Source organism: Pristis pectinata, chromosome 4 (assembly GCF_009764475.1).
Source record: "Pristis pectinata isolate sPriPec2 chromosome 4, sPriPec2.1.pri, whole genome shotgun sequence".
In the NCBI taxonomy this organism is placed as follows: domain Eukaryota; kingdom Metazoa; phylum Chordata; class Chondrichthyes; order Rhinopristiformes; family Pristidae; genus Pristis; species Pristis pectinata.
Genome location: NC_067408.1, coordinates 12,974,914 through 13,119,092, shown reverse-complemented (window position 1 = coordinate 13,119,092; position 144,179 = coordinate 12,974,914). Strand labels below are relative to the sequence as shown.

The 144,179-nt window shown below is 42.5% G+C and overlaps 1 protein-coding gene across 6 annotated transcripts; it reads right to left on the bottom strand.

Annotated features, from left to right (window-relative positions):
- Positions 1-30,996: 30,996 nt before the first annotated feature.
- Positions 30,997-142,675, bottom strand: p4ha2 (procollagen-proline, 2-oxoglutarate 4-dioxygenase (proline 4-hydroxylase), alpha polypeptide 2). Of its 6 annotated transcripts, none has more exons than XM_052014048.1 (16): positions 142,586-142,675; positions 110,360-110,463; positions 102,045-102,141; positions 100,771-100,922; positions 96,498-96,635; positions 95,345-95,584; positions 86,819-87,009; positions 82,280-82,456; positions 79,038-79,108; positions 72,209-72,308; positions 68,900-68,953; positions 61,902-61,961; positions 61,766-61,831; positions 39,294-39,362; positions 38,034-38,130; positions 30,997-34,604 (listed from the first exon to the last, which is right to left on the bottom strand). In XM_052014048.1, the coding sequence occupies exons 2-16, from the start codon at positions 110,439-110,441 to the stop codon at positions 34,534-34,536; spliced, it is 1,665 nt and encodes a 554-aa protein (XP_051870008.1). In that variant the 5' UTR covers positions 110,442-110,463; positions 142,586-142,675; the 3' UTR covers positions 30,997-34,533. The 6 variants fall into 6 exon arrangements, with proteins under 6 accessions (XP_051870008.1, XP_051870007.1, XP_051870010.1 ...); XM_052014047.1 differs by lacking the exon at positions 79,038-79,108 and adding an exon at positions 78,792-78,862; XM_052014050.1 differs by lacking the exon at positions 61,902-61,961.
- Between the last annotated feature and the right edge of the window lie 1,504 nt (positions 142,676-144,179).

Genomic DNA, 144,179 nt, shown 5'->3' with positions numbered 1-144,179 from the left:
GATTAAACGTTTCCTTCAGATCTCCTCTGTATCCTCTCTCAAGTTATCACATCCTTCCTTTTGGGTGGTGACTGAAAATGGGTGCATCATTTGAAATAATGTTGAAATTTTTAGGAACTGTGTCCCAGGGTGAAAATGGCTAATACGAGGGGGCATAATTTTAAGGTGATTGGAGGAAGGTATAAGGGGGATGTCAGAGGTAAGTTTTTTTACACAGTGGTGAGTGTGTGGAACACATTGCTGGCAGAGGTTGTGGGGGAAGATACATAAGGGACATTTAAGAGACTCTTAGATAGACATATGAATGATAGAGAAATGGAGGGCTATGTGGGAGGGAAGGGTTAGATAGATCTTAGAGCAGGATAAAATGTTGGCACAACATCATGGGCCGAAGGGCCTGTACTGTGCTGTAATGTTCTATATTCCAATAATGTCACTGTAAATATCACACTCATGACATTCAAATAGAAACTTATTTATTCATACTGATGCAGGCAAATAGTGGAATCTTAAAATTAATGACAGCAACTCTGAGCATAGAGAGGAGAGACCAATATACCTTCTTTAAGTGTCTTATACCTTCTTTAAGTGTCTTTTTTCAAAAAGTTAGCAAAAGTATGCAACTAATTTTTAGTGGATTCTTTCCTACAAAAATTGATGAAACAACTTGCACTTTTACAGTTCCTTTAACAAAGTAAAATGTCCCAAGGTACTTCATAAGTGTACTATTGGACAACATTTCACATATGAAGACATCAGGCAGATTACCTAAGACTTGGCCAAGTAAGGTAGGTTTCAAGTAATGAGGAATATTTTGGGTGAGAATTCTAGTGGTTAGAACTCAAAAACTTTTTAATAATCATGTACCCAGCTCATATTTTCAAAATAAGTATTTGTCCTTAAATCTTCCTTCAATGAATTGGTACCTTTACTGGAAGCAATAACATTATATACATTGAATTGTTTATGTGCTGTGAGATTACATTTCTGCTGCAACTCAAGGCAAATGTTTACCACCATCTCTTCTGTCAATACAGATGAGAAATAGCTGTCAGTGTGACCTTGCCAGCATTGCCCACGCCTTAAGAAAGGCAACAAAAAATCACTTTTATTTTCTTTGAAAGTTGATTCACAACAAAAGCTCAAATTGTAACACTGCAAAATTACACAAGAATAATCCAATTAAACTCACAATTCCACAAAGAAATCAGCAGCGTGTCACCTTTAAAACTGTGTAATTCAATAAAATGATTTGATACCAGACCATGTGCTGTAAACAGAATGTACTATAAATATGAGGTGAGATTTGGTTTATGCATTCTTATGCTGCTTATTGTAATTTGTAACTTCATACTTACTTAGTGTTTTGGCCAGTTAAATGTTCTATAAACAAATGAAATCTTATTTTTAGATTTGTGAACTCATCTAATGGAGGGAGAGCTGAAGGACAGGAAGATAGAAAGCTTGCCTGATAGACACTGAACATAGAACAGTACAGCACAGAACAGGTCCTTCGGCCCATAATGTTGTGCCGACATAGCTGATCCCTCCTACCTACAGAATGCCCATATCCCTCCATTTTCCTCTCATTCATGTGTCCATCCAAGCTCCTCTTAAAAGCCCCCAGTGAATTTGCCTCCACCACCCTTTCAAGCAATGCATTCCAGGCATTCACCACTCTCTCAGTAAAAAACGTACCCCTCACGTCTCTTCTGAACCTACCCCCCTCACTTTAAATGCATGCCCTCTGGTATTGGATCACTCAATAATGGGAAAAAGATATTGCTTGTCCACCCTATCTATGCCCCTCATAATTTTATACACTTCCAACAGATCACCCCTCAGCCTCCGTCGCTCCAGAGAAAAGAGCCCAAGTTTGTCCAGCCTCTCCAGATAGCACATGCCCTCTAATCCAGGCAGCATCCTAGTAAACCTCCTCTGCACCCTCTCTAAAGCCTCAACATCCTTCCGATACTGAGGTGACCAGAAATGCACGCAATACTTTAAATGCGGCCTAACCAGAGTTCTATAGAACACTGGTTGAATCTTTCAATATGTTGAGAGAACTGATAGAGAGAGAAGTTATGTTTGTTGGTTGGGGAGTCCATGACTAAAGGGCATAGTCTAAATACTAGTGCCATTCAGAAACGAATTTAGGAAACACTTCTAAATGCAGAGAATGGTAGAAATTCGACATTCTCTACCTCAAGGGGTTATTGATGTTCGACCACTTACAAACATATGAACACACAAATGAGGAGAAACCCAACCTCTCAAGCTTGCTCCGTCACTTAATAAGATCATGGTTAATCCAACTGTACCTTAACTCTACATTCCCGTCTACACCCGATACCTTTAACCCACTTACTTATCAAATAATCGACTCCACCTTAGAAATGTTCAAAGACTCTGCTTCCACTCTCATTTGAGGAAGAAGGTTCCAAAGACACATGACCCCCTTAAAAGAGCAGCCCTTCATTTATAAGCATAACCACTAGTTTCAGATTCTCCTACAAAACAGAAGATCCTCTCCATATGTACCCTGTAAGAGCAAGACTCCACCATTGTAACAATAATTTCTCAAATCCAGAAACTTTGACCAACAGTAATAAAAACTTAGCGTGTTAATAATTTGGTGGGACTGAAATGGTAATATCTTGAAGTGAGTTTGAGTTGTGGATATCAAGAAAGTAAAGCAATTCGTGGTTTCAGTCTATTTTCATGTTAATTGGATTATATTATTGTCATATACACCAGGGTGCAATGAAGCTCACAGAGTAACAGTATACATGGTAATAATAAATACAACAATAAATACATTGACAAGCATAAGACAGTAGAATTGTGCATTGATTATCGTGCAATCTGAAATAGTACAACAAAATACTAAAGTGACAATAGCAGAATAAGCATGAGGTAGAGTTGAGAGAACAAGAACATGGCAGCATCACTGGGAAGGGGATGGGAAAGGTAAGGTATGGTATTTTTATTAGTGACATGTACATCGAAACACACAGTGAAATACATCTTTTGAGTAGAGTGTTCTGGGGGCAGCCAGCAAGTGTCGCCGCGCTTCTGGCGCCAACATAGCATGCTCACAACTTCCTAACCCGTATGTCTTTGGAATGTGGGAGGAAACCGGAGCACCCGGAAACCCATGCAGACATGGGGAGAACATACAAATTCCTTACAGACAGTGGCTGGAATTGAACCCGAGTTGCTGGCACTGTAATAGTGTTACAATAACTGCTACACTACCGTGCCTAAGAGGTGATTGGCTCAAAAATCTGACAGCAGTAGGGAAGAAGCTGTTCTTTAGTATGGCTTTCAAGCTCCTGTATCTTCTCCCAGAAGGTAGAAGAGAAAAAAGGGAAGGGCCAGGGCGGCAGGCATTCTTAATGCTACTAATAGCCTTCCTGAATCAACACACGGTGAAGATGGACTAGATGGAAGGAAGTGACGAGCCTGTGATGGACTGGGCTGTATTTACCTCCCTCTGCAAGTTCAGTCGGTCAAGAGCAGAGCAGTTGCCATACCAGGCTGAGATGCAACCATTCAGAAAACTTTCTATAGCACATCTGCAGAACTTTGACAGAATCCTTGTGAATCCAAAGAGATGGCTAATAGTGAAGCCAAAACAAATGAGCAACACATTTTGGATATCTTGCTTTTACTGTGCATTAGTCTCCCAAATGGTTGCTGCAGAAGCTATACATAAATAACAGCTGGTGCAATAACTCCCACCATTATCCTGATAACAAACTATAGCCCAAAGATATTGTTTCAGTGAAGCACTCTTCTTGACACTTGAGAACTGATTTTTATTTTTAGCAAATCCTTTTAGTAACTGTAATTTTTTTTTGATAGTTGATAGATTTTCTAATTTGAAACAAAGCTCCACTGATATCCTCAATGGATATAATGACGTGGGACTGAGGACATAAAAGACGAAATGATGGCTATAGAATAAAGATAAAGGAAGCACTGTATGGTTTTAAGAGAAAAAAATAGGCTGGATATGCTAATGCATTAAGTAAAAGATAATATGCCTCAAATGTTCATGTTATTCTCTCTGTTGTGTCTTAACGGCTCTGACTTCATTCAGGACTGTACTGAAGATTGGTCATATGTGGCATCCCATTCTTTGTAGGTTCTCATGGTGACAGAAGGAGAGTGGGGGAGGAAGAAAATGGGGAATTATCAATCACTTAACTTAATATTTGAAATTAAAATGATAGAACAATTGAACACCTTATAAATCTGCTAGTCCAAATGTAGGGTCTCGACCCAAAATGTTGACTGTCCATTTCCCTCTATAGATGCTGCCTTACCTGATGATTTCCTCCAGTGCTTTGTGTGTTGTGCTAAATATTTTGAATCGTTGACAACAACAATGGTCAGAAAAAGGACAGAAAATTACTGATTTAGGTTTCCAGAAGATATTTGATAATGTCCCTCATAAAAGACTCTTGGCTAAAGTTAACCTTTATTTGACTAAGGGCAAATCAATGACCTGTTAGAAATTGACTGAGTGGCTAGAGATGGGTGCCTAGAAATTACATTATGTGTCATCATATTTTGTGAATGAAAGTTGGGACATACTGCTTGGATTGCAAAGGTTGTGATTTTTATTCTGTGCATCCATCAAGTTACACACAGAGAGCCTTGGGCATGCAGAGTGACATCCATCGTTTCTGGATTTTATTTGTTTTGGAATGCCTTGCCCAGTCGGCATAGTATGTTATTGAACCATCAATCATGAGATACAAGTTCAAATCCCATAATTGCAGCTATCAATAAGCTAGAAAACTGCAATCAGACTGGAATACTTTCTCAAGAGAAGCTAAGCAGTTTACATCTATAAGAGAGACACAAGAGACTGTAGATGCTGGAATCGGGAGCAACAATCTGCTGGAGGAACTCAGTGGGTTGAGCAGCATTTGTGGAGGGAAATGGACAGTCGCCGTTTCAGGTTGAGACCCTTCATCTGGACTCTTCTGGACCCTTCAATCTAGGTGAAGGGGCTCGACTTGAAACGTCGACAGTCCACTTCCCTCCATTGATGCTACCTGACCTGCTGAACACCCCCAGCATCTTGTTTGTTGCTCTAGGTTGATATCATCCTATCAAGAGAGGCTAAACGGTTTGGGTCTATATTATCCTATCAGGATAAGGCTGATTTGTGCCTTAACTTCAGTCACCCTTCTTGGCCCCTGACCTAGTTTTATTTTTAATGGAAGAGAATTTCTCGGTCTAACTTCATTTCTTGAAATGTTGCCTAATGGTTTCAATAGCTGCTGTGTGGATATTGTAATTGCTAGACTATGTTGTAATTCATTTAGATATTTGGTGGAAAAGGTTGAAGTCTTGATAATAGAAGACTTTACCTACAAGGCAATTTGTAGCAAAGAACATCAACAAAATATCTGAAGTGTATGACAATATACAAATGGAAATCACTGAGTAAAGGAGTTCAGATAGCATCAAAACATAACAATATAAGGACTCAATAAGAACATCCCTGTCATTACCAACAGCAGACTTTAGTGCAAGTTTTATCTGATACAGTGATATACAGAGCAACATGCTGCAATGCTGGAAATCTGAAATAATACAGAAAATACTGGAAGTAAACAGGAGGTCAGGCACGATTCTTAGAGAAGAAAACTGAATTGATGCTTCAGGTTGAGGATGAGGTTAGGTTGAACTTACTCCCACAATATTTAAGAAGCATTTGGATGCGCACTTGAATCTCCGGTGTAAATTTGGCTACAGACCAAGTTATGTTAAATGGTTAGGTACTTGATGGTTGGGATGGACATGATGGGCTGAAGGGCCTTTCTCTGGGCTGTGTGACTCTTTGATTCTATGACTCTATGACTTAACAAATGAAATAAATTTGAGTATAAAAATATAAATTCCCGCAACATTAAAATGTATTTCAATCATATAATGCAAAATGGCAAATTAATCAACCTACGTGATTGGTGATAAAGTTAGTGGGAGTTGCTGCATATTACTTCCATATTTGCTAATGACAAAAGAGACCATTTGGCCCATCTAGTCTATGCCAGTTCATAGAGCAATCCAATCCCCAATTTACCCTGTAACCTATTCTCCCATTCCCATGACCCCCCCAACCCCCCAGATTCTACCATTTGCCTACACACTAGAGGTAGTTTACATTGGTTAATTAACCTACCAACCCAGATGTCTTTTGGATGTGGGAAAAAACCGGAGCACACGGGGGGAAACCCACTCAGTTGCAGGAAGAACGTGCAAACTGCACACAGGCAGAACCTGAGGTTAGGACTGAATCTGAGTCGATTGAGCTATGAGGCAGCAGCTCTGTTAGTTGTACCACTGTGCCACCCCTGAATGTGTGTGAACTGCATGTAAACTTTCATAATTTATTATTTCATCACTTAGGTTTGGACCTTAATAAACCTCAGAGGAATACTAATGTAGGAGCCCTATTTATGTTTTCAGGCCTTAGCACAGTGCAACCTCAATATATCAGACAGATGTCTATGTTATAAACTACACTTTATAATTGAAGTAATATTTGCCTAATTTCAGAATCCTTTTTTACTACAGTATATATATTACACACACACACACACACACACACACACACACACACACACACACACACACACACACACACACACACACACACACACACACACACACACACACACACACAAGTGTGAGCAGATTCCCCCAATATCCACTCCTATTTTCTCCACTCATTCTCCATTGCTGCATTTGTGGAACAGATCCCCAGCAATGGACTGCTGATCCTTTTCCGGAATCTATTGCTTCCTCCTCAGTACTGCTATTGTCAGAGGGACTTTTACAAACAACGATCTGTTATATTCTATCAGAGTCATGGAAACATAGAGTCATAGAGTTGTACAGCACAGAAATAGACCTTTCAGCCCACCATGTCCACGCTAACCTTTTTGTCCATCTACTCTAATCCCACTTGCCCACATTAGGTCCGTATCCTTTTCTCTTTTGCCTATCCAAATGCCAGTCTAAATATCTCTTAAAGCTAGTGATTGTATCTGATTCCATCACTTCCTCTAACAACAAATTCCGGATATCAGCCACCCTCTGTGTAAAAAACTTTCTCCTCAAATCCCCTTTAAAATTCCTTTCTCTCACCTCAAACCCATGTCCTCTTCTTTTTAATATCCCTACCATCACTGCCTCCCTGTGACTGGTGTTGATATTGGTATTGGTTTATTATTGTCAATTGTACCAAGGTACAGTGAAAAACTTGTCTTGCATACCGATTGTACAGGTCAATTCATTACACAGTGCATTGAGGAAGTACAGGGTAAAAATAATAACAGAGTATAGAGTAAAGTGTCACAGCTTCAGGGAAGTGCATTCAGGTAGACAATAAGGTGCAAGGTCGTAACAAGGTAGATTGTGAGGTCAAGAATCCATCTCATCGTACAAGGGAACCATTCAATAGTCTTATCACTGTGAGATAGAAGCTGTCCTTGAGCCTGGTGGTATGTGCCCTCAGGCTCCTGTATCTTCTGCCTGATGGGAGAGGGGAGAAGAGAGAATGACCCGGGTGGGTGGGGTCTTTGATTATGCTGGCTGCTTCACCAAGGCAGGGAGAGGTATAGACAGAGTCCAAAGAGAGGAGGCTGGTTTCTGTGATGTGCTGGGCTGTGTCCACAACTCTCTGCAGTTTCTTGCGATCCTGGGCAGAGCAGTTGCCATACCAAACCGTGATGCTTCCAGATAAGATGCTTTCTATGGTGCATCGATAAAAGTTGATGACATCCCATGTACACTGACCCTCCTTGGGTACATTTCACAGCCACTGACTATTTCTGAGAGGCACTTCCAAACACGGACACTCACTGGATGACAGGTCTACAGACATTGACTCACTATGTTATAAGCTACCCTCTTCATCAGTGAAGTAACATGTGCCTAACTTTTGGAACCCTTTTTTATATATACTACAGTGCACAGACACTGATTCTCATGACTCTACATTTGCCTGTATTTAGAATCCACTTGCCACACTTCTCCCCGGTCATTGTAAAGCTAATACAATCTAATAAACGGCATGGTAGCATAGCGGTTAGCGCAACGCTATTACAATACCAGCGATCGGGGTTCGATTCTCGTTGCTGTCTGTAAGGAGTTTGTACGTTCTCCCGTGTCTGCGTGGGTTTCCTCCGGGTGCTCCGGTTTCCTCCCACATTCCAAAGACGTACAGGTTAGGAGTTGTGGGCATGCTATGTTGGTGCCAGAAGCGTGGCGACACTTGCCGGCTGCCCCCAGAACACTCTACGGAAAAAGATGCATTTGACTGTGTGTTTCAATGTACATGTGACCAATAAAGATATCTACATCTCCTCTAGGATTAATAAACTATAATTGTATTCATATCTTAAGACGGATGAGAACTATGGCTGCTCGAAATACTGATTTAAAAAGTGTCCTTCAGGCTAGAACGTCCACACCACTGCTTTCCTGGGCTGGATGCTGTGTGGTAATTTCTGTGTCTGGAACTTAATTGGATTCCCATTATGTTTGACTATAGGGATGATAGTCAATCTTAACGGGAAATGAAAAGGCTGTCTCAAACAATGAAGGTGATACCTGCCTTTGTCTCACTCGATTGCAAAACGATTAGCTGAACCTGGGATGTGAGGCTGCTCTTTGTCCATCTGCAGTAGCCCTTTGTCCGTTTCCTGCTCAACCAAGAACTCTGGCGCCTGACTCATTAAAGTGTACGTGACAATGTTTGTATAAATTACCGCCTGCCCCCTCTGTACCTCGGAGAACTCCGCTGTGGTCTCTACCTGAGAGTAAGGAGGTTTCTCCCTAGCAATATATTTCTAAATAAATGGGTTTGAATTAACCTGTGGCACTGTGTGATTTACAGCAGATGGAAGTGGGACTTCAAAATCAGGTTAACAATTTCTTCTCCTATTTTTTATTTCCATTGAGTGCCTCCTGTTGGTAAGTGCACTTATATGCACAACTGGTGGTTGTAGAGAAGAACAAACTTGATTGTGATGCTTCATGTCGGAGGGGTAAAGCTTATCTAGGATAAACTGCTGTGGAATCTCTGCAAGTGAGGACGGGCTAAAAAGGGAAAACTGAGGGAAGATATAATCAGTGTGAAGAGTAGGGACTTCAATTCCTTCCATGCCTCATTTTCATCAGTTTTCTCAGCAGCTGCTCATTTTGGAGCCAATTTCTGTTGACCTTTTAAGTAGAAACACACTGATAGAAGCCATGAAACTTCCTGCACCCCATGCCGCCTGCTCTTACTCACTGAAGATGATCCACCACGCAGTCGATTATTATGAGCTTTAAGAAGTGGCCTACTGAGAAAAGCAGTTAGAGCAAAACAGTGGAACTAATGGCGTGAAGGAAATGCTGACCCTGACAGAACACCTACATCCTGAGAATAAATTTTTAAAGAAATGGGCTCTAAGGACAGGAAACGGAGAAAATGGGATAGAAAGAAGCCAGATTCAATATGGCATTCATTAGCATTAAGGAATATTGATCTTCCATCAGTTGAAATCAATTGCTACAAACTATCATTGTCAATCCATCCAAGGCATGCAAACTGAACGCATACATATAATTTATCTGTTTCATATTCAGGAAACTACAGCCATTGAGTCGTTGAAAATTATGTTCTGGTTATTTTACCCTGCACCATAGTTTTACTATTGGCATACCAGGACACCTTATCGTCTGTATCATCTTATATTATTAATATAGAAGATGACAACCTATTCGCAAAATTTTAGGAAACCCTATAAAAAAATTACTTGTTTCAATAAAGAAGAGAACAAAATTAATGAAATGCATTTTCTCCTGGTTCACCAAGCCCCCAATTTGCAATCAGTTATCCTGGTGTTCATCCTTTCCATGAACTCACCCCCACTAATTCAGTAACCTTACCCACCCCTACAATCAATGGAGATTTCTCTGTTAACTGGAGCCCTTGTGCATCTTCTACTTCCTTTGCACCACTACTGGAGGCAGCACCTTCACTGGAGCGTGACAACTTGTTGCAAGCTGCTCCCTGCAGATCTACTCATTACTTCTCTTATAATCGTTCTACTCTTAAATTTAAATTCTAAGACTCTAAGAATTACTAATAACGTTCTGCCTGCACTGGGCTTTCTCCGTAGCTGTTACACTATATTCTGCATTCCGTTATTGCTTTGCCCTTGTGCTACCTTGATGTACTGAAATGATGAAATGATCTGTATGGATGGCAAACAAAACAAAGTTTTTCACTGTACCTCGGTACATGTGACAATAATAAACCAATTTACCATTTACCAACTTATATAGGTTTTGACATCTGTGAACCCCTGCCTTCTTTTTTTAAGATGCTCTGTAATGCTTCAATATTTAAATAAACATTTAACTGTTACAATGTCTTTCCATGTGGCTTGCTGACTATTTTTTTCTGATCATCCTCTGCTGAAACACTTGGTGATGGCTTTGCCCTTTAAAGATGCAATACTATTTTGCTGGGCTGGAGAAACTTATCATGATAAGTTCATTAATAAGGTAGTTTTGAGGGAGATGATTCTTCCATGCTCCTTTGTCCACTTGTGATATTTTATTCATTTCTTTGACACTGATCTGCACTTAATCACAGCATTCTAATATTGTTAAAACACGTGGTGCTTTGAAATAAAGAATGGAAACATTTATTATCTGATTATGAATCTTTGAAAGAATACTGTTACTGGTTTGTTAAATATATTTTCTTCAGGCTACTGAAAAACTAATTATGTATTAAGAATAAACAATATTTTGGATCTATGACCTCAGAAAGGCTGAAATGTACTTGTCATGGGAATAATTAGACCAGACAGTAGATCAAGAGCTATCCTTAGATTGCCAAAGGCTGTGGTGATATACTGAAGAGGATGGTTACTATCATCATCGATGTTTGCTTTTGTGGAGAAGTGGTCCATGTTTTTCTGAGTCTCACATGAATCTTTATTATCGAGCAGTAATGCTGCACAGGAGAGGAACAGGTTGGTAGAGGACCTTTTATTTGTGAATGTTCACTGTAACACCCATCCTCCTATATCCATACCAATGAATGAGTCAACCATGATTTAGACCTTGGATTTCAAGTGTGCGCAAATGCACGCAGTGTCTGTGTAAGCGGCTCAACTACTGAGGTTGAGGCGACTTTGTTCTGAAGTGGAGATCCCACACTCAGCATTTCAGGAACAGCTTCTTCCCCTCCGCCATCAGATTTCTGAACAGTCCATGAACCCATGAACTCTACCTTGTTATTCCTCTTTTGCACTTTTTATCACAAGATCACAAGACAAGGGAGCAGAAGCAGGCCATTTGGCCCATCGAGTCTGCTCCAAGGAAAGGGAAATAGAGATGAGAAATGGGGAATGGGGGAAGAAGAAGAAAAAAAAAACACTATTCTAATCCCAATTACCGGCCTTATCCCCATATCCCTTGATATCCTGACTATTTAGATATCTATCTATCTCCTCCTTGAACGCCCCCACTGATCTGGCTTCCACTGCTGTACGTGGCAAGGAGTTCCACAAATTCACCACCCTCTGGCTAAAGAAATTTTTCCTCATCTCTGTTTTGAAACTGTACCCTCTAATTCTAAGATTGTGCTCTCTGGTCCTGGACTCACCCACCAAGGAAAACCGGCTTGGCCACATCTACTCTGTCCTTTCCTATCAATATTTTAAATGTCGCTATGAGGTCCCCTCTCATTCTTCTGTACTCCAGCGAGTACAGTCCAAGAGCCGACAAACGCTCCTCATACGTAAGCCCTTTCATTCCTGGAATCATCCTCGTAAATCTCCTCTGAACCCTCTCCAACGTCAACACATCCTTCCTAAGATGTGGGGCCCAAAACGGCGCACAATATTCCAAATGAGGCCTCACTAGTGCCCCATAGAGCCTCATTAACACTTCCTTCCTTTTATACACTATACCTCTTGAAATGAATGCCAACATAGCATTCGCTTTCTTTACCACCGATCCGACCTGGTGGTTAACCTTTAAGGTATCCTGCACGAGTACCCCCAAGTCCCTTTGTACTTCCGTGCTTTGGATTTTCTCTCCTCCTAGATAATAATCTGCCCGCTTATTCCTGCTTCCAAAGTGTACAACTGCACATTTCCCTACATTGAATCTCATCTGCCATTTCCTTGCCCATTCTCCTAAACTGTCTAGGTCCCTCTGCAACCTTCCTATCTCTTCAATACTCCCTACTCCTCCCCCTATCTTGGTGTCATCCGCAAACTTAGCCACAAAACCATTTATTTCATCATCCATATCATTAATGTACAAGGTAAAAAGGAGCGGTCCCAACACGGACCCCTGTGGCACACCACTAGTAACCGGTAACCAACCAGAACGAGATCCTTCTATTTCCACTCTTTGCTTCCTGTCAACCAGCCAATGCTCCACCCATTCTGTTATCCTACCCGTAATTCCATGACCTCTCATCTTATTAATCAGTCTCTTGTGAGGCACCTTATCAAAGGCCTTTTGAAGGTCTAAATACACAACATCTACCGCCTCTCCCTTATCCGCCTTACCTGTGATTTCTTCAAAAAACTCCAATAGGTTGGTCAGGCAGGATCTTCCCTTCACAAAACCATGTTGGCTAGGACCTATCCTGCCCTGCGCCTCTAGGTATTCCGTAACCCCATCTTTGAGGATCGATTCCAATAACTTTCCCACCACTGATGTCAGACTAATAGGTCTGTAATTTCCTTTATGCTGCCTTCCACCTTTCTTATACAATGGAACTACATTTGCGACGCTCCAGTCCTCCGGAACCACGCCGGAATCTATCGATTTCTGGAAAATAATCACCAATGCCTCTGCTATCTCTAAAGCCACCTCCTTCAGAACCTGGGGATGCACCTCATCCGGTCCGGGTTTGTTTGGTAAATTATAGTAATTTTTATGTCTTGCACTGTACTGCTGCTGCAAAACAACAAATTTCATGACATATGTCAGTGGTAATAAACCTGATTCTGATTGTGAACGGTGAGTCCTTTCCCATTATTCAAGCAGGTTAATCTGACTCTAGCAGGAAGCTTGTTGGAGGTGAGGTGCAGCATTGCAGCAAGAAAGATTGAGGATAGTGTCAGGGCAATGATGCAGTTGTGCTTGACACCTGTCTGCACTGAGATTATCTCTGTTATGGACCTGTTGGTTGGAATCACAGCTGCATACCATCATGAAGTACAATGTAAGATGGAGACAAATTTCTTTGAACAGTCAGTTTTGAGAAGGGTGCTCCACAATCCCTCTGAGGTGATAGAATCAAATGGTTTACTGAAATTGTAAAAGGTCATGTTTACCAATTGGTTCTTCTCCCTGCATTTCTCCTGAAGTTGTCATATAGCCAAGATCATGTCTGCAGCACCTCTAGATGGACAGAAGCTGTACTGCAATTTGGGAGCAGCTGTTTTGCCAGTGGGGAGGAAATAACCTAGGATGACTTTCTCTGAGGCAGACATGGAAAGACCCTCTGTAGCTACAGAGTCAGACCTGTCTCCTTTCTTTCTATTTATATGTCTAAATATTTGCATAATTAATTCAGTAAATATTCCATTCCTCATGTGTTCAGACAACTGGAATTCAAATCATATCAAAGGCTCTGGATACCAATCAACACATCAGTCATACTAAATAACCACTGCATGAAAACACAGATATTCAGATTGCAATGAACTAGCTACCTAAACTAACTTGTTAACAAGAAAAAAAACATGTTCCAATAATTTGCTCAAAATAATAGAAAATATCCACTTGGGGAAAAATAAAATGTTGTGAATTTCCTTGTTTGAAAAACTTTTGTCAGTTTTTTATATTTGTATCTCAGTCTTTGCTGAAAGGTGGTCAGGTTAAACAAGTGATTGCAGATTGCTGACGCCATGCTTAATTCCAGGACAATGGAACTGTCTGAATAACTGGAACTGACTTGTTAATGGGCCTTGATAGACAGAAGAAATCTCTGCACTGGCTGTCTTAATGGGCAATTATCTGCTGCATTCTGAAAACCACAGAGGTGACTGGGGAACTTTGTATTTCACTGCTTCAAAGTTTACAGATACTCTTAGTCTGGCTGGGCACAGCCCTTCTGTAGTGCTGGGTTCTCATTCTGCTTATTGCTTCCAGTATTGACATTTGGCAACAGAAATTTGCATTCATTTAGCAAAGTAAAATGCCCGAGATCGTCATAGGAGAGGTATTGGAAGTTTGATACTGGTGCAAGTGGATAAAAACCTTGGTCAAAGATGTATGTCTTAAAGAACTTGTTAAAGAAGGAAAAAGGTTTTGGAGGGGAGGATAGTTCCAGAGCTGAGGATCTGGGCAGATGACAAATACTGGATTGTGTAATGCCCATGTTTTGGTGCTACGTGGTACAATTGTGACCTAGCCTCAGAGGATGGAAGGGACATATCTGGTCACGATCCAGACTGTTGCGCTTGATGGCTTCCAGCATCTGGCACATACCAAGTGATGTAATTGGTCCCATAATACCCTCCTCTACGTGTGCCAACATAAACTGGAGCAGAAAATTGTCACTGGATCATCCCGATAGAACTAGAAGCACAGGTAGATTCACGACTGACTGCAGGCTGATCAATCACCTTCCAAGGTCTCTGGAGGTGGCTTGAACTACATTTCCAGCATTGAGCTGCTGAGGTGCTCATCAATTGGTGCCTCAGTGGTGACACAACTGGTGGCGTTGCATTGCTGAAGGTGTCATTATGGGCATCCCTAACAATTCAGAGAGGGTCAGCAACCTTGCTGCAGAAGCAAAGACATGCCCATCTGTAAAGACGCTACATCCAAGAGTCTTCATCATCTTGACCTCCCTGATGAACAATATACTCACAGGTTCGGATATTCCAAGGCTGCCGTTGTGGAACTGGGATGACCTTCAGCCATGCCCTCATACCAGGATTGATCTCTCCACGGAAGAAAAGGTCATATTAACAGTGAACTTCCTTTGCTACAGAATCTTTCCAGGCAGCTGCAGCAGATCTCTGCTGTATTTCCCAATTTGTGACTCACTTCAGCATTAGAAGATCACCTACTCCAAAAGACTGATTTCAACTGCTTTGATTTCAGTGAGGAACAGGTGGCACCTCAGTATTCTTGGCTTCCCAGAGTGAAACATTCCTCATATGTCCATAAGGATGACCTTTAACAACCCAGGTCTTTCTCAATCCCCTCCTGGGGTAACTGTGGAATCCTGGACAAGGAGGAACACAAGCAGATGCTTCATCAACTTGGGACCACTCTCATTTTACTCCACATCTCATAGGAAAATCTGCCTTGCAGGTGAACATCATATTTATTGTAAGAACAGAACAAGCAGGGGCTAAGAAACATGAGATAGTCATTAATTTCACAACTTTACAATTGGGGAATCAAACACGATCATTGTCAGAATAGCACGGTTTGATACTAAGTATTTCACAATCATGTAGTCTACTTCAGTGTGGTGATAATTTTTAAGGGGAATACACTACTCCATATTTAGTTGCAATAAAGGTTTAGCTCGTATAGTAACATGACATGCCTCACGTTCCAATCTTTCTCGGTGAGAAAGGGCAATGTATACAGTGATGACAGCAGCAGCCCCACCAGTGTGACTTACCTGTTCTCAATTAAGTATGTAATTTTCACAAAATGAACACATATTTCAATAGTGCTAATATCCCAAGAATAATCTATAACTACTCCTAACCAAATGATCCAATAAACCAGATTGTCCACCTGCCACTCAATGTCTATTTGTAGCCTCATCTCTGAGCTGTGACTGCAACATTCATCTCTCAGACATCATTGTGAGTTTGCTGAACCACCAAATGACCAGTTCTTGAATGTACAGATGGCATGTCTTCAACTCACTGACAAAGAAATCCTCTGAGAAGTTTACCAATTCTGTTCATTTTTGAGGTGTTTCATACTAATCTACAACCTGAAAGGTGACACCAACTGAGAAAAGTCACTGGACTTTCCATATCAATTATCTGTGAGGAAGTGGGAGTTCAAAAACATTTTTAAAACATTTAGAAGTATATGAGTAGGGTGTTGGAGTGCTAATTTCCTGCAGTTCCCACCGGTTAAACTGGGAGGTATGGCTCATCAGCCTGTGCTAATCTCTCCATGGAAGAAAAGGTCATATTAACTAAGAATGAGCCGTTTATTGATGCACCATAGAAAGCATCCTATCTGGATGCATCACCGCTTGGTATGGCAACTGCTCTGCCCAGGACCGCAAGAAACTGCAGAAAGTTGTGGACACAGCCCAGCGTGTCACGGAAACCAGTCTCCCCTCCTTGGGCTCTGTCTTTACCTCTCACTGCCTTGGTGAAACAGCCAGCATAATCAAAGACCCCACCCACTCAGGTCATTCTCTCTTCTCTCCTCTTCCATCAGGTAGGAGATACAGGAGCCTGAGGGCACGTACCACCAGGCTCAAGGACAGCTTCTACCCCACTGTGATAAGACTATTGAACGGTTCCCTTGTGCGATGAGATGGACTCTGACCTCACAATCTACCTTGTTGTGACCTTACACCTTATAGCACTGCACTTTCTCTGTAGCTGTGACACTTTACTCTGTACTGTTATTGTTTTTACCTGTACTACCTCAATGCACTCTGTACTTACCCAATGTAACTGCACTGTGTGATGAATTGACCTGTATGATTAGTGTGCAAGACAAGTTTTTCACTGTACCTCGGTATAAGTGGCAATACCAATACCAATTTAGAATTGGAGATGAATAAAATTTAGTCCATTAAATTAAATATGGCCAGATCTCCACATTACCTGGCTAGCTGCATTTCAAGACTCATTATTATGCCCCCTCTTTCCATCTTTCCAAAAGCATCAAAGAAAATAAATGCACAGGAATTGAGGCAGCCACTGTTGAACCTTTAGTGCATTCAGAGACTGCAATGTTCGAGTGAAAACATGACGACAGTTCAGTATATAACATGTACTTTCCCTGAGCAAAACCATTTTTAATTTTTGTGTCATCATCTGATCACTAGAGGGTGCTGATCAATAATGCCACAGAATGTCTTAAAAGTCTCTTAAAATCACCATCAGGTATCACACTGTCATTTTATTCTTTCCAGTGCAGAGAGCAGTCTGAAGTGACATGAAATAATGAATTCCCTGCTGGAAAGTTATTGTTTCCATAGTAACTGCATGTTTTAAAACCGCTTGGCAGGAAACTAAAGTTTGCCTTGACTTCTTGCAGCTCAGAGTGAAGGAAGGAAAGATTTCAAAGAGACCTGAGGAGCAACTTCTTTACATGGAGGGTGGTGCATATATGGTACAAGCTGCCAGAGAAGGTAGTTGAGGCAGATACAAAAACAACATTTAAAAGACATTTGGATCGGAGAGGTTTATCGGGATATGTGCCAAACACGGGCAAATGCAATCATATTAGGTGGGCACCTGGGTCAGCATGAACACATTGGGCTGAAGGGCCTGTTTCCGTGCTGTATTACTTTATGACTCTACAACAAAGAAGAGGCCCTGTCAAGCACTGTTGTAGATACTTAAACAATGTTGCTAATTGACAACAAAGAAGATGTTGGAGCAACTCAGCGGGTTCGGCAGCATTTGTGGAGGACGGTTAATGTTTCGGGTCAAGATCCTTCAGCTGGACTGAAAGATAGAGGGGAGATAGTATGAAGAGGCAAGGGGAAAGGTGGGAGCAAGAGCTGGCAAGCGACAGGTGAGGAGGGTTGATAGGCAGTTGGAAGAGGGAAGAGAGGAAGAGGTTGGGAGGTGATTAGGTGGAGGCAAGAAAGTGCTGCAGATGATGCAATCTAATAGGAGGTGAAGGGGGAGCATGGAACCAAATGGAGATGGGTGGCCAGCTAACAACAGTAGGGAGAGGAGTGCGTGGTGATGGGTGCATGAAGGAGGGGAAAGAAACAGGTTGAAGTGCGGCTGGAGGGGGTATGTGTAGGAGAAGCTGAGTAGACTGGGAGGACGGAGTAAAAAAGAGACAGAGAGGAGCAGTTTACCCCGAAATGGAGAATTCAGTGTTCATGCTGTCAGGTTGTAGACTAGCCAAGTGGATATGAAGTGCTGTTCCTCTCATTTGTGTTTGGCCTCACCCTGGCAGTGCAGGAGGCTGAGGACAGACATGTTCGTGTGGGAATGGGGAGGGGATTTAAAGAGGCTAGTGACCGGGAGCTCCAGAAGGCCATGGTGGATGAAGAACAGGTGCTCAGTAAAGTGGTCGCCTAGTTTGTGCTTAGTCTCTCCGATGTAGAGGAAGCCACATCAGGAACAGCAGATGCAGTAAACAATGTCAGAGGAGATGCATGTGAATGTCTACCTCACCTGAAGGGGCTGTTTAGGGCCCTGGATAGTGGTGAGGGAGGAGGTGTAGGGACAGGTGTTACACCTCCTACGGTTGCAGGGGAAAATGCCTGAGGAGGGGGAGGGGTGGGCAGGAAGGGATGAGCGAACCAGGGAGTCATGGAGACAGTGGCCCCTGTGGAAAACAGAAAGGGCTGAGGAGGGGAAGATATGGGTGGTGGTGGGATCACGTTGTAACTTTAGACAAAATGTCGACTGTCCATTGCCCTGAACAGATACTGACCTCTACATCCCTCCAGCATCTTGTTTGTTGCTAATTGATAAGACCCCCCTCAAGAATATTGCCACATGGTCAGGCATTCCCTCTCTTTAGTTGATGAGATTCTTCAAGACCCAAATACTGCAGCTGTTTTTGGCTTTAATGTGATGCTCCTTCACCAAGGTGGTTTTCAGATTGGACCTTCCAATAGGAGAGAAGTTTGGAAAAAGAACAGCCCTGCTCCACTTAACTGACTGGAGTGTCTGTTGATCTATATCTTAAAAACCACAGCACAAGTCAGATTACTGGGTCTCTGACAGCCACAATCGCATATGGCAATAAATTGGTCCAAAGCACTAGTTGCCAAGAACAAGATTAGCCTGGAGCCTGAGGGCACGCAGAGGGGGAGGAAAGTTGTTCCCAATTCTGGTTGCACTTCCAATGCTGGACTTTGTCCAAATCTGAGCACCAGGAAATATACATGGAAGCACTGGAGAAACAACAAAATTAATAGTTGTAATGCAAACAAAACTGGAAATCTGAAATAAAACAGAAATTTCTGCAAACACCCAGCAAGTTAGGCAGCAGCCATGGAAAGAGAAACAGTTATCATTTTAGGTCAAAGACCCTTCATCAAAATCACATTACAATGTTGGTGTTTAATTGAGGGATTTGGGAAAGCTTTAATAAGTTGGGGCTTTTATGCTTTTGAAAAGAAAGCCTCAGAGGAGGGCAAATCCAGATCCTTAAAGCTATGAACTAGTAAACAGAAGAAATTAGCTTTAGTAGATAAAAATATTGGAGAAATTAATGGGACTGGAATATGATAAATTCCCAAGACCTTCATCCCAAGATTTTGAGAGAAGTGGTCACAGAGATCCTGGATACACTGGCTGTCATCTTCCAACATGCCACAGATTATAGAACAGTTCGCACAGACTGGGACCTGTACAAATGGGACGGTTTGCACCTGAACTGGAGGGGGACCAATATCCTTGCGGGAAGGTTTGCTAGTGCTGCTCGGGGGAGTTTAAACTAGAGTTGTAGTGGGGTGGACTCAGAGTGGCACGGCAGCAAGTGGAGTGGCTATAGGGAAAGTAGATGTTAAGTCTACAAGCAAAGACAGAAATTAGAACATAGAACATAGAACACTACAGCACAGTACAGGCCCTTCGGCCCACAATGTTGTGCTGACATTTTATCCTGCTCTAAGATCTATCTAACCCTTCCCTCCCACATTGGCTCCTATTTTTCTATCATTCATGTGCCTATCTAAGAGCCTCTTAAATGTCCCTAATGTATCTACCTTCACAATCTCTGCCGGCAATGTGTTCCATGCACCCACCACTCTCTGTGTAAAAAACTTACCCCTGACATCCCTCTTATACTCTCCTCCAATCACCTTAAAATTATGCCCCTCGTGTTAGCCATTGTTGCCCAGGGAAATCGTCTCTGACTGTCCACTCGATCTATGCCTCATCATCTTGTACACCTCTATCAAGTCACCTCTCATCCTCCTTCTCTCCAAAGAGAAAAGTCCTAGCTCGCTCAACCTATCCTCATAAGACACGCTCTCCAATCCAGGCAACATCCTGGTAAATCTCCTCCGCACCCTCTCTAAATCTTCCACATCCTTTCTATAATGAGGCGACCAGAACTGAACACAATACTCCAGTGTGGTCTGATCAGAGTTCTATAGAGCTGCAACATCACCTTGCGGCTCTTGAACTCAATACCCCGACTAATGAAGGCCAACACTCCATACACCTTCTTAACAACCCTATCAGCCTGCGTAGCAACCTTGAGGGATCTATGGACATGGTCTCCAAGATCCCTCTGTTCCTCCTGACTTGTTGATGAGCATGGTGGGACTAATGTTCTATTTCAATGCAAGGAGGATAGTAGGTAAGGCATGAACTTAGAGCATGGATCAGCACGTGGGATTATGATGTTGTAGCCATTAGTGAGACTTGGTGTCAGGAGGGGCAGGACTGGCAGCTCAACGTTCCAGGCTTCCAGTGTTTTAGACATGAAAGAGGGGGAGGTATTTAAGGAGGAGGGGTGGCATTACTCATCAGGGAAATGTCACAGCAGTGCTCAGAGAGGATGTACTGGAGGGCTCGTCTATGGAGGCAATATGGGTGGAACTGAGAAATAAGAAAGGGATGACCACGTTAATAGGACTATATTACGGACCTCCCAATAGTCGGCAGGATTTAGAGGAACAAATTTGTAGAGAGATAGCAGACAGTTGTAGGAAATATAAGGTTGTGATAGTAGGTGATTTTAACTTTCCACATATTAAGTGGACCTCCCATACTGTAAAGGGATTGGATGGGATTTGTCAAATGTGTTCAGGAAAGTTTCCTTAATCAATATGTAGAGGTCTCAACTAGAGAGAGTGCGATACTGGATCTCCTCTTAGGGAACGAGACAGGGCAGGTGACAGAAGTGAGTGTAGGGGAACACTTTAGATCTAGTGATCATAATTTCTTTAGTTTCAAGTTAACTATGGAGAAGGATAGGACTGGTCCTCGAGTTGAGATTCTGAATTGAAGTTAAGACAATTTTGATGGCATCAGAAGGGATCTAGCAGGTGTGCATTGGGATTGGTTGTTTTCTGGTAAAGAGAGGTAAGTGGGAGGCTTTCAAAAGTGAAATATTGAGAGTACAGAATCTGTATGGTCCTGTTAAAATAAAAAGGAAGGCTAACAGGTTTAGGGAACCTTAGTTATTGAGGGATATTGAGGCCCTGGTAAAGAAAAAAGAAGGTGGTGCATATCAGGTATAGGCAGTTAGGATCAATTGAGGCACTTAAGGAGTGTAAGAAATGCAAGAGAACACTTAAGAGAGAAATCAGGAGGGCAAAAAGAGGACAAGAAGTTGCTCTGGCAGACAGGGTGAAAGAGAATCCCAAGGGTTTCTATAGCTATATTAACAGCAAAAAGGGAGCAAGGAAATTGTTCCGCTTGAAGATCAGAGTGGTCATCTATGCATAGAGCCAAAAGAGATGGGGGAGATCTTAAATTAATTTTTTGCATCCATATTTACTCTAGATACAGACACAGAGACTACAGAACCGAGGCGAAAGGTCATGGACTGTATCTGGATTAAGCCTGTTTCTGTGCTGTGGTACTCTATGACTGAAAGGTAGAAAATGTGAGGAGTCAGAGAGTAAACATGAACATCAGCCTGACAATGGCAGTGGGGAAAATGCTGGAATATATTACAAAGGAAATGGTAAAAGGATGCTTAGAAATTAATAATGGGATTAGGCAGATTCAACATGAAATTTTGAAACGGAAATCATGTTTGACAACTATTGAGAGTGTTTTGGGGTTTAACTTGCAGAATAAATAAGGGGTAACCAGTGGACGTGGTATATTTGGACTTTGAGAATGCCTTCAATAAGGTGCCACACAAAAAGTTTGATTAGAGCACGTGGTATGGGACAGTGGGGCAGGTGTGGGTGGAGGATTGGTGAATGACAAAATACAAAGCGTAGGAATAAATACATCATTTTCAGGTTGGCAGGTTGGGATTTGTGGGGGAGCACAGGGATTGGTGCTGAGGCCCCTTGCTCACAATCTTTTACAATGAGTTATTGTCAGTGGTCGGAGGTGTACCTTGCACTTCGGAAGATGTTGTGGTTGTCAGAGGTAAATTATCACACTCTGAATACATCACTGCAAGAATACCTCAGGTCAATGCCCAAACCCAACCCTCTTCAGGTGCTTCAACCATGAGCCTTCTGCCTTCTTAAGGTCAGAAGTGGGGATATTTGCTGATGATTCTGAATGGAAGTGGAGATTTTACAGCTTCTCAGCAAATGAAGCAGTCCATGCCTGCATGCAGCAAGTCAGAGGCAACATTCAGGCACAGGGTGATAATTGCCAAGTAACATTCATGCCACAGAAATGCCAGAGAAAGACCACTTCTAACAAAAGAGAGTCTAACTACCTACTCTTGACACTCAATGGCTTTACCATTGTCAAGGCCTCTATCATCGATATCTTGAAGGTTATCACTGACCAGAAACTCAGCTGGACCAGTCGTATAAATACTGTGGAGGTAAGAGCAGATCAGAGGCTAGGCAATCTGTGGTGAGTGGCTCACCTCCTAACACTGCAAGGCCTTTCCACCATCTACAAGGCACTAGACAAGAGTGTGATGGAATATCACCACTTGCCTGGATGAGTGCAGTACCAAGTCTCAGGAAGTTCGATATCATCCAGGACAAAGCAGTCCACTTGACTGACAACCCGTCAACCAACCTAAACATTCTTTCTCGTCACTTCCATCACACAGTGGTTGCATTGTGTACCAGCTACAAAATACATTGCAGTTACTGGATGTCCCCTCCCTAACCTGTGACGTCTACCACCAAGAAAGACGAGGGCTGCATGTGCTTGGGAGCACAATAACCTGTGGGTTTCCCTCCAAGTTATGCACCATCTTAACTTAGAAATTTATTCCAAGCCATCATTGCTGGATTTATATCCAAGGACTCCCTACCTCACAGCACTGAGGGAGTACCTCCACCAGAAGGACCACAGTAGTTCTAGAAGGCAACTCACTCCCTCCTTCTCAAAGGCAGTTAGGGATGGGAAATTGATGCTGGCTTTGTCAGTGATGCCCAGAGCCCAAAAATGAATTTTAAAAATTTCTACAAAATTTTATCCAATTATTGGTATTGGTTTATTATTGTCACGTACCGAGGTACAGTGAAAAACTTGTCTTGCATACTGCTCGTACAGATCAATTCATTACAACAGTGCAGTTACACTGAGTTAGTACAGAGTGCATTGAAGTAGTACAGGTAAAAACAATAACAGTACAAAGTAAAGTGTCACAGCTACAGAGGAAGTGCAGTGCAATAAGGTGCAAGGTCATAACAAGGTAGATTGTGAGGTCAAGAGTCCATCTCATTGTACAAGGGAACCGTTCAATAGTCTTATCACAGTGGGATAGAAGTTGTCCTTGAGCCTGGTGGTATGTGCCCTCAGGCTCCTGTATCTTCTGCCTGATGGGACAGGAGAGAAGAGAGAATGACCCAGGTGGGGGGGGTCTTTGATTAAGCTGGCTGCTTCACCCAGGCAGCGAGAGGTAAAGACAGCGAGAGTCCATCGAGGGGAAGCTGGTTTCCGTGACGCACTGGGCTGTGTCCACAACTCTCTGCAGTTTCTTGTGGTCCTGAGCAGAGCAGTTGCCATACGAAGCTGTGATGCATCCAGATAGGATGCTTTCTATGGTGCATCGATAAAAGTTGGTGAGTGTCAAAGGGGACAAACCAAATTTTTTTAGCCTCCTGAGGAAGTAGAGGCACTGGTGAGCTTTCTTGGCTTTGGTGTCTACGTGATTTGATCAGGATAGGCTGTTGGTGATGTTCATCCCAGGAACTTGGAGCTCCCAACCCTCTCGACCTCAGCACTGTTGATGTAGATGGGTATGCAAGGGGTGATGAAGGATAGCTTTTACAATTTGAAACCTGATGTAACAGTAGTTTCACTTTTGATCAAATTGTAGACCACGGACTTGTCCTGACACCATTTTCGTGGATTATGCAATATTGGGGGTATACCCCTTTAAGACTTGTGGCATTTGAACAGATTTCTATCATTGGTACAAAGTTACTGTATAAAACTGGACAGACCTAGTTTACATGAGGGGTAGTAAGCATATTTCTTATTTCTCTGTTACTGCTTTTGTTTAATAAAGCACTTTAGTTTAAATTACCAGCTATACTTAGTACTACCAGCCTGTCCTGGTCTAACCCTGTAGACACCACAGCCAAGAAAGCATACCAGCTCTCTATTTTATCAGGAGGCTAAAGAAATTCGGCATGTCCCCTTCAACCCTCACCATTTTTTATAGCTGCACCATAGAGAGCTTCCGATCTGGATGCATCACGGCTTGGTATGGCAAGTGCTCTGCCCAAGACCACAAGAAACTGCAGAGAGTTGTGGACACAGCTCAGCACATCATGAAAACCAGCCTCCATAGAACTTAGAACATAGGACAGTACAGACTTTCGGCCCACAATGTTGTGCCGACTTTTAAACCTCGCCTAAGACTACCTAACACCTACCCCCCACATATCCCTCTATTTTATATTCCTCCAAATGCTTATCTAGCAATCTCTTGAATTTGACCAATGTACCTGCCTCCACCATCACCCCAGGCAGCGCATTCCATGCCCCAACCACTCTCTGGGTGAAAAACCTCCCTCTGATATCTCCCTTGAACTTCCCACCCATTACTTTAAAGCCATGCCCTCTTGTATTGAGCAGTGGTGTCCTGGGAAAGAGGCGCTGCCTGTCTGAGTAAAGCCCTAATTCCCTTAGTCTATCATACTCTCTAAACCAGGCAGCATCCTGGTAAATCTCCTCTGCACCCTTTCCAATGCTTCCACATCCTTCCTGTAATGAGGCGACCAGAACTGGACACAATACTCTAAGTATGGTCTAACCAGAGTTTTATAGAGCTGCATCATTACCTCACAACTCTTAAAATCTATCCCTCGACTTATGAATGCTAACATCCCATAAGCTTTCTTAACTACCCTATCCACCTGTGAGGCAACTTGCAGTGATATGTGGATATGAATCCCCAAATCCCTCTGCTCCTCCACACTACCCAGTATCCTGCCATTAACCTTGTACTCCGCTTTGGAGTTTGTCCTTCCAAAGTGCACCACCTCACACTTCTCCGGATTGAACTCCATCTGCCACTTTTTAGCCCACTTCTGCATCCTATCAATATCCCTCTGCAAGCTTCAACAGCCCTCCACACTATCCACAACACCACTGACGTTTGTGTCATCTGCAAACTTGCCAACCCCCCATTCTACCCCCTCATCCAAGTCATTAATAAAAATCACAAAAAGTAGAGGTCGCAGGACCGATCCTTGTGGGACACCACTAGTCACAGCCCTCCAATCTGAATGCACTCCCTCCACCACAACCCTCTGCTTCCTACAGGCAAGCCAATTCTGAATCCACATGGCCAAGCGTCCCTGGATCCCATACCCTCTGACCTTCTGAAGAAGCCTACCATGTGGAACCTTGTCAAATGCCTTACTAAGATCCATGTAGACCACATCTACTGGACTACCCTCATCAATATTCCTGGTCACCTCCTCAAAGAACCCTATCAGGCTTGTGAGACATGATCTGTCCTTCACAAAGCTATGCTGGCTGTCCCTGATCAGACCATGATTCTCTACATGCCCATAGATCCTATCTCTAAGAATCTTTTCCAACAGCTTGCCCACCACAGATGTAAGACTCACTGGTCTATAATTCCCTGGACTATCCCTACTTCCTTTTTTGAATAAGGGGGCATCTGCCGCCCTCCAATCCTCCAGTAACATTCCCATGGACAATGAGGACTCAAAGATCCTAGCCAATGGTTCAGCAATCTCCTCCCTCGCCTTGTGGAGCAGCCTGGGGAATATTCCGTCAGCGTCATCAAGGCCCCTCTCCTTGGTGAATACTGAAGAGAAGTACTCATTGAGGACCTCACCCACTTCCACAGCTTCCAGGCACATCTTCCCACCTTTGTCTCTAATCGGTCCTACCTCCACTCTTGTCATCCTTCTGCTCTTCACATAAGTGAAAACAGCCTTGGGATTTTCCTTAACCCTACTCGCTAAGGCCTTTTCATGTCCCCTTTTTGCTCTTCTCATCCCCTTCTTAAGTTCCTTCCTTGTTACCCTATGTTCCTCAAGAGACCTATCTGATCCTTGCTTCCTAAACCTTATATATGCTGCCTTCTTCCTCCTAACTAGTTGTTCCACCTCTCCTGTCACCCATGGTTCCGTCACCCTGCCATTCCTTCTCTGCCTCACTGGGACAGATTTATCCCTAAAATCCTGCAAGAGATCCCTGAACAACGACCACATCTCCACAGTACATTTCCCTTCAAAAATGTCATCCCAATTCACACTCGCAAGTTCTAGCCTTATAGCCTCATAATTTGCCCTTCCCCAATTAAATATCTTCCTGTCCTCTTTGCTCCTATCCTTGTCCATGACAATGCTAAAGGTCAGGGAGCGGTGGTCACTGTCCCCCAAATGCTCACCCACTGAGAGGTCTATCACCTGACCTGGTTCATTACCTAATACCAGATCTAATATGGCATTACCTCTAGTCGGCCTGTTAGCATACTGTGACAGGAATCCCTCCTGAACACACTTTACAAACTCTGCCCCGTCTAAACCTTTGGTACTAAGCAGGTGCCAATCAATATTTGGGAAGTTGAAGTCTCCCATGATAACAACCCTGTTATTCTTGCACCTTTCCAAAATCTGCCTCCCAATCTGCTCCTCAGTATCCTTGCTGCTACCAGGGGGCCTATAGAATACTCCCAGTAGAGTAACTGCTTCTTTCTTGTTCCTAACTTCCACCCATACTGACTGTAGAGAGGATCCTTCTACATTATGCATCCTTTCTGCAACTGTAATAGTATTCTTGATCAGTAATGCCACCCCTACCCCTTTTCTCCCCCCCCTCCCTATCCCTTGTAAAACACTGAAATCCAGGAATATTCAGTATCCATTCCTGCCCTGGTGATAGCCAAGTCTTTGCAAGAGCCACAATATCATAGTTCCACAAGAGAGCATCTACTCCCAACTCCAAGTTGTGAGCAAAGAACTGGTAACATCATTTCTGGAGGGTTTGCTTATTTGAGGGCTTTTTGGATTGGTGCAGTTCTTGTATCTTGTGACCAATGAAATAAAAGGACATTTTATTTTCATCTGATCAGCTTCACCTGCTATAGTTAGCTCAATTTAAGCTGTAAACTTCCCTCCACTATCTCCATTCTTTAGATAGGTGACTTCCCTGGAGATTTAATATCAGGTGTCCTTATTTGTTTCGCTGTGTATTTCTTCAGTGGAATCAATATCTTTCAACACATGTTCCTGTGTTACTCCAATCAGGAGGGATCATGCCAGACATTCAATATTCCAGTTCAGGCACGACAGGGAAACTTGTTTGCTTCATTGACTAGCATTTCTGACAGAACCATGTCTCAATGTTGTTCCCTCCAATTCACCCACTGGAAGGTAGCTTTTTAAAATGCTTTATTAAATAAAAGTAGTAACAGAGAGACAAGAACTCTGCTTACTCTCATTCAGGGAAACCAGTTCTGCACAGAATAATTACTGGCAACATATAGAGATCATAGAACACTACAGCACAGTACAGGCTCTTCGGCCCACGATGTTGTGCCGACATTTTATCCTGCTCTAAGATTTATCTAACCCTTCCCTCCCACACAGACGCATGAATGATAAACAGGGGGCTATCTAAGAGCCTTTTAAATGTCCCTAATGTATCTGCCTCCACAACCTCTGCTGTTAGTGCGTTCCACGCACCCACCACTCTCTGTGTAAAAATCCTACCCCTGACATCCCCCTTATACCTTCCTCCAATCACCTTAAAATTATGTCCCCTCATGTTAGCTCAAAAGCTACAATTCTTAATGGGATACACAGTTGAGCCAAATGGAGATCAAAAACAGTCCAATGTCTACTACAAGAACTGCCATATCTGCATTGTAAAGTGGAGATGAACACAGTATATAAGCCAGGAAGTACATAGGGAACTTGGAGAGTCCTGTGCAGCGGATTTGAATGAATTCTGGTTGGAACCTGGTCACATTTACTATCAGGCAGCAGACAGGGGTTTGGAAGGGCTGGGGATCTGGGAGTAGTTCTGGAGCCAGTCATATTGGAGGTGTCAATAGGAGCATGATTAAGTTGGTGAGGGTTCTTTTTGGCTCTAATCAGTGACAGATTCCATTCCCACAATGATCTGTATCTGTGGCCTCCTGCACTGTTACACAGCCCAACACAAGCTTAAGGAACAACAAATCATCTTCTGTCTAGGGAACATTGTAGCCTTCTGGACTCAATATCAAATTGTCCAACTATGGTTGACTCACTCTTTTGTCTGTATCAGAACTGGCCGTCTGTGATTTTGGCAGTTTTTTCTCCCTCCATTAGTACAGCCCGACCCACTGTTTGTGTCTCACAGCCCTGAGGTTAGCAGCACGTGACACAGACAGAGCATAATCTGCCTCGATCACATTAAACCATTTCATCTCACCCTACCTTCCCTTTGTCCTATCCATCCCACCACCAACTTCTCTGCACTTAAAACTAACTTGTTCTAACTTTTTCCCAAATCTGAAGTATCTTCAACGTGAAACACTAGCTGTTTGTCTTTCCATAGCTGCTGTCTGAGCTAGTGAATGTTTCCAGCATTTCTTGGTATTATTTCAACATTGAGAACCCCAGGAAAGGCCATGAAATCAGAGGGGAGGTCAATGGCCTCCCCACCCCACTCACCCCACCATCTGATTGAAAACAGGACCTCCAATTTGTATGTGTTCTTCAACTATCAGAGAGTCTGGATTACGTTATCAGTTGTTTGTCTTGAATCATACAGCATAGCAACAGGCCTTAGGCCCACTGAGTCTGTGTCAACCACCAATCACCCATCTACGCTCATCTGATTTATATTCTCCCCTCATTCCCCACAACTTCCTTAAGTTTCAGTCACGCACCTACACACAAAGGGCAATTTACAGTACCAGGGCACCCAGGAGAAACACATGTGGTCACTGGAAGAATGTGCAAATGTTAAGAATCAGCAACAAAAGAAACACACCAAGTCATGTATAAGTGTTAAAAACTACTTGATTAATAACTACTTATGATAATAAGAAAAATAAAAGTAAAAATGTTAGAATGTTAGAAGTAAAAATGTTAAATCTTAAACATTAACCCCAAAAACTAAGCTTGTAGTGTGTGTGTGGCAAACTCCCAAACTCCAAGTCCAGGAATGGTTCTTAAAGTTCAGTTCAGCAAGCCATAAGGTGAAAAGTGATCAAAGGCTTCTTCAACAACCACCGTTGACTGAAGACAAAATGTAGATGTAGAGAGAAAATAGAGAGTAATTACGAAATCCGGATGTTCCACTTTGGAACCCAAACGACACCTCAGTGTCTACTCAGCAGTGACTACTCCACCGCATCTGCCTCACCCCGAAAGGCTCTCGAATCGTGGCCATCCACACAAATACCTGCTTCTTTCTACAGGTCAACAACAAAGTGAACTTCAATGCTTTGTTCCGAAGTATCTACCACCCCGAAAAGCATCCGAGATGTGGCCGTCCACACAAATACCTGTTTCCCTCTACAGGTTAATGACAAAGTGGACTCCACTGGATTACTCCAAAAGTCCATATGTGGATTGTAGTGACAGACACAGTTACTGTTTTTCATCCATCGATAGAGACTAGCAGGCTGGTGTCTCTCTCCCTCTCTTTCTCTCTCTCCTCTTACTGACTCCAACTGACTGCTTCAAAAACATCATTACGTCCTTTATCTTCTGTTGTCGTAACCACACCCCCCCCCCCCCCCACACACACACACACACACACAATGCTCTATCTTAAAGGGACATTCACCAATAGTAACTTAGTCCATAACACAAACTCCACACAGACAGCAACAGAGGTCAGGATTGAACCCAGATCACTGGAGCTGTGAGGCAGCAGCTCTACCAGAGAAACAAGAAATGTTCTCTTTTATATAGAAACGTTCACAAACTCAGGATGTCTCCAAGTACATTTAGAGTCAGAGAGATACAGCATGGAAACAGGCCTTTTGGCCCATTGAGTTCACATCGACTATCCAGTACCAATTTACACTAATCCTGCAATTCAACTCATTCTGGGGTGTTACTTGTACTTATAATGAAGATCAATGCAAGGTGCTGATTTAATTTACCTGTCATTTCCTTACTTTCCAATATTAATTCTCCAGACCTATTTTCCGTAGGAACACCACAGTACAAAATATTAAGAGGAATAGATAGAGTGGACAGCCAATGCCTCTTTCCCAGGGCACCAATGCTCAATACAAGAGGGCATGGCTTTAAAGTAATGGGTGGTAAGTTCAAGGGAGATATCAGAGGAAGGTTTTTTACCCAGAGAGTGGTGGGGACATGGAATGCACTGCCTGGGGCAGTAGTAGAGGCAGGTACATTGGTCAAATTCAAGAGATTACTAGATAAGCATATGGAGGACTTAAAAATAGAGGGATATGTGGGAGGAAGGGGTTAGGTAGTCTTAGGCCAGGTTTAAAGGTCGGCACAACATTGTATTGCGCTGTACTGTTCTATGCATCATGGATATTAAGCAGTGGGATAATCAGAGCAATATTTGCAGGTTGCATTATGGCAATCATGCCATTCAATCAGGCAATGAGTTATATCTGAAGAGCACTGATTGTTGTAATGAGCCAAGAACAAAAGAAAAGTCCAGAGATGTCTTTCTAATTATCTTATTTCATTATTTTATTCATTCATTCCAGCACAGTAAATTCGGACAACTTCCTCTAATCGCTTTGTGGGATTTGCGCTCCATTCAAAAAAACATTACTATAAACAAAATCAATAAAATTAAGATTTGAAAAACATTTAATAAAATCACTCTGTATTTAAACATAATATTTTCATCGTGGAACTCTAGAGGTAAACAGGCAAATAAAAAATAACAGTAATTTCCCACATTTGCAACAACCCAATCAAATTTACTTTTTGGTGGAAAGCACTCTTTTACCTCATCCAAACTTTAATTTGGAGTGGACCAGGTAAATGCAGAGAGAGAGAGAGAGAGAGAGACAGAGAGAATTTTTGGGCTATGTCAATTTTCAACATAAGCAGCTCAATTGGCATACAGGATGAGTAGAAAGACCTGAAGAAACATTTGAGGTTTGGTTCTCACTCACTCTGCAACACAAGGTTTTTGAAGGATAGAAATGAGCAAGGCGTATTGCATTTCAGATTGTCGTTCCATTACATGGAATGGTTGATTTATAACTGCACCACCACATCCAGGCTAAAAATCTTACCCTTCAAGAAGTTATGCATGAATTTTTGTTATTCTTTACATTAATGTGGTAGGACTCAAATCCTTCAGATTTACATGTTTAACTGAAGGAGGAATCACCAAAATGCTTACCCTCAAGAACTCGCAAAGACAGAGTCCATTTTGGGTTCAGCATATCCCCTTGTTATCTTAAAACAGAAAATGCTGGAAATACTTCGCAGGTCAGGCTACATCTGTGGCAAGAGAAACAGGATCAATGTTTCAGGTAGGAGACCTTTCGTTGGCACTGTGTCTCGAAACATTGTCTCTGTTTCTCTACCCAAAGGTGCGGCCTGACCTGCTGAGTATTTCCAGCACTTTCTGTTTTTGTATTTTACATTTCCAGCATCTGCAGTTTTTGTTTTGATTTTCATTCATCTTATAATGTACACACTCCACCACTGTCTGTAAGGAGTTTGTACGTTCTCCCCGTGTCTGCGTGAGTTTCCTCCGGGTGCTCAGGTTTCCTCCCATATTCCACAGAAGTACGGGTTAGGAAGTTGTGGGCATGCTATGTTGGCGCCGGAAGCGTGGTGACACTTGTGGGCTGCCCCCAGAACACTCTATGCAAAAGGTGCATTTCACTGTGTGTTTCAATGTACATGTGACTAATAAAGAAATCTTATCTTATAAAACAGGAGGGTGGCCATTTTGTTCTTCAGTCCATGCCAGCTCCTAGGGCAGCAATCCCATTGGCCCCAGTCTTCCTCTCCTTACTTTTCTGTACCCCTGCAACTTATTTTCTCAAACATATGCCCCTTGATTCATTTTGCCATTTAACTTCCACTAAATAATACTGCTTTGCAATTTCCAATTAACCTAGCTGCACGACTTTGGGATGTGGGAGGAAACCAGAGAAGCCAGTGGAAACACACATGGTCACAGGGAAAGCTACACCACCCTCACCTCCTCCCATACAGATGCAAATTACCGGAGGTGAGCTTTGAACTGTTCCCAGCATCAATTCTTGTGGAACACCACTTCCCACCTACTGCCTAGTGCAGGAGCTCCCTTTAACCTCTGTTTTATAATTAATTTGATGGCTGGATAATCAAGTGGGATTCAACACCAATGGCTGCCCCATCCTGCTCTTTCCCTGCCTGATTGAAGCAGTAAGGTTTGGGTCATCTAAAAATTGCTTTAAGGAATGATGTAACATTTAGGATTCCGAAATACGACACCATCACAGGAAGGTCAGGCTCGCAAACAAATTAGTTGGATTTCATTGCTCAACATTCTGCAATTTTAATTCCACTACCAGCTCTGTTAATGTTTAATTCTAAAATTAAAAGCAGGTTCCAGAGAGGATCTGTGAGCTTATGTTTCCATTTGGTAGGTCAAGAGCCAAGGGAAGTAGACACATTTGTGGCCATGTAATGAGTCTGCTCAAAAGATCACAAGACAAAGGAGCAGAAGTAGCCATTCGGCCCATCGAGTCTGCTCCATGAGCTAAACTAAACTACTCCTATTTAGCTCCAATTTCTGGCCTTTTCCCCATATCCCTTTGATACGTATCAATCTCCTCCTTAAACACCCCCAATGATTGGGCCTCGACAGCTGTATGTGGCAAAGAATTCCATAAATTATTCACCTTTATTGGGGATGAAATTCATTCTTGGTCACTTGTAATAAAAATGGGACGATGTGACATATACTTTTTTACGCATATAAACCTGTCTAATTACATATATTCTGCATATACTTAGAATATATGGTGTGTGTGTTGAAATCCACTTCCAAAATCCAGTCACGTTCCATTTAATGCAGGTGGCCAAAGATGAACTTCGACCTCAACAATTTTGTTCAATGGATTACTTAATTTAATACTCTCAGTGATTACAATCATTATTTCTCTAGTTATTCAGAAAAGATAAGCATCACTGTGAAGCCCAGACCCTTTTCCTCATGGGTCTCCTTGGGCAACCACATATTAATCTATGAATCAGGACTTATCTCACAGTGGTCGTCAGAGAAATAATGTCACAAAAAAAAACCCACATTGGTTCAAAAGCAAACAACAGCAGATGCTGGAAATAGTCAGCAATCAGGCATCATCTGTGGAGAGAGTCATTGAACATGCAAGCTTACCTTTTCCAACATACCTTTTCCAACAGTCACTGACTGAAAAATTAACTTTGTTTCTCTCTCCACAGACATTCGCTAACTTGCTTAGCATTTCCTGCACTTCCTATTTTATATCAAAATGGTTGGTCACATTATTTTTGTGACTTACTCTTAATGCAGGTTAGAAGCAAATTGGATTAATTTAGATTCTCGAAGGGAATGCTTGACATCTGTAACCAATCAACATCTGCAGGTGATTAATAAAATCATGGTCTGATGCTGCAAAACTGAACACAAGTCTGCTGGAGATCTTCAAATGACAAAACAGAATGATGACACAAAACTCTTCTCATGAAAGTAGATCTGTTAAATTAGAATGGCCTCAAAAGAAAGAGGTTGGCTTGGAAAAGAACCAACAACGTATGCAGGATGTAGATTTCTATGGATGCATCCATGTGGTGGAACGACAAACTACACTCTGTTCCAATTGATGTCAGTAGGAAGAAAGGGTGAATGTAACATGGTTACTTTGATGTTTTCATTCGCTATTTCCCCAAAGCAAAAGGCTTGTTGTCTTCTCCGGGTTGCTTTACCCAAGTGTTTAACTTGTTGACATTGAGAATGAATTATCTTCATGTACACAGTGGACCACTGAAAGAAGATACCACAAGTTTTTTTTTGCCCCCAGTGAATATCATAGTATGTCTAGGTTTGGAAAGGAGAAGAAATGAAACAGAATGCAGGTAACACCAGGATAAAAGGGTCAATGGAATGCAGAAGGTGATTAGCACTCAAAAGGGAAAACCAAATCTTGACACTTTGCTTGTCCTGATGAAAGAAGGAAAGGAAATAAGCTGGGATAACAGAATGGTCCACAGGTTCACTCCACCTCTGTCAATCCACATGGTCTCTTGAACTCTTGTCCTCTCTCATGGATCCATTTGTTGGAAACTGAATAAAACAAAAGAGTGGTTAAAGATCTGAAGTACATGTTCATTTGATTTATAAAATCAAATTACTTCCCATTAAGCCCTTCCAGAAAGTATATCGCTTTCCATTCCTTCATATTTCCTTCTTTGGAACATGCAAACCATTTTTTTAATGTTTCCAGGAAGGAGGTCATCAGTCTGCACTTGCTCAAATGGTGGAGGGGATCATGCCTGTTGGAGAAATTAGGTAAACTACTTGAAGCCAGGATTCCTAACTATTGAAAAATTTAAAAAAAACTGCAGATGCTGGAAATCTAAAATAAAAACAGAAAATGTTGAAAATACTCAACAGGTCAGGCTGCATCAGTGGGAAGAGAAACAGAGTTAATGTTTCAGTTCAAGGACCCTTCTTCGAACTGATACGTTAACTCAGTCTCTCAAAAGAACGAAACGGAGAAGCTAGGATCAAGCGAGTCTTTTGTAGAGTGTAAGGGATGTAGGAGTACACTTAAGAAGGAAATTAGGAGGGCAAGAAAGGGCCATGAGATATCCCTGGCAGATAAGGAAATGGAGAATCCCAAAAGATTCTATAATATATTTAACAGCAAAAGGGTAACTAGGGACTGAGAGGTCCCCTTAAGAATTAGTGTGGTAATCTCTACGTGGAGCTAGGGTGAGGTCTTAAATGAGTACTTCTCGTCAGTATTTATCATGGTGAAGGATATGGAAATTACTGTGTTCAGGGTAGGGGACAGTGATATTCTGGAGCATATCAACATTACAAAAGAAGGTGGTGTTGGGGGCCTTGACATGCATAAAGGTGCATAAATCCCCAGGGCCTAACTAGGTTTATTTTAGGATGTTATGGGAAGTAAGGGGGCAAATTGCATGGACCTTGGCAGGAATCTTTGTATCTTTGTTAGCCTCAGGTGAGGTACATTTAGTCTGGAGGATAGATAATTTTGTGCCTTTATTTAAGGACAGCAGGGATCAGCCAGGAAACTGCAGGCCGGTGAGCACTACATCAGTAGTGGGAAAGTTATGGGAAGGGGTTCTGAGGGACAGCATTTATTTGCATTTGGAAAGGTAGAGACTGATTAAGGGGAGTCAGCATGGCTTTGCGCATGGGAAATCATGTCTAACAAATTAAGTTTTTTTGAAGAGATGATCAATAGTATTGACGAGAGCATGGCAGTAGATGTTGTTCACATCTTTTTCAGCAAGGCCTTTGACAAAGTCCCACATGGTAGGGAAGGTTAGAATGTATGGTATCCAGGATGAGCTAACATACTGGCTTGGTGGTAGAAAGCAGAAGGTGGTAGTGAAGAGTTGTTTAATCAGACTGGAGGCGTGTGATTAGTGGCGTGCCGCAGAGATCGGTGCTGGGTCCTCTGTCGTTTGTCATGTGTATTAGTTACTTGGTTGAGAGTGTAAGTGGCTTGATCAGCAAGTTTACATATGACAACAAAATTGGTGATATCATGGATAGTGAAGAAGGTTGTTTAAGGATCTCGAGCAACTGGGAAAGTGGGAACTGGAAAATGGAATGGCAGCTGGAATTTAACTCAAACAAGTGCATTTTGGGAAGTTAAACCAGGGCAGGATATACACAGTGAATGGTAGGGCCTCGGGGAATGTTACAGAATAGAGAAACCTAGTACCTGAACATAGTTCCCTTGAAGTGGAAACACAGGTAGATAGGGTGGTGAGGAAGGTGTATGGCATGCTTGCCTTCATTGGCTGAGGCATTGAGTATGAAGGTTGAGATGTCGTGTTGCAGTTGTACAAGTTGTTGATGAAACCACAATTGGAGTATCATGTGCAGTTCTGTTTGCCACACTACAGGAAAGACGTGATTAAGCTAGAGAGGGCGCAGAAAAGATTCATAGGAATATTGCCTGGATTAGAGGGTTTGAGTTAGAAGGAGAGGTTGGATGGGCTTGGTCTGTTTTCCCTGGAGCAAAGGTGGCTGAAAAATGAGACAATAGAGATATATAAAATTACGAGAGACATAGGTAGGGTAGATAGCCAGGGTCTGTTTCTCATGGTAGGAGGATCTAAAACTAGAGGGCATAGGTTTAAGGTGAGAGGAGGAGGTTTAAAGGGGATCTGAGGGGTAAATTTTTCCATATAAAAAGCAGTTGGTATCTGGATGTGCTGCCAGAAGAGGTTGTAGAAAGAGGAACATTAACAGGCATTTGGATAGGTATTGAATTAGCAAACCATAGAGGGATATGGAATTAATGCATATCCCTCTATGGTAAATAAGGGGGATTAGTATAGATAGGCAAGATGGTTGGTATAGATGCAATGGGCTGAAGGGCCTGTTTCTATTCTATACAACTCTGTGACTCTACTGTAGTGATAAACTACTGACGATGATGATATGATTTTTTATTAGTCACTCATACATCGAAACACACAGTGAAATGCACCTTTTGCATAGAGAGTCCTGGGGGCAGCCCGCAAGTGTCGCAGCGCTTCTGGCGCCAACATAGCATGCCCACAACTTCCTAACCCGTATGTCTTTGGAATGTGGGAGGAAACCGGAGCACCCGGAGGAAACCCACGCAGACACAGAGAGAATGTACAAACTCCTTACAGACAGCGGCCGGAATTGATCCCGGGTCGCTGGCATTGTATTAGTGTTACGCTAACCTACTGAAAGTATGATTCAAATTGCATCCTGACAATTTTAGAATTTGAGGTCAGTTAAAGAAAATAAAATGAAGAAGCTGGCATCAGTAAAAGTGATTACCAAGCTGTCGGACAGTTGTAAAGACCACTTGGCTTACCACTGCCAGCTAGAAAACCTGCCCTCTCTTTCTGAATCTGGCTCATGTACGAGTCATAATTGCCCTCTAAAGTGACCTTGGCAGATATTCACATTGGGATTGGTATTAAATGTTCTTATCCTGAGAATCAATTTGTAGAACAGTCCTTTTGGGCTCTATAGTGAGCACACCAGCTTTTCAGTGCTCAGGTGTGAGTATTAGCACACTGATATGCTAGTTACAAAAGTCACCTGGAGGTTTGTATGGGGATAGGGTGGTCATGACAGGAACACATTAATGTCCTGGCACAAGGTGTGAATCTCACCCACAGGTGGTCACAACCATGACTGGCGTGAGAAATTAAACAGCAAAATATATTGGAGTCAGGAGAATACTCCTGGGGAGGAAGGTTCCTACATCTTAACAAGGAGCATTCAGACCATCCCATTGACTGACAAGGATGGATAAAAATATTTCACTCCCAAGCATAGGCATTCTTTTCCCAAATTCACTGAACAAAAACTGTTAAAAGAGGTTTCTTCCAACATGCCAGGTTCTGACAAAATGTAAAGAGCAGAGCAAGCACCCACCTGGTTACAGAGCCTTATCTTTTCCCACTCCACTAACAACAATAGCCAATTAGGTATCAAGAGTAGAACGTAGTGCAAGATCCTTACCCCATTTGCTTCCTACTAATACTGGACAGGCCGCGTGTCGTGTTCTATAATCACCTTCTCCACTTCTAAAAAGATTATACCAAAAGACTGCTGTTCCCTGGAAATAGATAAGAAATATCCTTATAAATATGTAATTTATTAAATACAACTATTCTGATGAAAAGTTATCAACCTGCAATGTTTATTCTGTTTCTCTCTCCACAGATGAACATATCCGCAATTATATTCTCCCATTTACCCTTTGCATAAAACCCGCTGATTCTGTCACTGATGGTGCGTTGCTTCAGGAAGGCTAATAGTATTGTGTCCAGGATGCCTGCCACCCTGGCCATTCCCTTTTCCCTCTTTTATCTTCTGGGATGAGATACAGGAGTTTGAAAGCCCGATGACCAGACTCAAGAACAGCTTCCTCCCCACTGCTATCAGACTTCTAAACCAACCACCTCTTTCACATCCCCTTCCTGGTGATGCTGCCTCGTTCTTGGTCTCTCAATTCTACTTCTCTTAATTATTCCATTATTGTCATTTTAGCATTTCTCCTTGCACTACAATCTTTGCACCATTTTGTTTTGTGCTTGCTGCTGTATTTATTGTATTTATTATTACCATGTACACAGTTTACTCTGTGAGCTTCACACAAGCAAGGAATTTCATTGCACCCTGGTGTATATGACAATAAACTAATCTGAACCCGAATGTTGCAGATCTTAGGCACTCCAAAATTAGGAACACACTGCAATCCGAGTTTGGTGGGTAAGGTTTATGAAAGGGAGGTTCTGTATCAATGGCCATCTTATTGAGAGGGGATTTACCAGGCTTAAAATAGGAAAGATGAGATATCTTTATTAGTCACATGTACATTGAAACACACAGTGAAATGCATCTTTGCATAGGGTGTTCTGGGGGCAGCTTGCAAGTGTCGCCATGTTTCCGGTGTCAACATAGCATGCCCACATCTTCCTAACCCGTACGTCTTTGGAATGTGGGAGGAAACCCATGCAGTCATGGGGAGAACGTACAAACTCCTTACAGACAGCGGCCGGAATTGAACCCAGATCGCTGGCGCTGCAATAGTGTCACAGCTACACTACCGTGCCAGAGACCAGTAAAGGAATTTCATTGCAGTTATTAATGGATAAGTTATTAATGCTTGGCTGCTTTCTTGTAAGTTTGACCGCCCATTGCATCGCTTATCAATTTACTTATCACATACTTGAGAAATACAAGTAATAATTGACAATCAGAAACTTGTCCAGTTACCTTCTTTGGATATATGGCAGCTCCAAAGTCGGGAAATACTGTGGCTCCACCTGCTTGGACGTCACTCATCTGGTAGAGAGAATTGCAAACAGATTCTTAAATATCGTGCCAGGTTTTTAGAGAGGGTGCTTTCATGTTAAATTAATGCAGCTGGAACAATGGAAATTGCGTTTGAAGCAATCACTCTCATGTTAAATGCATGCAGCTGATGCAACACATCCCAGCAGTTACATGGACTGAAGCTACAGTGTGACCATAAAGCAGTGCATAACACATATAAAGCAATAGATGATGAGATAGCAGTGACGTATCAACAGTAAATAATTGATACAAGGTGACACAACTCAACCTCCTGCCTTTCAATCCCTCAACCTAAAAAGGCCCTCGGCTTGCCTTTGACTCTCTGATGCAGGCTCTTGGCTGAATTACCCCATCTTCCTCTTTCAGATGTTGATTGACTTGCAACACTTTGCTTTTATTTTGTCACACCACATCCCAAGGTAAAACTTCAGCCCTGGTCCTCAGAGATACATGGATAGCACTGCGTTAACATCAATTGCATTCCACTTTTGTTACTGGGTTAAACTGAAAACAATGGAATCAATAATCAGAAGGTTGTATGCCGACTGACACCAAAGCAACAGGTGGCCAAATGCTTCCTGCCTTTCCCCAGTGGTCTACTTAAGAACATAGAACACCACAGCACAGTACAGGCCCTTCGGCCCATGATGTTGTGCCAACATTTTATCCTGCTCTAAGGTCTGTCTAACCCTTCCCTCCCACGTAGCCCCCTATTTTTCTATCATTCATGTGTCTATCTAAGAGTTTCTTAAATGTCCATAATGTATCTGCCCCCAACAACATCTGCCGGCAGTGTGTTCCATGAACCCACCACTCTTGTGTAAAAAAACTTACCCCTGACATCCCCCCTATACCTTCCTCCAATCACCTTAAAATTATGTCCCCTCGTGTTAGCCATTGTCGCACAGGGAAAAAGTCTCTGACTGTCTACTAGGTCTATGCCTCTTATCATCTTGTACAAGTCCCTCTCATCCTCCTTCTCTCCAAAGAGAAAAGCCCTAGCTCGCTCAACCTATCCTCATAAGACCATCTGCACCATCTTTCCCAGGTTCACCTGGTGGCTTAGCTGGTGACTGTGAGCATTAAAGTGCTCATTTAAGGCTCCTCTTCAGTTGGATGCTGATGAATTATACACAAGGAGCCCACTTGTGGGACTATTGCTGAAGAGGCAAGTTCCAAACAGGAGGATTGCCTGGCTTTGAAACTAAATACCTCACAGCACCAGTGACTGTTGACAATTCAGTGGAGAGAAAAATTAACCAGCTATCATGACAACCATGCCTTGGAACTGTCCCAAAATTATTTTATATACAAACACACAAAATGGGAGTAGTAGGCCACTCAAGTTTGTTCCACCATTTAATGAAATCACATCTGATCTGATTGCAATCTCATTCCTGTCTTTCTGCAGTAACTCCTTGCTTATTGAGGATCTATCTACCGCTGCTTTAAAAACATTGAAAGACTGTCTCTACCACCCTTTGAGGAAGAGAGTTCCAAAGACTCATGGCCCTCAGAGAGAAATAAAATCATCTCATGTGTCTTCATTGGACAACTCTGTTTTAAATTTTCCACAAGAGACATCCTTTCCACATCCACCCTGTCAAGTCCCTTCACGATCTTATATGTTTCAATGAAGTCACTACTCACTCTTCTAAACTCCAGTGGATACAAGCTTAACGTGTCCAACCTTTCCTCATAATTCAACATGCTCATTCAAAGTATTTGTCTAGTAAACCTTCTCTGAGCTGCTTCCATTGTACTTGCATTCTTTTTTTAAATTAAGAGACAAATACTGTGCAATATAGGTAATAAAGACAGTCTATAAGGGTAGGCAATAAGTGATCTAACCAATACCCTGTATAACTGAAGCATAATCTCCTTAGTTATGTATTCAGTCTTCCTAGCAATAAACAATAATGTTCTGCTAGCATACTAGCAGTTTGCGAATCATGCATAAATCAGCCAAATCTCTCTGCATCCAGAAACTCTACAACCTCTCATCATTTGGGTAAGACATTTCCTTTTAATTTTTCCTGCCAACATGGATAATTTCACATTTTCCACATTATATCCCATTTGCCTGAGTTTCACCTTCTCACGTAACCAATCTAGCTTTACCTTGACATTTTCTAGATCTTATTTTCACAACTTATCTTTGTGTCATTAGCAGATTTAGAAACCATCCCTCTAGTGTCTTCATCTGAGTCATTAATACAAATTCTAAAAAAGTTGAGGCTCCAGGATTAATCTCTTGGTACACCACTCATTACATCTTGACAACCAGAAAGAAGTCTGATTTATCCCGATTTTCTTAGTCAGTCTCCATCCACACCAACATGTTATCTCTTAAATTATATGCTATTTTCATCAATAACTTTTGATGCAGGCTTATCAAGTGCCCACTGGAAATCTACATACAGCAAATTCTCTGGATCCCCCCTCCCTTTCAACACAAAAAGTTAATTCTTCAAAGGACTCTAATAAATTGGTCTACATAATGAACACCATGAACAGAGATCCCTGCTACCCATTATACACATTTGTGAGCAGAGAAATGACAGACCCACAAGTCCTACTCACCTAACCCTCATAAAAGTAACTAATAAATTCTACAAAATATACTGCAAGCACTGTGCAAAGTTGTCTGTAACATACCATAACCTCTGTGGGCTTTGTTGAATTCAATAAAAAGTCTTTTGAAAATAAATCTAATTATTTAGAACGCCTTTGCAATATTTGTGAAAAGGTGAAATCAAACATTTCCAATGTGCTGCATGTTTTTTGAAGTGTGACACAATGAATTGAAACAGATACAGAGAGTTTCAACACTCAGTAGCCGACAAAGATCCTTGTGAACACTGCTGGACAACAAAGCACAGGCAAGCTGAAATGTAACTGTCTGAGCACAGAAAGGACACGACATTGCACTGAATCCTCATAACAAAATCTTTCCATGCAAGAGAAAACAAAGGCTGTTGGACAAGTCCCCAGAAAGGTGGTATCAGTGGGCAGCAAAATGTTGCTAAGATGCAGGAGGAAATGGGTCAATGGCTGAACAACATCCTTAATTTAAATTATTTTCCACCGACACTGCTAGAGAAAGTCCCCTGAATGATTTTAGAACATATAACTTAGAACAGTACAGCACAGGAAAAGGCCCTTTGGCCCACCATATTGTGCCAAACCAATTAACCAAGTAATTAAAAGCCAACAATATTAGTTCCTTTTGCCTAGACAAGTCCATATTCCTCCATTCTCTGCATATTCATGTGCTAATTCAGAGCCTTTTAAATGCCTCTATCGTATTTGCCTCCACTACCACCCCTGGTAGCGCATTCCAGGTACCCACTACTCTCCGTGTAAAAAACGTGCCCTGCACATTTACCTTGAACTTGCATTTTGAACATGTTGTGAAAACTGCTATTTAAGTTGAAGCTACACTGCTTCATATACTGAATTAAAAAAAAACTTTCTCAGGTTATATAAAAAACCTATTGTGGAAATGTGTTATTTGAACATGGTGGATGAGGAGAAACCAATGACATCAAAAGGAAACCTTGCTTTTGATCTTCCCTGGAAACACAGCTTTTTGGACAAGGTCATACCTACAAGATTTACATGGGACAATCCTGAAATAAAGTAGCAAAGGCTGCAAAGAGATAAATTTTCATGGAATTTGAAGACAAATTATAGGACTTGAATGGGCTAGGTAAAGACAGAATCCTTTGAAATGGCTTCACAACCCATTTCTGTACCATGACATTTGAAGTACACAAAGCCTCCATCTTTAGTTCCCTCCTACATCACATTGCTGAGATCTGAAAATGTGAGGCCAGGTTTCAATTGTACATGGATGATACTAGCCTTATCACGACAATTTCAAATTTTCACTGCACCTGTACCGTCATTTAAAACTGGATGAGCTGAAACTTTATCTATTTGTAAAAAAAGGAAGACAAAAGGCAATGTCTTCAGCCTCAGTCACAACCAGATGCTTTGATCCTGATTAGACCCCTCTGACTTCCACATGATAAGGAAGTGACATTCCATGAGGCTGTTTGGAATATTACGGTGCTGATCTAAAACCTTCAAACCCACATCCCTTCCTTCAGCATAATTGTCCACCTCTATGTTTGCTGCAGCCCATCAACTGCTCAAATTCTTATGTATTGGTATCGGTTTATTATTGTCACTTGTACTGAGGTACAGTGAACAATTTGTCTTGCATACTGATCGTACAGGTCAATTCATTACAGTGCAGTTACATTGAGTTAGTACAGAGTGCATTGAGGTAGTACAGGTAAGAACAATAACAGTACAGATTAAAGTGTCACAGCTACAGAGGAAGTGAATTGCAGGTAGACAATACGCTGCAAGATCACAAGAAGGTAGATTGTGAGGTCAGAGTCCATCAGACAGCTTCACAGCTCTCCTGGCAGGCTCACTTCTCCTAACATTCAAAAAGCTAAGTTCGCCCGAAGCTCTACTCTTATATTCTAACTTGTACCGACTCCCCTTTAATCGTCACCCCTGAACTTGGCTAAATTCAAAGCCTCCTGGTCTGGAATTGCCTTGGATTTTAATTCTCATTTTTCTGTCCAAGTTCTTCCAAGACTTTTCTCCTTCTTGTTTCTGTAAGCAATCCTACAACCCTCCAAAACTGCACTCCTCCAAATCTGGCCTCTCATGTGCTCCTTCCCAGCACCGATAGTAGCTTTACCTGCAGAGACCAAAATCCAAAGTTCCAAAGCTCTTTCCCTCTATTCCGTCTTGTTATGTCATCTTTTAAGACCCTCTTTAAAACTTTCCTCTTTGATCAAGCACACCTCTCAATATTTCCTTTGTCAATATGTCAATTACCATCTATTCTACATGGAGCCTCGAGAAGTCTTCTGACACTAAGGCAAAGGTGCTTTATCAATGTGAGTTCTTTCCGTTTTTCATTAAATGCTGTTCCATTGCCACAATGTCAATTCAGCACAAAACATATAAAATGACATTTAAGAAGATTATCTTATCTTTAAATGTGTTGCCACAAATATCAATGAACAAAGCCATGCAATGTGTAAAATGATAAAATTAGAATTGGCACATAGCCTGATAACACATTATATTATATGGTATCTTGCAAAAAATCAAAAAGTAAAGCAAAAAACTATGCAAAATTAGAATCTGTTGAAAACGTCAGGGAGGGCCACAAATAACAGTCCTGCTGAGTACACACCAGTTACCACATGCATTTTTCCCATTTTCTTTCACAGGACTGAATTCTTGCCACTTCCATTCAAGGTGTTTGCAATCCCCTCTCCTCCGGCCATTCTGACTTGTCCACAATCGCCATTAACACTCTTATAAGCAGACACTGTGGTGGTAAGTCTGTAACTGAATTTGCCAATCACCACCCCCTTCAACCATGTACCCACTAGGAATGCAAATATTCAATGAGTGTTTACAACTTGCTGAGCCTCAGATATCCCTGCTGATTTATAGTAAGCCATTTAACATGATTCCCAGGCTCTCTCCTCTCATATGCCTTCAATTTGAAGGGATAAGATAAGATATGATATCTTTATTAGTCACATGTATATCGAAACACACAGTGAAATGCATCTTTTGCGTAGAGTGTTCTGGGAGCAGCCCACAAGTGTCGCCACGCTTCTGGCGCCAACATAACATGCCCACAACTCCTAACCCGCACATCTTTGGAATGTGGGGGGAAACTGGAGCACCTGGAGGAAACCCACACAGTCACGGGGAGAATGTTCAAACTCCTTACAGACAGCGGCCGGAATTGAACCCGGATCGCTGGTGCTGTAATAGCATTATGCTAACTGCTACACTACTGTGCCTGCCCTGGTGCATGCCTGGGAGATTCAAAGGGTCTGGATACATTAATAAACTCAACAGCCAAAGTCTTTAAAAGAATCCGTTGAAGAACTTGTAAGCTTTATCTTAGAGTTAGGAGAAAATAGATGATTGTTGAAGTGGTACAACAAGGTAAAAGCCATTCAGTCCATTATATCTATGCTGGGTCTTTCATAAGAAGAACCCAAGGAATAGAAGTTGGAGTTGGTCATCAGGCCTTTCATGCCTGCTTCACTGTTGACCAAGTCCATGGCTGATCTTCTATACTAGTACCATTTTGTAGCACCATCACCTTATCCTTTCATTCATCTAACATCCAGCAAGCTACCAATCTCCGTTCTGAATAAACATGAAGACACTGCCTCCACAGTCCTCCAAAGCAGAGAATTCCAAAGGTTCACCACCCTCTAAGTGAAGCAATTTTCTCCTCAGCTCAATCCTAAGCAAACAAGTCTGTAACAACCTAGTTTCAAACTGTGTCCACTGGTCCTAAACTCCTCCTCAATCGGGGGAAACGTCCTCCTTGCATCTCGCCTTGAAAGCTCTTCAAGAAATTTGTACCTTTCAATAAGATCCCTCATTCTTCTAAACTCTGGTGAATACATCTCTGGTCTACTCAAATAAAAACAGAAAATGCTGGAAACACTCAGCAGGTCAGGCAGAATCTGTGAAAACCCAGATCCAGTCTTCACAATCTCCCCTCATACAGCAAACCCACCATCCCTGGAAAAGACTAGTGAATCTCTTTTGCAGTCCCTTAATGGCAAGTAAATCTTTTATTAGGCAAGGAGACAAAAAACTGCACATAATACTCCTAGTGTGGTCTCACCAAAGCCAAATGCACTTGCAATAAATCTTCCCTCATCCTATATTCAAATCCTCATATTAAAAAGGCTAACATACAATGGTAAGATGAAAAACCATCAATGATTTCCCTGTCATAACAGGTACTAATGGCTGGATGTAACTAAAGGCTGGATGTAAAAGAATCATCTTTCCCTGTTAGGACTATTTGTTTTTCCCAGGAGTTACTGAAACAGTGTGAAACAGCAAGGAATCAATATGGAAGGTAGCCCCAAGCATTAATCAGGTGCAGTTAAATGGCAGCTTTGCAAAACAATCAGGATCTGCTTCAGCCAAGCCAGACAATGGGGAGTGTTAATTTGCCCCATCAGACAAGATCCCAGGGCTTGGAGTTCGTCACAAACCTTTCTCGCCTACACACTCATAGAGCCACCCGCCCTCGAGAAGATCAGAATTTTTATCTGTTCATTAACAGTGGAATTTTTCTGCACTAATGACTGAAGAGACTCTTGAAAACAACGGGAAGGTTTAGCAAAGGTGTGGAATCCTTTGTTATGCTGGGACCAAACGTGGCATAAAATCCTCCATGACTATAAAGATGCGCCCACAAGAGAGTCCTTCAGAGCTTCTCCACGGGTTGGTTCGCGGCCAATGCCTGGTGACTGTCAAGCCCCTTCATGTCTTGCTGAAGTACCCAGGGCTCCCCTTCAGCGATAGACTGAATGGCAGAGAACGCAACGTTGCTAAGTACTGGATGCCGATAAGTATCACTGAGAACTGCATGCAAGCGTGAGCTTGATTTTACCAGGTAAATGTTAAGTGAGAGCGATTGCGATTTTGGTCTTGTTTCTTTTAATTTGGGTTAGATTAGGTTTGTGGTTAGAGCTGTAGTTTCCTTTGTGTTTAGTTGTTTTTAGTATTAAATAAAGTTACTCAAACTTTTTGTGAATTTGTGGTGTCTTTCATTACCTATTTTGTCATTCGAAAGGAACCCAAAAGAACATGAGTCCTGGTTTAATACACATACCATCTGCCCTCTTTTCAAAGACCAATCCAATTTTGTTTTGCTCCTTTAATTTCTCCATATCCTATCAATTATTTTATCAAAGTATTTATTCAATCCTCTTGGAAACTACTAATGAAACTTGTCTCCACTAAACCATTGGGTGGAAGATTCCCAATTCCAAACACTTCTTCAACGAACAGATCTCTTCATTTCAGGTTCTTTTGCCAAAATCTTAAATCTGAACCTTCATCCTTTGGAAAATATTCTCCTTATTTACCCTAATCCCAGCAAGACTTTAAACACCCCTGTTACGCCGTTTACTAGCCTTCGCTATTTTAAGCAGCTTCTTTAGATCACCCATGTAACCATAAACCCTTCATCCCTGAAGCTGTTCAAATGAAGTAAATATCTCTGTGCACCTGACAGTAACACTTAACATCAAACACTTAAACACTCAATACTACACATTGCCTGACTTGGATATCTGGCTCAGTGATACAAATACAAAATATGTTTCCTTACAACTAGAAAGCTGCTAAGACTCAATTAGCTGTGTCATCCACCCCACATTCTCCTAATTTCAGTTGTGGGGATGTTTGTACTTGGAGATAGGAGCATTTTTGAGTATTTGGTGCAGATTTGGCATTGATTCTCAAGAAAGATAAAGAGGGAAACTCCTTAACTGCTATCAAAAAAGAAAGGAAACCGGGCAACGGCTTGCATCATGTGTTCAAGTTCTCCATTATAACCTTGGCTATTCCTGGTCCTGTTATCAACTTCAGAGCATTTTTTGTGACGGTTAACAATGAAATGAAATCCAGTAATTCATACGGAAAGAGTACCTACAACCATCTCAGCATGGATATTAATAGAGTTCCCTGACATCAATGCAACTGAACACAATGGAAGCTTGTGTCAAAGAGTCATACATCAGGGAAACAGGCCCTTCAGTCCACCATGCCTGTGTCAGCAATCAAGTACCTAACAAGACCAATCCCATTTCCCAGCCCTTGGCCTCTAGCTTCTAAACACTGTGGTTTAGCGGTTAGCATAATGCTATTTTAGCACCAGTGACCTGGGTTCAATTCCGGCCACTCTCTGCAAGGAGTTTGTACGTTTTCCCCACGTAGGTTTCCTCCCACATTCCAAAAATGTGTGGGTTAAGAAGTTGTAGGCATGCTATATTGGCGCCGGAAGCGTGGCAACACTTGCAGGCTGCCCCCAGAACACTCTATGCAAAAGATCCGTCTCACTGTGTGTTTCGATGTACATGTGACTAATAAAGATATCTTACCTTATGTTGGGAGAGTACCTACCTCCGCCACCCTGTCAGGCAGTGCGTTCCACATTTCAATCACGCTCTGGGTGATAAAAGTTCTTTGTCTCTTCTAAACCTCCTACCCCTTACTTTTAAACTGCTTTAAACATCCCCCCTCTCATCTTAAGTGCATATCCTCTAATATTTGGTATATCTAACTTGGGAAAAAAATTCTGACTGTCTAATAAATTGAAAGTCTGAATATTTGAAAGAACGAGGAATTGAAGGCACAGAAAAGGAACTGAGGCCAGTGTAGATCAGCCATGATCATAATCGGTGGCTGATTCCTGTGACTATTTTCTCGTGAATACAGACTGTATTGCTGAATGGATAATCAAACTGTAATTTAAAAATATTCCTTCCTTTCTGAAGACCTTGATAATACGAACAACTGGGAGAGAAAAAAAGAAGACAAGGAATCATTGGGCTAAAATGGGAGGACAATCAGATCCCAGCATTTATTGGGGCTGGGTTGGGATTGGGAGAGGCGAGGACAGATTGAATGCTGGAGGAGGGGAAAAACAGGAGGTCAGAAGGCTGCAAGGCAGGAAGGGAAGGATGCCAGATTACCAAGGTGGGGGTGGGGGGGTGGTCAGGTGATAATAGAGAAATGGAGTCCATAAGATTGTTCATGAGATAAAGGCAAATAAGGGCTGGTTAGACATAAGAAGGTGTGTGTGGGGTGGGGGGGGGAGGTCAATTGGCGGGGGGGGGAAAGAGGCCAAAGACATAGGTAAGTGCTTCATCCATATTTCAGGCCTCCCAGATAAACCAATGATGGGCATCTCCATTCTGAGCTCCCCTGCGGAAGGAGTTCTGCATCGCCCTGCACACCTCACACAAAGAGAACATGTATGGATCCCAAGGGTAAATTATAAGGAAGTGCCTGGTTGAAATTTTCCCACTGACAATACATGACCAAGAAATTGTCACTATTGTGTTTCACAAAAGCAAACTAATTTTCGATTGTTACATGCTGAAAACAAAACTGCATGGTGCAATTTAATTTCTAGGCTGTAGAAGTCTGCAGCACATGAGGAGACAAATTGAGTCCGTGCCAGTTCTTTGCAGGGAAAACCCATCAGTCCAGTTTCCTCAGTCTTGTCCAATGGAAACTACCACAGTTCAGTCCACTTTCCAGCTCTTGATTAGAGTCAGAGTCATAGAGCTGTACACCACAGAAACAGGCCCTTCAGCCCAACTTGTCCATGCTGACCAAGTTGCCTAACTGAACTAGTCCCGTTTGCCTGCCTTTGGCCCATAGCTATACCTTTCCTATCCATGTAACTGTCCAAATGCCTTTTAAATGTCATAATTGTACCCACCTCTACTACTTCATCTGACACCTTGCTCCGTATACTCACTACCCTCTGTGTGAAAAAGTTGCCCCTCAGATCCCTTTTAAATCTTTCCCCTCTCACTTTAAACCTGTGCCCTCTAACTTTGAGCTCTTCTACCCTCTGAAAAAGTCTTTGGCTTTTCATTTTATCTACGTCTCTCATGATTTTATAAACCTCTATGAGGTCACACCACAGCCTCCTGTGCTCCAAGGAAAAAAGTCGCACCCTATCCAACCTCTCCTTGTATCCCAAGCTCTCCAGTTCTGGTAACATCCCCAGAAGTCTTTTTTGCACCCTCTCCATTTTGATGACATCCTTCCTACAGCAGGGTGACCAGAACTGTACACAATACTCCAAATGGGGCCTCATCAACATCTTATTCATAAATTGTTCTCGGTTTTGAGAATTTACTTAAGTTTTAGACTAGGTTTCTCTCCTCCCCCTTTAATTGCAATTAGTATGACATTGGCTTTCCCAGTTTATGACAGACATCATTCACCCCATCGTGTTTATGTTAGCTCTCTATCATTAACTCCATCCTCTGGCCCCTTCTCTGTAGCCTTTTAAATGCTTCTTCACCATACATTTATCTAATTCCTTCCTGAATGCCACAACTGTACCTGCCTCAACCACATCAGCAGACAATGAGTTCCAGATTCTAACCACAGACTGTAAAAAGATCTTCCTCGTATCCCTTAAAGCTCTTCCACTTCATTTTATACCCGTGACCTAGTCTTTGATCCTTCCAAAGGGAACAACCTTGTAGTCTTGCAGGTTACACTGCTTCAAGCACACGAGTAAAATAATTGCACAGGATTTCTCTCCATGATTGCCATAGATTGACCTAATTGGAAAGTGCACAGGGGTGTAGTGAAAAGGCTACATTATCAAGCCCTGTTGCTGGTTACTACGATCAAATTGACTGCTGAATATTGGCCTGGGTTTTCACCTGACCATTTGTTCATACCAAAGGAATCTTTGGAGCTGGGGGCTATATGTTATGTATGAAGTTTGCCACAGAGCAAACAACGCCTGCAGAGCATCTTTTTGGTCCCTTGCATGAGTCAGGGATATGTAGATTAAGCCACGGGCAAAACTTAAAAACAAGCTGAGTTGCTGAATTTGCAGCAACTTGATTTTAATCAGTACCCTAACCAGCTGCAAGTTTTAACAAGCAGCCAAGGCATCACTAGTCATTCTGATATTTCTGCAGAATATGCACCAGCGCAGAATTTTTCAAGTGGTTACATTCAATTTCCAGGAAAAGCAACTAAGGCTGGTATCTTTGTTATCAATCTGTTCAGCTGCAATTAAATGCAAAGCAATTGATTACTTCTTAAAGTTCCTGTAAGTTTGTTTGTTCAGCGTTGTTGGTCAAAGAAGATAGCGTATGTGCATCTAAAGGGAGACGAGACACATGCCAGAGGGAGATGGGAAGATGAGAGGGAAGGGGTTTGTGGGTTGCATTAACTCTGGCAAAGATCAGCTGGGTTGAATAGCCTGTTCCTATGCTGGAAATTCGATGCAACCATTATGATTCTTATAAACATATTTTCTTGCACCTTTCAACCAGAACAGCTCCATCTTGAAATTACAGTGCACCCAAATTCAGCAGGGTGACATCCAAAGGAAGGTTATAAAGAGCGACTCTACAAGGATAATTTTCAACTTCAATAGGAATGATACATAGCCTCCCAGTCTACCAGCACTTGTTTTAGTATCTTATTGCTCATTTTCAAATCCTGCAGGTGAATTTGTCCTTCCATGTCTTTGCAACCACCATCTCCACTCCTCCATAGAGTCATTTCAAGATCCAGCAATGGAAACTGGCCATTCAGCCCATTGAGTTCATTCCAACCATCACCCACCCATTTTTCAACTAATCCACTTTATTCTCCCCACCTTCCCATCAACCCATCCCCAGACTCCACCTCCCACCTACACACTAGTAACAATTTACAGTGGACAGTTAACCTGCCACCTAGCACATTCTTGGGATGTGAGGAGAAACTGGAGCACCCAGAGGATACCCATGCGGTCACAGGGAGAACGCGCAAACACCACACAGACAGTACCAGAGGTGAGGATTGAACCTGGGTCACTGGAGCTATGTGGCAACAGCTCTACTCGCTGCACCACTGTGCCACCCTAAAATTCTGGTCTCTTGTGTGCCCCTGATTTTCATTGTTCACCACTGCCAAGTGCGTCTTCAGCTGCCTTGGCTTCAGCTGTAAAGTCTTTTAACAAAAAGCTATCAATATTCAGACTGCATTTTCTATTCTACCTACGACTAATCATAATCATTATATTAGGAGACAGCAGGGTCTGGCTTACACTGGCATCAAATGTGAACATGATGTGGTGTGCATGGATCAGTTACAATAGAAAATTTCTCTGTTATGAGGTAATTGCACTCTAGCAGACCACTTTGATTTGGGGTTTAGTGAATGAATTGCTGGAGACATACTTGCAATGGTGTGTCTGTGGCAGGCACAGTAGCATAGTGGTTAGCATAATGCTTTACAGCACCAGCGACCCAGGTTCAAATCCGGCCACTGTCTGTGAGGAGTTTGTACATTCTCCCCGTGTCTGTGTGGGTTTCCTCCGGGTGCTCTGGTTTTCTTCCGCATTCCAAAGGCGTACAGGTTAGGAAGTTGTGGGCATGCTACGTTGGTGCCAGAAGCGTGACGACACTTGCGGGCTGCCCCCAAATCACTAGGCAAAAGATGTATTTCAATGTGTGTTTTGAAGTACATGTGACTAATAAGGATATCTTATCTTATTTGTGAAGCAACTCTATGCAGTGAATTACTCTCCACATATACTGTCAGAACCATTATCACAACACTTCACTAGTTGGGGATAAGGGAGCTTTTTGTAGCAATGCAAATGAATATTGGAGACACAAGATGCTGGAATATGGAGCAACAAACAATCTGCTGGAGGAACTCAGCAGGTCAAGCAGCATCTGTAGGAGGAAAGGAATTGTCGACTACATCAGGACTGAGAGTGCAGAGGTGAGATGGGCATTATAAGAGGAGAAGGGGAGTGATGAGACAAGAATCTGAGGCGACTGGTGGACTGCGGAGGGGTGTAAGATGACAGGCAGGTTGTGCCAGGTAGGGGAGGGGAGCGGGGGTGGACTTGGGAGACAGTGGCAGGTGAATGATAGATGGAGGCAGACAAAGAGAGAGAGGAGAAGGGGGAAAAAAGGAAAAAAAAGCAGATGGAGCAAGGTGAGGGAGGGGAGTGTGAAGATTGGAGGCAGCTACTGGACGGAATCACAATCAGGATCAGGTTTATTATGACTGACACATGTCATTAAATTTGTTGTTTTGTGGCAGCAGTACAGTGCAAGACATAAAAATTACTATAAGTTACCAAAAAATAAATAAGTAACACAGTGCAAAAGAGGAATAATGAGGTAGTGTTCATGGACCATTCAGAAATCTGATGGCGGAGGGGAAGCTGTTCCTGAAACGTTGAGTGTGGTACATACCCCTGTACCTCCTCCCCACTGGTAGTAATGAGAAGAGGGAAGAGGGCATGTTTCGGATGGTGAGGGTCCTTAATGATGGATATAAGCTGGAACACAAAGGACTACCTTTGAAAGGGAAATGGACAACCTCCTGATAGATGTAGGGGGTGGAGTTGGGAGACAGTGGCGGGAGAGAGGGAGAGAAAACCAGAAGGGGGATGAAGATGGGTGATGAGGGCTGCGGGTTGAGGGAAAGGGGTCAGAAATATTGCAAGTTGACTCACAGAGGTGACTTTCTGATGAGCTGAGAATCAAAGACAAAACCATCTTTAGCTCTTCATCTTCCGATATGCCTGTGATTCTGCTGCAAGTAAGTTTTTCATTGCACCTGTGCACACACGTACTTGTGCATATGGCAATAAACTCGACTTTTTTTGGACATGATTGGCCACTGTAGGGGACCACACAATGAAAGGCAAAGACATGCCCAGGTACTTCCACAGAGACTCGAGAGAAAACACATTCTACCCAAACCCCTCACATATACTTCCAGGCTCAGGTTTTTGAAGACTTTTCTTGCAAATTGTGAGATTTTGTTAGAAGTCCTTTGACTATGCACTTGTGTTTGGACTGCTCTCTCTGTGGTGGTGGAAGTCTCATGGACTCCAAAGGTTCGCACTGTAGGATCAGTCCAAGTGGCCACAGTCAGGCCTCTCAATTTGCTGCTCACCATTACATCAGAGAGATCACAAAGCACTGCATTCCTGGAGAAATTATTTCATCCATTTTGATTTTGTGAGAAGAAAGTGAAACGTGACAACTCAAGCATTGGTACTTGTGAAATTGTTGGCTTCTTCTAAGTGAGGCAGTCATTTACTGTATTCAGGTGCTCTTAAGGGTTAATGACACTGGACTATTCATGAACAGGAAAGGTTTCTACTCCCGCTGTATGCAGGTTGATATAAATCACATGAAGGATTTCCTGATGGTGGATGTTGTTTTCATGAAGCACAAATGACTCTTTCGATCTGAGGGCGATTGCGCTGTTGGAAAGTATTAGCGCTGCTCTGAGTCATGGATCACAAGGTCAAGGGCTTCCCTGCACTTCCCTAACTACATCCACTAGTACAATCTCCAACCACACCAGCCAAGATACAACAAGAACAGTACTAGGATAGTAATGAAAAATACCATTGGTCTCCTCTAAATGAGTCTCTGTTGTCTGCCTTCATCCAGAGGCCCAGCAGTATACACCAAGCAGATGTGGAGACTTCATTATACAGCGTTTGCCACAAAACAATCCAGAAAAGACAATAGCCAGTACCAGAGGAGGAACAGCAGAAACTTGGATCCTGAAGGCACAGCACGAAAAGCAGCAGGTGGTAGGACCAGGAGGAAGAAGAAAAATGTCCAGAGGGACTTCTCTGCTCGGCATCTAAAGCCTCATCTCCCAGCCGATCACAGGGGAAAGCACTCTATTTACAGATCATAACTAAGACATTTCTTACGAGCTGACAAAATTTCAGTCCCAAGGAAAATCAAGCGACCCTCTCCATGCTCCAATCATTACCATCAACACTATATGCCAATCTGGGCAAGCCCAGGTGACACACAGTGATCACTTCCATGCTGCCTTGCAGGTCCACCCTATGTTGATCTTAACACCTTATTGAATGAACCCCTGATCTAATTACTGAAGTGTGTTACTCCATCTGTTTTCAGTAGTCTTCAGTTCACTCTGATGTATTTATGAAGACACAATATATTTCTCCATTGAGTGCAGATTCTTACACCTGGAGGAGTCAAATGGATCCACATTCTGGCAGGCCTTCACAAGTTTCCTGGGCCCCTGGAGTACACGACCATCTTCTTGCTGTGTTTGACATTGACTAAGATTCCATATCCCTTAAACTGACACTACAAGCCTTGTCCCTCTCCCCTGCAGCCTGTCTCTCTTCCATGACAACCAGTTTATGCTGTGGTATAATTGCCACGTGTAGCACGTCCTTAAGAGCCGATTCCCTTCTTAGATTGTTGAAGATCAAAGTGGCAGCAGCTACACTGAACTGAGTCTGGTCTTGTCAGGAAACCCACAAGTTCCATTTTGACACATCTTGTAGTGTCTGTCGGTCCTTTGTTCTGTTTGCATAAGCAAATAAGCAGAGACAGAGCTGTAAACAGAACATCCTTCACTGAAGGCAGTAACTCTCACTTAAATTACAGAGTCTGGCACAGTGGCACAGCTTTATAGAGCTGGTACTGTGAGACCTGGGTTCAATCCTGACCAAGGGTGCTGCCAGTGTGGAGTTTGCACATTCTCCCTGAGACCGTGTGGGTTTCCTTTGGGTGCTCTGGTTTCCCTCCCACATCCCAAAGGTATATTAATTGGCTGCCGCTGTAAATTGCCCCTTGGTGAGTGTTAGAATCTGGGGAGTGTTGATAAGAACGTGGGGAGGAGAAGAAAAATGGGATTAGGTGGGTGGTTGATGGTCTGCATGGACTGAGTGGGCTGAAGGGCCTGTTTCCGTGCTGTATCCTTCCATGACTCCAACATACGAAGAATCTTGAAATGTAATTCAAGCCAGTTCCTCAGCAGATTCCGACAAAGTGCATCTCTCAGTCAGTCACTTATGTCCCATGCAGGTAATGCCAGCATCCTGTGCTCAGCTGGAGGATGAGACTTTGATTACAACTCTTCTCTGTGTCTTTGGATTTTACTATCCACAATCTGGATAACCAGAGGAGAGAAAATCGGTTACAAGGAAAAGTAGTGAGGAAATCTGAGGGAGCATGGATTCAATGGGCTGAATAGCCTCCTTCAATGTTATAAAGAAATATGGAAACTACAGACCGATTCTTGGTCTCTGTATAGAACATAGAACAAGTACAGTACAATTCAGGCCCTTCAGCCCACAAAGCTGTGCCGAACATGTCCCTACCCTAGAAATTACTAGGCTTACCCACAGCCCTCTATTTTACTCAGCTCCATGTACCTATCTAACAGTCTCTTGAAAGACCCTATTGTATCAGCCTCCACCACCGTTTCCGGCAGCCCATTCCACACACTCACCACTCTCCGAGTAAAAAACTTACCCCTGACATCTCCTCTATATGTACTATCTTGGCTCAGTTACAATACTGCTTCTGCAGCTATTTCATATTCAAATTCAATAAATACAACACATGGAGATTCTCTGCTGTCAGGACACCCAGGATTTCTCTTGTTTGTATTATCTGAGATAACTTCCTTGGGGTCATCCAACATCATTTTGTGCAGAAGACTCTTGACAAACAATGTTCTTCCATGACTCCATGGGCTGTCCTCTCTGCTGTGTGCTCCATCACTTTCTCCCTAGCTGGTCACGCAGGTTGAACCTTATTCAAGAGCAGTTCTTTCTCTTTTACATGGCCCAGCTGAAATTGCCACACACTCAAATGCCATCCGCATTCCAGTGGAAATCCTTCAATTTTCTCAACCATGAGGTTCTCCCACATTAAACATTCTTTCCACGATTTCTCATGGCATCAGGCTGAAACGTCCCTTCAAGATCATCATTACGTCCTCAGCAGTAGTTGATGATGCTAACAGGCTGACAGTTTCATGCATCTCCAACCCTTCTGCCAGCAAGAGTATCACTTTTCTCACCTCATACGTCAAAGTCGAGTTTATTGTCATGTGCACATGTATGCACAGGTGCAATGAAAAACATGCTTGCAGCAGCATCACTGGCACATCACATTACATAAGCAGCATAAGTGCAAATTAAACACAATTTTTACAAGAAATAACACAATTAGAACAAAGAAAACAAAGTCCATTTTAGTGCAAAGTGATTAAAGTGGTCATAGTGTTGCTAAACTGTAGTGATTAGGGTTTTGCCATTTGGTTCAAGAATGTTATAGTTGAAGGGAAGTAGCTGTTCTTAAACCAGGTGGTGTGGGACTTCAGGCTTTTGTACCTTCTGGCTGATGGTAGCTGAGAAAAGATGACGTGGCCCAGATGGTGGGAATCTTTGATGATGAAATAATCAGGTTTATTACAACTGACGTATGTCGTGAAATTTGTTGTTTGTGGCAGCAGTACAGTGCAAGACATAAAAATTACTATGTTACCAAAAAAAAAGTGCAAAAGAGGTAATGTTCATGGACCATTCAGAAATCTGATGGCAGACGGGAAGAAACAGATCCTAAAACGTTGAGTGTGGGTCTTCAGGTTCCTGTACCTCTTCCCTGATGCTAGTAATGAAAAGAGGGCATGTCATGGATGAATGCTGCCTTCTTGAGGCACTGCCTCTTGAAGATGTCCTTGATGGTGGGGAAGGTTGTGCCTGTGATGGAGTTGGCGAAGTCTACAATCCTCTGCAACCTCTTACAATCCTGTACATTGGGGGCTCCATACCAAGTGGTGATGCAACCAGTCAGAATGCTCTCCAACATGTATCTGTAGAAATTTGCAAGAATCTTTGGTGACATACCAGATCTGCTCAAACTCCCAACGAGGTAGAGCTGCTAGCATGCCTTCCTCACGACTGCATCAATGTGTTGGGCCCGGGATCCTCTGAGATGTTGATGCCCAGAAACTCGAAGCTGCTCACCCTTTCCACCGCTGACCCCTCAATAAAGACTGGTGTGTGTTCTCCCGACTTTCCCTTCCTGAAGTCCACAACCAATTCCTTGGTCTTGCTGACACTGAGTGCGAGGTTGTTGTTGTGACACCACTCAACCAGCCAATCTACGTATCTCACTCCTGTATGCTTCCTCATTGCCATCTGAGATTCTGCCAACAACAGTGGTGTCACTGGCGAATTTATTGATAGCATTTGAGCTGTGCCTACCCACACAGTCATGAGTGTAGAGAATAGAGCAGTGGGCTAAGCACACATCCTTGAGGTGCATCAATGTTGATTGTCAGTGAGGAAGAGATGTTATTACCGATTCGCACTGACTGTGGTCTCCTGATAAGGAAGTCAAGGATCTCAGTTGCAGAGGAAGGTACAGAGACCCAGGTTTTGAAGCTTGTTGATTAGTACTGAGGGGTGTTGAATGCCAAGCTGTAATTGATAACCAGCAGCCCAACATATATATTGCTGTTGTCTAGGTGCTCCAAAGCAGAGTGAAGAGCCAGTGAGATTGCATCTGCTGTAGACCTGTTGTGGCGGTGGGCAAATTGCAGCGGGTGCAGGTCCTTGCTCAGGCAGGAGTTAATTCTAGCCATGACCAACCTCTCAAAGTGCTTCATCACAGTAGATGTGAGTGCTACCAGGTGATAGTCATTGAGGCAGTTCACCCTGCTCTTCTTGGGCACCGGTATGATTGATGCCCTTTTGGAGCAGGTAGAAACCTCCGACTGCAGCAGTGAGAAGTTGAAGATGTCCTTGAACACTCCAGCCAGTTGGTTGGCCAGTTGGTCAGCACAGATTTTCAGCACCCTGCCAGGTACACCATCAGGGCCTGACGCCTTACGAGGGTTCACCCCCTTAAAAGATATTCTGATGTTGGCCTCCGAGACAGAGATCACAGGGTCGCCAGATGCTGTGGGGATTTGCAAGGTGCAGTGTTATTTTCCCTTTCAAAGTGTGCATAAAAGGGGTTGAGCTTATCGGGGAGTGATGCATCACTGCCATTTATGCTGTTACTTATAGGATAGTTTATAGTTATTTACACTGTTGCCTTATAGGAAGTAATGGCATGCAAACACTGCCACAGCTGTCATGCATCCAATTGTCTCTATTTTCACACAGAATGGCCTTTTTGCTCTTACGATGGCCTTCCATAGGTTGTACCTGAACTTCTTGTAGGGTTCTGGATCGCCAGTTTTGAACGCCACAGAGCTAGCCCTCAGCCCTGGTTCATCTAGGTCTTCTGGTTTGGGAAGACTTGGTATGTTCTTGATTTTTGCCTTCTTGAGGCAGCACCTCCTGTTGATACTACCGATGGTGGGGAGGGATGTGCCCGTCAAGGATTGGGCAGAGTCCACTACTCTCTGCAGCTTCTTATGTTCTTGTGCATTCGAATTACCGCACCAGACCATGATGCAACCAGTCAGGATACTTTCAACAGTACATCTGTAGAAGCTTGTTAGAGTGTTCAGTGACAAGCCAAACCTCTTAAGAAAGTAAAGACTTTCATGTTCATTTGTTCTCTGTCCTCTCCTGGGGTGACATTGTTCACCTCAAGGAATACCTCAGCTCATCTAACATACAGGTAAATGGCAGAGTCCACTCTTACACGTCGAGCTTCTCAACATTATTCCCATGTGCACTGTCTGCTATCACTGTCTGCTATCCCATTTCTCCGCTATAATCAGTCCAGAGCATTATCCTGCTGCTCACTCATGAAGCAATATCCCACCCTTGTTGCCAGTGCAGTGTCTGTGAGGTTCTTTGTGTTTCTGTTTGCATAAGCAGAGGTAAAACTACAAACAGAACATCCTTTCTGAAGGTAGTAACTCTCAAGTAAATACAATAAGGTTCAGCACATCAAGAAAGGACCCAATTTTGAGGGAAATGTATCTCTGAACTACAAAGGGCAAGTTTAATTTAATCCTGTATTTGAAGGATGGAGAGAACTTTAAAAATACAAGTAGGAAAAGATATTCTAATGTTGTTGAATTAATACTAAGAATGATAGTGGATTCATGAATATCAGCTGTCCGTAAATAACATCAATAATCATCAACAACGTTGGTAAAACTGGGATAGGCTTTTAAATCATCCTTTATTGGTCTTCCAACATGGATAAAAAGTCTTCTGATAAACTAAAATTGCCCAGGGACAATTCAGTTAAAACATACATCATCTGTGATTTTATCATCCAATGACAGTCAACATTACTCATTTTGTGCATTAGCTATGAAAACTTACTGCGTCTCCCATGGTTGGGGATACTGTACGTAATGGTGCTTTGGATCAGAGTGACATACTGGACCTTGTGTAAATGTGAATGTTTGAGCAAGCAGTATATATGTAAAATAGTCAGTATTCTAACATTAACAAGGCAGTTAATGAAAGGACATTTTCTCAGTTAGAGTATTATCGGTCCATAAAAATGAAAGCCTGCAGAGAGCAGAGAGTCAGGAACAATTCAAAGTTGATTTACTGAATTATTAACATCCTTTCCACTGATAATAATGCCTGGACGACTGCTTTTAGGAGGTAAACCACTTAGATCATTCATTATTTATCAATATCAATATATCCATGTATTGATGCCAATTAGCACATTTATTTGATCAACAGAATTACTGTAACAAAACCCCTTGGTCTGAATGCAGCTCTAACATGATCACTTTATCCATCCACTTGAATTCAGCCAAAACAGTGGAGCTATTTTCCCTTGGAGTTAAAATAAGTGAAGGATGAAAGAAAATACAGCCCAACAAAGACTCATGACCCAAGTGAACAGCCTATCCCTGCTGAACCAGCTGAAGACCAACCAGAAATGGACATCCACATTTAATCTGCCAGCACTGGAAATAGCTAAAACACATGAGAACCAGAATCCCTCAAAGTGTCAAACGTAAGCAGCTCAGGACAATCATGCCTTTGATCATTTGTACGTTGTCCTACGCAGGTACAGTTGGTGGACCGTTATTAAGGCCAAGTCATAATGAGTACCTAAAACAAATGCCTGATTCTGAGTGAGTAGGAAATGAGACTAACCGGATCTTGTCGTCAAAGTGCAATGGTATCCTTCTTCACTGCTGAATTCCATTCTTCATCAATGCAAGTTTTGATACTTAAATTGCAACTCAGATGCAATTAAAATAAATGGTATTTGGACAATGGCACTCCACCCTGTGCTGGAAACCTCTTCCAGTCCAAAGCAGCTACCTGCAGCCTTCTCATTCCCTCTGCTCCACTACGGATGTTCTCTGACATTCCCCTGTAAAACCACTTTTCTGTTTACCGTTCACCATGTTTTCAAAAGCTTCCTAGAAGCTCATTCCTCTAACCAACCTTTGGCTATCCTATCCTTTCACATTTAGCTTGATGTCTACCTGCCCCAATTGTGAAGTAGTCTGAAATGAGAAGAATGCAGTAAAAGTATTTGTACTATGTACAAATGGACAAGTCACACAGTGGCCTTTGGAAAAATAAGCTAGAGAAATTTGGTAGCCTTACTGTGTACAAGATTAATATCAAATAGAAAATACTACCACCAATATTCAATGAAATAGAGAAACACAGGAGCAGATTTTCCATCGGTGAATATGCCAATATTGGATTTCATGGAACACAGTGCTTTAGAGGCAAGTCAAGTAGGGAGGGAGGTGGAGTGGGGAGAAATTACATGCGTGTAACAGTGTGATCAATTTTCTTCATGTTTTGAAGAAACATGGACAGCCTCTCTTCTTGGTGTGCCTGCTTTCTCTCTCAGCACTGTACCCAGATGTTTCAATATGTTCAGGCACAAAACTGGAACACTTGTCCTTAGGTTTGGCTCCTGTCATGTTGATGGCACAAGAAGTCATGAAGATAAACAGGATAGGATGGACAATAAGTGGAGTAGCTTACATGCTGACCCATTCCACTACCAAGCATCCTTCCTACCCAACTGACCATCACATATACTTACGTAATTTAAAAAAGTAGCAAGACGATTTCCAGTGCCTAAGTCTTTGAAAGCATCCTGTTCCTCTTTCTATAAAACGAAATGAGAATGAATACACACAAGCCAAGAGCTCGCACCTTTAGCACTCATGGGTACTTACATAATTTAAAAACGTAGCTAGTCTATTCCCCTCCGTCGCAAGGTTGCGGTCGAATGGACGCTGCAACAGATTTTGTTTAAAATAAAAATTTATCCCAGGTTTCTTCCCATTAATGATTTAAGTCCTTGTCAGCTGCTTATATCTCACAACTCCCGTCAAAGTTGTATTTGCTATTGACATACAACACAGACAGACATGACTTGTCAAAGACAATCGGAGCTTTTTTATCCCCCCAAGGGCTCATTAAAAGGTGAGTAGACATTAAACAAGGAATGAATTTGGAGGCACTCAGAATATAAACATTAGATTCAAATTGATCTACTCTCATGGAGAGATATTTCATTACAACTTTTACAGGGATTTGTGCTGATAAGATTTCATCAAAGGATGTAAATAGCTGATGGAATTAGGCATTGATTTGGGACCATGTATCAGAGGCATCACAGCACAGTAATAGAACACAAGCATGGGGGCTGCTGAGGACTTCAGAACCCCCGATTCCGTACTGTGATCCACTCAGATAATGAACCAGAGCAGACAGTTCAGTGTACTCACTTATTCTGGGTTAACATCATTGTTTTGTTTGACTAGATTTTCTTTTCTATCCAGTCACTCAAAATGTTTTAGGATTATGAACACTGGAATCACGATTAGATGGATGCCAGCCAATTATACCCTAAGGTTTTGGTCAACCATCTGCCAGGAACATAGGCCAGTATTTGAAAGCTGATGATAAGCAGCTGGACAGGAGGCTGAAGGCACTCAAGACCGACTCTACAAATGCAGTGGGCCCCACCACCACACCCCCCCCCCCCAACCATTCTCCTAGCACACTGTTTAAAGTCATCATTTCACCATATTTTGGCAATAATGAAGGTAGCTGATCAGCAGTCAGGTTTTTGAAAAACACCTTATTCAACTCAATGATGGTCAAGGCAGCCAGGACATGAATTGTATATCTTCCCTTTATAATTCCCTGACATCTCCTGGACACAAACACAATGGATAACATGATTAATTTTGCTTTAGAAACAGCCGTTTACTTTCAAGATCTCTGGATGTTTCTTGCACAGCTTAAGTACTCTTGCCAGGACTGAATATTTCCCAGAATTTATCTCCCAGGCTGCAAAATATGTAGACTAATAGCTCTCTTGATTTATTAAATTCTTGTTATAAAACAAACTTAACAGACCTCATTAGCTTTCCCAATATAATTTTGCAGCCAGAGAGCTCAAGAAGAAAAAAAATTCTTGAACCGTTTCACTGGATGACTGAGGGCGAGATGTGAAGATTAATGTATCGCGACATATCTTCTGGTCATTCCAGAAGAATAGATTGGTTAACACCGAAATAAATTTTCAAGTGATGCTTTTCTGCCTGGATTCATTCAGGATATCTTGCCAGCACAGCTGAACAACACAAACTGAATGTGTCACCTTAATATGCAGCAATGGATAAGAGTTTTTTGTGGCAAAGACAATCTTTACATGTTGAAAAAGAGGTCCTCATAAGGTTAAGCATTCAGATTCCATTTTATAAGGAGATTCACAATTCAAACAGGAATTCAGATTGGTGAAGGATTTCATGTAAATTATTCAGAGGACCAAGCACTTGTAAGTCTATGGGTTCTTGCTGACAAACAGTAGTGTACTTTAGCCAAATATATTCAAGTGCAGAAATAGCTTATTTGAAGGTGCAGGGTACTGATGCAGGAAATAGGGAATATGAAGATTACACAGAGAAATGTATGAGTTACAGGACCAGTCAAGGTCTAACTGAATGATACAGAATGGACACACAACTACTCCTATTTCTTACCATGTGCTTGTGTTATAAATGTATCATGCACAAGAGCAGTGGGGCTGTTTTATAGTGAAGGATTAGGGGGGTGGGGGGGGCAGGTGGTTGGGAGGGAGGGATTTCTGCATTTCAGATGTCACTCAATATTATTCATGACAATTATTTGAAGTATGAAACTCTGATTTAAAAAGAAGAGCTTATTGTCAATGAATGAACACTTCATTCACTATCAAGCAGTATTTAGTCTTGAAGAGGATGGTTTCTGTGGTGTGTTCTGGTTTCCTCCCAAATACCAAAGCAGATTAAATCGGCCATTGTAAACGACCCCTTAATATTGGTAAGTGGTAAAAGGTTGAAAGGAGAATTGATGGGTATGTAAATGGAAACAAGTTGGGCGGCCACATATAAATCAGAGGAACGAGACTGATGGGATGGCTCAGATGGGAGCTAGCATGGAGCCAATAAGCTGAATGGTTTCTTCCTATATCATAGCAAATACAAGACAAAAAAAATCAATTTAGCTCCTCACCAATTAAGAGTTGCTAATAAATGACTTTAAGTGATTATAATGATTTGTACATAGATGTAGAAATTCATCTGCAGTTGGTGGTAAACAACATGTTGTTCTCTGCCTCTTAAAATTGATTCCTATGTAGTCAGAGCCAGAGTACAAAGCAAATGTTGATATGAGCATAAAGGGTATTTATTGGAACTGACTGGGGATGTTTTTCTAGGCGATATTGTTTCCTTTCAATTTAACTCCTCGTAGAGAGTTGGGAACTTCTGCCTATGGAAACTATTCCATTAAAATAAAAAAAAGGGACAAATAAGCAGAGTCCTAACTACCTAGTAAACTCAAATTGATGGTCTGATTTCTTTTACATTTTTAGTTTTAGTCCCTTTCTTCCCATTTTTTTTTTAAAGAGAACATAATGCTTCACAGATTTCTCCATTTCCCAGCTGCTGACCAGAGTAAATAAAATGTGTTCAATAGACACACATCTGCTACTTTCCATTGGAGGAAGTCCAAATGAAGAGTGTTCATTAAAGGTTCCAATAGTGAAGTTATGAAATCACCCTCTTTTCCAAGCACAGAATGGAACTGGAACTGGATACAACTGATGGCGAAATCCATAGAAGCTCAGCTGCAAATAATCTGTTACTGAATCAGCTCATGCCCTCTGCACCCCTTCCTCCAGATCCTATTCACAATGAACTTATTGACTCCAAGCTCTTTAGTTTCACACACTCTACTCCCACAGACCAGGTCATTTTATCCTTTCATGCTGTTCATACAGATATTTCTTGGAGGACAATGGACATAGAGAATGGGGTGTAGCTCACACAATGGACAATTAAATAAAAGATGACCCATTTCTGGCTAAGGTGGACAACAGTAAATACAATATTACATTATCAGGGAGCAGAGTAGACCAGTTTTAGTTTTCCAAGAAGGATGGAAAGAATTCACCATTTTGGGTCAGAGCTGAGAGGTGGGGTGGCTGCATTTAATCCCTCCATACAAGTCACATGGTTTTGGGTAAAGATATTGCATTGGAAAGCACAATGTACTGTTATTATAATAAAAAATAGAAGTGCTGGAGACAGCAGGTCAGGCAGCATCTGTAGAAAGAGATGCCCAAGGGTCTTTCACCAGAAATGTTAACTACTTCTCTTTCCATAGATCCTGCCTGACCTATCATTCAATATTTGTGGTCACGATGCTTAAGTGAGAGTGGGCTGTCTTAAAACTCTATGCCATTGATTGGACAATGAGAGTTAAATTAATTGACTAACAAGTACTGCTGCCAGAAAGTATTGATTGGGAGCACAGCTTGTTAATATTCAAGTCATGCGGGTTTCAAGCTAGCTTCAGTATTACAGTATGTACCATCACTCAAACCCAATGTCATTAGTTCCTGCAATAACGAACTATTACTGTGTCATTTTACCACAAAGATCATCAATTGTGGTAAAATGCATTACATAAGAATTCTTACAGGATCACGTCAAGATGTGTGGGTGTGGAGGAATCTAAATCCTGTCTGACAGAGCATTTGGTACATATTTAGTACTTGGCTGGTTAAAAGTATTGAAACTGCTTCTGAAACCAGAACTAAACAGTACTTCCAATCAATGGGTCTTTCATACCAATTTATTTATATCCCCTGCAAATATTTTCTTTTTTTTCACCCCTGTGCCAACCAATAAAATCTGGCAAAAACATCTGAAGTAACAGAGAAGCTTTTTGAACATCTTGCTCCATTGATGGGAGTGTTTTACAGCTGTGCAACCTTTGGTGTCATGACAACCGTTGAATTTGGACATGTCAGGAAGAAGCTATCCAAGTCAATGAACCCAGGCTCCACCAGTGAAACAGGACACCATGGAAGAAGAGAGTTTCCAGGCAACACACACTGTCAGTGAGCAGAGGGTGACCCGAGCATGAACGAACAGGGTCTTCAATAACTAGCTACTGGGTTGGATAGTGTTGATGGTTATCCAATGGTTAATGGGAGAAACATAGGCTGGCTTTAGTGTGTGCATCAGCTTTTCTGGGGGTCGATCGAGAGGGTGGGCAGGGATAGTGACCATGAGGCACAGAGTGGCTGCAGTACAATAAGCCCATCGTGTTCAATTGTTTAATAGAAGGCAAGTTCTATTAAAAAAATAGACGTCATAGTGACAAACTAAACAACAAAAGAGGGGCTCTTTGCACTGGAGATGTGAGCTCATCACTTCACCCACAGGTGGAAAGATGTGTCTAGGATAATTCTCCAATGAACACAAAATTAACACGTAAAAAGAGAAGAGGGCGATGGGCCACAAGCGTGGACAGAAAGAGGAAAGCTCAGCAAGAATCAGAATATGCAGGTCTGTGGAAATCTCACTGCCCTTTATTAATGATTTAAAGATAACATTCAAATCCCACTACGGCAGCTAATTAATTTCAATTAACTAAACCATTCCAGATAAGGATGCCCATGAAACAGTTGCAAAAACTTGTATGGTTCACTAATGTGTTCAGGGAAGGAAATCTGCTATTCTTACCCAGTTTGGCTGAAATATAATTCCAACCCAAAGCTTGATTCTTAATGTTTCTGTGAAATGTCCGAGAAAGACTCTCAGTTCCATGGGTAGCAAACGATGGCTTTGCCAGCACTCTCCGCCTTTCATTAGGTATAAATTGCGAGGAAGCTTCTTGGAGGTTTTGTCACATGGTATTGGCTCCAAACATTCCATCCAGCCACACATCCCTCATTTTTTTATCTCTAATAGTTCTATTAATAAGTAAAAATGCTTTTAAACTATTCCTCTTCTCAGCATTGCTCTCAGCAATACATTAAAAGGTTAAAGTTCAATTCCTGAAGAAAACCTGGAGGATTAGTCGAAGCCTAGTGAGGGGAGGAGTACCAGATGTTTTGTCCACAAGGGCAGTGGTAACACAAGAGATTAGAGCAGTATACATGAACAGTGTGAGCATTGGTCAAAGCTAAGTATAGAATGATAAATCAAAAAAAAAACTGAATGCAGTATATTTGAATAAGAGCAGAAAATGTTAGGAATACTCAGCAAAGAATGTGCACAAAATCATGAAGGGCATAGATAGGGTGAATGCACACAATCTTTTTCCCCAAGGTTGGGGAATCAAGAACTAGAGGGCATAGGATCAAGGTGAGAGGGAAGAGATTCAGTTGGAACCTGAGGGGCAACTTTTTCACCCAGAGGGTGGTCCGTATATGGAACGAGCTGCCAAAGGAAGTAGTTGAGGCAGTTACATTAACAACATTTAAAAGGTACATGGATAGGAAGGGTTTAGCGGGATATGGGCCAAACACAGGCAGATGGGATTAGTTTAGATGAGAATCTGGGTTGGCATGGACCAGTTGGGCCGAAGGGCCCATTTCCATGCTGCATGACTCTAGTCATACTCTAAGTCAGGTACCATTTGTGAAGAGAGAAACAGTTAACATTTCAGTTAACTTTTCCCAATTCTGACAAACGATCAGACATGTAACAAGTTTTACGATGCAGAAAGGCTGGGGGATGGGGGAATTGAATTGAATTATTATTGTCACATGTACTGAGGTACAGTGAAAAACTTGTTTTCCATACTGTTCATACAGATCGATTCATTACACAGTGCATCGAGGTAGTACAAGGTAAAACAATACAGAATGCAGAATAAAGTGTCACAGCTACAGAGAAAGTGCAGTGCAGGTAGACAATAAGGTACAAGGTCATAATGAGATAGACTATGAGGTCAAGAGTCCATCTTATCATACTAGGGAATCATTCAATAGTCTTATAACAGCAGGATAGAAGCTGTCCTTGAGCCTGGTACATGTTGTCAGGCTTTTGTATCTTCTGCCTGATGGGAGAGGGGAGAAGAGAGAATATCCCGGGAGGGTTAGGCCTTTGATTATGCTGGCTGCTTTACTGAGGCAGCGAGAGGTATAGACAGAGTCTATGGAGGGGAGATTGGTTTCCATGACGCGCTGGGCTGTGTCCACAACTCTCCGCAGTTTCTTGCAGTCCTGGGCAGAGCAGTTGCCATACCAAGCCGTGATGCATCCAGATAGGATGCTTTCTGTGGTGCATCGATAAAAGTTGGTGAGTGTCAAAGGGGACATACCGAATTTCTTTAGCCACCTGAGGAAGTAGAGGCGCTGGTGAGCTTTCTTGGCCGTGGATAGAACATAAAGACCATTCTCTATCACACATTTTCATTTCCTTCAATCCTCTCCTCTTTCCCTAGATCTTAAAACTCATTTTCCCTGCAAGTTCATCAGGCTGAATCATTAACCCAGGCTCCTTCTCTACCAATGCTGCCTGACTAGTTAAATATTTCCAGCATTTTCTGCTTTATTTTAGAACAACAGGCATTGGTTGAGCCAGTGCTTTGAGGTTTGAAACCAATGAGCCACACCATTTCACTGACAGCTGTATCCAGTTTCAGCACATTGCTCCCCTTGGAATAAAATGGCCAGGATTTAATTTAATTCCAACATTTTGTCCATGATTGAGATTTTTGCAAAGATTACTCATCATGAACTAAGTTGCAAATTTGGAAGAAATGATGTGACTTTAATATTCAGGCATCTGAGTCTGAACAGCTGCATTACAGAAGAGTTTTTGGATTAGTAATCAAGAAGAATTTAGGAGTCAAGTTTGGAATGGATATTATCACCACTTACTCTGGAGAAGTCAAAATGAGGCTCGTACTGCCCTCCAACGCCATAATTTGCCACCTGCAGCAAACAGAAAAGTCTGTGAGAGGAGGAAGAGCTCAGAAAAGGAACAGCCAGCACCTGACACAGCAGCACATTTCAGCTGCAGTGTAAAGGTCAAAGTCAAAGTTCAGTTTATTGTCATATGCACATGTATGCACAGGTGCAATGAAGAACTTACTTGCAGCAGCATCACAGGCACAGAGCATCACATAAGCAGCGTTCACAAGAAAAACATAAATTAAACATAAATTATACACAATTTTTACAAGAAAGAACACAATTAGAACAAAAAAAGTCCATTTTCCTTCTAAGTAATCATAGTGCACGGCAGGCATGGTAGGGTCGTGGTTAGTGTAACGCTTTACAGTGCCAGCGACAAGGGTTCAAATCCGGACACTGTCTGTAAGGAGTTTGTACGTTCTCCCCATGTCTGCGTGGGTTTCCTCCGGGTGCTCCGGTTTCCTCCCACATTCCAAAGATGCACAGGTTAGGAAGTTGTGGGCATGCTATGTTGGCGCAGGAAACATGGCAACACTTGCGGGCTGCCCCCAGAACACTCCACGCAAACAGATGCATTTCACCGTGTGTTTCGATATACATGTGACTAATAAAGATATCTTATAGTGTTGCTAAACTGTAGTGATTAGGGTTGTTCCAATCGGTTTAAGAACTGAATGGTTGAAGGGAACTAGCTGTTCTTGGACCTGGTGGTACGGGACTTCTGTACCTCCTGCATGATGCTAGCTGCGAGAAGATGGCATGGTCTGGATTGTGGGGATCTTTGATGATGTTACCACAAAACAGGAGGCTCTTTGACCACAGCATATCACTAGGCTGATTCTACTGAAGGTTACACAAACAACTTCAATTACCTATTAAGTACTACTGTGATTTGTCTCTCTCCTGAGCTACAGCTGCTTTATATTTGCAAATAAAACAAACTCATGTAAACAACTTCTTTGGCATAAAAATAATAAGTCTGGAAAGCATTATTATTTTTCCCAATACATGTACAAAATAATTTTTGGAGTGTGGTAGGATTGTGATTGTTTCTGGGTAGAACTGTCACTTGAAATGTGGTTGGTTACTTTGGGTTGTGAATTGTTTTTGCGCGCAAGAGAAGGAGGGACATGGAATGACACGGTTCTCTGCGCAAAGCTCCTTTAGAGAAACGTCAGGGAAGTTGGGCGTGTTGTTCCAAGATGTGCCTGTGATTGAGTGGGTCGACCCCACTAAGATAGGTTCCCTCACGTCCTCTCCTTCAAGGTCACCCTATCCCCACATCACCACACCACTCCCAAAAGCCCACCATACACCTTCAAACCGACCACTAACAGAGGCCCTGGTCCTCCTACGATCCAACCAAGTCCCATATCAGATCCTCAACACTCTCTCATGAGATCTCCATGGATCCAGCCCAGTTTTATTGGATACGTTCCTTTGCATACTTCGTACAGTGCTCCATCACTCAGTTGTCCTGATCCCTTAGGCACTGCTGAATTCTGATGTGATTGCACCCCCCCTCCACTGCCGCCAAATCCAAAAAGCCAGTGTTGTTCTACATGCCAACCCTCAGTGCTTCCCTGGTTTCCAGTGAGTTCATAGATCACGTTCATTCACACTGAAGAAATGGCAAACATATATTCTCAAGGTAGCAGAGGCTTTCACTTTCCTCTCCCTGATAGTCACATCCTTGGAATGTTTCTTTGTTCTCACACTAAGTGGTCAAGGTCTGCCCTGGTCGTCCTCAATACTCAGTGACCTCAGCTGCAATGTTTCCACATGTGGACACCAGGGGCAGCAGGGCCATCCTTGGCTGTAATCCCTTCCCTGAAATGAACAGTCCGGGGATCTTGGAATCCTAGCAATGAGGTAGGAAGCTGTTGTCCCTGTCATGGTTATGCCAGCTCAATGAAAGCAATGACCAGCAAGTCCCAGTCCCTGCTCTGACCCCCATGATCTTACAAACTTTCACGCTCAGGTTTCTATCCTTCCAGGCAGCTTATTGTACATTAGATCAACTCCAAACAGAAAACTCTTGATTCTGCTAATGGCCTCTCTCATTCATCGGTGCGGACAAGATCCTCAGATCTGAGAAAGGGCTGCAGACCCGAAACAGCGACTTGTTTCTCCTGCCACAGAGGCAGTTTGACTGCTCGAGTTCTTCCAGCATTTCTGTTCTGGTGTCAGATTCTAGCATCTGCTGATTTATTAGTCTCCCAAGATGCTAGCTTCCTTTTGAAAAAATTTACTTAGGAAAATGTCAGGAAATGTGGAAAGGAAAAGCCTGGATGAAAAGCAGCCATGAGATGAAGTTTTCGGCTACCTCCCTCGTAATTTTACCGAGGCCGCTTTTCCCCTTCGGTAACAACACAACCTCCCTGCGACCCTGATGGCTTCCAAATCATCATGAATATCTACCATAGGGATAGATACTAATTCTTGATGCACATCTTAATTCACAGGGCTCTCACACAAATATTCTTTTGCAAGTTCAGGTGTCCATAACACAGACCTAATTGAGCATTATAGCATTAGAGGCCACACATCACTTTTCCATCATCGGTGCTCATATCACAATGACTGGCAGTCTAAGGACTGATGTAACGAGAAGTGACTGAACCACTTGGCTTTCCAGGGTTTGTTGCCTAACCAAAGGCCACCAAAAACAAAGGACTTTCAGGTTTATTTTGTTGCTCTTTTGCAGAACCAAGAATCATTTCTACTGGCTACAGGGTGCTAGCGTGAGGGGCTGCGATCCCACATTAGCCCCTCCCTTTGTGTTATAACCTTAGATGAGCCTCGGCCCTTGTGCTTTTGTTGTGGGCCACGAGGGCAGGCACGGTAGTGTAGTGGTTAGTGTAACACTATCACAGTGCCAGCGACCTGGGTTCAATTCCCGCCGCTGTCTGTTTGTACGTTCTCCCAGTGTCTGCGTGGGTGTCCTCCGGGTGCTCTGGTTTCCTCCCACATTCCAAAGACGTACGGGTTAGGAAGTTGTGGGCATGCTATGTTGGCACCAGAAGCGTGGCGACACTTGGGGACTGCCCCCAGAACACTGTACACAAAAGATGCATTTCACTGTGTGTTTCGATGTACATGTGACTAATAAAGATATCTTATCTTATTTAGTGCACTAGCCATTTCAGACCCATTGTCTCAAATCTAGCCATGGATATGGTAGGCTGCATGGCCTCTTTCTGTGACATAAACATTTGATTCCATGACACCCTTGTCCACCTTACCCTACAGGTTCAGTCTTGGTTTGAGTACCTGAAGTAACTCAGCAGTCTCCACCTCCAGACCTGTGATGTCTGCTATCCGCTGGTTGACCTGATGCACAACAGGATCTTCATCATCGTCCAACCAGGCACTGGATAGGAAGTGACATAAAACAAAACTGAACAAGGCAGAACACAACCTGTAGATGCTTCCATTTTGGAAACTGTGCATAGCCAAACTGGGAATGAATAATCTTTATGCTACAGTTACTGGATGGACCATGCTGATAAAGCAACAGTACGTAACCAATAGTTAGCAAATGGCAACATAAGAGACTGCAGATGCTGGAATCTGAAGCAACACAAGATGCTGGAGAAGCTCAGTGGGTTGGGCAGCATCCACGGAGAGAAACAGCGAGTCAAGTCCAGATGAAGGGTCTCAACCCATAACGTCAACTGTCCGTTTCTCTCCTTAAATGCTGCCTGACTCGCTGAGTTCCCCCAACATTTTGTGTTTAGTAACTGGGCTCTGGAATCCAGACTCTAATGTTGGACCAAACAAATTGATGATGATGATACAATCGCTCCCATCTTCAAACGCTCAGCTTGACTTAATACTATGGAGTCAGATTAAGAAAACGTGCAGGAGAATCCTGAGTGAATCAATGTTTTTTTATTGGGAGTAAAATACAGCAGGACTCACATGAAAAGTTACAAAAGAGCTTGGAAATTTGACACAAGGGACCACAGTGAAAGGCTACAAATTGGACAGTGTGACCAAGTGACAGTGGCCTACTAACCAGTGAAAGACTATACATTTTTAATCTCAAGCCAGCAAGTTATTTAGTCCAACATTATACTCCTTTAGGTTTACCTTCAGAAAGCCGAGCAGAATAATAGATTGATATTGCATGTAAGCAAAGAGGAAGCATGTCAATGAATTTCCAGTGAATTGAGAGCTCTGTTTCTGTAGCAAACATAAGGCATTCAAAAATAAAAAAGGTGCAAAACACTTTGTTTCTATTAATGTGCCCACTATTACCCAATGACATCACAGCTACTCAACAACCTTATTGAGATCTCACTGTGGGAAGGAGAAAGAGTTATGAAAAATATAAAAAAATACCAATTTTATTTCCATTGACTTCATGATGTAAAATGAGCTGCTAATTTTCAATATCACCTGCTTTTTTTAAAATGCAAAGTTTATGACCCCTGAGAAGTGCGACATACACCTACAACTTGTGGAAAGGTGGTTTGACAGAGACCAGGGGTTATTTCAGGACTTTACAACTTTCAGGGCAGTGGTAGTGGCAAGGGGCTGCAGGATTCCATTGTCACATTGAAACAAGCAGATGGCCGAGACCAACCACTGCAGGAAGATGGACAAGTACATTCAAACTATGACCACTCAAATGTTATTAATCTGAGGTCTTGTTCACTGCCCTATGCAACGCCCTTACAAGGTATGGTTCCTCAGGCATTTGGTCAGCAGATGCAGCTTCAATAACACCTTTCAGGGGTAGGTCTTTTTATTAATGGCTGAACAGAAGAGGGCACATCTAGACCAAAAGAACCAAGCGGGACCCTCCTTCATTAATGTAGAGTGGGGTTGCTTCTAACATCGCAGCCAGTCAAGTGGACAACCTTCCCCACAGTCTCCATAGAGGTAGGGGCCACACTCTGCAAACCCCTGAGGACAGTACCCCAGAAAGGAGGATCAGTTCCAGGCTGCAGTCAGAGGATTGCAGAAGTTAGAACATAGAACAGTACAGTACAGGAAAAGATCCTTTGGCCCTTCGCATTTGCACTGACCATGATGTCCATCTAACTAATCCCATCCTCCTGCATATGGTCTCTATCCCTCCATTCCCTGCCTGTTCATGTGCCTGTCTAAATGCCTCCTAAACATTGCTCCCATATCTGCTGTTACCATTTCCTTTGGTAGCACGTTCCAAGTGCCTGCCAATCTCTCTGCATAAAAACTTGCCTCGGAAATCTCATTTAATCATTCCCCCTCTCAACTTAAACCTACGTCCTTGGGTATTTCTCATTTTGACCCTGGGAATTAAAAACAAAAGATTGATTATCTACCCTATCCATGCCTCTCAATATTTTATATGTTTCTATCAGGTTGCTCCTCAGCCACCAAAGCCCCAGTGAAAAGAATCCAAGTTTATCTAACATCTCCTTATTACTATTACTCTCCAATCCAGGCAATGTCCTGGTGAACCTCTTCTGCACCCTTTCCAAAGCCTTCACATCCCTCCTATAATGTGGCAACCAGAACTGCACACAATGCTCCAAAAGTGGCTAACTAATGTTTTATATCGCTACAACACCATCAAAGAAAGACAGACCAGTATTCTTAGAGCTTCTTTCACAACTTCAGGTGTTTCAGTGTACAAGCAAGGAAATACTTTTGGCAGGCACAGTGGTGTAGCAGTTAGTGTAATGCTATTACAGCAGCAGCGACCCAGGTTCAATTCTGGCTGCTGTCTGTAAGGAGTTTGTACGTTCTCCCCATGTGTCTGCGTGGGTTTCCTCTGGGTGCTCCGGTTTCCTCCCACATTCCAAAAAGACGTATGGGTTAGGAAGATGTGGGCATGTTATGTTGGCGCAGGAAGTGTGGCGACACTTGCGGGCTGCCCCCAGAACGCTCTACGCAAAAGATTTATTTTACTGTGTGTTTCGATGTACATGTGACTAATAAAGATACCTTCTAACTGTTACATTGTGGGAAAAATGGCAGCCAATTTACACACAGAATGCTCCCACTAAAAGCACTGATAATTGGACTGAAAAACATGCTTTCAGTTCATTTTCATTGAGAGATTAATATTAATTTCTTTCTTCAAAACTGACTTATACATGTCCACCTTTGAAGACAGGGAGACTGATTTTATTCTTTAATTTGAAAGACAGCACTCCCAATAGTGCAATGATCTTTCAGTATTGTACCGCAATGTCAGTCTAAGTTTTTCTCATTAAGTTTCAGAAATGGGTCTTGAACGCAGAACTTTTTGACTCGGTCGCAAGGTTGCAACTGAGTCACACTGTGTCAGAGAGAGAGAGACAAAGAAATGAACCCATAGACAGTGAACAAAACTGCTGAGGGGTCAGAGGCTGAATGTACTTGTCAGTCAGCAGTTTCCAAGGTGTTTCAGACAATGTCTAAACTCAGCTGGCTGAATGAGCTCAGAAAAATATGCTGGAGATCATTGGGGGTGAGAGAAGAAAGATGGATTCAAGCTCAGATGCTGAAAGTTCTCCTCCAAAAGATGGAGGAGTCCTTCCAACCTGGCCACAACCTAGATTTCAAAAGAAAGCTTCTTAGGTGGCGTCTAGGGAAGGGGAAAGGAGGGCAGGAATCAAATTTCCATCATTTTCATTATTTAAATTAGAAGGGGAACTTTAAACAGACACACGCTCTACACGTCTACCCATGTCTTTAATGTTCATTTGACAGAATGTAGCACCAGGGAATCATGATAAAATTGAAGTCAATAGGCATCACGGATAAACTATCCAGTGGTTGGAGTCATAGGTCACATGAAGGAAGATAGTCTCAGTTGTTAAATGTCAACCACTCCAACCCCAGGAGATCACTGCGGGAGTTCCTCAGGCAATGTTCAGGGCCCAACTGTCTACAGCTGCTTCTTCATTGACCACCTTTTCATTATGCCAGAATTGGAGAAGTTCACTGGTGTTTATGCAGTTTTCAATTCCCCTTTGCAACTCCTCAGAAAAATGAAGCAGTTCAGCCCTCCACACAGCAAGACTTAGACAACATGTAGACATGAACTGATAGTGACAAGTAACATTTCTGCCACAAAAGTGTAGGACAATGCCTATCCTCAATGCAACAGGGTCTAACCACCTCTGTCCCTATCCCATTGTGATAAGACCATTGAACGGTTCCCTGATATGATGAGATGAACTCTTGACCTCACAATCTACCTTGTTATGGCCTTGTACCTTATTGTCTACCTGCAATGCACTTCCCTTTAGCTGTGACACTTTACTCTGTACTCTGTTATTGTTTTTACCTGTACTACCTCAATGCACTCTGTACTAACTCAATGTATCTGCACTGTGTAATGAATTGATCTGAACGATCGGTATGCAAGACAAGTTTTTCCACTGTACCTCGGTACAAGTGACAATAATAAGCCAACATCAATAACCACCTACACTTGACATATGTTGACATTACCTCTTGCCAGGTTTCCTAACATCAATATCCTGGGAGTCACTGACCAGCCATGTAAAGATTATAGACAAACCAGAGGCTTGGTATTCTGTGACCTGATACCCGAAAGTATTTCTACAATCAACAAAGCACGAGTCAGGAGAATGATGGTATATTCCCCCCTAACCTGGATGAGTGCAGTTCCAACAACATTTAAGCAGCTCAACAGTATCTAGGACAAAGCAACCCACTTAAGTGGCACCCCACCCACCACTCTAAACATTTATTCTCCCCACCATCATCTCACAGTGGCCACAGTAAGTACAGTAGTTACTTACCCAGGCTATTCCAATATCATCTCCCAATCCCAAAGGCATACGTCACTAAGAAGGCCAAGGACAGCAGACACATGCTATTGCTAATACCAGCAAGTTCTCATGTCACACAACATACTGAATTTCAAAATTCATAATTGCTGGGTCTAAGTCCTGGAACTTCTGACCAAACAGCATATTGGAAGTATATTGACCAGCAAGTCAAGGTGACTACCAATTTTTCAGGCATATTTATGGATGGCAATAAATGCTGGCCTCAGTGATACTCTCACCCCAAGAAATGAAGGAGGCCCAGAGCAGCTTGAGTGCAATGCCATTTAAGCTGACAGATGCACAAGATGCTTCAGGAACAACAAGTCACAAACATCATACATCTGCAGCCAGGATATCAATGCCTGTCCACATTAATGCTCAACAGCAGAAAGGCATTGCACGACTCGCTGTGTAAGAGAAAACTCTCACAACTGAACAGCTTTAGGTTGCCACCTGGTGTTGATCTTGATGATGGACAACTTGTAGCTGCCAGTCCTCCTCAGTGTAAATCAAAGGCTACAGCTGAGAAGCATCTACAATGCTACAAATTCAGTTAGCTAAAGAATTTTATACCATGGGAGCTAATTATAATATTATCATACTTGAGAAAGATACCACAGAGTTGGTGGTGGTGATCACGAGGGCCTAAATGCTTGTGAACGATTTATCCAATTAAAACACATCCATGCTTGTTCCTATTGCCACACAGAATCTCCCTTTCAAAACAGTTGCTTAGCTGGGCAGAGTGTAGATGGCAAGTCAACTCCCCTGTTAATCAAGTTTGGTGAGCTTACTGCTGTAAGTGAGGAAGATTTGTTTTTGCTCTTCATTCACTGCAGTTTTCTGGGGGACTTGGTCTGCTTTAATTGGGAGAAGTTATTGTAGTTTCTGTTCCTTCTACTCCTTAAACTGAGTAAACTAATTTTGTTCTGTATAGATTGTTAGCTGGAGTCCCACTTATAATCCATTTGCTAAGGCAGTGCTGGCAGGAAATACTCAAATAGTCAGAGACATAGAAAGATACTGCATTGAAAAAGGCCCTTTGGCCCACTGAGTCCACGACCATCAACTATCCAAATACACTAATTTTATGTCCTTACATTCTCATCAACTCTCCCCAGATTCTACCACACTGGTGACAATTTGCAATGGCGAATTAACCTACCAACCAATGCGTCTTTGCAATGTAGGCGGAAACCTGAGCACCCAGAGGAAACTCAAGCTGTCACAGGGAGAACATGCAAACTCCACGCAGACAGCACCCAAGGTCAAGATTGAACCCAGGTCTCTGGCGCTGTGAGGCAGTGGCTCAATTAACTGCACCACTGTGCCACCCTAAATACTCTCCGGCACTTCTCCAATTCATTTTATAAGCAATTAATGAATCTGCTTCCATCCCACATTCAGACTGCATTCTGGATAAATCTATTTGCCATGCAAAAACAAAAAATCCCACCTTCCAGAATTCTTCCAGGCAACATGGGAACCAATGAAGCTCAGCCAATGACAACTCCTTACGAAGAAGTGTTTGCTAAATTATTTTAAAAAGAGAATGTGCAGTTGCTTGAGAAAGAGGAACATGAAAAGTTTGAGGATAGAACTCAATTATAAACCAATTGTGTTGAAGATTCTATTTCTGCTTTATCTTTCAAGGACTTCAAAAAAGGTGTATTGAGATACATCAGATTTTACAAGAAATGCCTTGAACGCATTTGCACGTGTGCATGAGGCCAGTGTGTAAAAGGAAAAAGCAGTTCTGGTTGCTACTGAAACAATGCCAGGTTGAAACAGATAAGGAGACACGAGATTGCAAATGCTGAAATCTGGGGCAACAAAAAATCTGCTGGAAGAACTCAGCAGGTCAGCCCACTGAGTTTCTCCAGCAGATCATTTGCTGAAACAGATAAGTTTTTGCAAGAAGCTCCAATGCTAGCGTTAAGCTTTCCATCTTGACATCTTCACATGCAGTTACTGAAATGTTGCAAGCCCTTTTTCTTCTCCCACCGCAGGGATGGCTTTAAGGGTAGAATGTGCTTTGACTTCCAGAGATCCCTGGCTTTTTGTTCAAAGCTTACCTTTTTGACACTCTGTAATGGGCTACAGTTAGAACACCCGTTTTAGGGTCACGCACTGTTGCTCGAGCCAGCTGTGTTAAAAGAATAAAATGCAATAAATCACAGAACACACGAACAAAGACAACAAGCAAAGCCTCCGGGCTTTATTTTTGATTGGCCTTCTGATTTGACAACAGACAGATCAAAGGGGCTATGGAGCCAATCAAAAACCATGGCTGCTTTGGTTGCCGTGGCAATCACTCTTACCTCTTACTGATTCTATAGTTCGCTGTCTCTAGGATCCCTGTGACTGAGTTCCTAACTGTGGCTCTGGCCAACTGTGAGATTGAAAGATCAGAAGGTAAGTTGGCTCTCTGCACACAAACAATAGATTCACAATTAAATACATCTGGACCAATAAAAAGGCAAAGCTCCAAACTAAATGCCATCTGATCAGGGCTCAATAATGACTACCAATTAAATGACCAGATGTGTGCTTTACCCCTATCCCATCTCCCATTAGATGGCTATGGATTCTGGCACTGCCTCAGATTCAATTCTACAGCTAGCTGACTGTCATTAAGATTAAGGAGCAGGACACAAAGGTCCAAGTAATCTTGAGCATTGGTTCAAGATCATTATTATCATTATAGTGTTGACAAAGGCTGAACATATGAGGAGTGGCAGAGAACAAAGATTTGGTGTTCAGTTGGAGTGGGAGTCTAATGCATCTTTAGCCACTGCTTGTTCCATCACAGCAGCATTTTATTAATGCATCAATAACACATCCATTAAATCTACTCTCACTCAACCATGGCAGGCTCACCGATGTCAGGTACTTCAATGCCTCTGCTAATACAGGAAGTTACCCACTTTAAGGGCAGACCCCTATCAAGCTCACCTTTTCTCGACAGATGACTGATCTATTGAATGTTTACCAGTATTTTCTGTCTTTGATTCAAATTTCCAGCATCTGTAATGTTATTTTCACTTTTTTGTTCTTCATTGCCCTTCGAGAAAAGAAATCTGCCACTCATCTTACTTTCAAGCTAAACTTAACACAACTCACCCACGGCACTGTTGACTCTGAATGCTCCTGGTGTAACCTACCAACTTGTGAACAACCACTTTGCCAGTCAGAAGGCCACATTTATATGGTGTGCTTAAGCAAGGTCCCAAGGTATTTCACAGCAGCATCATCAAATAAAATTTGTTACAGGCCACATATGGGATAAGTGGAAAAATTGGCTTTAAGTAGCATCTCAAAAGCAGTTAACTCACAGAAAGGCTCAGGGAGGCATTTCAAAGCTCAGCATTAAAGCCACTGATGATACAGCATTAAAAAAAAGGAGAGGTTTGAAGTCCTCACATCTAGTTACCAGGGGAGTTGTCTGGTGGGAAGCCACAGCATTGTCACTAGAATACTTGGTTCATAATTTTATAGTTACAATAAACTAGATACAAACATCTCCACATAGGTCAATGAATAAATCAATTCACTTGCAGATCCAACTAAGTTATTCAGAACTCTTAAGCTATGTGGTTTTGGGGTGACAACGGTAAGATTGTTTCAATGAGACTAGTGAAACTCAAAGACCATGGAGAGAAAGCAGAGAATAAAAGAGAGCCTGGCAGGTATCTCGTAGCATTTCATAAAATAAATATTAACCAAACATGCACTAGGAAAAAAGGCACAGGAAATAAACAAGTTACAGCTTAGGAAAGAAATTGCAGAATGGAAGATATTTAAAATTTTCTTGGCTGTCACCACTGACATTGCACATCTTGAGTCAATAGATGTGCAATCTTTAAATGAAAATTGTTCAGTCGATACTAGATGATTTATTTACAGAAACTTAAGTTATTGTGTAAATTAAAGAGTTGCATTCTGTAGCACCTCTCAACATCTGAGTACCTGCCAAAGCAATTTGAAACCAATGCTGGCATTTGGTGCATAACAAGCTCCCACAACAGCAATACGATAACTAAATGTAATATTCTTTGCAATACTTCTTGAGGGACAGTTATAGGATTGGTTGCTGGGGAAAAACAATTTATTTACCTGTCAAAGCAGTCAGGAGCAGAGTTTAATGACTCATTACGTAACAGACAGGGCAGCTCTCCCTCAGACCTGTGCTGGAGTGTTAGTCTAGACTCTTGTGCTGAACTCTTTGGAATTGGATCGTGAAACAAAAAATTTCTGACACATAGCAAGAATGCCAGCAACTGTTGCCGTAGTGAAGGTGCGTAGGTGTAATTCCGGATTTATTCTACTGTCAAGGATTCAATGAAAATCAAAAAACAAACTGCAAGTGCCGAAAATCTAAAATTAAAACAGAAAATGCTGGAAATACTCAGTACGGGGACCTGGTTTTACCCTCTCAGAAATATTCACCCTATTCTCTCATCCACCCTCCCTGCAGCTTAAGGAGATTCTTTTCTCTCCACCTCAGTTCTGATGAAGGGGCTTCAACCCGAAACATTAACTCTCCTTTTTTTCCCCATAGTTGTAGCCTGACCTGCTGAGTATTCCCAGCATTTTCAGTCAAATATTCATTCCTCATCTCAGTTTATTCTTTGCATGGATATTGTTATTTACAGTTAAAGATTAAGCAATTCAACAATTTATAAAACTGAGAAGTGGAGTTTGTGGAAGCACAGGAGTTGATCCTCGATGGCAAAACCTTCCTCCTCATTGACACTACCTTAGAATCTTTCCAACACCCCGTTCCAAAACAAGAGCAGAAAATAGCAGATAATATCACAATATTTTGTTAACATCATTAATGTTGGGATAAGCACAACAAACCAGAACCAGCAGCTCTGTAAAGTAAGCATGAAGACCATTTTCTAGTCTGCATTCTCCTCCAAACAAATACTGACAATAAAACTGCAGCTCTAGTTCAGTTGAAAATGATTGGCTTAGTCTCTTGGCTTTAGGGCCAGAGTTGCACAATGATCTGATTAACAAATGTTGGGTGTTGGAGGGAAGCCTGGAATGTGCTGTTGAAATGACTTCCAACCATTTGATCTGAATAAAATTCTCTTTCCCAAACTAGCATTCTTACACTAAATTACAATTCAATATTTTTTTACCTGGAAATAGCTGGAAATTGAAAATAAATTTTCTTCCAAGTGGATTCAGCAAGTTTCATAATACTCAAATGACTGATATGAACTTTCTGTAATGTTTTCCCTTTGATTACTTATGCACATATAATAATGCAGAATCAATGAAAGCATAATGAAGTCAAAGTGCACTCCAACATCACAGTGAAAGATGTACAATCGAAATGAAATGTGGGATACCAAATGAAATGTGGCCTACTAGACCACATCACCATGGCTTTGGGTAGAAACACTGATGTCACCCATTTTATTAATGGAAAAGGCCCTCAACAACACAGCCTCCAAAGTCAAGCAGTTGTGAAAAACTGTATTTCGCAACGAGATATACAAAATGCAAGATAGGTGCTTTTTGAGGAAATTAAATGCTATTTTTCACTCACCCGGGGCTTGGCTATTTCTTTAATTCTTTCAATTTCTGCATCAGACAACACCTCATAGTATCGAACAATGTGCGGACTGTCCCACTCATCTTCCTCTTTGATGGGGGCAATAAGCAAGCGAGGATTGTTGTTGCCGTTGTGGTAACGGCAAAACAGCCGCTTTTGTCTTCGGGCAGTCTGCAGGAAAGTGGGAGTTCAATGAAAAGTTTCCCTTTCAAATTAAATGCAGATTCGACATCCTCATCCTCTCCAAATGAAATATTTCTGGATTACATGGCAATTCCCCTCACCAGTAGCTTCTGAAGCGATTCCCACTCTCCCCTCCCCCATCTGCCGAACAAACACCCCCCCCCCCCCCCCCAACCTCTCACCTGGATCCACCTATTACCTGCCAGCTTCTGCTTAACCACTTTATGCTGGCCATTTCCCCTCTACCTTTCAGACCCGAAACGTCGACCGTCCCTTTCCCTCCATAGATGCTGCCTGACCTGCTGAGTTCCTCCAGCACTGTGCATGTTGCTCCTCATTTGACTACTTTTTTTATGGCCATATGTCTTCACTCTGTGTTATTAAGCTTTCTACTACTCAAGCTGAAAGGGCAGAGACACGCCCCTCAAAAAGGGAGGACCAACCTCATTCACAAAATTCCCTCTAATAAATGTGTGCTGGGTGTACAGGGTATTCACTGCCTACGTTCACTAGTTCCCAGGAAGGACGGAAATAGAACACTGGCAAGAAGCAGGGATGCATCTGAGTAGAGGAAAATGACAAGCCAATAGAGACAAAGTGACTGCTAAACAAACATGCAAAACAGTGACAGGCAGCTCGTAGTCCATTAAATTGCCTCATACATTTTCCAGATGGATTATCTGAGCCGCCAACTCACAACTATGGCAGTATTAAAGGCTTTTGAGTAGGAAGCTTGTCAAAGGCAAACACTGATCACTGCATGTCCAACCTCTTGCTCTGACACAAGCTCCCATGGTAACCTCAATCTCCTAGGTTTAGCATCATCGTGCGGTCGATAATCTGGTAACATCGACGTTTTCCAGCACAGTTGGGCTGCTGAATGGCAGGAGGATCAAGGTCTCTGGCTCACTCTGGAACCCTGGAGGCTAGATTGTGTGGGAGAGGGTGGAATTTTCTATGGCCCTCTTTATCAAAGTGCTTGTGATATTAGATTGTGCAACAAAACACATTTACCCATTCAACTGTCAAAATTTAAACAAAATTTACACAGTAATGTAGCAGTTAGCATAACGCTTTACAGCGCCAGCAACCCAGGTTCAATTCCGGCCGCTGTCTGTAAGGAGTTTGAACGTTCTCTCCATGTCTGCGTGGGTTTCCTCCCACATTCCAAAGACGTACGGGTTAGGAAGTTGTGGGCATGCTATGTTGGTGCCGGAAGCGTGGTGACATTTGCAGGCTGCCCCCAGAACACTTTACGCAAAAGATGCATTTCACTGTGTGTTTCAATGTACATGTGACTAATAAAGATATCTTATCTTTATTTTCATCTAGATGATAAAATCTTTTGATGCTTTTTTAAAAAATTTCTTCTTTATTTATCCTTAGCATAACTCTTGTAATGCTCCATTTCCCAACACAAAAGAGTAGCTTGTCTACTCTTGCACCTAGAAATTAGATTCCACATTTTATAGGGCACCAAATAGGTGATGTACTGTATGTAATTCTAATATCTAAACAGGTGACATGCAAACAAAAAAAAATAGAGAATAAAAGGTAAAAATATTGTTGGGGTGCTTTTCACTTCAATTTAAGGGTTAAATCTTTAATTGTGTGGCAGCTATTGTGTGACTGCCACCAGGAATAATGGGAAGCAGTTAAGGAGAAGTTGAAGAAGAGGCTGCAGGAAAACATAGGAGACAGGGACAGTTGTCAGTATCTCTGGCCATCCACCCCTCCACTCTGCTACACTGCACATCTTCCAAGTCCCACACTGCAAGGCACAGGGTCACCATTCTGGCAGAGATCACAACATTGATCTCTGCTGTCAAAGGCAGGGAGGTATCAAAAATACTGAGCAATGGAAACCGGCACGGAGAGAAGCAGGAAGCAAGACAGCATGGAAACAATGCACACACTTTGACTGATATCTCTGTTGACCTGCTGCAGGACTTGCTCAAATTAATGCCAATGAAAAATGCAGGTCAAAGGCTACACCTTTAACAGGCAATTTCTATCAGTAATCACAGAAACAGCCATTGTACACCAGATGACATCACTAAATGCACAGCTGACGCCAGGAACACACAGGTAAAGTGCGCCCATCAGTGCTCCAGCCAATTTCCCGATTGTTGCTCATTGCTGCACCAGGGCTTCGATCTGAAACATTGACCATCTCTTTGGTTCCACACCTGCTGAGTTCTTCCAGCAGTTTATCTTTTGCTCCACATTCCAGCATCAGCAGTCTCTTGTCTCTCATCTCTATGACTTTCAGCTCTCAATGCATAATACAGCCAGCAAAAATCACATTATCAACATCATCTCAACACCGATCACGTGATGCTGCTGCAAGTGATCAGAAAATCACCAACAAGCGGTGGGTCAGGTGATCTGGTCCACTACACTTCAAAGTCATCTTTGGACACCCCCTTCTCACCAGCAGCAGATCTGACGATCTGACGATAAAATGAAACCAAAAATCCAAGGCCAAGTTGAGAGGGTTTTGGAAGAGGAGGGGTGGGAATTCAACTCCCCATTCGACTGTATATACCTGTGACCAACTCATTGATCCTTGCTGTCCCCTGCCTACAGTTTTGTAACCTGAAAATTACCAATTTATTTTTATTAACCAATCCTCAAATCCTTTCTATACTCCAATCCCAAAAGGTCCAATTTCACATAATAGGCTGTTGTGCAGCACCCGACTGAATGCTTTTTGGGTATCCAAATACACCATCAACTGGGCTTTCTTTATCAAAACAACTGGTTACAAAATCAAACAACTCTAATTGATCTGCCAAGCTTATTTTCCCTATCACTAATCCACATCAAGTCTGATGAATCATTTTGATTTCCTAAATGGCTGGTCGCCATATTCATGGTGATGGATTCCAGCATCTTAACGATCACTCATTAAAATTCCCCTTTTTTCTTTCCCCTTTGTTTTGAATAGAGGGGTTATGTTCACTATCTTCCAGTTTTAAAGTCTGGGAAATACTGGAAAATCATTTTCAATGCACCTTCAATCTCCTCAGCCACCTTTATAAAAGGCCTGGGCTGTGTATCACCACTGCTTGGGGACTTGTCATATTTTGGGTCCATTAGTTTTTCCTGTACCGTTCCTTTGTTAAGTACCAGTTGCTTCCAATTCCTCACATTTACTAGAATATTGAATCTGCACTATTCCTGCAATATTTTTTGTCTTGTGTCATTAAGATTTTTCCAAAGTATTTATTTAACACCAAACTATTTCTTCAGTCCCCAATATGATGCTTTATATTCTTTGCTCCAGTTCTGAACTTCAGGAACTACAACATCACAATCGTTTCTCTTTGTCCCAATTAATTTTAATTCTGGTCCATGAAAAGTCTGAGGATGAATTGTGTTCTGTTTAATTCATTGATATCACAGGCATTGCTGGCAAGTCCAGCATTAATTGTCTTTCCCTAACTACTCTTCAACTAACATGTTTGCTCAGCCATTTCAGAAGGCAATTAAGAATTAATCCAGGTAAGAGTCACTTAACCAAGCAAGACCAGTAAATTTCCTTCCCTAAAATACATTAGGGATTTGTCGGATTTCCACATTCATCTGCAGATGCACGGTGACTATTACTGATACAAGCCTCTAAATTCCAGATTTAACTTTTCTGAAAGAAAATTCCCAGTTGCTATGGTGGTATTTGAACTCTGTCTACTGATCTGATCTTTGGACTGCTGGATGTAAAACTTCACCATTAGACCACCGCACACTGTCGTTCTTTGCTTTCTGCAGCACAACCTTTATCAAAATGAGATACCATCTTCCATTGTCTACTCTAAAGCACAGCACAAATAAGTCTCCTTCAAGAAATTGTTTTCCTTCACGTCTCCAAGAGTTGCAGACATTTTCTCAACATCTATAAACATAGACTTCACCTCCAACACCTATACAATGCTCATTTATTGAGATAATAAAATCTTTAAAGAGATGCTATCAATTTCTGTGAGATATCACTGGAAAGTAAACTCCAAGCTATCCACAGCCATCAGCTCAGTCTTGGGCAACTTGACCAGTTCTTAGTCCACTAAAGCAACTTCTTATTCAGCCAACAAGATCTTACTTTGCACAGTAATCAAATTCAAGCCATCTTATGAAACTCCAAAATCTGCCATACACACTAAATCAATCCAAAACAAAATGATATGCTTATTTGAGAAGCTATGCTAATTCTTCTTGGTGTCTAATTAGAGAACATCTTAACTAATGATGAATCTTATCTTAAATTGCAAGGCATAGTTTCCATTTCTTTCATTACCCACATGCACATATCACTCTTTTCTCACTATATTTTCATTCCTCTAGTGTTCTTACCATCTTAATTCCTTCCCCCCGACACAGAGCTTCGTAGGCATCCCGCTCGGGTAAGTGGCCATCCGGTCTTGCATAGATCCTGCTCTGAAATTCAGAGGATTCTTTGTCTGACCTTTCATCATCTTGCTTCTTTTCTCTCAGCAAGTTATTAAAATAGTGGAGGTTACCCTTCGCTCTTAAATGTGTTGGATCTAAACATGGAGGAAAGCAATAACATCCCATTAAAAAAAATTCATTTTTAAAAATTCTCTTCAGGAAATAAAGTTGAAAAAGCCAACACAAATGGGATTAGACACTGCCAGCACTTAGTGTTAGTAAACAATAATACTCATTAAGTGTGTCCTTAAGATGCTACAGACATTGACTGAGAACTTAAACTCTGAAGAAAAGTCAGCAAAGTTGCACATATTCAGATTGGAGAGAAAAAAGGCACATTCAGTGTCAGTTGCACCTCCTCATCGAATGAATCAGTCTGATTTCAAATGCAGTAGGATCTAGAGAGCAACTGAGAGAGAACAGGTTGCGGGGAAACAGTGGCGGAACAGGATTGATGCAAGAGTTGGTGTCAAATGGCACCATAAGGGAATACAAGAAAGCATCTAGCTACCGGCTGAAAGTGGCAAGAAATTGGCGGAGTTCTGGATAGCAAGGAAGGTTATCAAAGGATACAACAGGATATACATCAGCTGGAAAATTGAACCGAGAAATAGCAGATGGATATTAATATTAATGCATTTGGGAGGTCAAATGCAAGTGGAGAGTATAGAATAAATGGCAGGACCCTCATGAGCATTTATGTACAGAGGGATCTTGGGGTTCAAGTCCATAGCTCCCTGAAAGAGATAACATAAATGGATAGGGTGGTAAAGAAGGTGTACGGCATGCTTGCCTTCACTGGTTGGGGCATTGAGTATAAAAGTTGGGAAGTCATGGTGCAGCTGTATAAAACTTTGGTTAAATTGGCAACACAATTTGAGGAAGAAGTGCCTGAAACACTATTATTCCTCAGGGTCTATTGGCCACCTCAGGCAAGGGCCCTAAACTCCTATAGGCCAATCTTTACCGACGTGCTGCACTAGGCACCTGCAGAATAAGTGCTGCTGATACTGCTTGTGTTTGGGTGCCTATTTTATACCCATAACCAGCAAAGTGATTCATTTTGGAAGGTCGAATTTGAAGGCAGAATACAGGATTAATGGCAGGATTCTTAGCAGTGTGGAGGAACAGAGGGATCTTGGGGTCCAAGTGCATTGATCCCTCAAAGTTGCCGTGCAAGTTGAGAGGGTTGTTAACCTTCATTAGTCAAGGGATTGAGTTCAAGAGCCGCTAGGTAATGTTGCAGCTCTTCAAAACCCTAGTTCGACCACATTTAGAATATTGCATTCAGTTCTGGTCGCCTCACTATAGGAAGGATGTGGAAGCTTTAGAAAGGGTGCAGAGGAGATTTACCAGGATGTTGCCTGGATTGGAGAGCATGTCTTATGAGGACAGGTTGAGTGAGCTAAAGCTTTTCTCTTTGGAGCGAAGGAGGATGAGAGGTGACCTGATAGAGGTCTACAACATGATAAGAGGCATGGATCGAGTGGTCAGCCAGAGACTTTTTCCCAGAGCAGAAATGGCTAACATGAGGGGGCATAATTTTAAGGTGATTGGAGGAAGGTACAGGGGTGGATAACAGAAGCATTTTTTTTTACGCACGGAGAGTGGTGGGTACCTGGAATGCACTGCCAGGGGAGCTGGAAGAGGCAGATACACTAGGGACATTTAAGAGACTCTCAGATAGGTACATGGACGATAGATAAATGTTGGGGTATGTGGGAGGGAATGATTAGATTGATCTTAGAGTAGGTTAAAAGGTCAGCACATCATCGTGGGCCGAAGGGCCTGTACTGTGCTGTAGTGTCCCATGTTCTATATATAAAAAAAAATTCCACCCCATAATGTTTAAAATAATGGGGTAAATGTCACCAAGGCAGCTTTAACAAATGGGAACTGTGAGCCATAACATTCCAAGCATTCCTCAGCAGATCATGGCAACCCAGCAACCTAAATAAAGTGACCTCTCCTACCAGATTCCTTCTTCTTCAGCCCTTTGCCTCTTCTACCTCTCACCTCTCAGGTTATTACATCTTCTCCCCCTCCCCCACCCACCTACCTTCCCCCTCTCACCTGAACTCACCCAACCCCTGCTTGCGTGTGCTCCTCCCCCTCCCCCCACCTTCTTATTCTGGCTTCTGCCCTCTTCCTTTCCAGTCCTGATGGAGGGTCTCGGCCCAAAACGTCGACTGTTTATTTCTCTCCATGGATGTTGCCTGACCTGCTGAGTTCCTCCAGCACTTCTTGTGACAACCATAAAGACAAGTAAGAAATCATTCATAAAAAGGCAGTTAAAGGAGGAGGAAAAAAAATGAATAAATGTGATGAAAGGAGTTTTTTTTCCTCCACCAGTAATCCTTTGGTCCTTTTAAAATGCTGGGTTTTTTCCCCTCCAGCATCATAGCTGTTTGCTAATGGTTAAGCGAAGACCCACTAAGTACAGAATTTAACAGGAACATTTCCTAGTTGTGGCCTGGGTGTGTGGGCTGAATATTTAAACAAGACTTCAACTTTCTGGACCATCTCCCCACATTAGACCACACTTCCTTCACTGATGTTTGCTGTCAGAATGTTGTACAAATTTAATCCCAGCACGATGCTATATTAAGTAATACATCTTGGACAGATATATAGGCACCACATTTCAATAAAAGAATTCTCTGTTAGTGCCTAGAGATATGATTGCATAGCATCACATTAGTCCTTTATATGCCAACTAATTTTGCTGAAAAATCAAATGTTATTGGAATTTGGGGTCTTCATGGAAGTAACAGGAAGGCTGCAATTTTCATTCCAGTCATCTGACATGTTAACTCATGAAGTAACCATGATATATGCATTCGTGTCCAAAGATGTGCAAAAGCCCCTCTGTAAATTTTCAATTGCATTGCCATTTGGTTGCATTCAGCAGAGCCAGAGTCTCCACTGCACCCATAGTTTGAGATTGTCTTTCTTAAAAGGGGACTTCCTACAAGGATGCTTCGCTGCTGCTGGGACCCTGACTCAGGTTGGCCCCCTTTAAATATTCCCTTGCTCTCCTTCAGTTAGGGCAGGCACAGTAACGTAGTGGTTAGCATAACGCTATTACAGCGCCAGCGACCCCGGTTCAATTCCGGCCACTCTCTGTAAGGAGTTTGTACGTTCTCCCCGTGACTGCATGGGTTTCCTCCAGGTGCTCCAGTTTCCTCCCACATTCCAAAGATGTATGGGTTAGGAAGCTGTGGGCATGCTATGTTGGCATCAAGAGCATGGCAACACTTGTGGGCTGCCCCCAGAACACTCTACGCAAAAGTATATTTCATGGCTTGTTTCAATGTACATGTGACTAATAAAGATATCTATCTTCCTGTATTTCCCCCTTCCCAACAAAAAGTGACCCCAACACCCTTCCCCCATTTGAAGAGGAGGATTACTGCCTAAACACCAACCTGCCCCTGCCCCAATCCACTCATCTAGTAACCAGACATTACTGGCTGGATATGCAGCACAAATTGCATTCCATTATTCATTCCCCCCTGATTATATTCCCAACACTGACCCCTCTTAATCAAACCAACCCAATACGCTCTTACCCTTTCATCATCCTAAGCTCCCAACCTGGACTCTGCCTTACCAGAGTTCCTTTGGTGAAGCACTCGAAGGACAGGCCTTTGGCTACTTCTGTAGCCATGACCGTGCAAAGCCTCCTGTCTCCCAAGTCTGCTAGCAAACAAATCATGAACAAAGCATTTGTGGGGCGCTTTGCAAAGGCTACTAAACTCATCTTTGCCAGCACTGACCAAATTCTGCATGTTTCTTGTACAGAAAATTACTGTGGGACAGCAAAAGCTTCACAAGGTTGTCAAAACTGTTCATACATCATCTAAAATTAGATTTTCCAACTCTGTATGTCCATGAAGGATCTATCTCAGGACCTCCATCTGCCCTGCCCTGTCCCCAATCCTCTCAGCATTAGCTGCCCAATGCATCCTTTCTCACAAAGCACAGCATATTCTCAACCAATTGGAACGCATACAGGTATGGCAACAGTAAATTGGATGATAGAACCATGGAACCATACAGCACAAAACAGGCCCTTCGGCCCACCATGTTGTGCCGTCCATCAAACCATCCTCACACTATCTAACCCTTTCCTCCCGCATATCCCTCTCTCTCACATTCCTCCATGTGCCTATCCAACAAACTCTTGAACCTGTCCAATGTATCTGCCTCCACCACCACCCCAGGCAGTGCATTCCATGCATCAACCACTTTCTGGGTGAAAAACCTCCCCCTGACATCTCCCCTGAACCTCCCACCCATAACCTTAAAGCCATGCCCTCTCGTCTTGAGCATTGGTGCCCTGGTAAGGAGGCGCTGGCTGTCTACTCTATCTATTCCTCTCAATATTTTATATACCTCTATCATGTCTCCTCTCATCCTCCTCCTTTCCAGTGAATAAAGCCCTAGCACCTTAAGCCTGTGCTCATATTCCATACGCTCTAATCCAGGCAGCATCCTGGTAAACCTCCTCTGCACCCTCTCCAACGCCTCCACATCCTTCCTATAATGCGGCGACCAAAACTGAACACAGTACTCTAACTGGTCTAACTAGAGGTTTGTAAAGCTGCATCATCACTTCGTGGATCTTAAACTCAATCCCACGACTTATGAAAGATAACATCCCATTGGCCTTCTTAACTGTTCTTTCCACCTGTGAGGCAACTTTCAATGAACTGTGAATATGAACCCCCAGATCCCTCTGCTCCTCCACACTGCCAAGTACCTTGCCATTTACCCTTTACTCTGCCCTGGAGTTTGTCCTTCCAAAGTGTACCACCTCACACTTCTCCGGATTGAACTCCATCTGCCACTTGTCAGCCCAGCTCTGCATCCTATCAATATCCCTCTGTAAGTTCCGACAACCCTCCACACTATCCACAACAACGCCGATCTTAGTGTCGTCCACAAACTTACTAACCCAGCCCTCCACCCCCTCATCTAAGTCATCTATAAATATCACAAAAAGTAGAGGTCCCAGAACCGATCCCTGCGGGACACCACTAGTCACTGTCCTCCAATCCGAGGGCACTCCTTCCACCACAACCCTCCGCTTTCTACAGGCAAGCCAATTCCTAATCCACACAGCCAAGCTTCCTTGGATCCCTTGGCCTCTGACCTTCTGAAGAAGCCTACCATGAGGAACCTTATCAAACACCTTACTAAAATCCATACAGACCACATCCACCACACTACCCTCATCAATCTTCCTCGTCACCTCCTCAAAGAACTCTATCAGGCTTGTGAGGCAAGAGCTTCCCTTCACAAAGCCATGCTGGCTGTCCCTAATCAGTCCATGATTCTCCAGGTGTTCATAGATCCTATCCCTTAGAATCCTTTCGAACAGCTTACCCACCACAGACGTAAGGCTCACCGGTCTGTAATTCCCTGGACTATCCCTACTACCTTTTTTGAACAAGGGGACAACATTCATCACCCTCCAATCCTCTGGCACCATCCCCGTGGACAACGAGGACTCAAAGATCCTTACCAGCGGTTCAACAATCTCCTCCCTCATCTCTCGAAGCAGCTTGGGGAAAATCCCGTCAGGCCCCGGAGATTTATCTGTCTTGATATTATTTAACAACTTCAACACATCCTCTCTCTTGACATCTACAACCTCGAGAACATTACCCCTACCAGCACTCCCTTCCGTGTCATCAAGACCCCTCTCCTCGGTGAATACCGAAGAGAAGTATTCATTGAGAACTTCTCCCACTTCCGCCACCTCCAGGCACATTCTCCCACCTGTGTCTTTAATCGGACCTACCTTTACCCTAGCCATCCTCCTACCCTTCACGTATGTGAAAAAGGCCTTGGGATTTTCCTTAACCCTACTAGCCAAAGCCTTTTCATGTCCCCTTCTAGCTCTCCTCAGCCTTTTCTTAAGCTCCTTTCTCGCTACTCTATATTCCTCATGGGCCCTGTCTGAACCTTGCTGCTTATACCTTACGTATGCTACCTTCTTCTCTCTAACTAGTCATTCCACCTCTCTCGTCACCCACGGTTCCTTCACCCTGCCATTCCTTCACTGCCTCACCGGGACATATTTATCCCTAACATCCTGCATAAGATCCCTGAACATCGACCACATCTCCATGGTACATTTCCCTTCAAAAAGGACATCCCATTTTACCCTCACAAGTTCTCTCCTTATAGCCTCATAGTTCACCCTTCCCCATTTAAATATCTTCTTGTCCTCTCTGCACCTGTCCCTGTCCATGACAATTTTAAAGGTTACAGAGCAATGGTCACTGTCCCCCATATGCTCACCCACCAATAGATCCTTCACCTGTCCCAGTTCATTTCCTAAAACTAGACCTAGCATGGCATTCCCTCTAGTCGGCCTGTCGACATACTGCGTCAGGAATCCCTCCTGGACACATTTAAGAAATTCCATCCCATCTAAACCTTTGGCACTAAGCAGGTTCCAGTCTATATTTGGGAAGTTGAAGTCTCCCATTATAACAACCCTGTTATTTTTGCTTCTCTCCAAACACTGCCTGCCAATCTGCTCCTCTATATCTCTACCGCTACCGGGGGGCCTATAGAATACTCCTAGTAGAGTAACTGCTCCTTTCTTGTTCCTTAATTCCCCCCATACGGACTCTAGAGATGATCCTTCTACAACATCCATCTTTTCCACAGCCATAACAGTGTCCCTGACCAGTATCACCAGCCCTCCTCCTCTTCTCCCTCCTTCCCTATCCCTCTTAAAACACCGAAAACCAGGAATATTCAATATCCACTCCTCTCCTGACGTCAGCCACGTCTCAGTAATAGCCACAATGTCATAGTCCCCTATACTTATCCAAGCCCTCAGTTCATCTCCCTTATTCTTGACACATCTTGCATTTAAGTAAACACACTTCAGTCCATCTACCTTACTACTTTTATAGCCTGTATTCTGCTTCTCCTTCCCCAAAGCCTCTCTACCTGTTTGATCTAACTTTTCCCCATCCCCTTCTTCCTCTGACCTACTCCTCTGGTTCCCTTCCCCCTCACAAACTAGTTTAAACCCTCCCGAACCACCCAAGCAAACCTAGCCACAAGGATATTGGCCCCCTTCTGGTTCGGGTGTAACCCGTCCTCTCTATACAGGTCCCACCTTCCTGAGATCCCAATGATCCAGAAATCTAAAACCCTCCCTCCTGCACCAACTTCTCAGCCACGCATTTATCTGCCACCTCCTCCTGTTCCTGCCTTCTCAGCCAAACAAATGTTCTTGCAATATTTTGTTTTACGCTTCAAGGTACACTACGAAGAAAATTGGAAAAGTGCACATTATACATATTTTTGAATGCTTCTCACCCCTCCTGAACCCCCAGCCTGGACTCTGCCTGAACTGATTTCCCTTGGTGGAGCACTCAAAGGACAGGCCTTTGACTGTACAAGGCTGCTTCTGTAGCCGCCACTGTGTAAGGTTCCTGTGCCACCAAGCCTGCCAACGAACAACTCATGAGCAAAGCATGTTTGAACAGCTTTGACAGCCTTTTGCTGTTCTGCAGTAATTTTCTGTATGAGAGATATGCAGGCGTAAAATTTGGTCAGTACTCTGGTGCTGCAAATATTTGTAAATTGGTCCTTAACTGCTGGCAGCTCCAGGGCAATGCTGGAGGGTTGGCAGTCATACACAAAATTTTACCAGCCTGTATTGTCTGCTAGAGGGCAATTTTTAGAAGTTGTTGCATTTCTACATTTGTGCATTCAGGTTCCAGACTTCCAATTCAACCTTCCACAGGCAAAGGCACATCCATGATAACATGATCTAATTTTCTATTTCCTCATCCAATATCAAACTTCTCAGTTTACAATGGTCATGAAAAACTAGGAATGTATTGGCAGTCCCATTTGATGGCTTTATAGGTTCACTTCAATTCTCCCTGGACGTGCATATAGAGAGGTGTGGGTAACACAAGTATGATGACAGACACATGTTTTTAATATTACAATAAGAGCCACATCTCACCAGGTGATTGCTGGTTAATGTAATACATTTGAACCTTCAGCACAAATTTCAAGTATTGGTAAAAACAAACAGTACTATATATGCAAGAAGACAAGTGTTGAGTCCGGAAGCACCACTCTATTCTTGCCAATGGATTGTTAGTCTAACACCATCATAACCCTGCTGATGAATTACTAACCCAGTAACACTGCTGTATCCCTGCTACTGGATTAGTCATACAGTTACATTACCACACCCTGCCAATGGATTACTAATCCAGTAACACTACTGTACAATTAACAATGAATTAGTCATACACAAGCACCATCCCACCCTTGCCACTAGATTACTAACCCAATAACACTATTGTATCCTGATATGGGAGTATTAATCCAGTAACACCACAATACCGCAGTGGTTGTGAGAATTATTCTTGCTCTTACCAGCAGCTATCAGCCGTTTCGTCAGCTCAATAGCACGATGCAGGTCCCCCATCTGGTACACAGAGTAGCTGAGGTAGTCCAACGTTTCAGCCTTTGTGACCCCACCCAGCTCCCCTTCCTCCAGCTGTTTGAGGGTTTGTTCCATCCACAGAATCGTGTGGTAGTAGTCACCGTCGTTATAAGCGACCCTCCCCAACTCAAAGCAGTCCTCAACTGTGAGTGACACCAGGTGCTGTACACCTACAAGAGAATGTTGGCAAGTGGAGAGACCAACACCAACAACAATACCAAACTTATGCTAGCGTAACATTTTTAATCTGATAAGATGTAAACAAGATACTTCACAGGAGCATTACCAAGAAAAAAGCAACTTTGAGCCACACAAGGGCAGGCAATTAAAAACTTTGTCAAGAAGGTTGGTTAGAGGAAGGGGAAAGTGGTCAAAAAATTTGCACATGGAATTCCAGAATTAGAGCCTGTATTGTAGAGCATTTAGACTGTAATATGTTAGCTTGCAAGAGAAGGAGTTGTTCCTCAAACTTCAGCTGTGCTTGACTGGAACAGCTGAGGACAGAGAATTAATGATAAGTAATACTCAAGTTTGGGCATACTTGTGATTTGAATGGTGTATTAGGTACAACATACAAGGAGCTGGTGATTTCATTAGTACCCTGCAAAGAAATACAGATCAGATCTTAACCAATTGTGTAGAGTCATTTATATTTCCTCCTTCCCAAACTGTATCAAATGCCACCATCTCTGCCAAAACAACTCCAATTATTGGAAGCTCAACTGATTCAGCATGGGACAGGGTTACAATCAAATGCCATAAAAAAAAGTAAGGCTGTTTATCCCCATCCAGATTAAGTAACCACTGATCCAGTAATATATCGGCATTGAATTTCCCTCGTCTCTCAAAGGAAGTCATTCTTTTCCCAATTGCCAAATTTTGTTGAGATAGAGATCTCATCAATTTTCCTAATTGTTACATCAACCTCTGTGGTACTGTATCAGGCTACCAAGGCGGGCAGTCCTTCACCTCTGTATTAAAGCAGATTTCTAGCTCAAGTCAACTAGATAAAATTCTGTAAAAGATGTGCCATCCATAACATCAACCGGATTATAGTAACTAGGAACCTGATGTTCTAGGTACCTGGCAGTCTGCCCTTGGAAATACTGTCAGAATCCAGCTTGTAGGTGTCCTGCAAACGCATGAGGGCCTTTGCTGCTCCACTCTCATCTTCATCTGTGGGGAAGTGCTGCCGCTGAATTGAGAGATTAGCAATGAAGCCTGCACAGGAATGCAAAAGAAAATGATTAATGAGAGACTCCAAGAATGAACACCAAATGCACAAACAGGATAAAAATGTCTTCTTTAACACAGTGTAGCCCCATTACTTTCAGAACCAGAAGCACTAGAAGTAGTGTTGTCCAGTTATAATGGAAGGTCACAAAAAAAGCAAATAGCGTGAACCATTTTAGGAATACCGAGCCAAACAAAACAAAATAACACAAGAGTCAATCACCAATCTAGGTTAAATTTAATGACCACAGTTAGGTGCCTATATCACCACTTCTGGTCAACATTTCAGAGAATAAAGAACAGATAACTATAACAACATTAAACCAGGCTTGTTCGTTCTTGCTTTTTATTAGGTGACCCTACCCTGATGATACAAGTACACGTGAGCACTGAGCGAGATGGATTGTTTGAACTATAGCCTTTATTCCTGTAAAGCCAAAATGGTCCATTTCAGCTGCATTACTTAAATGCTTGGGATGGTTGGGAGATGTGGGTACAATGTTATGGCAGCAAAGACTTTGTGCTTATGAAACGTGGAGGAAGGAAATACTAACAGCATATAAAATGAACAGAGGTGAATGAGGAGAATTTTGATCCCCCAATAGATTTTTTGATCTGGAACTCACTACCTAATGGAACTGTTAGATGCGTACATGAAGATTATTAATTCACTGAGTGTGAGATTAAATTCGACTGCTCTTTCAAAGTGCTATGAGCAATAAGCAGAATGGGACTAATAGCACCTTCTGCACCACAGCATATCATAAACCAGTACTAAGGTAATCAGCAAACTGAAGCATCCACTCCCTATGCAGATATACAAAACAGTGGGCAAAATAGGCTTATCCCAAAAGACACTCAGGATAGAAAGAAATCAATCTGCGCCCTCTCCACATATAGTGCTTTTGGAAGATTAGTCCATAATGCTGAGTAAAAAGATTAAAAATGAATAATGCCTCACAGAAGTTGTTTTAACCTCTTTTTGTTTTGAAAGGTTATGAAGTTTTATGAATTGATGGCTGAAGAATTTCTGGGCCTCAATGCTATAGGCTCAGTCTTCAGGTTACTATGCAAACCTTCATGAAACTGGAAGAACCACTTTGAAAGCACCTATGTAACGGTACTTTTACACAAGTATCCTCTTCACTGAGAGATGGCCTACAGCTTTCATTGCTGAACCCACCGCTATTAACCAATCTTGAGGGATTTTTCAGCTAAAGCGTACAACCCTGTCACTGCAACATAAAAGTATGTGTTAAGCATACAGCAATATTTATAAAAGAAATACACAATAAATAATAATATCACATCCCTGAAAACATCTACAAACAATGGAGGTCGCATACCATAACATATAGAGTAGAATGAGGCCATTCAGCCCATCAAGTCTGTTCCATCATTCAATCATGGCTGATTTATTCTACCCTCTCGACCCCACTCTCTGCCTTCTCCCCATATCCTTTGATGCCCTTACTAATCAAGAACCTATCAACTTCCACTTTAAATATACCCAATGACTTGGCCTCCACAGTTGTCTGTGGCAATTCCACAGATTCACCACCGTCTGGCTAAAGAAATTCCTCCTTCTCTAAAGGAATGTTCTAAAGGGATGTCCTTCTATTCTGAGGCTGTGCCCGCTGGTCCTGGACTCTCCCACTACTGGAAACATCCTCTCTAAGTCCACTCTATCCAGGCCTTTCAACATTCAGTAGCTTTCAGATGTCCCCTCATCCTTCAAACTCCAGTGAGTACAGGTCCAGAGCCATCAAACGTTTACCCTTTCATTCCCAGGATCATTCTTGTAAACCTCCTCTGGACCCTCTCCAATGCCAGCACATTCTTCCTTAGACATGGGGCCCAAAACTGCTCACAATACTCCAAATGTGGTCTGACCAACGCCTTGTAAAGCCTCAGCATTACATCCTTGCTTTTACTTTCTAGTCCTCTTGAAATGAATGCTCACATTGCATTTGCCTTCCTTACTACTAACTCAACCTGTAAGTTAACCTTTAGGGAATCCTGCATGAGAACTCCCAAGTCCCTTTGCATCTCCGATTTCTGAATTCACTCCCCATTTAGAAAATAGTCCACGCTGTTATTCCTTCTACCACAGTGCATGACAATACATTTCCCTACACTATGTTCCATCTGCCACTTCTTTGACCATTCTCCCAACCTGTCCAAGTCCTGTCCAAGTCCTTCTGCAGACTCCCTGCTTCCTCAGCACTACCTGCCCCTCCACCTATCTTTGTTCCATCCGCAAGCCTGGCCACAAAGCCCTCAATTCCATCATTCAGATCATTAGCATGTAACGTGAAAAGTAATGGACCCAACACTGACCCCTGAAGAATACTACTAGTCACCGGCAGCCAACCAGAAAAGGCCCCCTTTATTCCCACTCTTTGCCTTCTGCCAGTCAGCCAATCTTCTATCCATACTAACACCTTCCCTGTAATACCATGGGCTCCTATCTTGTTTAGCAGCCTCATGTGTGGCACCTTGTCAAAGGCCTTCTGAAAATCCAAGTAAACAACATCCACTGACTCTCCTTTGTCTTTCCTGCCTATTACTTCCTCAAAGAATTCCAACAGATTTGTCAGGCAAGATCTTCTCCTAAGGAAACCATGCTGACTTCGGCCTACTTTATCATGTGCTTCCAAGTACTCCAAAACTTCATCCTTAATAATGGACTCCAACATCTTACCAACCACTGAAGTCAGGCTAACTGGCCTATAATTTCCTGTCTTTTGCCTCCCTCCCTTCTTAAAGAGTGGACTGACATTTGTGATTTTCCAGTGCTCTGGAACCATTCCTGAATCTAGCAATTCTTGAAAGATCACTACTAATGCCCCCACAATCTCTTCAGCCACCTACACATGGTGTAGGCCATCCAGTCCAGGTGACTTATCTACCTTCAGACCTTTCAGCTTCCCAAGCACTTTCTCCTTAGTAATAGCGACTACACTTACTTCTGCCCACTGACTCTCTCAAATTTCTGGCATGTTGCTGGTGTCCTCCACAGTGACGAATGACGCAAAATACCTATTCAGTTCATCCACCGTGACCACCAATCCCCAACTATCAGACCACCAATTAAATGAAACTACATGTCCCTCTTACTTTTCAGTGTTAAAAAGCTCAAAATACTTCCCTTCAGATTAAGCTTTTTATAACCGCGTTCTCCCTCTTTCTAAATTACTGCCGTTATATCCCTCCTTGTCTTCTATCTGTTCTATTTTGATACCTTCTTAGTATTCTCTCAGTCAGAATCCAATTGAATCCCTGAATATCAATTGGACATCCAACTGTTCTCTACACAGTATACTGGGAGTTTACGACACAAAAGCTGCCACATCAATTCAAATTCTTGAATTTAAGGACGATTTGGGTCCCAAGGATTGTGTCATTTGATAACAAGCAAAATGCATCATGTGTTTGAGAAATGAGAGGAACATTACACAAGCCCTGATCCAAAACTGAGATCTATTTGAAGACGACAGAGAAGGAAGCCTACAGCAGAGCAAAGGCCAGGAAATTTGAATTCCAGGGCATCAGGTGATCTATTTTAATCAAGTTTCAATCCAAATCTAGAGGAAATGATGAGGAGGCCAATACAAAGGACCTAAGGAAACAGTTTCCAGCACACAGGAAGTGAAAGGGAAAGAGCTCCTATGGGAGTGGCTGGAAGAGAGGATATGGGTGTTAGGAAGGGGAGAGTCTCAAGGCTTCCTTTTGGGACCCCAAAAGGTGTTCACCTGCTTCTGGGTAACAAGGATACCTTCAGAAAACATTTTGTATCGTGGTTACTTAACCATGATCCTGCACAACAGCAGGTTTCACTAGTGACTCCAATCACTGGACATTTGAGTAAAAATTGCATTGTGCACATGTGTAGGTTATGTATGGTTTCTGTTAATTTTGGTTTGTCCTCATCTTGTAACGTGGTGTGCTGTTGCTGCAAAAAGCTGCCGATTTTCTTGGCATTTGTACCTTGTGTATGTATGCCTATGACAGCAATAAATTTGAATTTGAACTAATGCTGAAAAGGTGTGAAATAATCACTGGCCCATTATCCCGATAGATCATATAAAGTCAAATCAAGATAACATTTTCCATTACTTACCATCAGAAGTGTGCTGCAGAACCAAGTTTTCCAGTTTTAGCCAGTCAGTGTTCAACCTCTTCATTAGCTTGTATGCATTTACTGGATGGCCTAGATATCCTTCTGGGTCAGAGGTCGATGTATGTGTCAGCTCATCCAGCTTTTCAGCCCAGCTACAATGTGGCAGGAATTTCCATTATAAGAATGGGAAATAGTAAGACCAGTATAATTGTATCCTCTAAATAATCACAATTTTATTTTTTGCATAGCATAGCAGAACCAGGCTCCCTCTACCTCAGTGTTCTGGAACAGCTATTGACTTCAGTAGCTGTTGAAAGGAGTTGGGGGCATCACAGTGGCACAGCCAGTAGGGCCGCTGCTTCATAGCTCCAGTGAGCCAGGTTTAATCCCAACATTCGGTGCTGTCCGTGTGGAGTTTGCACGTTTACCCTGTGACCACGCGGGTCTCCTTCCACATTCCAAAGACCTGTGGGTTGGTAGGTCAACTGATCACTGTAAATTGCCCCTATAATATAGGTGAGTGGTAGAATCTGGGGTGGGGGAGGCAGAGGATGGGGTTATGTTGATGGGAATAATTACAGGGAGAATTAATAGGGGAATGGGATTGTTTGATGGACCAAATGGTCTCCTAAGTTGTAAAGAAATATGGAAAAGGGTAAAGGATTGGGGAACTGGGGGGGTGGGGGAGGGCACATGGAAGTAAGTGGTGATAGTTAGTCAATGCTATCCCATAAACTGTGCTAACAGGAGTGGACTGAATAGCTTACAAGGTAAGTTGGGCACTGTCAAGGTTACAGCAAAATGAGAGCAATTTGTTTCAATTATAGGAAGAAACGTTTTTACTTAAGATGGATGGCTGTTTGAAACTAGTGTGTGCTTGGCAGAGTGAAAGAAAAATACAGCAGTATTAGGGAACAAAAGGTCTCTCAGGACCTCATGCCAACAGCCAGTGCACCAAGCTTAGGAGAGCATTGCTTGATGCAGGGAAAAAGCTCCATATATGCCACTAGGACAATGTGTTTCCGCTCTATCCTTACATGAGCTACCACAATAAGTTACTTGTGGAAGTGATATAAACTGTAGGTCCGATATGACACCTATTCTCCCACACTCCAGGGGCCTACTGTGATTTCAGGCTCCATCTTCAGTTCTGCTGGAGGTACACAATTGTAATTGGTCTGAATAGGGGATAACTAGCAAAATACAAGAAAGTAAATAACTACATTATCATTACATTTACTGGAATAGGGACCATAGACATTGTCAAGGAGTACCTTTTAATTGCTGATAACTTATTCTCTTCTGCAGTTATATATTCTTTCAGCGATTTCACCAGGTCTTTTTCCGTGTAAATTAAATCTGTCATTTGACCTTAAGGGAAAACAAATTTACTTGTTAAAAAAACATTAGTTGATGAATTTCTATAGCACAACATTTATATTCTTGGCTGTGGACTATCAACGAGAACAAAAAAATCTTGGAGGTCAAGATTTTGTTACAACTGAAAAGTCGAATCTCCAAACTTAGAACATTTTTGGCTCCTTTCCTCTGCACAACCAGAAATCAATTTTGAAGAACGCTTTTCTTCATGTAGAACAATCATGACAACCTGAAATGAAATTACACAGTTCTTTTCATTTGTGACTGCCACATGGTTAATATTCAATGCTGTGCCAAGCATTTTAGGCACCGCTTGCCTTAAGCGGGCAGTTAGAGATCACGTGACTCTAAGATGAAAATGTAATCCGACCACGAAGTCAAGCATGTAGCTTAAGGAAGTGAAAACCAAACCTCTGGGGTACAATTTCCACCTGGGGTGCAATGCAGCCTGGTTTCCACTCAAACTCACTTGCATGCCACCCATCACAATCTGTCATGAACCAGGATAATCAGAAAGCACAACATGCTTTCCCTTTGCAAACCACCTGCAAGCAGTCTGGAGGGTCTGCTTGTTGCCTGCTACTTTAAATTTTTCATCCCACTGTGACTTGTGTCTGTGGCCTCCTGCACTGTCATAACGAGGCCCAACCCAAGTTTGAAGAACAGCACCGCATCTTCTGACTGGGTGCATTGCAGCCTTCTGGACTTGATGCCAAATTGTATAATTCCAGGTAACTCGCTGTCTGTTTTCAAAATCAGAACTGGCCAGTTCTGCTGTCTGTCATTCACCTGTAATATTGGCTCAGTCTTTCTCTCTCCATTAGCACAGCCTGGTCTGCTGGGCAAAGATTTACCTGCACCTCCCCTAATATCATCTACTGCATTTGGTGCTCCAAGTGTGGCCTCTTCTACATTGGTGAGACCAAACGCAGACTAGGTGACTGTTTCGCAGAACACCTGCGCTCTGTCCATAACCGCCTCAGTCACTTCAACTCCCCCTCCCACACTACCACAGATATGTCGGCCTCCTCCACTACCAGGAGAATTCCAAGTACAAACTGGAGGAACAGCACCTCATATTCCGTCTTGGAACCTTGCAGCCTAATGGCATGAATATTGAATTCTCCCACTTTAAGTAATCCCTACACCCCTTCCTTACACTCCCTCCCCACCATACTTCTTCTCTTCCTCCCTTTCCTAGCCTCTCTTTTTTCTACCCCCTTTTTTTTCCCTCTCCTTACTTTTGACCCATCCCCCGGTGGATCTGCTCTCCCCTCCTCGCCCGCACCTGCCCATCACTATCTCTTACCTGCATCTACCTATCACCACCTTGTGCCCACCCTGCCTCCCCTCTTTTGTCCACCTATCACTGCTCTGCTTTTCCCTCCTATATATTGGGCTTTCCCTTTTCCCATCTTCAGTCCTAGGGAAGGGTCCCGACCTGAAGCATTGACCGCCTGCTTTTCTCCATGGATGTTGCCTGGCCTGCTGAGTTCCTCCAGCATCATCGTGTTTTTCATCTAGATTCCAGCATCTGCAGTCCTTTGTTTCTCTAGTTTCTTCAGAAGTATAGACAGATTCTATGGAGGGGAGGCTGTTCTCTGTGATGTGCTGAGCCACATCCATAATTCTCTGCAGTTTCTTGCGGCCCCGGGCAAAGTAGTTGCCATACCAATCCATGATGCATCCAGATAGGAGGCTTTCTATGGTTCATCGATAAAAATTAGTGAGGGTCGAAGGGGACATGCCAAATTTCTTCCTCCTGAGGAAGTAGAGGTGCTGATGAGCTTTCTTGGTCGTGGCATCTACATGGTTGGACTAGGACAGGCTACTGGTGATGTTTACTCCTAGGAACTCTCAACCCTCTCGACCTCAGCACCATTGATGTAAACAGGAGCATGTGCACTTCTCCCCCTTCCTGAAGTCAATGACCAGCTGTTTTGTTTTGCTGACATTAAGGGAAAGGTTGTTGTCATGACATCATGTTACTAAGCTCTCTGTCTCCTTCCTGTTACTCCAACTCATCATTATTTGAGATAAGGCCCAGCACAGTGGTATTATCTGCAAACTTGTCAATGTTACAGCACTAATAGAATTCTGCAGAATTGGAGTTAGACCTACTATTTTACAATGATATTTTGTTTTAAACAAAGTAGCAATCCTGGCAGCTGGGTTTACTCAGCTGAAAATAGGTTTAAAGAGAAAATGACTTCAATTTACAGTTCAAACTGCACATGCAAGTTAACCAATTTCAAACTACTGAAGACAAAAGGGACCACAGATGCTGGAATCTGGAGCAACAAACAGTCTTCTGGAGATACTCAGTGGGTTGAGCAGCATCGGGGGGGGAGGAATTGAGGAATTGTCAACATTTCAGGCTGAAACCGAGCATCAGGAACTACTCAAAGCAACTCAAAAAAATGTACAGAAACCATTTTGCCATTACAATGGAGGACAGACATTTTAAAAAAATACATACAAAACAAAAACTTTGTGACACAAAGATCTAATTTAACTTTTGGAACCTTGTCAAAGGCCTTCAAACAAATGCAATTAGCAGAAACTCTACTGGTAATTAATTTGTTCTCTGGATCCAAGGCCAAATGTGTGTGAGGAGACAGCTTCCAATGCTCACGGTTATGCATAAAGTTCCATGATACTTTGCATGATTTGGACAAAAGTAGTGGATAGCCTGGAGCTCTGGAAGCAGAAGGCTAGCTTTTCTTGTCACATTTGGAGACGCACTCGTTGAGCTGATCCTGCACAATGTCATCAGACATTCTTGACTAGTACAATGGGTTTAAACATTAAGCGACAAATCAGATGGAAAGAACCAGGAAGCTGACTGCTTTTGGAAGTAAAACAAATGAGCTTTTTCTTTTATTATTGAATGTTGGGAGTAACGCCAGCCTGCCAGCCAGACAGATTCTCAGGTCTGTACTTTCGAGTGTGGTTCAGAGGGACCTGCACTGTTCCAGACTGTGTTAAAAACTGTTAAAGAACTGTTAAAAGAGAGGCAAGAGACATAGTAACAGTTGGAGTGGGGGAACCTGTTTGCATGAAATTTCCATTGCCCTTCACTTACAATGCTCTCTGTACTACGTCAGTGCACTGTGTAATGAATTGATCTGAACAATCGGTATGCAAGACAAGTTTTTCACTGTACCTCGGTACAAATGACAATATTAAACCAATACCAAATACATCATCAGCTTTTACTGACTATGCCGACAGAGTCACATTTGGTCATCTGGAGTCAAAGGGAGCGATGTTATCATCTCACATCCTAATCCCATTTTCCATATCAAAGTTTACAGAAACGTAGTGTAGCGGTTTGCGTAACGCTATTACAGTGCCAGCGACCCGGGTTCAATTCCGGCCGCTGTTGGTAAGGAGTTTGTACGTTCTCCCCTTGTCCACGTGGGTTTCCTCCAGTGCTCCGGTTTCCTCCCACATTCCAAAGACGTACAGGTTAGGAAGTTGTGGGCATGCTACGTTGGCGCCAGAAGCGTGACGACACTTGCGGGCTGCCCCCAGCACACTCAATGCAAAAGATGCATTTCACTGTATGTTTCGATGTACACGTGACTAATAAAGATATCCTATAACTTGGGAAGGCCCCCAAGGGATCTTATATCCAGTTATCACAAGCTTGGAAACTGCACAGAAAATTCCCCAATCCCAAAAGAACTTTCAAATACTCCCTGAATGCCAGAGGTTTGACCATATAAAATTATGAGGGGCATAGATAGGGTGAATCTGCAGTCTTTTTCCCAGGGTTGGGGAATCAAGAACTCGAGGGCATAGATTTAAGGTGAGAGGGGAGAGATTTAATAGGAACCTAAGGAGCAACTTTTTCACCCAGAGAGTGGTTTGTGACCTTGCACCTTATTGCACTGCATGTTCTCTGTAGCTGTGATAATTTACTCTGTACTGTTATTGTTTTTACCTGTACTACATCAATGGAATCTGTACTAACTCAATGTAACTGCACTGTGTAATGAATTGACCTGTACAAATTGGTTTGCAAGACAAGTTTTTCACTGCACCACGGTACAAGTGACAATAATAAACCAATACCAATACCCACAGCAGGCAGGATCCACCTTCCAACAATGCCCCACCGTAATGGATGGCGTAGTCACGCAGCAGGTAGTACCACTGCCTCAGAGCCTCGATTCTGATCTCGAGTGCTGTCTGTGTGGAGCTTGCACATTCTTCCTGCGACCGTGTGGGTTTCCCCTGAGTACTCTGTTTCCTTCCATATCTCAAAGATGTGCTGGCTGGTAGGTTAATTGGTTACTGTAAATTATCTCTTGATAGCTGAGCGGTAGGAGAATCAAGCTGGAGTTGATGGGCAGGCGAGAGGGAATAAGTGGGGGAACAGAACAGAGGGGCATGTTCTAAGAGCTAGCATGGTTTCAATGGGTCAAATAGCCTCCTTTGTGTTGTGAGAAATAATGAATGTGCTCCGCAAGTTGCACCACCTCCTCCACAGGTAGCAGCAAAACCACCCCTATTATAGCATCAGATCAGCAAGTGTTTATGCGGGAGATACAGACGAAGATTGGGCCATGTTTTCAGGTGATGTTCAACCATCATTCCAACTCCAAGGTCTGAGATTTCCCCACCACCAGTCACTCTATGGTGCAAATGTCATTCTCCATCGACATGTGGGAATGAGCTCCAAAGCCCAGTCAGCAAGATTGCTCATTCACATGCAGGCCACGGAAGACAAAGAAAATGATTGCTCCCAAATTTTTATGATCCATTTCTTCCCTCGGGGCCCACCCATACATGGAAAGTTTCTAATGATGTAATTTTCCAATCCTACAACAGACTGGAAAGGAACATCAATCATTTTTGGTCTGTGAGATGCCCGGCAAACAGACAATCTGTGCCAAAGTCTGAACAAAATGCCTCAAAAAGGAGACCACTTTTGATCATTTTAAACGTACCAGAAACGGTGAAATTTGAAAGTGGAGCTTTATCAAAACTGAAGGAGTTTCCTAGCATTTTTTAGCAAGAAACAAATATGCAACATAGTCATCAAGTAAAAAAAAACAATCAATTTTCAAATCTTTTTCTAATTAACAGCAGATTTTGAGACACAAAGACGCACCGTTTCCCAGGCAACCTCACTAGACTTTCGGGGAAAAAACCCCTCCAAATCCCGGATATGAATCAGTGTGTACTTAATACCTGCCCAGTAAAGAATAAAGGATCCTAATGAAAAGTAACACAGGTATGGAAAAAGGAATTTAATCGTGATTAGAGAGCACAGAAATTTTATTCAGAGGCACATTTTTGATATTAAACATGGGTCAGCTGGCACCACTCCCAGCTCTGAAGCTGAAAGTTTGCAGTTCAAGATTTACAACATAGGAACAGGCCCTTCAGCCCACCATGTCTGCACCAACCATGATGCCAATCTAACTAATCTCATCTGCCTGCACAATAGCCCATATCCTTCTGTTCCCTGCCTGCTCATGCATCTGTCTAAGTGTCTATAATGTTGCTCTCGTATCTGCTTATACCACCTCCCCAGGCAGTGCATTCCAGGCACCTTCCACTCTGTGTGGAAAAATTTGCCTTGCAAATCTCCTTTAAAAACTCTTTCTCTTGCAGCTTAAACCTATGCCTTCTAGTACATGGCGTTTCCACCCTGGGAAAAAGATAATTTACCTTATCTATGCCTCTCATAATTTTACATACTTCTATCAGGTCACCCCTCAACCTCTGATACTGACAGACCGTTTGTCAGTATCAGAGGTTGAGGGGTGACCTGATAGAAGTTTGTCCAACAACTCCTTATAGCTGATACACTCCAATCCAATCCAATCCTCAAGACGAGCAGAAAATTTAAGGCCGGTGTTCTAGTGCACTATGTGGAACGCCACACTTGGAGACACTGCCTATCAGGTGGATATAAAAAGTGTCCCAATATAGGACAGTGAAAAACAGCAGTGGAGATTTCACTGGTGTCCTGACTGGTGCACAGAATTTACTCTACCATCCATAAAGAAAATAGAATTATCTGGATAATACAACCTGCTGATTCAATTGCAAAATTTTGTTTTGTTTCATTGTTATGCAAATGAAAAATCAACTCCCCCTTACCCCAACCGGAGTTTAAAAATGGCTGTTTCCGAGGATTTCACATCACTGTTACACCTGCAGAGAATTTTATCATTCCCAATATTCTGCATCTTTTGGAACACTGCAGTGGACTTTGGACCATGTTGTCCCAGGAGTGAACATCGTTGGGAATCAGTAAGAATCATGGTGACCACTCAGCAACTGGATTGTTGCAACAACTCAGCTGGTCCACTGATCTTCTGTGGAAATAAAATCTGCCATCTTCACCCTGACTGGCCGTACGTGACCCCCAGCTTAAAGCAATGCAGCCGATTCTTAACTGCCCTCTGAAATGGCATAGTCAGCCATTCAGTTCAAAGGGAAATAGGGGACTGGCAATAAATGCTGACCCAGTCAGCAACGGCCACATCCTGTGAATTAATTAGAAAAGTTATAAAAGGAACAAATTTTCATTAACGGGTGTTCTACCCTAGCTGGAGATTTCATTAACTTGATAGTTTTAATGGCTGTGAAGTAATAGCATTGAAAGTGATCCATTTGTAGTTGCTGCCAGTTATTCTTAAATTAAAAGGGATTCGGGGAAAATCATAACTGTCTAAATAACAAAAGCTCTGGCAGTTTCAACTATTGTTAGGTCTTTGAGAGGATTAGTACTCAGCATCTGAAAGCAGTTTAGAATAAGCTTGCATGTCCTCACATTCTCTGGACTTTTCTTGGCAAACAGCCCCCTGATGAGATTCTGGTCTTCATTTCAGAACTGCTGTAGTAAGCTCTAATTGGGGAGGGAGGGTGTGGGGAGGAGAGAAGAGAAGGAGTTAATTGCCACTTTCTCTAGCACAGAGGGGCAAGGTCGATATGTGTATGCAACTAAACAATCTTATAGCACAAAGTTATTTCGGAGTTTGGTCCAATGTAGTCGGGAATACAACAGATGATCTTCACGGTAGACATTCTTTGGTATCTAGGTCTTGCAGTAGAATAGAATGATACACAAGCATCCTGGTGCCCTGTAAACCCATTTTCTGATGTGAAATGAGTTAATGATGTCCCATTTTGAATGGTTATATCCCACACCAGGTGTCTTGCTATATAAATTTAATGATGTTCAGATGGCCACTTTAAGCAAGCTTTTTACAAGGATGCTGCCAGGACTCGAGGCCCTGAGTTATAGGGAAAGGTTGGGCAGGCTAGGACTTTATTCCTTGGAACGTAGAAAATTGAGGGATGACCTGATAGAGGTGTATAAAATCTTGAGAGGCATAGATAGGGTGAACACGCATAGTCTTTTTCCCAGGAACTAAAAACTAGAGGGCATACATTTAAGGTGAGAGGGGAAAGATTTAAAACTGGAGCTGAGGGAAAACTTCTTCACACAGAGGGTAGTGCATAAATGGAATGAGCTGCCAGAGAAAGTGGTTGCAGCAGGTACAATAGTAACATTCAAAAGACATTTGGATAAGTACATGGATAGGACAGGTTGGGAGGGATATGGGCCAAACATGGGCAAATGGGACTAGCTTGGTGGGCATCATGGTCAGCATGAACAAGTTGGGCTGAAGGGCCTGTTTCCATGCTGTATTACTCTATGACTCTATTAGGCCCCAAGCTTATGGTAGGCAGAGGTATGGTAAGCAGAAACTCTACCCCTCAAGCCACTGAAGATACGGCAAGTACGCCATTTTTCACAATTGTGCCTGAAAGCAAGAGGAGTGGTCAGGTTCTGTCTGGTTCTACAACAGAGCTGTGGGTTCCTGTCAGTCCAAGCTCAGCTCCTGCCTATTCCTCCCTGGTACCTCATCAGTGCTGCTTTTAGTCCACAGGAACTGGATACCAGAGGACCAAATTCAAGATGCTTCTCCAAGAATACCACACAGGGATTCCAGATCCTCTTGAAATCAACAGACGAGGGTGCAAAGCTTGTGCTTTACCCATAAGCAGTGGGTGATCACTAACAAATATAAGCCAACAAAAGTGATGTATTTTAATTGAAACTAGTAGGGATGCAAGTACATCATCTTTGGTTTCAGCCAACAGAAATGTCCAGTAATGTTGCAGGTTAGGAAAACTTTGCTGAATTCCTCAAAAATATGAATATTGCAAGAAGTCTTACCTATGGAAGTGAAGAATTCTGCTTGTGTTTGCCATACATAGCACCAGTTGATCCACAGAAGAGAGAGAGACAAGCACCTCATGTTCAAAGAGTGTAGAAGATTCCTAAAGAATTAAAACACAATATTATTAGGTAATCACTATTCAACTGGCAAAATACCCAGCTATCTCCATATAGATCAAAGTAACATTTGTTTGCATCAGTTGATAATTGTAATTCTGCTAATAAAAAGCTTCACTTCCACCAGAGACTTTTATGTCTCAACAAGTAAACAGTGCCTTGGCCAATACTTAGTGGTTTACCAAAATCCCTATGTCTGATTATTGCTTAGTAGTTTTTGACAGCAATATGTAGAAATTAGTTGTTCCATTTTGCTTACATTACAACAGCAACTACACTTGAAAAGTGCACGTGAAACATGTTGGGATGTCTCAGGATCAGAGGAAACTAAACTAGGTAGCCTCCAAAATCCTTAGTGCATTTCCCACCTTGCTGTGGAGTTAGAGGTGAAAACTGCTTTGGAACAATTTTGGCCACACTTCTGGGTGTCTAATTTCCGAGTATCCAGAAATTTGCACCCAAGGGATTTTTATCTGCTTTTGCTTGTTTGTTTTCGGCATAAAACTTCCCTAAATTACATCAACAAGTCAAAAAATTGTCTGCAAGGAGATTTCCTCACCATATCAACAATGAAGTCTTAAAATTAATCCCAAATGTAGACATCTACTCAAAGGAACCATGGGAACAAGATTAGGTTAGCATCTCAAACCCATTCGGTTGGTCTGGAGAACAATAATTCTTACTTACTCACAGGGCAATGAGATTTTACCAATAATTTACAAGCAAGAAAACAGCTGGTACAGGAAATCGGAAATTTAAAGAAGAAATGCTGAAACACACAGCAGGTCAAGCAGCATCTATGGGGAGAGGAGCACAATTAACATTTCAGGTTGATGACCTTTCATCAGAACTCTGTTTCTCTCTCCACAGAATATTTTCAGCATTTTGAGTTTTTAGCTCAGGTTCTGTCAGTCTGTTCCTCCTGAAACCAGGCTATGCATTCTTTGTCCCATTTGAAATAGACAACCTTCTGTGACTTCCAATCCAACCTCACATCTTGTCTGCTTTGCCCATGAAGGTCAAGTTCTCTCTCAGCTTCCTGGCCTTGGGACTATTCCAGGCTGCCAGTTCTGATCTCATCCATATCTTATTATCTATGGATCACTGCTGCATTAGTGAGTTTCCCCAAACGCAAGTACAGGGAAACTTATCCCCCTTTCTTTCGGTTCACAGGTAGAGCAGAGTGATCGCACATAGTTCCCCAAAAATGCATGTCCTTCAGAGACACCCCTAGAAATATCCAGTCAGAAGCACCTTTCTGAAGCCCTGGAGGTCTCTGTGACCTTCTTGCACAAGGAACATGCTTTCCCTGTGTACTGATCTTTATCAACCTATCAAAGTTCCTCAGACTTTCTGGGAGCACTCTCCTACCATTATCCTTCTATCAATGGAATATCTATTCATTCAGTAGCGACAGGCTCTAGTGGCTGGAAGACTGGTATGACCTTTTAATAGCTGGCTGCAGAGATTTCACCTGTTATACTAAATGCCAAAATGACAAGAACTTGCAACAAATCAATATGAAACACTGATGAAATGGGTAAAACCCAACATCAGAGAAACAAAGGACTGCAGATGCTGGAATCTAGATGAAAAAACAACAAGATGCTGGAGGAACTCAGCAGGTCAGGCAGCATCTGTGGAGAAAAACAGAGTCCATGTTTTGGGTCAGGACCCTTCTGCAGGACTGAAGATAGGGAAAAGGGAAGCCCAATATATAAGAGGGGAAAAACAGAGCAGTGATAGGTGGACAGAAGAGGGGAGGCAGGGTGGGCACAAGGTAGTAATAGGTAGGTTCAGGCAAGAGATAATGATAGGCAGATGAGGGGGAGGAGGGGAGAGCAGAGCCACCGGGGGTGGGTCAAAGGTATGGAGGCAGGGGCATGGGGGAGGAGGGGAGGAGAGGAAAAGGAGAGAGAAAAAAAATGGCAAGGAGAAAAAGAGGGAGAGGTTAGGAAAGAGAAGAAGAGATGGGGGGGTGGGGGAAGTGGTTTGGGGGAGGTTGGTTTACTTAAAGTGGGAGGAGGATTCAATGTTCATGCCATTAGGCTGTAAGGTCCCAAGAGGGAAAATGAGGTGTTGTTCCTCCAGTTTGCACTTGGAATTCTCCTGGCAGTGGAGGAGGCTGAGGACTGACATCTCAGTGATGGAGTGGGAGGGGGAGTTGAAGTGACTGGCAATGGGGAGATGCAGATCGCGGTTACGGACAGAGCGTAGTTGTTTTACGAAACAGTCACCTAGTCTGCATTTAGTCTCACCAATGTAGAGGAGGCCGCACTTGGAGCACGAAATGCAGTAGATGATATTAGGGGAGGTGCAGGTAAATCTTTGCCTCACCAGAAAGGACAGTTTGGGTCCCTGGATGGAGGTGGTGTAGGGGCAGGTGTTACACCTATGGCGGGGGCCATGGAAAGTCCCCGGGGTGGGAGTGGGGATAGGTGGGGAGGGAGGAGTGAACTAGGGAGCTGCGGAGAGAGTGATCCCTGCAAAAGGCTGAAAGGGGTGGGGAATATGCTTGGTGGTGGGGTCCCGTTGGAGATGGCGGAATTGGTGGAGAATGATGTGTTGGATACGTAGGCTGGTGGGATGAAATGTGAGGACAAGGGGGACCCTATCCCTGTTGAGTTTGGGAGGGGTGCATGTGTAATCAAGGTAGCTGTGGGCATCAGTGGGTTATTAGAAGATATCGGTAGATAAAGAAACTCCTGAGATGGAGGTGGAGAGATTGAGAAAGATTTTTTCCCCTATAAATTGGGATATCCCTTTTCCCATCTTCAGTCCTGAGGAAGGGTCCTGACCCGAAACGTTGACCATCTGTTTTTCTCCACGGATTCTGCCTGATCTGCCTCTCAGTTCCTCCAGCATCTTGTTGTTTATTTATCTAAAACCCAACATCATCTTTTGGCCAGGCTGAACCATGTTTTCCAATATTGTGTTACAGGGGAACAGAAAGCACTGTGATAAAGAAGATTGCACACAATTTGGACTCAATTACTGCTGCACTGAAACACGTTGAGATTCCAAAAGTCAAGAGTTAGAAAAACAGCTGCATGTTTCTTACTGATTTTTTTGGCACTTCCCATCTTAGAAAAGAACACAACAGAAACATATTCCATGTGGAACGCCCAGAGAGGACAAAGTAACCCAAAGTCATTAAATGCATTCACAATTTAATGCATCCAATATTCCTGGAAATCAGTTGGCCCCTTGCTGTATTAGGAACCTGTCAAAGGAAGTGTGATTTAAAGGATCTGTCTTGTGATGTTGTAGCTTCATCTCCAATCTGTGCTTCCTTTAGTGTAAATGGATAGTCATTCCTTGAAATGTTAATGTAAAGCAGTGTTCCCCAATCAGTACTTGCATCTACTTTTCAAACAGAAGTTTGTTAAGGGAAGAGAAAAAACCTTTAAATTTCACCAGAGCACTAAATTTATATTTACAAAGCAAGCGAGTGAATGAGATGGAATGTATCGTGAACCTGAAGAAACACCCTTGATTGCATTTGTAATGAACAGCATAGAGAGTTGGTGCTATGTTGACTTCAAGACCCTGCTCTAACACTGGTTCGTTAAGGAAATAACCTTGGAGACTTCAGAGAGGCTTGATGCACATTAATTGTACCCATCACTAATCTTGCGCTATGGAATATAAATTGCAGAACATCAACAAACCAGCCATAAAATAACAGTAACCCAATTACAAAACAATAAAACCCACATATCCAAAGAAATACTTGCAGCACTGAGTTTAGAATTTGCAAACCACATTTTTTTTTCCTTTGCAAAATATGTCAATATTGGAGAAGTCAGAATTTAGTCCTTATCAACCTCATGATTACAGCGCTGGTGGAAAGAATGTTGAATGCTAGTTAATGTTCAATTACACACTCAAGTCGGTAGTAACATTCAAGTATCTATATTTCTAGATCCTCTGAGACTCCCTCGTCAAGGAGCAGGAATGTAAAAGAATTGTAATGGCAATAATGTAATTACTCATATTCATTGAAAGAAACAGCACAGAAAAAGGCACTTCAGCCACGGAATCTGCTCCGACAACCAACGCACTTACATTAATCCCACATTCTCATCAACTCCTCTTAGATTCTACCACTCACCTGCAGACAGGGGTAATTTACAATGGCCAATTTACCTACCAAACTGCATGATTTTGGGATGTGGGAGGAAAGAGAAGCACCAAGAGGAAACCCACATGGTCAAAAGGGAGAGTGTGCAAACTCCACACTGACAGCACCCATAGTCAGGATTGAACCTGGGTTGCTAGTGTTGTGAGACAGTGGCTCTACTAGCAAGATCCTATCAGGGATCTTGCAGTAAAGTGACACAAATAGTCTCTCACCGTCATTTTAAATCCACCATGCACCACATTTTTTGTTCAGGGCAAGTAATGCAGTTAAATGACAATATCCAAACTCTGCTGTTCAAGTTGCGTTGAGTCTTTCTCACTTCCTAACTGCATTCAATGGTGTGAAGTTGTAATATATTTAGAAGAGCAAAATCTCGCCTTACCATCTCGCTTTACTCTACAATGCTACTGTTGTTAATTACTCTGTCAATCTCTCTCTCTGGTGCTGAAAATATCATGTCTGAAGAATCCCATTCTTTCTGGAAGTAATTATTTTAAATATTCATAAAGCACTTCATTTTTTCCTCTCTTCCTTTATTCAAATTCTTTCGCTATTATTTTGATCTGTACCCAACTTGATCTTGAATTCATCCAATCCATTTTGCACTTTTTTACTCAGTTCTTGCTCTGTTAAAATTAACTACTATGGCACCTTCTGGCTCCATACTGGGAAGAAGGATTTTGCTACCAGATAACGAAGAACAATATAAACAACTACCAGTCTAAGTTATACGGAGATTTCATTTTATTTGCAGGTAGTTTTGATAACACTGGCAATGGTTGAGTTGTTGTTGGTTCAAGTTGTTGGTTCAACTGATTCAACATTTGCAGGATTCACTACATTCTTAATTTCATAAAATAGCTCACTGAATGAATTTCACCCTGTGTGTGCAAAACAGGTGCTCCATTTGGTCTTAATGTCCAAATGCAATGTTCCCACACTCACACCCTCACCCAAAATGACCTTTTCTCTTTAGCTTCCCCTCAATTTTTCAGCATCTATTTTATAATCAAGAGAGACAAACTCAGAGGAAGCAAAGACATACTTTTCTTTACTCAACCATACTCGGCTTCTGGGAATTGAGGCACACCTTCTAGATTCTCCTTCCGTTTCTGATGCACACTAAGACGCCATCCAGATAACCCATGACAGCTGGCAGACCTTGCATCAGACTATCCACGACTATCCGCAACAAAACCAATTCTCAACTTTGACATCATCGCTTCATTTCCTGCTCACAAAATCACTGATAGAGCTATACCAGTGTCAAGTTCCATTGACACTCTCCTTCCATCAATGTATACTGACATGTGGAAAGGTTCAGTACAATTCTGACTCAGTGCAGCCAGTCTACACAATCCTTCCAGGTCACAACCTTCTGCACCAAGTTCACGTTTGTAATTCCCCAATTCAGCTTCACAATACCAGGTTGCCTGAACTTGCAAAGGTCTTGCTTCAATTTCACGCAAACTTTCAATGGATGCTCCTTGATGCACTGCTATGCACAGCCTCCGTTCCTGCATTTAGCAGCTGAATGTGGCATGGAGCAACAATGAAAATATCTGTGCTTGGATAGTCCTTCCCTTCTCATGAAGATGCTGTAGAACAAGGCCCCAACTTGTTAACAGCTTTTTGGCTGGAGGTGTTGCAAATCCTTTATTTAGTTGATCACTGTCCCATTGACTAGGCAATGTAAAATTTTCTCCATTTCTCTATCTCCTCAGATGCTGCCACACCTACTGTGTATTTCCAGCACTGTTTTATTTCAGATTTCTAAATGAGACATTTCTGGCCTTCTTGAGTTAAGAAAATGCCTGATTTAAGTTCAGTTTCCTTTTGGAGGGCAGCATCCTTTTCGGTCCAATTCCACAAGCTGTGGGGTCTGGCAATATCCCCTTCAAACCTGCACCACACTTGCAACATTCAACCTGTTTCCAACTATTAAACTTTCGGGCTGGGCAGAGGGCATTTCCGAACTTCAATGGTTTAACCAGTTCCTCAAGTGTCTGGCTGGATCTGTGCCTGTCTGGATCTGTGTCTACAGGCATAATCAAGTTTATGCCTGCAGGCATAGGCAAAATAGAGTTCCTCCCTGCTACAGTGCAATTTGCAGTGGAAATGGAAGTCCATTCTTCCCACATGTTCAATCTAGGACTCAATTGAACTATTGAAGATCACTTTAAGTCATCTTGACTGCCACCATGTTATGACAACTGGTACAAGCAAAAAAACTGAAGCATGAAATCCAACTCAGAAAACCATGTTACCCACAGCTCCAGAAGGAAACAAACCAAAAATTTAACAAAAGGCAAATAACACTTATCCTAAGATTGGAAGTCAAATAAAAAAAAAATCTGCAGATGTTGTCCGTCACTCCCCTCACCCTCTCTGCAACGTTAAACCTTATTTTCTTACTTTCCCAGTTACAATGAAGAGTCTTTGATCTGGACTGTTTCCTGTTTCTCTTTCCACTGATGCTACCTGACCTACTTGGTCCATTTTTTATTTGTGTAACCATCCTGGATAACCTTCTTTCAACCCCAACACCAATTATCGAAACAGTTCAGAACAACAGGGTTGAGGAGCTACAGCATCTTCCCTGGAGTTCTGACATAATCTGCCCACCAGAGGGAGATGATAACATGATATCATAGGATGACCACAGAGGGAATGAAAAATATGGATACACCTATTCAGGGAAGTGTAGGGCTAGAAAATTAGTCCCTGGATCAAAGTCACTACTTTATATTGACACCACAAACATTCACATCACAGAAATCACCATAGGTTTACTTAGCCACTTTATTTTATTCCCTTTTCATGAGCAGATTGGGATGGAAACATTGTCTAGAACATCTAGGGCTCCCTAAAGTTGGTGGATGGATGTAACAGCAATGTTCCAACTACTGCTTTACTCACTGAACCCCTGCAGTAAGTGTCAGTCTCCCTTACACACACACACACACACACACACACACACACACAGCATTACTCATCTGCAAGATATACCTTACAGATGATCTTCAAAACTTGGCATTTATCATTTAACCATTTTGGATGGCATAGTGGTTTTGAGATTTCCCTTTAACTCCTTGAATTTGGGCTCTAACCCCAATTAAGTTTTCTCTCCAGAGGAGTGGGATTTAGCTTGTAAATGATGGCATTTGCATTCCAATTTGATAGGGGGAAACATCTCATTTCTTACACATGGCACTGAGAAGAAAATCCCCACAATTATTCAAACTTCTCAGCCATCGAAAGGCTGCAGAGAAAGAGCAGAAGAGTGGGATCGAGAGACCCAGCACAGACAACTTCGGCCAAATGGCGCAATTCATTCTTAACTGTTCCGTGTGTTCCATTTCATTCTCCTTTTGGAGGACTACATGGACCTTATTTTTGTCTTAACAAGGCCCCTTTAACTTCCTGCATTTTTCTGCCATCTAAAAATAGCAGCAGAGAACTGGAGAACTATATTCATATCAGCATCCTGTAATTTTGCTCAGTATAGAATTGCAGATAGTTTTACTTCCAAGCATGTGCTAATTTACTTTCACAATTGTCTTTGAACATATTTTGTTGTTTAAATTTAGTCTGGAGCCCCACAGTCACCAGTTAGTGCAGTTTTGGAGCTCATTAACCATCACCAGTGTAATTTAAGAAGGATTTATTTCTTCCTGTGTCATATCAAAAAATGAAAATATATACGAACAAATTATCCTGAATAATCAAATTTTGAAAGAGTGCGTCTCCAAAGGGGCTCTCTTTCTCGTTGTGAAATAGAATTCTGGGAGCACATCCAAATCTCCAGGAGGGAATGGTAATGTTAATTCTTCTGGATTTGGTGATAAGCCATTTGCCTATTCCGAATATGACTTTGCTCACCCTAAATGCAACTCCCACTGACCGTCTGCCTTGTGTTGAGGAAAAGGGGAGAAGACTCCTGCTTTGAACTTGTCAGTATGCAGGATTACTGAATGCTCAACAGATTTATAGAATTCACAGAAGAGAAAGAGGCCTTACAGTTTGTCGTCTGTGCCAGCCGTTTTACTCCAAAAATCGCAGTGCTTAATCCTATGAATAGATCCCATTCCTCATTTCTTCATGTCTTTACACATGTTCCCCTTAACTAAATGAATGCCGAGGAACTAAACTACTCCAAGTTGCACATTCTTACCACTCTGTGTAAAATACCTCCTGAAATCCCTTTAGATTTATTACTGACTACCATACATTCACTCAACCACATACAATTAGAAACAGCTCCATCAAACCTCTCCAAAATGTTAAAGATACTTATTAATTGATCCTTAAGTCTTTTCTCTTCTATAAGTCCCAAGCCCAGAAATTTTTCAGTGTCTGAAACAGAGCTTTAATTTGACATTGGTTTTGTGAGAAGTCTCCTGACAGCGATATTCTGCTGTGCACAAGGACCACCGCATCAGTGTGACATGACTGATCTTACAGATGAGAACACGCAGCAGCAGAGGAAGTCTGCAGGTCTCCTTTCTGTGTGGAGGATTGGAGCTGTGGGGTTGTGGGGGGGGGGGGGGGGTAGAAGCAGGATGGAGGATTGAGCCTAGAATCACGGGACTGAGATGTGTAGAATTTTGCACTAGCACTGTCAACTTGTGCTGTGTACCCTGACTGATGTCACTGACAACCTCTTTGTACATGCACATCATAAACCCTAAGGACTCCAGACAAAATTTTTTTAAAGTGTGCAACCTTCTTGCAAAAGGGCCTAGGTTTAAAAATCAAGTGTTGAGTTAAACTCCTTCATAATATAAATAAAAACATTAGCACGTGGAAAGAATTCCTCACCCTCAGTCCGATACGCACATCACAGGCAGGCACAGTAGTGTAGCGGTTAGCATGACGTTATTACAGTGCCAGCAACCCGGGTTCAATCCCAGCCACTGCAAGGAGTTTGTACGTTCTCCCCATGTCTGCGTGGGTTTCCTCCGGGTGCTCCGGTTTCCTCCCACATCCCAAAGACGTACAATTTAGGAACTGTGGGCATGCTATGTTAGCGCCAGAAGCGTGGCGACACTTGCGGCTGCTCCCAGCACATTCTCAGTAACGCAAAAAGATGCATTTCACTGTGTGTTTTGATATACATATGATTAATAAAGATATCCAATCTAATCTTCTCAATCCTGACATCATGCACATGAATCATTGTATCCTTTCCAGTGCCACAATATCCTTCCTTTAAATAATATGGAGCCAGCATTATGTAAAGTATTCCAAATGTAGCTTAACCAAAAGGTTCATCATAAGTGACCCATATTTCTACTGATGGACATCAAGAACTTCAATCATTAACAGCAAAGGCCAAATGCAATGAAGATATCCACTATGTATTCTTTTTGTGTTAGCTTGTTGCTGAGTTAAAAAAATATTGATTTAGATCACACTCCTTATCAATCCATATAAAAACGTTCACTGTGACCACATTGGCAATTTTAGAAAACAGTGTCAGTGTGCCACATCACTGCTTTTTAACAAGCCCAAATTTTAAGGCTTTAATCTCTTACCACCAATGAATCTATGAGAAGTACAATGATTTCATCTCCATTGCGATTACTTATACCACAAATACAAAAATTAGCTCATTTAAGCTTAGTAATGAATTAAAACAACTTGCTTTAGGGAAGTTTGTCATTGTGACCACCACATGCAGCATTCCTGAATAAACCAGCTCCATCTGTCCCGGCGAATAAACAGCAGTTGCACCAATTACACCAACATCTTGATGCAACATGGAGGGAAACTCAACTGTCAGTGTTGCCTTCTCCAAGATTTTAAAGTGAACTTGGGTGCACATTCCCTTCCTTCCGACAGTCATTTTCCACACAGTATCACTTTTTGCAGCACTTGTATGGATTGTGTGCCCCAAAGAGACTAGCCCCTGAGCTCTCAGCTCTGTGACCAGGTACTGATAGTTGAGCAACCTTACCGAGGACCATCGCTGAACCAGGAAAGCTGTGTTGTTTCACATGCAACGCTGAAAAAAGCTTTTAAATGAAGATCGTGACCACACCATCACTTCAGAAGAGCATCAGTTGGTCATGTTTCAATGCTCACAAATCAAAGAAGAATTTCTGGGCTTCAGTTTCTTCCTACCAATGAATTCATCCAAAATACAATAATTTTCATGTCTGTTGGTATTATTTCTGCTGCAAATGCAACTATTAGTTCACTTAAGCAGAGTAAATGATTGAAACAACTTGCGTTTGCGAATTGTTGCGTTACACCATTATCATCACCACCCACAGCATTCCTAAATCAATTGGTTCCGCATGGCCTAGCTTGCAAACAGAAGTAGGGTGAGCCATGCTGGCCTCAGCTCCTCTTTCATGCCAAAGGAAACCATAACCCTACAATAAACAGCATATCCCATTGTGGGCAATCCACACAAAGAAAGCAAAACCTCTCTCATCTGGGGTAATGTAGATGCGGTCACTGGTGCTTCAAAGTTGCAAAATTTGATTCCGGTTTACTGGGCAATACAAACTGTTCTGGAGCAAACTCTTGGGTGTGTAGTAATACTCCTATATAGCCCATATAGGGCTGCAGTAAGTATGACCCTGCAATAAGTATTGATAAGAGGGTGGTTCCCATGAAGCCTGTGTAGTTTTTGGTTCCGCCTTTTTTTTTGTCAGAATTCTTTCCCCGATTTTTTTAATTCATTTCTCATCCAATGAACTTGGAACCACTTCTCTTTCTGCAACATTTCTGCCCACTAACTTCCGAGAGGGAAGTTGCTGAACCCACACCTTTTGATGTGGTGACTGGGATACCAGTTTGGGTCAATTCATTTGGTCTGTTTTTCCAGAACTGTGATGATTAAAATTAAAATTGTGAACATACAAATAAAAATCTTCCTAGTCCTTTAAATAATGTAGTTTTGGAGTCTTCAGCATTAGTAAAAGCTGCTTCTTCTGGGAGTGAAAAACACCCACTGCTACTGGGATTGATGTGGTGGAAAATCTTACCTTTTTTTTAAAAACTCTTTTCTAATCCACGCTGTCCCTGCACCGGGAGTATATGATGGGACAGTGTAGAGGGAGCTTCCCTCTGTGTCTAACCCCCTGCACTGCCTTGGGAGTATGTGATGGGACAATGTACTGGTGGAGATGAACTTGGTGGAGATGAATTTGGGGTGTTGCACCACAGTTGATGTTATTTGGGTGAGATGGACACTGGAAAAGCAACATTAAACAAAAAGGTGGTGCAATATTAAAAATTGGTGAAAACTCTCCAAATGCTCTCCAGAAACTCTCCTCTATATGTACAAAACACTCCATGCCATGTTTACAATATATGTAGATTCATTTCTAAGCCTATGTTTCATCCTTACAGTGAAACAATCAACTGATAGTAAAATCTCCTCCAAATTAAGGTGCTCTTTCCATATGATTTAACACAATTACTGCAAAACATTACCACTACTCCATAATCACAAATCTTTTAGTCTACTTTTTTTTAAGTTCCCATTTTCCCCAGGAATGTCAAAAATATTGTCGGCTAATGGGACAGTGTAAATAGACAGCTTTATGACAGTTGTTTGTTTTTTTATTAATTTTACACACAGAAGTGTTTACATTGATGAGATGTCAAAGGCATCAGTGAAAACCATGTACTTTGAAAGGTATAAAATGCTACACATCGCTCCTCTAAATCAAACACACAGGGATTGAAAGTGGTTACCCTAACATTTCACAGAGATCTACTGCCGACTCTTAAAGGCTAATTTCCTGACTACTGACACTTCAAAGTCCAATCTTGGTGAAAAAAAAACAATGATTTATACAAGACTTGTACAAGGACACTGTGTGAATGTCTCCAGAGACTCAGGGTATCATGCTGAGGAGGTCAAGAAAGCAATAATTTTGATAGTCAAACATGGTCCCGTAGAAGATCAATGTAATGAAGTGATATACTGAATGCTGTACCTCTAGGGAAGCAATTTTTATCTTTGAATCAAAACAGGTTGATATAAAAAGCAGAGAGAAGCACACTTACAAAGATGTTACAGGGACTTCAGAGAAAATACAGCACTGGAATCAGTTTCATTGGCCCCAGCAACAATTCACTGTTTGTACAGCATCTTTAATGCAGTAAAGCATTCCAATGGACTTCACGGGAGCTGTAACAAGCAACGTTTTTGTTACTGGGCCACAAAGAGATATTAACAAAGTTGACCAAAAGCTTGGCCAATAATGCAGGTTTAAGCATGAAAGAAGTCGGACTGACAAATAATCACGGTGATTAACACAAGGCATCAACACAATTGCAAATTAACTTGCTCGGACGTATTTTTTTGATGCAATAATCATGCACCTTAACAAGAAAGAAAGCAGGTATTTAAAAAGAAAAGTAGCCTTGTGGCAAATCCAGTCTGCCACATTCCCTCAGAAACCTGGCCAGCATTTAGTCACAGACTTCCTTGGACAGTATGTTGTTGTAGGCTCCCCGGCCACTAAAGTGTCTTGCACGATCCATAACATCTTCCTTGAAGTGGAGGATAGCTTTGGTTTCTATGCCTCCATTCCACCCCAGCAACTAATCACTTTTAGTTCTGCAATATGTTCGGCTATCCTCATGATACAGATGCAACTGCAATTACATCCATCTCAAATTCCTCAGCTTAGTGTCTGGGCAGCCAATGGGAACCAGGAACATGAGCAAAGGCAGAAATGGGAGGGACCATACCTCTGGTGTTTTGCAGTGCTGAGAGAAGTTATAAAGACAGGCAGAGGCGAAGTTATTAAGGGTTAATTCTACTCCTAGACGAAACCATTGTGAGTCAGCAAGCATGGGGCAGTGGATGGGTGAATAGGTCTTTGTTGGGATTTAGGCTTCAGTTTGCAGAGGGGAGGGTGAGGCACTGAGAGCACAGTGATAAACATGAACGTAACAAAGACACGAGCGAAAAGAACTCAGCAACTGCTCTTAGGTGAGCCGAATGGTCTTTATTTAAATGGCTGTGTGTCAAATTTTGTACCATAACTTAAGGCAGGAAATCAAGACATTTAAGGCAATGAAAGCTACAAACCAAGTAATGGTAAATGGCATTAGTATAAATGGGTTAGCCTAGACATGGTGGGCCAAAGGGACTGTTTCTGTGCTGTATGTCTCAATGACTCTACATTTCTCCTGGAAGTGCCTTGAGATTAACCACTATGATGTAGTTCTTGTCATTGATAAAGCCATGAGAGATCACACAAATGGCCCCTTTTACTTCAATACAATAAGCATTGAGAGTATATTTCAAGTTCAACAGGAGCAAAACGCTCTATGTTCCAGTTTCCTGTGCATTGAATCAAATGGAAGGCAAACCAAGAAGGCTTGAGAAAACACCCCCTGGCATTTGTCATCCCTGTGCCAGTCAAACAAGCTACCCAAATTAATGCCACCTTCCATGCGAGATCCATACCCCTGCAGACTACAACTCTTCAAGTACACAATCATTTACCAGACTCAAAAAAATCCTGGGAAAGGTGCCAATAGAATGCAAATCAAGGTTATGTTTAAAATGACTCAGTGTGTCTGAGCATAGAAGTTATACTGATAATGAATATTTTGATTCTCAGTTTTAGTTGTTTTCTCAGCCAAGCCTCGCAGCAGTCAGATAGTCTGTCTAAAGTCTTCTGAAAATCCGGGGACTTCACAAATTATCAGCAACGAACCACTGAGCTTAACTGTTTAACCTCGGCCCAGCTCACACTCAAGTTTAGCCCAAAAAATGCAATGGTTTGTGATTTTTTATCTCCCAAAAGAATACAAATCACGTGTGTTATTCTATCCACTAAGCCAAAGATTTGTTACATGTTTATAGTTCTGTTTGGAAATTCACAGTTTAAATTACACAGCCTATTGAAGTATTTATAGCCACATACAAGTTCAAAATTTTAACCACATACTTTATCTTGTATCATGACATTGGACATGCAAGGTCAATCAGAAAAGATTATTTTATCCACTGCAATATTTACACCTAGTTAGCTAACAACCCGAAATAATTGTTAACAGATCATAAGTTTCAGATAAAATTCAGATTTACAAACAAAACAGAAATCCTTACAAGAGTCTTTTTTTCCATTCCTTACTGCTGCCAAGCTCTTGACCTACACCTAACCCAACTAGTGGGGAGCCTATCAAAATAAAACCAGGGTTCATCCAGTGATTCAAGGCAAAGCTGACATCTCACCATCCCAGGAAATTTCCCAGGTTCATTCCATATGCTGCAGTGGTAAATTTAAAATGGAAGCATAGAAATTTTACCACAATTTGGCCCATTATATCTGAGCCAGCTGAAAACAAGCTATCCAACCTAATACATTGTGGCACTAGTTTCAAGGTCCTGCAGGTTTATCAGGGAGCAGGAGTCTGAGGAATTTCAATCCTCCGAGAACTAAAAGGAAGGGGATTGTGTGTTGGCAGGAGATAGCTCAGGAATTGGGCTTTGTATTTGCAAAATCTGAACACAGGCTCCTACTGCAGGGAGAAGGAAGGGTCTGCAGGATGGCTGGGGTAATGAAACTTTACAGGAAGACATATCCTTCCTGCAGGATATGATTAATTGGAAGTCCACCATTTCCTAGTCAATATAGTGCTGAACCCTTAACCAAGCACTGCTCACAATGATCCCAGGAGATGGAGAGCAGGGGTGCAGGATTAGTCATGGGGGGGGAGGGAAAGGAGGGAGAGAAGGAGCTGATGGGCAGGTGAGTGAGAATAGGTCACAGTGCAATAAGTGGGGGGCGGGGAAAATGGGACTCAAGGACTAGTTTTAACCCCTCAGCAAAGCAAAATAGGTACTTCCTATCTACGTTATCAAGACTCGTCATAACTTCATGCACTTCTATTAAGTCTCTTCTCTGCAACAAACAATTGCTGGAGGAACTCAGCAGGTCGAGCAGCATCAGTGGTGGGGGGAAGCATCAGGACACAGGATTTCAACGCAAAATGTCAACAAATCCTTCCCCCACCCCCCATCCCACAGATGCTGCTCAACCCACTGAGTTCCTCCATCAGATTGCTTGTTGCTTCAGATTTCAGCACCTGCAGTCTCGTGTCTCCAAGTCTCTCCTCAAGCTCCTCTGTTCCAAATGAAACTTCCCCAGCCTATGCAACCTCCTTAAATGGCAAGAGATTGAAAGGTACTGGGATTGGTATTCAGAGGGATCTGTGTATCCTTGTGCACAAATTACTGGGAGTCAATGGTACTTTGGCCTTTGTTCAGAGGAAGATTTGAGTACAAGAGTAAAGATGTCTTATTGTAACTACATAGGCCACTGGTGAATCCACACCTGAAATGTTGTGCACAGATTTTGTCTTCCTACAAGGAGGGGTATACATGCAGCAGAGAGTGAAACAACAGCTCACCAGATCCATTCCTAGGAAGAGGGATTGTCTTACAAGGAGAGATCATGCAAAGTGAACCATATTCTCATGAGTGGAATTAGAGATGAGCTCATTGAAACGTACAAAATTCTAACATGGCCTGACAGAATAAATGCAGGGATGATGTTTCCCCTGACTGAACCAGTAGTCTCAGAATAAGGGTTCGACAATTCAGGACTGAGATGAAAAGAAATTTCTTTACCCAGTGGGTGATGAATCCTCCGAATTCTCCACTCAGGAGTGTAGAGGCTCAGTTATTGAGCATATTCAAGAAAGAGATTGATAGATTTTTGGATATGAAGTGAGAAGGAAAATTACCTTGAGGTAAAAGATCAGCCATGATCTTATAGAATCAGAGAATGGGTAAGGGGGCTGATTAGCCAACTCCTGCTACTATTTCTTATGATCCAGCCCATCCTTGCATGAAAGCTTTTTTTTTAAACCCTGGCAACATCCACACAAATCTCTGCATCCTCTCCCATATCATCATATTTTTTCCTGTGATGTGTTAACCAGAACTATGCAAAATACCAAGGCTTTGTCCTAACTGGGAATAAAAAAAGTCAGCCTTGATTTGGCTTTCCACCAGAGTTTAGCAGATTTTATTCCCTTTCTTTATATAGCATTTTCACTACAAATGACTTAACTCTATTGATATTTAAATCTTTCAGAGGAGAATCACACTCTCCAGATCCTGTGAAATTGTCTCTGCCTTTTTTTCTTCTAATTCACCTTATTGACTTCTCCTTCTACCTTTAAAGATCTGATCACATACAGTACATCAAAGACCCCCTGTTCCTCTACATTTCTCAATATTCTCCCATTTATTGTATCAGCAAGATCCCACATGAAAGGCAGGTCCTGAAAGTTAGAACCCATAGGATCCAAGGCAAGTTGGTAAATTGGACCCAAAGATGGCTAGGTAATAGGAAGCAGAGGGCGATGATAGAGGGTTGCTTTTGTGATCAGAAGCCTGTGATCAATGACATACCACATGGATTGGTGCTGAGACCCCTGTTGTTTGTCAGATGCATTAATGATTTGGAGAGCAGTTGCAACCTGAAAAAGCACTGCCCGAGAGGCAGCTACCCTCACAACTTCCTAAAAGTATCTCGACGGACGTTTGAATTGACATGGCATAGAAGACTACAGGCTAAGCGCTGGTAAATGGGATTAGTGTAGATGGGTACTTGATGGTCAGCATGGACATGGTGGGCCAAAGGGCTCATTTCTGTGCTGTATGAATCTATGACCATGAGGTTATCTTTCCTGGACTTCTTGCACTTCCCCAGTGCTGCCATTGCTCAAACCACTGAGCACCATCAGCAACCCTTGCTGGTGGCCTATCTCTGGCAAGGTCAGGATTGGGCACTGTGCCGATTTCCTCTTCGACCAACATGCTTTCCAACAGCTCATCATCAAAATCCACGTGTGATAAATTGACTTACAACACCCTTGGTACTTTGCCTAGCCAAGAACTCCAAGACAAAAAGAGTTGGAAAACACCATATATCCAGATTTCATTGTACTGTTATTACTGCACCTCAACTCTGACAAGCTACTCGGTCACTTGAAATGATTGCTAGAATTCAGTTGTGCCAAAGCAGTTCAGTTATACAACTAAGAATCAAGTTGCCTGGACTAACTCTCCAGCAGTCAGGGTTCAGCTCCCACCACGGCAGCTCTGGAATTTAAATTCTGTTAGTAATCTGGAATTTGCACAACTGTCTGTAGTAATGGAAACCACAAATATTGCCTGTCTCAGCATGCACTGAATCAATGACCATGGGAAAATACTTTCCATCTCCCTACCTCAGAAGATGAGGAAACACAGGTGACTGTGCACTGACAAAGCCAATGTTAGTAAAACCTAATTCGTGAAGCTACTTAGCAGCATATTGGTTTAAATAATGATGTCTAATTCTGTTGATTTGAGCAATGTTCCCCTCTTTCTTGGAGCTCTTGTCTAGGTAATGTATCAGGGATGCTGTTAGTTCCATTTATCATACAGATAGATATAAGTGATGAATTAATACAACAAAATTATTCCGGGGGAATCAGAGCAGAATCCAATCCTGTCCCAACATTCAAACCCACTGGGAAAGAAAGTAATTAAACCCAGAGAACTCCTGCAATATTTGCCACTATTTGATCTTTAAGGCGTAACATTAAAATTCTGATATTTTGACAGACAGGTTTAGGGATCAAGGGTAAACCACCACTGACATTTTTTCTAGCCAGTGCTGCCTTGTATTAAAGGGCAATAAATTTAGCCAGTAATAAGTTGGCTTTGACTCAGTTCTTTGCATTCTTGCCTCAGAGTTGAGTTGCAAGTTTAAATGCCACTTTGGACACTTTAGTTCAGAACAGTACTGATGGGCTGCTGGACTGTTGAAGATGCCATCTTTTGGAAGGGGCACAAATTCAAAATCCCTCTTGGGTTGATGGAATAAATCCTGCAGTTAACCTGGTATCCCAATCACTACTTATCCCTAAACAAAACTGATTAACTGGGAGAGATAAATGTGCTATTTGCTGAAGATTGCTACCACTAAACTGGTTGTTGTGATCCCTCCACTACACTTTTTTTCCTGAGACTGAGACTTACACTGAGACTTTTTCCCAGTGCAACAATAGTGAACACAAGGGGACATAATTTTAAGGCGATTGGAGGGAGGTATAAGGGGGATGTCAGGGGTAAGTTTTTTTTTCCCCCCCACACAGAGAGTGGTGAGTGTGTGGAACACACTGCCTGCAGGGGTTGTGGGGGGCGGATATATTATGGACATTTAAAACACTCTTAGATAGACACATGAATGATAGAAAAATAGGGGGCTATATGGGAGGGAAGGGTTAGATAGAGCAGGATAAAATGTCAGCACAACATTGTGGGCCGAAGGGCCTGTACTGTGCTGTAGTGTTCAATACATGCGAGACCACCCACTCAGAAGTGTGTGATTGTCTATAAAGCACATTTCAAAAGAGACATGAAGAGTGCTATAGATATACTGGTCTCTTTCTTTGTCAAATCCTAACATACGACATGGCATAAGGAATGTTCTTACAGTCCTGCCAAGAAGCAATTCCATGTGCTCTATTCAATAACGAAAACTCACTCCCTTTCATGAATGCCAGAACTGAACCAGTGGGTATTGAAATTCAAGTATGATAAAGCCCATAGGAAAAGATGATTTGCTAAGAGCCTCATTTAAAGGAAGATCCATAGTTGTAGACAAGTATTTGTAAGCCAAATGAGGAAAAAAAACGCAAGTAGCTCCCTGCAATCTTCTGCAGCTCCTGGGTGCATTGGGGCATGCAGAGCACATTAACCATTATCTCAGCTGAATCCATGACTGCATTTCCAACAGCAACCTTAAACAGAGTTGGAATGCACTTGTTCTTGACTGAACATGTTCCAACAGGTCGAATATTTGGCTTAGTCAGGTCATAACAAAAGTTCCACACATACCATTCAGTCAGACACTTGAAAGTTAAGATGCTCTCAAAAAAAAAGTATTTTCAGATAGAATGAGAATGCAATTTTTTAACTGACTGCATCTGATCAAGTTACATGGACCTAACTTAACTAGTCAATTGTGGTTCTGCAAAATATTTTTTGAAAACATTGAGCAAGGCCTTTGGATGTCTTGCTGTGTTAGACGCAATGTAGAAATGCATGCAACTGTTATTGTTATACACCTCACTCCTCCCACTGCTTGTCAAGAGAGCTTAGACCTTCAAACATGCACCAGTGCTGTTGATAGCAGACATGCCACTTACAACCTTATGAGCAACAGTCTGTATCCTTCTCTGCCTCTCTGCAGGATGCTGAGGTAAATCCAGGTTCTATTACATATGTTATGGAATCATAGACATTTAGAACACAGGAGATGGCTTTCCAGCCCATCTTATCCATGCTAGTCAAAAATGAGCATTGGATAAGTTGTACTTCCCAGCTTTGTAGGTTACAGCTCAAATGCTCTTCTAGTATTTAACGAACAGTTATACTTCTGCCTCCACCAAATGTACAATTCACTGCAGAAAGTAAACTCCACACTCTGATAACTTATTGAGTGAAACAATGTTTTATTTTCAACTCCCCCTATTCACTCTACCAACATAAATAAATGCCCCTGAGTTATTGACCTCTCCCCTGCTGGAAAATGTTCCTTCCTATTCACCCCATTTTGCCTTCTCAGTTTTATATACAACTATTAAATTTACCATCTGTTCCAAGGATAACAATCCAGTCTAGCCGGTTTCTTCTTAATTGTTTTTTTTAAGTCAATCAAGTCGGTTTTTACAACAATTCAATGGTTTAAAAGGTCAACATTACTGATAGTTTCCTCCCACATTCCAAAGACATACAGGTTAGGAAGCTCCAGGCATGCTATGTTGACACCGGAGGTGTGGCGACACTTGCGGGCTGTCCCCAGAACACTCTACGCTAAAGATGCATTTCACTGTGTGTTTCGATGTACATGTGACTAATAAAGATATCTCATCTTAGTCAAATTTAAATTCCTCAAGCTGCCATTACTGGATCTGAACTCGTGCCTCTGGACTGATACACTGGGATTCCATTTCCATTGTACGCCTTTGTACACCTCTGTTCCCTTCAGGTCAAAGAAAAAGGTAAAGGCATCTTGTCCATAAATCCATTGCATGATGCACGAGACACAGGGCTGCCAGGGAATGGGCCACAGTAACAAGACCAAATTCAGATTGTAACTCAATAATAAAAGTTGCTACTCTATTAGTTGAATTGAAAGTAAATGTCAATATTTATTTTGATTCTTTTCTATCACATTCTTTTTTTAATTTCAAAAAAATACTCATAAAAATATGTCAAAGAAATGCAAAAAATAGTGCATGGCTTTCCTTACATTCAATGGGTTGTTCAGCCTATATATTATTAGTGTTATAGGTTCTATACATGTGATCTGCATCTCCCCGTTGCCAGTCACTTCAACTCCCCCTCCCACTCCATCACTGATAGGTGAGTCCTCAGCCTCCTCCACAAACGCAAACTGGAGGAACACCACCTTATTTTCCATCTTGGGACCCTGCAGCCTAATGGGATGAACTTCAAATTCTCCCACTTTAAGTAAACCAACACCCCACTCCCCAAACCTGTCCTTTTTTTTTCTTCCCTTTCCTAGCCACTCTCTTTTTCTCCTCATCATTGCTTTTCTCCCTCCTTTTCTCTCCCCCTATGCCACCTGCCTCCATACCTTTGGCGTATTCCCCGGTGGATCTGCTCTCCCTTCCTCCCCCGCACCTGTCACTATCTCTTACCTGCATCTACCCATCACCACCTTGTGACCACCCCGCCTCCCCTCTTTCGTCCACCTATCGCTGTTCTGCTTTTCCCTCCTATATATTAAATTTCCCCCTTTCCTATCTTCAGTCCTGAAGAAGGGTCCTGACCCGAAACATTGACCAGCTTTTCTCCATGGATGCTGCCTGGCCTGATGAGTTCTTCCAGCATCTTGTTGTTTTTTCATCTAGATTCCAGCATCTGCAGTCCTTTCTTGCTACATCTGTGGTGTTGGAAGACTACGTGCAGAGGACCATTGCCACTCAGGTAGACTCCTGAGATGATACACGCTTCCAGCGTCCGAGAGGCTTCCACACAGGGCTTAGTGGTGGAAGGACCTTAGACTGAAGTCCTTCCTCACAAAGCCTTTGTGTTGGTTGTACTAAGCTTCAGTGCATTCCTCGGCACATACTCCTGCAACATGCCAGTTGGCCGTTTCCTTACAGATATCTCGTTGTACTGGCGTGTCTTTCCCCAAGCTGATTATCTTACACCACCACTTGACGTTTCACATTCATACAAAAGCAGACAAAAGGATGGGCTGAGGCGAAGGCATGAGGAATTTTGTACGTTAGGTCTGGAGTCAGCCTGCTAATTAACAGAACTCTTGCCTCAGGGTTAGAAGGTTGTGGGCTTGTACCACCTCCAAGATTTAAGCTGTAATCACTGCCGATGCTCTACAAGAAAGCGAAGCAACATGGTTAAGGATCAGTCTATAAATAATTACTGACATGGGGTTCACCAATGGTCATATTGTCCACTTCAGGTTTTTAAACAGGTTAAGTATTCATTTAGTGACTTTCATAAGACAAGACATCTTTATTAGTCACATGTACACAGTGAAATGCATCTTCTGCATAGAGTGTTCTGGGGGCAGCCCCCAAGTGTCGCCACACTTCCAGCACCAACATAGCATGCCCACAACTTCCTAACCCATACGTCTTTGGAATGTGGGAGGAAACCAGAGCACCTGGAGGAAACCCACACGGACACGGGGAGAACGTACAAACTCCTTACAGACAGTGGCTGGATTTGCTGCTACAAAATATGAAGATACACGAGATAAATCCTTCATACTATGCAATACGGCGTTCGTAATTACTTAAGCATAGGGTAAAGCTCTCAGGACTACAGAAAGTGAAAACCAGCAGATTCACATGAATTTAAGCATGGCCAAAAATCTATGGTTGATTTAAACAGTTAATGAAACCGCCATCACAACATCAGGGTGTTTTTATAGGTAGGGAAATGTATTTGAAGTGCTGTCAATGTTGCATCGTAGTAAATAATTGGCCCACATCAAGGTCCCACAAATAGCACTAGGCATCTCAGTATTCCTGATTCAAGGATAACTTTTGGCCAAATATTGCATTGTGGAGTCTCCATCTTCTTCAAAGGAGTCCCTCAGAGATTCTTTAAGTTCACCTCAGTCCCAATCACAATGCCTCAGAGAGCAGAGATCCTTCAGCTCTGCGCTGAAGAACTTTCTATCTTCTGACTCAGACGGCAAGATTACTACCAACTGGTCAATTAAGCCACAAATCACACTGATCTTATGCTTTCTCAGACAAATCTGAAACTGTTTTATTTGAATGAGGGAATAGGTATGAAATTAAAACCCTGATTTTACCTAGGACTTTATTCCCTGGACCACAGGAGAATGAGGAGAAATCTTATAGAAGTATACAAAATTATGAGGGGTATAGATAGGATGAATGCATGCAGGCTTTTCCCCTGAGGTTGGGTGAGACTAGAACTAGAGGACAAAGGTTTAGGGTGAAAGGTGAAATATTTAAGGGGAATCTGAGAGGAAACTTTTCACTCATAGGGTGGTGCGAGTGTGGATCGAGCTGCCAGAGGAAGTGGTAGATGCGGGTTCAATTGTAACATTTAAAAAAAGTTGGATAGGGACGTGGATGGGAGGGGTTTGGAGGGATATGGTCCGGGTGTAGGTAAATGGGACTAGACAGAAGATCAGGTCGGTATGGACAAGATGGGCTGAAGGGTCTGTAGTACTCTCTGATGATATTTATGGTTTGTCATAATTAAAAGTATTGTAAAATGTTAATTTCCAATCCCCTTTAAGAAACTCATCTAGAAATCTTCCAGTAAATAGCAAAACCTTCATTTTCTTTCATCTGGAGACAAATCTCTAGCTGTAGCGGCTATTTAAAAGATCTTGTAGGACAGCTTCACTATCCCTCATGTGGCCAACATCAACCATAAGTTGTACAACCAGTACTACAGACAGTTTACTGATTGTTTGTTCATCCTCCTCAGCTCTCAAAGTGATGAATTGGTGCAGAAATAGCAGCACATTCCTCAACAAGTAGGAATTTAACCTTTGATCCACACTGAACAGCAATTGCTTTCCAACCAGAATTGGTCAGAAGACTTTCCTTACAGAGGCAACTATGAAACATTAAATCTGAACTGCAATTAAAAGCAAGGAAGTTACTTTAAATTGCATCTCTTCAGTAAGCCCCTCTATCAGTGTGGAAGCCAATGATTATTTTTCCAGTCAAGTTAGTTTTGCTTGGCTCATCATGCTTCATCAACACACATGGAAATTTAAAGATTAAATCATAACATCCAGTTCAGACAAACTGCCATATTTATTCACTTCAGAATGATCCAAAACAGCGGAGACATCAGCAAAGTACATAGAGTCACCGACGCCACTGCAATATATCAAAGCACCACCAACTAAGCCACACTAAATGGACCAAAGCGGATGACTTTCATCATATATTTTGACTTTAATGAGCACACAGAGGAAATACCACCAGCTGCATCCCACATCATAATTACTGGTTTTAAAGAAAAGTCTTTGGGATGAATTCTTAAGCCTTGTTTCTTTTCAAGTCTTTGAACTGTTTCACACCTGAACACACTTTAACCCTGCAGGGATGAAATTCATCTTTGGCCTCTAGCACCAATGGGAATACTGAGCTCTGGTTACATACACAGTTGTGCATTCAATTCTACTGAAGCCAATGACCGAACGAGCTCAAGTATTTTCTCCTGTCAGCCAATATTCCTGCACACACAAGAGAAGTTCCCCCATACCTTTAGTACAAATTTGAGAGAGGAAGCTCTGTCAATGCTCCAGGAAGGAGACAAGCCCTTCATCTTCAAAGCTTATTTGGGAGTTTGAGGTTCATGGCTAAAACACTCACCAACCACACCAGTATGTTATCTTTTTTTATAACAGTTTGGTTGCACAGATTAAAAGAAAACCCCAAAGAATTGGGACTGAGCAGTTTACACAGATGGAGAGATGTGATCTGTACACCATTTATAAATTCACCGATGACATGACTGTTGTTGGCAAAATCTCAGATGGCAATGAGGAGGCGTACAGAAGTGAGATAGATCAGCTGCTTGAGTGGTGTTGCAACAACAGCCTTGCACTCAATGTCAGCAAGACCAAGGAATTGATTGTGGACTTCAGGAAGGGCAAGTTGGGAGAACACACACCAGTCCTCATTGAAGGATCAGCAGCAGAAAGGGTAAGCAGCTTCAAGTACCTGGGCGGCAACATCTCAGAGTATCTATCCTGGGCCCAACACACTGATGCAATTGTGAAGGAGGAACCACCGGCAACTCTACCTCTTTGGGAGTTTGAGGAGATTTGGTATGTCACCAAAGGCTCTTACTATAACGTTCTATAGATGTACGATGGAAAGCATTCAGATTGGTTGCATCACAGGCTGGTTATGAAGCCTCCAAAGCACAGGATCGCAAGGGTTATAGACTGAAGCAGCTCCATCACGGGCACAACCCTCCCCACCATCAAGGACATCTTCAAAAGGTGGTGCCTCAAGAAGGCAGCATCCATCACTAAGGACCTCACCATCCAGGACATGCCCTCTTCTTGTTACTACCATTGGGGAGGAGGTACAGAAGCCTGAAGACCCACACTCAACGATTCAGGAACAGCTTCTTCCCCTCCGTCGTCAGATTTCTGAATGATTATGAACACCACCTCATTATTCCTTTTGTTTTGCATTGTTTATTTTTGTAATTTATAGTAATTTTGTCTTTGCACTGTACTGCTGCCAAAAAAACATTTCACGTCATCTAAGTCAGTGATGGTAAATCTGATTCTCCTCAGACAAGAACCTCCAGGCCTGACTGAGCTGAATTTGAGACTCTCGAGTGTTGTCACTACCTCCCACCCAAACCAGAGGTTGGAAAGGATCCTCATGTTCTTATCAGGGCAGCAGAACTTCCTTCAACAAACTCAGCCAAATCACAAAACCCTTGGACTGGATTTATTCACACTCCTCTAGACATCGATGATCCAAGTTTAATGCCTTTCCTCTGATTCATGCCTATCCCAGGCAAACACAGATCAGATCCAAATTTAAACAAATGGGATTAGTTGCGGGTAAATATAATGCCAGCTGTCATTGAATCTTCTCAACATAGATGAGTCCCAAATGGAATCCAAGGTTAAGGAAGGCAATCTGAGAAATTCCTAGTGGAATCACTACCAATACTTCACCGTGCTCCCTCCCACGTACCCAGCATCTCCTGATTGACCACCGTAACTGTGATAGAAACATATTAGGCCAATCCTCCATAACCCCAACACCTCCACTTGCCTCCATCTCACCTCCCAACCCATAATCCCACCCAAGCAAGTATTTTCCCCAGAAAGGTTGTTGCAATTGTAAATTATGTACATAAATAGTGATCACATCCTGGAAGTGGCCAAGTTCTGCTCATTTCAAACCAATTGTACAGTGGCCCATAAATATAAGACAATCACTATCAAATCTAATAAGCAGTTAAGAAACGCCTACATCTGGAGAGTGCTCAGAATGTGCAATTTATTATTACATGGAGTAGCTGAAGAAAATGGCACAAAAGCATTTAAGGGGCAGCTAGATAATTAAGTGGGAGAAAAGAACAGGAAGATAAGTAGACCAGGAGAAAGCCAGTATGGACAACTCTCATTGATCTGTGAGGTTGAATAGTCTATCTCTATGCTGTGGACAGTCAGAGACTTTTTCCCCAGGGCAACAGTGGCTAACACGAGGGGACATAATTTTAAGATGATTGGAGGAAGATATAAGGGGGCTGTCAGAGGTAAATCTTTTTTCACAGAGAGTGGTGGGTGCGTGGAATGCACTGCCTGCAGAGGTTGTGGGGGCAGGTACATTAGGGACATTTAAGAGACTCTTAGATAGACACATGAATGATGGAGAAATGGGGGGCTATGTGGGAGGGAAGGGTTAGATAGATCTTAGAGCAGGATAAAATGTCAGCACAACATTGTGGGCCAAAGGGCCTGTACTGTGCTATAATGTTCTATGATTTATGTAATAACTGTGCAATATAATGGAAAACAGCTTCAAAGCCAAATCAAAACACAGGCAATTCACATTTCCTTCTGTGATGTTGATGATCGCACACATCCATCATTAAACGCTGCGTGTTTCGTTATTTAAACAGAGCTGAAGCATAAGTGTCATACGGGTTGTGCAGCAGATATGGGCCCTTCGACTCACCATGTCCACCTCCTGCTAATCAGGATGTCCAAAAGTACAGTCATACTTCTTAGTGTTCATTCCAGTGGAATTCGCCCCCCACTAAACAATGCAAGGGGGAGGGGGAAGGGGAAGGAAGGGGGCAGGAACAGTGACTGGTGGGAAAGTGAGAAAGCAAAATTAACAGGTTCTACACGCAGACATATATACAGGCAAGCCCCGCATATTTTTTTGGGTGGATTTGTATTCCTAGAAAACTACCTACATCTCGATTTTCTGCAACACAAAGCCGTATCATCCGCGGATACGTCTAGTAAATGTGAATTGAAAAAAAAATTGTATTTATTTACTTTTCTTTCCCCTGTGTTTCACAAGAGTGGATTTTTATTCTGTATCTCAGAATTTTTGCCAGTGATAGCGAATTCTGTAAGGGCGAATTTCCATTGCCCTAACTGCCATAACGTGGGGGTTACCCATATTTTCTACAATGAGCAGTTGGGAAGAAGATGTACAACTCTGCAGATTCTCTCAACTTCTGATTGGTTCGAAGCTTCTGTTGAGTATTCCTTTTTTTGGCCACACTGGTACATTGCCACCAAGCCATTTTTCAGTCTACACCTCACTACAGCTTGCACTGCCCAACAACTATGTACTTATTCGATCAATCCAAACCAATTAGTTCCATCCAATGCCAGTGACAATCCTTCCTCCATTGGCCTAAAGGTAAATGCCAGTAATGAACAATGAATCTCCTCCATTTGGGGGCAATTGTAACCTAACAAAACCATTGGGAAGGACAATAGGGTTGTGCTTACCACTGCTTTACACCTGCATCTGGACTATTCCTGTCAGCAAGTTTGAGCCCTGCATTTGTGATCAACTTGCAGACTCTAACTGTTGCATCAACAGGGTCCTCCGATTGCTGTCAGTGCTCCTTAACCAGTGAGCAGGAAAAACAAAAGTAAAAAAAGTTACAACACCTGACTGCCATTTCCATTACTGACAGTTCAGAAACACATAGCTGATTCATCAACAAATGTCTGTTGACTGTATCTCACCAGCAAGTTCATTCAATTTTACTTCTCAACCAACATCATTGAAAAAATGTCTAACCTAGCCAATATCATGTTGCTACTTGAGGACCTTTAATATGCAGATTTTGGCTGCTGGAATTTTCAATTCATTATATTTTAAAATGGACTCCATTTACTGCAGGCACTTTGGAATGCTGCAAGTTTGTGAAGGGTGCAATGCAACTGCAAATCTTCCTCTTAAGTGACAAGGTGATTTCAAAAGAGGAAAAAAAATTGAGAGAAGGTATACTTTGCCATGTGCAATTGCACACAAGAGTCTCAGAATTCTGCTGACTAGTGTGATCTAATAATGTAACTGAAACATAATTCCCCAGGTTGTGCCAAAACATGACATCAATCTTCAAAAGAGCCTTCCAGTGATTAAAATTACCCAACCACTGATTGCTAGAGATTTTGTCCAGTTTGCCCGGCAGCTGCACCTAATCTGTTGAGTCTTGTCCTGCTTCCAGATTGCTTTTCAGATGCCATACCTCTCCGTTTCAACCCAACCAACACTTGGCATTGTTATCACTACTCTACTGCAATTAGTTCCAGGGGTACGCCACTTTAACCTTCGTCGCAAGCAGCAATTTCTTTTCAAGTGCCTCGAAACATTAGCTCATTTGCTTTTAATAGTCAACTTCACTGCAGGGTATACTCATAGAACACAATTTTCTACTTAAAGAACTGTCCTAGGAATTGGTTTGTTTGCCAAACACACATGTTCAGCTTTGACTGGAACTTCTTCAAAATATATGGCTAGAAATGAATTAAGCTGTACTCCTGGTAACACCATGGAAACATGCAGTTCTTCATGTTATTGATGTCAAGTGGCTCCTTTGGTCACTGCCAGGCACAAGACAGAGGGCAGAACTCAAAAGGTCAAGATCACTTTTGCAGCCTGCCAAGTGACTAAAACAAGCCAAGTGCCTTGGAGCATGGGAAGAAAGTGGGAAAGAGCAGAGCTTTTGACTGACAAAGATTGCAATGTTGCTACTTGCCAATGTGGAGGAAATCTGTTCCTCCAGAAACATACCTCCGGAAAGCTATCAGAAATGCCAAGAGATGATACTGGTTCAAAATAGAGTCCCAGACCAGCCATCAGTTACGGCAGGGCTTACATGCTATAACGGGCTACAAAACAAAGTCCGTCTGCATAGTTAACAACAGCACATCCCTTCCTTATGAGCTTAACACATTCTATGCACACTTTGAACAGAAAGGAAGTGGATTGTCACCGTCCACCCTGACAGCTTCCAATGCAACTGAACCTGTGGTCATCATCAAGGATGTAAGATCAGTCTTCCGGAGAGTGAACCTGAGGAAAGCATCTGGCCCTTTCACCTTTCAGAGGCCCACATATTCAACTCCTCCCAAGGAAGCACATAATTTGATACTCCCAACATCCAAGGGAGGGTTTACAACTGGAAGGCTGTATTGTGTAGAAGGTGCTCGATGAAAGTCCTATGTCCCCTCTAAAGTGGGTATAAATGATCCCACAATGCCCTGACCAATTTTTAAACCTTCTGTGAACAAGATTTGATAAATAACACATTTCTGTTTGTGATTATGCCATGTGAATTGGCTGCTACATTTCCCACATTACTAGAATGACTGAACTTCAAAAGTAATTAATTTAAGCATCCCCAGTAGTTAATCCATCACTCCCCACCAATAACAAGAGCACTTTCTAAAAAAAAAGTCAAAATCCCTCCTTACTTTAAGGAAGCTGGTTCTCTGTCTGAAAGTTAACTGCTGTATTCCAGAACAGGGATAATTCCAGCATTCCTACTCCATCCAATGAAAAAGTAGAGTGCTTCCCTGCAGTAATGGTCCTATTGCTGTAACCATGTCTGAGTACTGGCATCCATGGTATGGGAAGGAGTCTGACTGAGGAGAGAAAGTTGAAAACTGGAAGGACATTAAACAGCATGATGCCATGACATTCACATGCATGAATGGGAGACATCATTGTGCTATAAAGCATTATCAATTCTCCAAATGTCAGGAGATTTGAATATTTGACATTCATGGGTTAGTTTTTCCAATTGAGACACAAGTGATTCTGTAGGTGCGGGAATCTGGAGCAACACACACACACAATGCTAGAGGAACTCAGCAGGTCAGGCAGCATCTTATGCAGGGAAATAAACAGTCGACATTTTGGGTTGAGACCCTTTATCAGAACTCATGTCATCAGGAGGGTCTTGATCCAAAACGTTTACTGTTTATTTCCCTCCATAGATGCTGCCTGATCTGCTGAGTTCCTCCCATAGTTTTTCCAATTAACTGATTCTCAAACAGTAAATTTGCAGCCTATCCACCCCTAACCCCTGACTTATTAGTGGAATGGACAATTCCTGCACCACACTATGGCCCCTGGTCTCCCTTGCTTTAAAGCACCCATAACAATTTGTGGGCCCCACCCAACATCTCTCTGAGTTTTAGATCCTGACCCTCTTTCCACTGCATAATGCCGTATACCTCCACAACCCCACTATTCCCTAACTCCAACATGTCGTTCTCCTCAGCTCCCAATGTGTGGACATATAGCTATATCCAAGCCTGGTTTATTTTGCCTTATTTTGATCAGTTTTGAGTTCACAACATCAGGATGCTTTGAACAAAGAAAGCTTTGGAATGCTACAAATTTACAGTACAAGGACACATCTACACCCAGTGATAAATGCCAGTGTTTATTCCACATGCACCTCCTCCCAGCCAACTTCACCTGTCCCATCTTGTTCAGCAATCCATGCAAATTAGGCAGAGTACACCTGGTCAATGCAAAGCACGGGACTGTTCTCTTAAGAATTACATGCAATGCCTTGTATCATCTGGGGCCAGGAGCAACAAGCACCTACACTGTAATCACATTCCAAAGACATACAGGTTACGAGTTGTGGGCACGCTATGTTGGCACCAGAAGCATGGCGACTTGCGGGCTGCCCCCAGCACACTATTAGTAACGCAAAAAGGCGCATGCCACTGTATGTTTCAATGGACATGTGACTAATAAATAAATATCTGACTAATAAATAAATATCTTATCTTATGAAGAAGGCAGGTTCCCAGCAATATTCTGACAACTCTGTGCATAATCTACTTCAGTTGAAACGTTCTCATCTCAAAAGACTGCAACACCTCTTGACACTGATGGAACAATCAGGATCTCCCTGAACTATTCACCACTCATTCCATTACTGAAAGGATATCCAAGTTACTTCCAGATTTCCATCCATGCCAGTGCTGTTGCATACTTACCCAAGGCGTTTGCACTCAATATCCTTACCAGAGGAATACAAGGTTTTTTGGAATCTTTGGAAGAATGGAACAAGGATTTTGGAGGGAATTGTACAGATCAGAGTATTCGGTTGCCTGGGGTGACTCTCTCTGGGTTTACCATATCCCCCCTATACCTTTCAAGAACAGAAACACTGTAATTGGTTCACTTAAAAGGGGCTACCTGAGCAGACAAATCAAACCAATCTCTACAAGCTAGTAACATACTCTGAACAAAGGATTCCCAACTCCGCCATCTTTGGGTGTCCAAACATCTAAAACCCGACATCACCATCCCCTCACCTCCATCTCGACCCACATAAAAGACTTGAACTCACTGTTGATGCCAAGTACACTGAGCCTTCAGCCTTGTAGGTATATAATTTAACTTCTGCTAGTTTTGACTTTAAAAATGTATGCAGGAATGGGGGAGGGGGAATGGAGTCGTGAACGAAACTCTAAATATTTACAGTATAGGGAAATGGAGAAAGCACTCCTGTGATCAAGATAATCTGGCTAATCGAAGAAATTACTGGTACAAACTCAACGGGCCAAATGGCCTGCCCTGAGTCTGTCAGTAATTCAGAGTCCAAGCGCAGAGAAACTCTGCCACCAGAGCTGTTATTGTTTATTTGACTACAAACTGTTGACCGAGCTTATCCATTCCTACTTCAGCACAGCTGGAGACAGCTTGAACAAGTGTTGCAAACACACACACACACACACACACACACACACACACAAAGACCTAGACTGAAACTGGCAAAGGACTGTCAATTTCTGCCGCTGTGGGCTACAGTTAAACCTGACTAGAATACTGACGGCAGTCAACAAAACATGCCTCTCGGGTACACACACACTTGAACTACTATTAAAACACTATAGCGACTACGCCTTGCTTAAGGCGTTCGACTCCGCCTTTAGACCATGTTTAGCCTCGATTAAGTATTTTTTTTAATACGAAGATTTAACAGTTGAGGGGCCAGGAAAGACGTAGACACTTCTCATTTCCTAACTGAACATGATAAGGTGGTAAGAAAGTCCCAGAAATATCCTACAAGATGAAACACACATAACAGCGGCTAACACACTTGTCAGCAACCTTCTCCCACCGATCCGCCCAGAGCCGCTCGACAAAGAGGGGAAGTTACGGATCTCCTGAAGACTTGCTGGAGATAAGACAGGTCCAAAGGACGGGAGAGAGAAGGATCGAGCAAGGCTGGAGGACCACATCCATTCACCGCGATCGGACTCTCTCCCTGATTTCTTACTGCCAGGAAGCCCAGCCTGAGATTTCAAACAGCTGATTCTCAATCAATCGCTCTCCACTAACAAGGCGCCCCGTACACCGCCCCTCAGTCCAACGCTCAACCTCACCTTCCCCGGGCTGCCTCGTAGCTCTTGCCGATCTGTCCGATTCCTCTCGCTCTCTGTTCGTGATTCCAAAATCTCCAGAAATCTCTCTCAGCTGCCACGTGGTGATCCGCCTTCCAAATGCCACAATTCTCCTAATAAACCCTTCCTCCCAATGCAGCTGGAAACAAGCGCCCAAGAAACGCCAACAAAATGTTGGAGGAACTCAATCAAGATGCTGGAGGAACTCAGCGGGTCAGGCAGCATCCGTGGAGGGAAATGGACAGTCGACGTTTCGGGTCGATGCCCTTCATTGTGGACGTCCTTATCAATTTCCGTCCACAGATGCTGCCTGACCCACTGAGTTCCTCCAGCATCTTGCTTCTTGCTCCAGATTCCAACAATCTGAAGTCTCTTGTGTCGCCTAGGAAATACCCGTGGATTATGATTGTGGAACATAGTCTGATAAATCAAAGTATGCCAGATTCAATCCATAACCCCACAAAACTTGTAACTGATTGACTGTTTGAGAAGGGCAATAGAACCGTGTGGCTCCAATGTGCAGGGTCAGCTCCAAAGCAGACAGTTGTAGACTCACCCAGCTCTATCATGGCACAACCCTCCCCACCACTGAGGACAACTTCAAGAGGCAGTGTCTCAAGAAGGTGGCAGCCATCACTCAGGACCCTCACTATCCGAGACATGCCCTCTTCTCATTACTACCATCAGGGAGGAGGTACAGGAGCCTGAAGACCCACACTCAATGTCTTAGGAACAGCTTCTTCCCCTCTGCCATCAGACTTCTGAATGGTCCATGAACCCATGGACCGTTCAGAAATCTCGTTATTCCTCTTATTCCTCGTTATTCCTCTTTTGCACTATTTATTTATTTTTGTAACTTATAGTAATTTTTATGTCTTTATGTCTTGCACTGTACTGCTGCTGCAAAACAACAAATTTCACGATGTATGTCAGTGACAATAAACCTGATTCTGATTCTTGGAGGAAACTCACATGATTACAGGGAGAATGTGCAGACTCCATGCAAACAGGACCTGAGGTCAGGATTGAACCCAGGTCTCTGGCACTGAGAGGCAGTGGCCCTATTAGTTATGCCACCATGCTGCCCAATTCCAGGTCATGGGAAATCCCAGGTTGTGGATGTTGATCTGGGAGAGGATGTTGATGTTGGTTCACCTATCCTGCCAATGGAATATAAGTATTTTGCAGAGGCAGAGTTAGTGGTACTTCTCTAGTCTATTAACATGTTAACCGTATGGTGTTGACATCTCTCATGCAGACAGGAGGGTAGGACTCCTCGCTGCACAGTAGACCACGAGCTTGGTGCTGTGTTTGATGTCTTGATATTCAGATGGTGGAAAGCCGCACTGGGACATGAGAGGCAGTGATGGATTTTGTTGTTTGCCCTTGCTGAGAGGTGACTCCCAAGGTTTGAGATGTAACAGGTCTCATTGTGGTTCTTGATTTTTGGGAGCAACATTGTTGTGATAGGGCAGGTTGATTAAAGATATTAGTCTTCCAGATGTTCACTGTAAGGCCTATCTTCCAGCGAAGGAATCAACAACAGGCCTCCAAGTGTGCACAAGCTTGTCTGCAT

What these genes read in the sequence shown, in the direction of transcription:
- p4ha2 (XM_052014048.1), bottom strand. Translation starts at nt 110,441, where the DNA reads ATGAGGTGCTTGTCTCTCTCTCTTCTGTGGATCAACTGGTGCTATGTA. An exon ending in AGAATTCTTCACTTCCATAG is followed by an intron (nt 102,142 to 110,359) that starts GTAAGACTTCTT and finishes TTTTCCCTTAAG; the next exon opens with GTCAAATGACAGATTTAATT. An exon ending in TTCCAAGGGCAGACTGCCAG is followed by an intron (nt 95,585 to 96,497) that starts GTACCTAGAACA and finishes ATTCTCTTGTAG; the next exon opens with GTGTACAGCACCTGGTGTCA.